We start from the raw sequence: 134,935 nt of genomic DNA on the forward strand, positions 1-134,935 counted from the left end.
AAGTTAATTTGTGGAATTTCTTTCCTTCTTAATGCCTTTGAGCCAATCAGTTGTGCTGTGACAAGGTAGGGGTGGTATAGAAGATAGCCCTATTTGGTAAAAGACCAAGACCATATTATGGCAAGAATAAGCTCAAATAAGCAAATAGAAACGACAGTCAAGCATTACTTTAAGACATGAAGATCAGTCAATCCAGAAAAAATTAATTTGAAAGTTTCTTACATTTACATTTAAGTCATTTAGCAGACGCTCTTATCCAGAGCGACTTACAAATTGGAAAGTTCATACATATTCATCCTGGTCCCCCTGTGGGGAATGAACCCACAACCCTGGCGTTGCAAGCGCTATGCTCTACCAACTGAGCCACACGGGACCTAGTTCTTCAAGTGCAGTCGCAAAAACCATCAGGCGCCATGATGAAAGTGGCTCTCATGAGGACCGCCACAGGAAAGGAAGACCTAGAGTTACCTCTGCTGCAGAGGATAAGTTCATTAGAGTTAACTGCACCTCAGAATGCAGCCCATGAGTCCAAATTGGAGATTTTTGGATCCAACCGCCGTGTCTTTGCGAGACGCAGAGGAGGTGAACGGATAATCTCTGCATGTGTGGTTCCCATCGTGAAGCATGGAGGAGGAGGTGTGATGGTGTGGGGATGCTTTGCTGGTGACAAAGTCAGTGATTTATTTAGAATTCAAGGCACACTTAACTTCTTATGGCTGCAAGGGGCAGTATTGAGTAGCCAGTTAAATCGTGCCCATTTCAAACGGCCTCGTACTCAATTCTTGCTCGTACAATATGCATATTATTATTACTATTGGATAGAAAACACTCTCTAGTTTCTAAAACCGTTTGAATTATTTCTCTGAGTGAAACAGAACTCATTCTGCAGCACATTTCCTGACCAGGAAGTGGAATGTCAGAAATCGATGCTCTGTTCAACTTCCTGCCTATACATGGGCATGATACGTAAGAGTCTACGTACACTTCATACACCTTCCCCTGGTTGTCAAGAGGCGGTGAGAGAAGAAATTTCGTGTTTATCTTGGTCTGAGGTGGAATTAAAGCTCTTTGTATGACGTGACCGTCCATTTCCTGTTTCTGGAGCGCGCGAAAGGGGACATGGATTTGCCTTCTGTTTAGCTGTCGTTATGGACGACTAACATCTCCGGTTTAGATTTCATTTGATACATGTGACCATATCATCGTAAAGTATGTTTTTTCAATATAGTTTAATCAGATTATTGAAATTTTTTCGGGAGTTTTGCCGTGTTCCGTTCTCTGACTTTGTTGACGTTGGAGAGATCCGTGCCACTTGGCAAGTGCCCATGCTAAATCAAGAGGGAAATTTGCCGTTCCAGATCCAAACAACGACTGTTCTGGACAAAGGACATCTTGTCCAACATTCTGACGGAAGATCACCAAAAGTAAGAAACATTTTATGATGCTATTTCTAATATCTGTCGTGCATGTGAACTGGTCGTTGGCGCCCAAGTGTTTCTGGCTATTGTGGCTACGCTAATATAACGCTATATTGTGTTTTCGCTGTAAAACCCTTGATAAATCGGAAATATTGTCTGGAATCACAAGATGCCTGTCTTTCAATTGCTGTACACTATGTATTTTTCAGAAATGTTTTATAATGAGTATTTAGTTATTTGGCGTTGGTGTCTGTAATTTTTCTGTCTGCTTTCGGTGCAATTTCTGACTGTAGCTGCAATGTAAACTATGATTTATACCTGAAATACCTCAAATTTTTCTAACAAAACATATGCTATACAATAAATATGTTATCAGACTGTCATCTGATGAAGTTGTTTCTTGGTTAGTGGCTATTTATATCTTTATTTGGTCGAATTTGTGATAGCTACTGATGGAGTAAAAAACTGATGGAGTAAGAAAAGTGATGTCTTTTGCTAACGTGGTGAGCTAATAGATTTACATTTTGTGTCTTCCCTGTAAAACATTTTAAAAATCGGACATGTTGGCTTGATTCACAAGATGTGTACCTTTCATATGCTGTATTGGACTTGTTAATGTGTGAAAGTTAAATATTTAAAAAATATATCTTTTGAATTTCGCGCCCTGCACTTTGAGCTGGCTGTTGTCATAAGTGTACCGACGTCGGGCTTGCACGCCAAACAGGTTAACCAGCATGGCTAACACAACAATCTGCAGCGATACACCATCCCATCTGGTTTGCGCTTAGTTGGACTATCATTTGTTTTTCAACAGGATAATGACCCAACACACCTCCAGGCTGTGTAAGGGCTATTTGACCAAGAAGGAGAGTGATGGAGTGTTGCATCAGATGACCTGGCCTCCACTATCACCAGACCTCAACCCAATTGAGATGGTTTGGGATGAGTTGGACAGAAAAGGAAGGAAAAGGAAAAGCAGCCAACAAGTGCTCAGCATATGTGGGAACTTCTTCAAGACTGTTGGAAAAGCATTCTAACTGAAGCTGGTTGAGAGAATGCCAAGAGTGTGCAAAGCTGTCATCAAGGCAAAGGTGGCTACTTTGAAGACTCAAATATAAAATGTATTTTGATTTATTTAACGCTTTTTTGGTTACTACATGATTCCATATGTGTTATTTCATAGTTTTGATGTATGAACAAGTTTTCTAACATGTAGAAAATAGTAAAAATAAAGAAAAGCCCTTGAATGAGTAGGTGTGTCCAATTTTATGACTGGTACTGTACATGTTCCTGAGAGTCTCACCTTTGCACAGAGGGGTCATATTAGTGTGTAGCCCAAGCGGTTTAGACACTACAAACAGAAGTTGGCGAGTCTCCTGACACTTCTGGAAGTTGTAGAGCAAAACCATTGTGTTTGTGAGAGTCTCATCTTTCCATAGAGGGATCATAATAGTTTGTAAGCCAAACCGTCTGGACACTACAAACGATTTTGTGAGAAGACCAATTTTCGGGATGTCTCATGATCTGACTAACCGCTTTGGCTCTGTCACCTATCACCGCATCCCTTAATTGCAGTCAGAGTGCAGTATAACTGCAGTACACTGCACTATAACTGTAGTTAGAGTGCAGTATAACTGCAGTATGCTGCAATTACTGCGTCCAAAATACCACAGTCGACTGCAGTTACTGCAGTACTACTGTAGATTCAAAACTACAATCTTTTTTTGTAAGGTGTCATGACATACTTCATATGTAGGTGAATAACTCTGCAGGAATGACGACAGGATTGCCCGTGTTACTTTGTATCCAAATCAATGGCCTGTGACAGTGCAAGGGTTTTGCCACTGTCTGGTGGTCAAGCATAGGCAGGGACTCCAAACAAGAAGGCTTTTGAATAGAATTTTAACCAGCAGCTAAAACTTGGCCTTTCGAGGCAGTCTGCAGTTCTTTGGACCACTGCTTTGGAAAAAGTTGGAAATCCACCTGAGTTAGCAAACATTTTGAACAAAGCAAAACAAAACCTAGCTCTGTCAAAGCTCTAGAGTTCCACTTTTAAACATCAAAACAAAAAGCTTATTAGTAGCAAGTAACATTAAAACTTATTTGGGGTAGGGTGCAGTATTTTCACGTCCGGATGAAAAGCATGCCCAGATTAAACTGCCTGCTACGCAGGCCCAGATGCTAGGGTATGCATATCATTAGTAGATTTGGATAGAAAACACTCTGACGTTTCTAAAACTGTTTGAATGATGTCTGTGAGTATAACAGAACTCATATGGCAGGCAAAAACCTGAGAAAAAATCCAACCAGGAAGTGGTACATCTGAGATTTGTAGTTTTTCAACTCTTTGCTTATCCAAGATACAGTGGAAATGGGGTCATATTGCACTTCCTAAGGCTTCCACTAGATGTCAACAGTCTTTAGAACCGTGTTTGATGCTTCTACTGTGAAGTGGGGGCAAATGAGAGGGGATTGAGTAAGGTCTCTCCAAGAGTGCCACCAGCTGACCATGCGCGTTAATGTGAGAGTTAGCTTGAGTTCCATTGCATTTCTGAAGACAAAGGAATTCTCCGGTTGGAACATTATTGAAGATTTATGTTAAAAACATCCTAAAGATTGATTCTATACTTCGTTTGACATGTTTCTATGGACTGTAATATAACTTTTTGTACTTTTCGTCCGTACTTTCCGCTGGACTTGCACACGCGTCGTGAGTTTAGATTGTGTACTGAACGTGCGAACAACAAGGAGGAATTTGGACATAAATGATGGACATTATCGAACAAAACAAATATTTATTGTGGAACTGGGATTCCTGGGAGTGCATTCTGATGAAGATCATCAAAGGTAAGTGAATATTTATAATGCTATTTCTGACTTCTGTTGACTCCAACATGGCGGATATCTCTTTGGGTTGATTTGTCGTCTGAGCGCCGTACTCAGATTATTGCATGGTTTGCTTTTTCCGTAAAGTGTTTTTGAAATCTGACACAGCGGTTGCATTAAGGAGAAGTGGATCTAAAATTCCATGCATAACAGTTGTATCTTTTATCAATGTTTATTATGAGTATTTCTGCAAATTGATGTGGGTCTCTGCAAAATCACCGGATGTTTTGGAACTACTGAACATAACGCGCCAATGTAAACTCTGATTTTTGGATATAAATATGAACTTTACCGAACAAAACCTACATGTATTGTGTAACATGAAGTCCTATGAGTGTCATCTGATGAAGATCATCAAAGGTTAGTGATTCATTTGATCTATATTTCTGCTTTTTGTGACTCCTCTCTTTGGCTGGAAAAATGGCTGTGTTTTTCTGTGACTTGGCTCTGACCTAACATAATCGTTTGGTGTGCTTTCGTCGTAGAGCCTTTTTGAAATCGGACACTGTGGCTGGATTTACATCAAGTATATCTTTAAAATGGTGTAAAATACATGTATGTTTGAGAAATTTTAACTATGGGATTTCTGTTGTTTTGAATTTGGCGCCCTGCAGTTTCACTGGCTGTTGACGAGGTGAGACGTACGATTTACACATGACTTTACTGACAAACTTAACTGGTGCAACACAGCTGTAGGATGGTAACCTACTGTTATAACATTAACTATTACCCAGTCTCTGAGGTTCATCCCCCATCAGAGCTTGTTTTGATGTTTCTTGCAGACTAAAACAGCCACAACAAATAATGCTCTCTGAGCTGTGAGAACACATCTCCCAGAGTCATCAAACAGCCTATATAACCTTTTGCAGGGAGAGGTTTAATTTTCCTTTTCCTCTTCCAAATCACCAATCCCATGCAGGGAGAACTGTTGTTATCACAATAATCATCCAAGCAAGGGCAGATTGGGAAGTCCAGGAGGACACGTGTTTTAACGCCTCTCAAAGGCTTCCCGCTGTGATGAAATAGGGTAGGGTCATTTTTAGGGCAAGTTATAGGAAGAAACGTTCAAATAATGGAACGGTTTGATCATTTTCTAGTGAGAAGGTAAACCATATGGATTCTGTATAGGTAAACATGGGAAATGTGTATTCCTCTTCTTCCCGTCTCCCTCACACAAGCCAGATCTCAAGACTCTTTGGCACAGATGAAGGATTGAGAAGCAAATCTGAAATATGTGTGTGTGGTGTGTGTGTGCCTGTGTGCGTGCATGTGTGTGTGCATGGGTTCTTCCCGTTGCACCTCCAGATGACTAATCCACCTGAGGTGTGTGTGAGATGTGAATCTCTCTGGGCGTAAACAGAAAGCACTCAGCATGACAAAGCTATGCTTCAAGTCACAATCTGTTATCCTATCTGTCTCTCCACTCCTCCTGGTTCTGCCATAAATATATATCTTGTCAAATTCAACTAAATGTTCCCAAAAGGATATCACTCAGTATTCTGCTTGAAGGATATCTTTTTTCTTGGCTGTTTTCAATGTTGGGCCGGATCTGATTTAGTTGTGATTCATCTGGTCTCAAAAATAAAGTGGAGACTCACTTTGTTAGAATAGAGAGTGGAGAGAACGTTTGGGAGATGTGTTTTTGGACAAAGTACATAGAAGTACACAGGTGGAATTTCCTTTCTCATCTCGTTCTATTCCCTCTTTTCATTCTTCACATTGTTTTTCACTTACACCCTCTCCTTCTCTTACTTGTTCTCTCCTTGTCCCCTGTCCTCTCTCTCTCCTCTTCTCCCACTCTCCTTCTCTGTCCTTGGCATGGACCTGAAGGCCACCCTCCCCCTTATTATTCTTATTTGGCACGGCCAGACTGGCTGGTGCCAGTGCTTGACCCTGTCTGTCCAGTCACAGGCAGTAATCATTTCATAAGCACCATTTAATCAAAACATAACCATATTTCAAATTCTATTTTCGCCCCGGCTATTGCCTCGAACAAATATGTCCTGAGAGGCAATCTAAACCCAAGTGTTCATACCGTATGTGTGTGCATGTGTGCGTGTGTGTGTGTGTGTGTGTGTGTGTGTGTGTGTGTGTGTGTGTGTGTGTGTGTGTGTGTGTGTGTGTGTGTGTGTGTGTGTGTGTGTGTGCATGTGTGCGTGTGTGTGTGTGTGTGTGTGTGTGTGTGTGTGTGTGTGTGTGTGTGTGTGTGTGTGTGTGTGTGTGTGTGTGTGTGTGTGTGTGTGTGCGCGCATACTGCTTTATTACAGCAATCAATTTGAAACTAGTTAGTAATGGGTCCACACTTGGCAGGGGACACATCGCACATTCATGGCCAAGTCATATAGAGACCATCCTCGTATTATAAACGAGTTGAGCCAAATTACTTCTGTGTGCTTCCCTCTTCTCTAATCAACACGATAGTCGGTAGTGAGAAGAACTCTCTGCAAACAGAGTGTGGACAGTATCCTCATTATAAGGTGACTATATAAGATTATAAAAACTTTCATCAGAGTTGTGTACAATGTTATTATAGTAAACGAAAACTGAAACGAAAACCAATCATGAAAAAAATATTTTGTAAACTGAAATAAAATAATAATAACCGACGTGTTTGAAAAACTAAAACTATACTAAAACTATTATCTTTGACTCCAAAACAAACTTTTTTATTTGTTTATTTTATTTCACCTTTATTTAACCAGGTAGGCCAATTGAGAACAAGTTCTTATTTACAACTGCAACCTGCCCAAGATAAAGCAAAGCAGTGCGACAGAAACAACAACACAGAGTGACATGGAATAAACAAGCGTACAGTCAATAACACAATAGAAAAAAAGTCTATATACAGTGTGTGCAAATGGCGTAAGGAGGTAAGGCAATAAATACGCCATAGTAGCGAAGTAATTACAATTCAGAAAAGCAACACTGGAGTGATAGATGTGCAGATGATGATGTGCAAGTAGAAATACTGGTGTGCAAAAGAGCAACAAAAAAAACAAAAAGAAATATGGGGATGAGGTAGGTAGATTGGGCTATTTACAGATGAGCTGTGTACAGCTGCAGCGATCGGTTAGCTGCTCAGATAGCTGATGTTTAAAGTTAGTGAGGGAGATATAAGTCTCCAACTTAAGCAATTTTTGCAATTCGTTCCAGTCATTGGCAGCAGAGAACTGGAAGGAAAGGTGGCCAAAGGGGATGTTGGCTTTGGGGATGACCTGTGAGATATACCTGCTGGAGCGCGTGCTACGGGTGGGTGTTGTTATCGTGACCAGTGAGCTGAGATAAGTCGGAGCTTTACCTAGCAAAGACTTATAGATGACCAGGAGCCAGTGGGTCTGGCGACGAATATGTAGCGAGGGCCAGCCGACGAGAGCATACAGGTCGCAGTGGTGGGTGGTATGTGGGGCTTTGGTGACAAAATGGATGGCACTGTGATAGACTACATCCAGTTTACTGAGTAGAGTGTTGGAGGCTATTTTGTAAATGACATCGCCGAAGTCGAGGATCGGTGGGATAGTCAGTTTTACGAGGATATGTTTGGCGGCGTGAGTGAGGGAGGCTTTGTTGCGAAATAGGAAGCCGATTCTAGATTTCATTTTGGATTGGAGATGTTTAATATGAGTCTGGAAGGAGAGTTTACAGTCTAGCCAGACACCTAGGTATTTGTAGTTCTCCGCATATTCCAAGTCAGAACCGTCCAGAGTAGTGATGCTAGAAGGGCGGGCGGGTGCGGGCAGCGATTGGTTGAAAAGCATGCATTTAGTTTTACTAGCGTTTAAGAGCAGTTGGAGGCCACGGAAGGAGTGTTGTATGGCATTGAAGCTCGTTTGGAGGTTTGTTAACACAGTGTCCAAAGAAGGGCCAGATGTATACCGAATGGTGTCGTCTGCGTAGAGGTGGATCAGTGATTCACCCGCAGCAAGAGCGACATCGTTGATATATACAGAGAAAAGGGTCGGCCTGAGATTTGAACCATGTGGTACCCCATAGAGACTGCCAGAGGTACGGACAACAGGCCCTCCGATTTGACACGCTGAACTCTATTTGAGAAGTAGTTAGTGAACCAGGCGAGGCAGTAATTTGAGAAACCAAGGCTGTTGAGTCTGCCGATAAGAATACGGTGATTGACAGAGTCGAAAGCCTTTGCCAGGTCGATGAAGACGGCTGCACAGTACTGTCTGTTATCGATGGTGGTTATGATATCGTTTAATACCTTGAGCGTGGCTGAGGTGCACCCGTGACCAGCTCGGAAACCGGATTGCACAGCGGAGAAGGTACGGTGGGATTCGAAATGGTCAGTGATCTGTTTATTAACTTGGCTTTTGAATACTTTAGAAAGGCAGGGCAGGATGTATATAGATCTGTAACAGTTTGGGTCTCGAGTGTCACCCCCTTTGAAGAGGGGGATGACCGCGGCAGTTTTCCAATCTTTAGGGATGTCAGACGATACAAAAGAGAGATTGAACAGACTGGTAATAGGGGTTGCAATAATGGCGGCGGATAATTTTTGAAAGAGAGGGTCCAGATTGTCTAGCCCATTTGATTTAAAATAAAATAAAACCCAGCATGAATTATGTTTAGTTTTAGTTTCATTAAACTATGGCCAAAAACCGAATGGGGTTTTCAAGCTTTTGGGGAATTTTCAAGCAACTGAATCTGGCGGGTTAATGTGGCCAGGAGATGGCGATGTTTCAAAAAGGCCTAGCTTGTGCATCACTGTCACTAGCGATCACTTGCTAAAAGATCAAAAAACATCTAGGTGGCTAACTTTAATTATTCTTATATGAAAACCACCATATTTTTTTTGCACCAGTCTCGGCGCTATTCCTTTCAAATCCAAGTCACATTAAGATGAATCCCAAATGTGCGAAGAGTCTGGTGAACCAACATGTCAAATTTGGCTTTCGTTAGCCAATATAGAAACTCCCGGCGCATTGGCTTAATCAGCTGAATCTGCCAACCAATCTTCTCCCACAACACTTTCCCCCTAGCCATCTCCGGTACGCTAGCACAAGCACAAAGCCATGCCTCACAGTCGTGTGATTTGATGATGACAAATACTTTATTCAAGGTCAATCCCATAGAATTCTATGGTCAGCCCCACTAAGGCTAACTTTGAATCGTTGATGTACCAGGCTTATATGCGCTGTGAGCAATAGCCTGGGGACAAGGTTACATTAAGATTGACTTTATAATTTAAACTTAGCCTAACCTTAGCGCTCAAGAACCCAAGGACATACACCCATAGGGTTCTAATTTGAACAATGGACCACAGAGGGGCCTACATGTACAACTGTACAGACTCTGTGCCTACAAGTTGATAATCACTGCGTTCAATACGGAAACTTCAGAAATTCTACTTTCATATCAGCCCAAAATTATTTTACAAATACATTTTAACCCAGATTCCCACTGAGGTTTTTTGAGCTAATGGAAACTTGGGAGGGAACCAAAAAAAACTGTCGGCCCAAAGCTGTGTTACACAAAAAAAACTACTGTGGAAATCTGTGGTAAAACTATAAGTGTATCTTTTTAATTTGTAAAGTTATTTTGGGATGATAATCAAGTTGAGCGTTCAATCAAGGATCAATTGTTTCGAGATAGAGCATTTCACGCTTGACCAAATCACCTCAGCTAACTGAAACTAAACTGAATTAAAAATTAAAAAACGAATAGAAATAAAAGAAAAATATAAAAAACTAAATAACCTTGGTTGTGTACATCATTATACACCATATATTAATAATGACGTCAATCATCATAGAAAACCCAAACACTTAATCGAGTGACCAATTCAGACAAGCAGACATGACAATTTATTTTGGATTGTTAAGGTTTTCAGAAAGGCAAAAGAAGAACCAGACATTGTATTTATTTACAAACTAGAACAACATTTGCTGAAGAGTATTCACTTCTTTCTTTCTTAAATGTATTTTCTTTCTCTCTTTTTTATGTATAACTGCTACCAAAATACAATGGTAATTGGCACCCTGTCATTTGAGTGTTTTGCAGTTCAATCTTGTGTTTATTTCAGTTTTGTCCCTCAGAAATGCACAGATTGTTTTAAATGTCAATTCCTTCATCAGTCAGTGGCTTAATTCTCTCTAATATAACAATAACAACTTAATCCCTTAAATTGTCCTCTACCTGTACACAATTAGCCGGTATTGAAGTATTTTAAAAGTCTCCAGTCTCCTATTGGTTGTCTGTGTGTCCCGTTGCCCTCTTTCTTGGCGTGTGATAGGTCGATGCCACGTCCAGGTGTGTGTGTGTTGCAATTCTAGTCTCCTATTGGTTGACCTTGCGTTCGTTGCTCTCTTTTGATAAGTCCATACCCGGCGAGGAGCTCGACAGACATATCCGACATCCCATAATCATCATAAACGCCCTACGGAAGGATCTATTGAAGAACCCATACAAGAACGGGTTAAGCGACGAGTTAACATACCCCAGCCACAGGAAAAACTCCCACACCTCCACCGCTGTGCTGTAGTCGATGAAGGGATCCACGATGTTGACGGTGAAGAAGGGAAGCCAGAAGAGTAGAAAGACCCCCATGATGATCCCCAGGGTCTTAGCTGCCTTCCTCTCCCTCCTCATGGCGTTGCGGTGCCTCTGCTTCTTGCTGGAGTCCTTGCCCACCCCGGCCGAAAACTGGCTCTCCATGGCACTGATCTGCATGGCCTGCCGCTTGGCCGCCTTGTAGATCTTCCAGTAGGCTGCCAGCATGACGCCCATGGGCAGGTAGAAGGCCACCAGGGAGGCCATGACGGCGTAGACGCGGTTGACCAGGAAGACGCAGGCGTCCTCGGGCGGCATGGGCACCATGTTCACCCCGGCCTTGTGGAGGCCCAGCATGATGGGGCCGAAGGAGATGAGTAACGGGACGGCCCAACAGACCACGATCAGGAAGGCTACCCGGCCCTGGGACATTTTCAGGTGGTAGACCAAGGGGTTACACACGGCATAGTAGCGGTCGAAGGCAATGCAGCTGAGGTGGAATATGGATGCGGTGCACAGCATGACGTCCAGGCTGGAGTGGACCCGGCAGAAGAGGGCGCCGAAGAGCCAGCAGCCCTCCACGGTGCGCACCATGCTGTAGGGCATGACCACCAACCCCACCAGGCAGTCGGCCACCGCCAAGGACATGACGAACGAGTTGGTGGGCGACTGCAGCTGCTTGTAGTAAGCGATGGCCAAGACCACCAGGAAGTTGCCCACCACTGTGCACAAGATGCCCGCCGTAAAGAAGGCGTACAGGATCACCCGAGATGCCTGGTGCCTCGACGACGTAGCGCAGAAGTCCTCCAGGTCGCCATGGAGAGAAGAAAGGTTGGCATCACCATCCAAATCCTCAGGCCATCCCAAACTGGTATTATCCATGGCTTGGTCTTGTTCTGTCAAAATACACACAACATCCATGATGTGAACGTTTTGGCATGATATAGCAGTAGGGTGAGACATTTCCAAAACAGAACATATTGCCCCTGTGAGCATTCTGTGTGCTCAAACAATCTTACCAATACAAACAAACCACCCAGAATTATGTTGGTTCTGCTTAATCCATCCCTCTTCGAGGCACTTTATCGTTAGTTAAACCTTAAATTGTGTTTTTAGCCTGGCAGAAGAAGCTAATAGTTCTGGTGCCGGGTTTGGGTTCGGGTTCCTATCAAGACTCTTCAGCTGCTCACTGAACTGAAGCAGGTGAGGCCCTCCTCGTTGTGGTGTTTGTGTCTGTTATCGAGCGTTAGTAGAGAGAGGAGTGCTTAACGTGCATGTTATGAATTCTGTAAGTTTATAATTTTGTCATATCTGTTTTATATGGACTCCACTTTCTCTCTCTCTCTCTCTCTCTCTCTCTCTCTCTCTCTCTCTCTCTCTCTCTCTCTCTCTCTCTCTCTCTCTCTCTCTCTCTCTCTCTCTCTCTCTCTCTCTCTCTCTCTCTCTCTCTCTCTCTCTCTCTCTCTCTCTCTCTCTCTCTCTCTCTCTCTCTCTCTCTCTCTCTCTCTCTCTCTCTCTCTCTCTCTCTCGTTTATCTACAAGCCTCGCCAGCACAAAGGAAATGACAAGTGAACAATGTTGGCAAATCTTATCAGAAACAATCAAACAGCGAGACACCTCCCAGTAAACATGCTCACACTGGCATGATTAGCCTCATGTATGCTGCCAACATTTGGCCAATGCGCCTTTGCTATTTAACAGGAATTTATGTATTTATTCATTTAAAAAAATTATACAACTTAATTAAATGCATCAATTCAGTGGGTCATTTTCGCAACAACTAAGAGCGTCAAAGCGCGAGGCACAACGTCTCTTCTGTTTTGGTGCCCTGGCTACCACGGTGTGAACAGCATGAAGCGAGCCCATGCACATGGACAGATACTGTGTGTGAACAGTCACACACAGAGAGCGAAGTCTTGCATCTCACTCATCTCAATATCTGCAGTGCTGCTCATGGCAAAGTCATTTTGCTGAGTCTACCTTTAAGTTTCTCATATAACATACACACTTAAGTTTTTTTAAGTAAGATGACTTCATCATGGGCAGTGTACAATATTTTTTTTTATGTATCCATCACACAACAGAACACTTAAACTGGAACGACACTCTCAAAAAGAACTGTGTGCAAACCACGCCCCTAAATATTCTGAAGAGCCCCCGCCTTTAGCTGGGCTTGTTATGGGCTAGCCCCTGTTGGGCTGGTGTGGACTGGCCCCAGTTGGGCTGGTGTGGGCTGGCCCCTGTTGGGCTGGTGTGGGCTAGCCCCTGTTGGGCTGGTGTGGGCTAGCCCCTGTTGGGCTGGTGTGGGCTAGCCCATGTTTGGCTGGTGTGGGCTGGCCCATGTTTGGCTGGTGTGGGCTGGCACCTGTTGGGCTGGTGTGGGCTAGCCCCTGTTGGGCTGGTGTGGGCTTGGTGTGTGCTAGCCCGTGCTCACCTTGCTCAACTACCCACATGGGGCCAATGGGGTCATGTTTGCTGGGATGATGCCTATGTGGGACTCGGAGGCGGCCATTTTGGAAAACTGTCAAGCACAATGCAAAAGAAAGCACTTTGTTTGACCTTCCCTGGGCTCCCTTTTCCCCAGTGGAACCTTCAAGAATATTCCCCTGTGGATACAGCTGTCATCAGTTCTGATTGAATGGAACTGTCCAGCAGGAAACATAATCACACACTGTGACAGATAGTCAGGCATAACGTTTTACACCATTCAACTGAACCCTTTGGGTGACCCATTTAACCGTGGCACAAAGCAGTATACTCCTTTCTCTCCTGAACGTAACTGATGCTTGCAGGGTGTTCTGAGGATTTCCTATCTGGCAGGTTGGTAGAGTAGGTTGTTCGTGGTCAAGTATGGTGTCCATATTAGAATAGCATCTGTCCACAAACTGTCCTAATATGTCCACTATACTCCTGAGAAGGGCTGATTGAAAGCAGGGTTAGCACTGCTTTGCTGTTGCAGTGATAATGTCTAATCTGTTAGACATTATCATGCACAGTGAACGTGATATTACTCAGATGGGCGTTTGGTACGCAACTCATCGAGTGACTGCGGTAGGAAAGCAGCAGCTGGAGGTGTACGTTGTTTGGGAGACTAAAGCAGAGCGAAACGGTTCTGGTTCAGTAAGAATTGCTTTTTAATTAACACCAAAGGGACTGTCGTGCTGTAGTGAGGGGAAAGGGAAGGGGGCCGAGTGAAGCAATATCCCCTGCTCCTGTCAGTCATACTGACATGCCAAAACAAAGGCCTTCATCATCATCATCATCATCATCATCTTTATCACGGTCACGGTACTTGTGAATATTGTTGCCACGACTACCATCATTATCATCAACAGCGCTGTCATTCCTATTCTGGTCATCTTAGTCGTCATCGTTGTCATCATTCTCAGGAGCAGAATTCACGCTTTTACCAGAGACCAAATAGCAAGAAGGAACACCATTCCTCTCATCTTATGACAGTTGACCTGATTCGATCAGATAGTTCTCACCTTTCCTTATTTATACTTAAACCAATACTGCATTTGTAAATCAAGCAACTCTACATAACCTACTTATATCGGCCCTGCAATGAAACAGAATCGAATCAAAGTTCTCGGCCTGACACAGAATGTCTCGTCTCAAATGTTACCATATTCCCTATATAGTGCATAAATTTTACTAGGGCCCCACACCACTATAAAGAGTACGCAGACAGAGAATGTCTGTGGGACCATTAATGGAACAAGCAGTTCGATGTGGATTGTCCCAGACTCCACATTTACAGAAAGTTCTATCTCAATCAGTAAATCAGTGGGTCAAATCAACTAGGCTTCTCTGAAAAGAATCTCCACTAAACTCGATATGTTGTCTCTTTCCAGTGCATGATGGGTTTTGGGAGCTTTGGAAGTTGGTTCAATGGATCAAGGGCCACGATGGATCTCGGTCGATGTGATTACAGAAATATGTTATGTTCTCCCAACTTCACAGACAGACAGACTCCACACAGTGCACACAAACACACACACACACACACACACACACACACACACACACACACACACACACACACACACACACACATCACCCCACACACAAACACCTTCAACACAAAGTATGAGTACAAACTAAAATAATAACTCTACCCAGTGCACATAGGGTTGCTTGTTGCTTCTGGTCTTCTAAGAAGGGGGCGTGTGAACTGACAGAGACAGACAGAACACGGCGCCCACTACTGAGTGGTCAAGAGAGGAGGGCGGAACACATCAGAACAGGAGCAGGGAATGTGTGTGGGTGTTTGTGTTTGTGCAGGTCTTTCTGAGGTTGGAAGAACGTGTGTGTGTGAGAGAGAGAGAGCCTGTCATCCTCAACTGGATCTCATCGTTTCGATGTATTATGGATGATAGGATCTATTTTTGACTCGTTCATTTTGTGTGGTTACAGGATAAGAACAGAAACTGAGTCATTGAACACTGGTCACTTTAATAATGTTAACCCACTGTTTTACACACTTTATATGTATATACTGTACTCTAGTCATGGCTCATCCTATATAACTACTGCTGTACACCTTTTCTATTCATATACTGTTCATACTGTCTATACACACCATTATATACATATACACAAACAAATATATATATATATTCTGCACTCTTACATTGCTCAATCTGATATCTTTCTTTTGGGGGGGGGGGGGGGGGTTTATGTGTATAGTTTTTTAATTGTTTTATTTTATTACTGAACTGTTTGAGAGAGAAACACGTGCATTTCACTGCACGTGCGACAACCTCTGCACATCTCTGCGCGCGGCCAATAAACTTAGATTTGTCTTGATTCTAAACAACTCAAAGAGTTAAGTTGACAGTAGGTATTCATTCTGAGTGGTTAAAAGGCTAGGGCTATTAGTAGCAAGTATTCTCGCGGCTTGCTAGAGCATTGTGAACTGCGGTGGTAAGCAACGCTCTTCGGTTCCGAACATCACGAGTTGGTGCCCAGTGCTGGGTAATCTTTCTTTTTTTTGTGCTGAAGAAGGCATATATCGATGTTCTCAGGACCTTTCCAGACTCCAAAATCGCTGTCTATTTGTGGCGATCGGGCTGGTCTTCCTGTCTATCGAGTGTTGTGTCCATATATCTGCATCATTTGAGAAACACTGCAGAGAGGATTTGATGCAATGTTGCTAACAACCACCAACATTAAACGTTTAATTTCCATGATCAGAGGAGTGCAACACAGTTAGTCTATATAAAACACATAATAGCCTGAAGCTCATTAAAATCCATTGGAGTGGACAGCACATAGCTCCCCACTCTAATCCCTCCGGGGTTAGAAGCCCGACTTTGGATGTCCTCTATTTGTTTAGCTTCTACCTCTTATCTAATCATTACTAAGGACTGACACTGATCGTTTCCTGCTCATCGCTTTTAATCTCTCCACACATTCACAAGCAGAGGGATTGTATGTTGGGATTGTTCATTAGGTTGCAGCGTTTCAAAAGATTGTGCAACGGAAAACGTATCTTCCCATTTTAGCCTATTATTGCACTTTTGAGTCATGTTATTTTTGTACGAGCACTCCTATGGCATTATCTAAAGTAAGCAGATTCACTTCACTTTCTATTGGAAGTGAGGGGCTGTTCCAAATTGTCTAGCGGTATATTTATCATTACTGTAAATCCATCATTTATCATTTTGAGAGTATCTCTTGATATCTTTGTCAGAAGGGTAGCATGTGAGTTTAGTAATAATTGCAAGTTTTATTACATTCAGTGCTGACAGATTCATCACAGATTAAAAATGATAGATGTTCACCAGGGGTCAATTCACATGGATGGCTGTGGATTGTGTAATTAATTGTGGAAATGTGGAAACTGATATTGATATAAACTGGGACTGGACTAAATTTACAATATAGAAAAAAATATTGTCACTGCTCAAAAACTGCATGTTATGCCACAGTGAGATAAAGACAGTGAACCTAAGCAAGACAATGGCAAAGCACACATAACACAACATGTCTAACCAATGTAACATGGTTTAACCAATGTGAAAAATTGTTTACAAAAGAGCTAGTGATATTGTTATCGAATGTATAATAAAGCTGTCAAATGTAACTTTGCACATAACTCATCCAAATTTATTTGAATTTGCCTGATTTAACCAGCCGGCTAATTTCCATCCGCACTCCTAATTGAGTAAAATTATTCAAGATACCATCTGTAGTCAATAGAGATGAATTCCAATTCATCCAACTTTTGATTTGAAAACATTTTATCCACAAAAGAATGCCTGGCACAAACACCTTTTTGGAAAAGCGTGAAAGCACATGAAGGAAAGAGAGTACTCACCTGTGATTGAGACGGTTGGCTGTCCGTCCTCATTTCACCATACTGCACATCACAGGACAACAGGAGTCTGGTTCCTTTCTTATCTCTCATCTCTCGTCATGATGAAGGGACGAGGAGATGCGGAGGTGTGTATCGCTCTAATGAAAGGCACCAATCAAGGTAAACTAAGACAGTCCCCTGTCATCATACACAAAAGGGTGGATGGGTAACAAAAGGGAGGTGGTCAGGGGGAAAGGCAGGGTTGGGCATTGTGATGCTAATACTGACACTTGTCTCTCACTTTCATCCCTCTGTTAAAGACACCTTTGCTACATCCCTGACTCTATCAGCTTGATTCTACCAGAGGATGGGAACGACTCACATACTGTGCAAGACTACTGCCCACAAGACTATATTAGCCCGCAGAGATAAAGCCAAGGCATTAGCTCTGGGAGCCAATGCAAGTCTTCAGGTCTCAGGCAAGGTTACTCTTCACTTGAGTGTGGTTCCAAACCACCCTGTTACATGTTCATAAGTGCATAGTGGGTGACTACCTGAGTATCTGATAGGTACCTACCATCCCTGCTGTCCTCCCACCACTAGACAAGGGCTGTGTTCCAAAATAGCACCATAATACCTATATAGTGCACTACCTTTGACTATGGCCCGGGTCAAAAACAGTGCACTATTTAGGCAACAGGGTGCCTTTGGTACGCAGCCTGGATCTCACGCTCTTCTTTCATCTCCCCAGTAACGCATTAAAGTGGAGCCAATTTCCCCACCCCTATTCAACATACCTGGGTTCTCTAGCTCAGCCAGGGATGGGGACCGCTTTCTGTCTCAAGTGTAGCATGGTGGATGTATTTGAATGAATTAACCATGCTGGGAGTTTTTTAATTAAGCAGGGATAAAAGGCCTTGTTCGCTTGCCCAACTAGTGTTTTTTCAGACCAGTCATTCATATGTGTAATGAGAGTGTTTCCCTCTGCAGCGGAGAGGAGAGGAAAGGTGAGGAAGAGAGGAGCGACGGTCGGCGGGCACATCTGTTGCTTTTGAAAAGGAAGGACGTGGTTGGATTCTTGGGCGATTTGTTATGTTCACTCAAGGGGGTTTAATTGGCCTGGCTGTTTAATCGAGAACATGATCACGCATATTATTATAGGAAGAGGCAGCATGAGGGTTATGGTGGGGAAGAATATGTTTTAATGTTGTCAATGTGCAACTGATGTAACAGAGGCGAGTCGGTGGAGTAAACCATGCTAAAGTAACCTTATCTTGCTTTGGCTAAAAGGCTTATATGCTCTACTGATTAGTTGTGTCCCTCAAGATGGGGCCTTTCTCACAACAATGGCACCTAATTGTTTCTGTGAGTCCCAGAAAAAACACTCACGGCCAATCACAAAATCCTCTCAACCCTTATCACTAAAAAACTGCCCCAAAATTACCTCTAATTGTTAAAGGGCTATCAGTTGTCTGCCACAAGAGATTGATGGCTTACAGTGGAGTCGGATGGCTCGCTCCAGACCTGGGATCAAATAGTATCTGTTTTCTTCCAAACACTTTGAATATTTGATTGAAACTGCCTAGAGTGCAGGATGGGAAAGGACTTTCAATCAAACTCTCATGAAGGAAAACAAGTACGATTTGAATCCAGGTCTATTTGTCTCTGACTGTTACTCTGGGCAGGCCCAGGGCACCGTGACCCAGACTAACATATGGAATTGTTTTAAGATGGTCGTACCAAGGATCATTTAGATATTTGATTTTGAATTAAGGTATCAAAAATATATTTTAAAATTATTGGATGAAAAATTTAACTTGGCATTTCTGTTATTCGCCAATAGAAACACAATGAATAACAGATTCACTATGTCATGACTCTCGCTCCTGGGTGAGGATCAAAGATAGCCCCCTCCCTCTCTCTCTCCCACCAGAGAGGAAGAGGGGGAGTGGGGCCGGTTCTTTGACTTCAACGACCGGTCGTAAACTTTCTCTCTCTTGCACTGCAGTATAGAGAAGTCAAAAATCCTTTGTGTGTAGAGAGAGACTCTTGCCAAAACCTCAAACCTCAAAAGATTGGACATGGGAACATTAGTTTTCAAATCCAAACGTCTGGATCCCCAGCAGGATTCCAAACAATAAATCCTGTCAAAAGTGTATTGTTTTGTGATATCATTACGACGGTATAACTAAATAACTGTAACTCTACAACTGTATACGTCCCAGATATATGATTCACATCTAAATGTTGTAAAACTTTTAAATTAAATATGATTAAATATGAAACTATTTGTGTGAACATTAAATGTGATTTTAGCCTTCTAGAGGAGAATTGTTTTTCATGTAAGCTTTTGCCGAGTCAGTGACCACGCCCACGTGAGGCATTGTGACAACGTGATGGAACCGCCCTTCAAGGTGAGTGCATAAAATGACTGCTAACGAAATTTTCATTAGACCAGAAAGCATGGAGCGGTGACTACACGTTGAAATGGTTTAAAACTACAAGGCCAGAAAGCATGGAGTGGTGGCTACACGTTGAAATTGTTTAAAACATCAAGACCAGTTATATGTGCAGCGTGAGCTGAATACATTGAAATGGTTTAAAACTACCAGACCAGAAAATGGTAAGACTCAAACTCTCGAGTGACGAAGATAAAGACTACATCAGAACCTTCAGTCTGCAGCTGTTTACCGCGTGTGTACCTTTGAAGGATCTAGTGTAATGAACTACTACAACTGAGGACATTGTGACCTCTGGTGGACAACCAGAGACTTACATCGAACTACTCACCATTGACGGACGAGTGGTTTCAACAGAGAGATGGCAAAGGAATACACGAGTAAATATGTGTTGCATTTCTTTTCGAATGAGCAGTAGTTCATGTTCATTTTTCATGAGCATAGCTTCCACATGTATGTACCAGCCCACTCTCTTTGTCTCTCCCACTCTCTTTATCTTACGCCTCCCCTTCCATTGTGTAAAAAGCCATCATATCAAGGTAGTCCACTAGGGACTTTTCATTGCATTATGTTAGTAGTCAATTCAACGTATACCGTGTGTGTGTATGTGTGTGTGTGTGTGTGTTTATGCATTTCTGTCTGATTATTTACTTAGTTAGAAAATAAATAATTAAGCCAATTTGTGTATAGCTGAATCATCATTTAGACTAGGGTTCTTGCAGGTCTCGAAGGATTTTGCGACGTTCAGAATGAGACTGCTATGAGGTAATAACGATTAATGGATGACAGGTATGATAACGATATCGATATATTCTTGAGTTAATTCGAGAAACGGTAACTCATTAAACAAACTTTTTCCGCGGTGCCCCGAGTTAAGTGTTACATTATGAATTGATACATGTAATAATTGTACATAGTTAATTGATTTGATAAAATAGCCATCGTCACATTAATCACATCACAACAACTACATGGAACAACAGATAATCCCCCCAAAAAATCGAAATGAAGTTTGTTCTGGAGTGTCTGTCCTATATCTGCGAGATATAAGAAATATCAGGATTATTTATCTCATTATTTTAGGCACTAAACTATCTCCATACATGCGTTCATATTTTTTTTTACTGGTATTGGGACCTTCAGACGTGTCTTGTGAGGGTTGTGGAGAACACCATCATGTTCGTGAGCGTCTCAGACTGACTCCGACAGAGGGGTCATATTAGTGTGTAGCCCAAACCGTTCGGACGCTACAGACAGAAGTTGGCAGAAGAGGCTGCACCGACTTCATACGAGTCTTGTGAGGCTTGTCAAACCCATCTCAGCCCTGTGCATAATTATACTTTCATATCCTATTTCACTGCTATTGCTATGGAGACCCATTCAATATTCATGAGTTTGTAAATTGGGGATCAATTCATCCTCATCTGCGTTCCTTTAATGAAGTCGGGATGCTTTCAAATAGACATTTGTGTGTATTAAAACGCAATCTTTTAATACAGTGCTGCATGCAGACTAAGCCGCAGTCGTTCCTTTGACACACTTCCATAATATCCAATCATATAAAATGTGACACATTTCCTAACTGCTAAAGGTCTTCCATGTACTTAATTATTAATAGTTTTATTAGGACTGTGTCCCAAATGGCACCCGATTCACTACATGGTGCACTTTTGACCATAGCCCTATGGATATGTAGGGAATAATGTGCCATTTCGGAAGGACACTAGATGTACTGTACCACCCGACACCTAATGCGTATGAAATGTCAACTCCACAGACTTAAAACCTGTATTGAATCAAGGATAGCAGAAGACTGGTCCTCGTCTCTAAACAACAATAGTTGGTGCAATAATGTCCCCTATTAACATACTGTATATATTCTGAAGAACACACATCAAAGAACACACATTGAAGGGGGATAAATGTTTAATAAAGGTTCATGTTCAATAAAACATTTATCAAAAATCTTTTTGGGGAACTGTTAAATAAAGGTTTGAGACCTGACCAGACCATAACAGTAGACAAGAAAGAAAACTGTCCAAGTGAGCCACCTTTAAATAGTCACACTGAGTGTGAACGTATTGCTTTAAGAAATACAAAGCCTGGCATTTTAGATCAATAAAAGAACCTTAGACTATGACACACTAGGATCACCTTTTCAATGGACAATCTTCAAGCATGCAGAGCAACCTTTAAAGCCATCTGTTATGAGTCATTTTTGTAAGGGTTTTAACCTTTTTCTGTCTCTCTTTGTCCCTCCTCCCTCACTAAAAGGTGCACCCTTTGGGGTACCCAGGACCGAGTTTGGGAAACGCTGACTTAGGAGTTTAGTTGCATCAGTAGGACTATGTCTGCGTTCCAAATGGCACTATATTCCCTATATAATGCACTACTTTTGATTCCTTATATAGTGCTTACAATTTATAGGCTGAGGTAATAGGGTGCCATTTGGAAAGCGGCCCATTTCAGGGAAGGCAATCACAGGAAGGAGGACCAGGAAGTAAAAGTTTACGAGTAATTTTCCCTTTAGAAATGGTCTATGGACGTCACATAGCAGCTTTCATGATCTTAACTTGCCATATTAATCAATGTAGCATCCAGCTGCTATCCGAACGCTAGCCAAATCTAGTGTAAAACTGAACGTTTCACAGTGCATGCCATTTCTAATTGTTGTTTTCCCGGTATACACTCTCTAACTATTGGCAAGCTCAAAACCTCCTGGCTGATCTGTTTACATTTCTCCTTGATCTTCTTTAATAAATTGACGGATTTTGTTTGTCAGTCACTCGTTTCCTGGGAAATCACGAGTCTTGAAAGGTGATGCATGGTCAGATGAAACCACGTTGACAGAAACCAAAATAACATGGGACAGGACCAACGTCCTTTATTTTGTTTTGCCACATAGAAACCAGCAGCGAAGGCCAAGAGAGAAGAATGCTGCATCAAAAGAAGTTCATTTCAATAACTGTAATTGGAAACAACATTAAGATCCAATCTTCGAAGCCATTTCAAGGCGATAATTAAGAGACTGCACTCTCCAGAGCTTTTAGTTGTGGCCCTAATGACCAAGCTGGTCCTAGGTAGGTACTTGATAGAAGAGTAGGGGAGTGAGCGTGTGTGTGTGTGTGTGTGTGTGTGTGTGTGTGTGTGTGTGTGTGTGTGTGTGTGTGTGTGTGTGTGTGTGTGTGTGTGTGTGTGTGTGTGTGTGTGTGTGTGTGTGTGTGTGTGTGTGTGTGTGGACGTGTTTAACTATTCTTGTGGGGACCAGAAGTCCCTACAAGAATAGTAAACGAACAAAAAGTTGACCAGCTGGGGACATTTTGTTAGTCCCCACAAGGTCAAATGCTATTTCTAGGGGGTTTAGGGTTAAGGTTAGAATTAGTGTTAGGGTTAGAATTAAGTTAAATATTAAGGTTAGGAGCTAGGGTTAGTTGTAGGGTTAGGGTTAGGAGCTAGGGTTAGGTTTAGGGTTAGGATAAAGTTTAGGTTTTTGGGTTAGGGTTAGGGTTAGGGTTAGGGTTAGGGTTAGGGAAAATAGGATTTTGAATGGGACTGAATTGTATGTCCCCACAAGGTTAGCTGTACAAGACTGTGTGTGTGTGTGTGTGTGTGTGTGTGTGTGTGTGTGTGTGTGTGTGTGTGTGTGTGTGTGTGTGTGTGTGTGTGTGTGTGTGTGTGTGTGTGTGTGTGTGTGTGTGTGTGTGTGTGTGTGTGTGTGTGTGTGCTTTCGGTCAATGGCCTGAATGGCCTGTTATTGTCAAGTCTAATTTAGTCCTAACGATTGATCTCTCCTTAACGATCTGCCACTGAGTCAAAACAATGATAAACAATGTTTTCCGTTAAAATGTGCTGACACAGGCTGCACTCGTTTAGGAAGTGAACTAAGCTGAACTAGCTTATCTCTCTGGCACAGAGTGAAATTACCATTATCACTGCTCAATAGAAGAGCTCCATTAGTTGTGTAATCTATCCAAATTGGTTCTTAACAAAGAAATGTTGTGAGAAATGTAGTGGATCACATAATATAACAGATATGTTCCACTCTACTAGAGTCTCACACATCAATCATTTGTGAAACAATATATATACACTGCTCAAAAAAATAAAGGGAACACTTAAACAACACAATGTAACTCCAAGTCAATCACACTTCTGTGAAATCAAACTGTCCACTTAGGAAGCAACACTGATTGACAATACATTTCACATGCTGTTGTGCAAATGGAATAGACAAAAGGTGGAAATTATAGGCAATTAGCAAGACACCCCCAATAAAGGAGTGATTCTGCAGGTGGTGACCACAGACCACTTCTCAGTTCCTATGCTTCCTGGCTGGTGTTTTGGTCACTTTTGAATGCTGGCGGTGCTCTCACTCTAGTGGTAGCATGAGACGGAGTCTACAACCCACACAAGTGGCTCAGGTTGTGCAGCTCATCCAGGATGGCACATCAATGCGAGCTGTGGCAAGAAGGTTTGCTGTGTCTGTCAGCGTAGTGTCCAGAGCATGGAGGCGCTACCAGGAGACAGGCCAGTACATCAGGAGACGTGGAGGAGGCCGTAGGAGGGCAACAACCCAGCAGCAGGACCGCTACCTCCGCCTTTGTGCTAGGAGTAGCACTGCCAGAGCCCTGCAAAATGACCTCCAGCAGGCCACAAATGTGCATGTGTCAGCATATGGTCTCACAAGGGCTCTGAGGATCTCATCTCGGTACCTAATGGCAGTCAGGCTACCTCTGGCGAGCACATGGAGGGCTGTGCGGCCCCACAAAGAAATGCCACCCCACACCATGACTGACCCACCGCCAAACCGGTCATGCTGGAGGATGTTGCAGGCAGCAGAACGTTCTCCACGGCGTCTCCAGACTCTGTCACGTCTGTCACATGTGCTCATGTGCTCAGTGTGAACCTGCTTTCATCTGTGAAGAGCACAGGGCACCAGTGGCGAATTTGCCAATCTTGGTGTTCTCTGGCAAATGCCAAACGTCCTGCACGGTGTTGGGCTGTAAGCACAACCCCCACCTGTGGACGTCGGGCCCTCATACCACCCTCATGGAGTCTGTTTCTGACCGTTTGAGCAGACACATGCACATTTGTGGCCTGCTGGAGGTCATTTTGCAGGGCTCTGGCAGTGCACCTCCTTGCACAAAGGTGGAGGTAGCGGTCCTGCTGCTGGGTTGTTGCCCTCCTACGGCCTCCTCCACATCTCCTGATGTACTGGCCTGTCTCCTGGTAGCGCCTCCATGCTCTGGACACTACGCTGACAGACACAGCAAACCTTTTTGCCACAGCTCGCATTGATGTGCCATCCTGGATGAATTGCACTACCTGAGCCACTTGTGTGGGTTGTAGACTCCGTCTCATGCTACCACTAGAGTGAAAGCACCGCCAGCATTCAAAAGTGACCAAAACATCAGCCAGGAAGCATAGGAACTGGGAAGTGGTCTGTGGTCACCACCTGCAGAATCACTCCTTTATTGGGGGTGTCTTGCTAATTGCCTATAATTTCCACCTTTTGTCTATTCCATTTGCACAACAGCATGTGAAATGTATTGTCAATCAGTGTTGCTTCCTAAGTGGACAGTTTGATTTCACAGAAGTGTGATTGACTTGGAGTTACATTGTGTTGTTTAAGTGTTCCCTTTATTTTTTTGAGCAGTGTATATATATATATATATATATATATATATATATATATATATATATATATATATATATATATATACAGTATATTTAAATTAATGATCATGCCCTTGGAAAGTATTGTGAACACACAAAGCAATGAGCGTGATTATTTTTTTTGTGATTACATAAGATTTAAAAAAGATATACTGTATATATAAAAAAATGTAGAAATATATAACACCTTTAGTGAATAGACTTGGCTCTTTAAAGGTGAACCAATAAATAAGAAACCATAAAAAAAAACTAAAGGTAGAGAAAATGCTGTCCATTACACAACATCCAAGAATCGGAATGGTGATAGCTTTGATATTTTGATATTACATCGGTTTTTCAAAGAATAAGCATTTGCTCAGTGATCCTTGACATTGCACTCAAACTAAAATTGCAACCACACAAAAATTATGGAAATAAGCTACAGTACATACAAATACAATACATATAAACTCAGTTTTTCACAATTCCTGACATTTAATCCAAGTCAAAATTCCCTGTTTAGGATCACCATTTTATTTTAAGAATGTGAAATGTCAGAATAATAGTATAGAGAATGGTTTATTTCAGTTTTTATTTCTTTCATCACATTCCCAGTGGGTCAGAAGTTTACATACACTCAATTCGTATTTGGTAGCATTGCCTTTAAATTGTTTAACTTGGGTCAAATGTTTTGGGTATCATTCCACAAGCTTCCCACAATAAGCTGGGTGAATTCTGTCCCATTCCGCCTGACAGAGCTGGTGTAACTGAGTCAGGTTTGTAGGCCTCTGCTCGCACACGCTTTTTCAGTTCTACCCACACATTTTCTATAGGATTGAGGTCAGGGCTTTGTGATGGCCACTCCAATACCTTGACTTTGTTGTCCTTAAGCCATTTTGCCACAACTTTGGAAGTATGCTTGGGGTCATTGTCCATTTGTAAGACCCATTTGCGACCAACCTTTAACTTCCTGACTGATGTCTTGAGATGTTGCTTCAATATATCCACATAATTTTCATTTGTCATATGTCATCTATTTTGTGAACTGCACCACTCCCTCCTGCAGCAAAGCACCCCCACAACATGATGCTGCCACCCCCGTGCTTCACGGTTGGGATGGTGTTCTTCGGCTTGCAAGCCTCCCTCTTTTTCCTCCAAACATGACGATGCTCATTATGGCCAAACAATTCGATTTTTGTTTCATCAGACCAGAGGACATTTCTCCAAAAAGTGTGATCTTTGTCCCCATGTGCAGTTGCAAACCGTAGTCTGGCTTTTTTATGGTGGTTTTGGAGCATAGGCTTCGTCCTTGCTGAGCGGCCTTTCAGGTTATGTCGATATAGGACTTGTTTAACTGTGGAAATAGATACTTTTGTACCTGTTTCCTCCAGCATCTTCACAAAGTCCTTTGCTGTTGTTCTGTGATTGATTTGCACTTTTCGCACCAAAGTACGTTCATATCTAGGAGACAGAACACGTCTCCTTCCTGATCGGTATGATGGCTGCTTGGTCCCATGGTGTTTATACTTGAGTACTATTGTTTGTACAGATGAACGTGGTACCTTCAGGCGTTTGGAAATTGCTCCCAAGGATGAACCAGACTTGTGGAGGTCTACAATTTTTTTCTGAGGTCTTGGCTGATTTATTTTGGTTTTACCATGATGTCAAGCAGAGGCACTGAGTTTGAAGGTAGGCCTTGAAATACATCCACAAGTACACCTCCAATTGACTCAAATGATGTCAATTAGCCTATCAGAAGCTTCTAAAGCCATGACATAATTTTCTGGAATTTTCCAAGCTGTTTAATGGCACAGTCAACTTAGTGTATGTAAACTTCTGACCCACTGGAATTGTGATACAGTGAATTATAAGTGAAATAATCTGTCTGTGAACAATTGTTGGAAAAATGACTTGTGTCATGCACAAAGTAGATGTCCTAACCAACTTGCCAAAACTATAGTTTGTTAACAAGAAATTTGTGGAGTGGTTGAAAAACAAGTTTTAATGACTCCAACCAAAGTGTATGTAAACTTCCGACATCAACTGTATATCAGATTTTATTTTTTAAGATTTGATCTTTACTTCTGAGAGACGGACTAAATCAAATTACAGAAAACATAACATTTTCATTGGTCTTCTCCCAAAAGCCAGAATGTCCTCACAAGCCCCTTCCCCTGCAATAAAACAAAGAGAGGGAACATTTTTAGTGGAGAAACTTAGAAATTGCCTTCAATATAAAAAGCAGCCAAACTTATTTTTATCCAATGCCCCAGCTGTGGCCAATCAACTAAAATGGCCGCAACTTTACAAAAATGTTGCATACTTGGTATGCTTTTGTGTATCCTCCTTAATAGATACAAATGAGAGGAGATAGGGGTCATACAAAAAGCAGTAACCCATTTGTTTAATTTTGATTTATCTTCTTCTCCATCTACAGAATGATCTGCAAAGTCCTAGCGGAATTGGTCTACTTGTATATGCTTTGTTAGCCTGAACCAGTGCACATACCTAAAGCAATCTCACCAAGCTATAGGGGAAACATATTTGCATCAGGTTACTACATCAGAATTTTTAGAATTGTCTCCTCTCACTTGGACACATCCCCAGGTTATATCACTAATGATATAAGATAAGGTATGATAAGATGTACTTTAATGTCCATTAACTCACAGGAAATGTGTCTTTATGCTCACAAGTCACAACCTAAAAAGACAACCCGTTCTTTTTGAAACCATGATTTCATTTAGCTGATGTCAGAGATGGCGGTTTAGAGGTAGGCCTAAGTGCAGGATGCTGTGGGTGTGTAAGTGAAGAGTGTCCCTCTATGATATGTATGTGTGTAAAGAGCTCCTGTACCTTCATGTGGATGTCTCCTCTCAGCTCACAGCGGAACGTCCTAAATGTGTCCAGGAGAGCTTTAGTGGAGCTGCTCACATGGATCTTCAATGCTGAAGAGGACAGTAAACACTTTCACAAACACTGACGATGACCGTACAGCCATAATGTTTCTTTTACTCTTGTTGCCTCTGAAATTAATTAATAGCATCAAATATCCACTCTCTTTTTGGAGTGCCGACCCTCTACACGGAATCTTAGGTTTTGATTTTGGTAAACTCACCCATTCGGAATGCAGTGGTTTCAAGAACCTTTGAGAACCGCAGAGCCATAATGAATACTGAAGAGAATGGTTGGTGGTAGTAGGAGTGCTACTTACTGTAGCATGGAGGGTTCATTATCAGAGTATTAGGAAGGGTGCACTTTGGATGAAAGGCAATAAAATAAAAATGATATTCCTTTTTGGCGATAAAATATACAGTATATATTTCATTCGAGGCAGTGAAGGCACTCCAGCTTTAACTCCTAAAAGCCTTCATTTGTATGTGATTTGCATATTTTCCTTGTAGACATTTTGAATGAAGGGAGACATTTTGGACGGTATCGAAGGTAGTGACGTGAGCTTACGTGAGCCGTGCGACTCCATCCGCGAGGCCGTGTTAACTGTGTCTCCGAACAAACAGAACCGGGGCATCTTCAGTCCCACTACACCAGCCACACATGGACCTGAGAGACAGATTTTAAAGGCCAAAACAGGGTGTGCTGACGACGAACAGTTAGAAGCGGTTGGCCGTCCTATCGCCTCTGACCACAAGACATCAGCCGCCTTTTCCTGTTCATTTCCCAACGATTCTACATGACGAATCGCCACACTTCAACGAAACCCAGCAGATGATCTACTGCGGATGGCCGTTAAGGTGTTTCTTGTCCTTAAGACTACAGTTTATCATAGTTTAGGATGAGCTTTGTACCTGAGTGGAGTCCAATGCGGACTTTGAGTTGCTGCTGGGGCACGTGTGGACTGTTGTACTGTCTCATGCCCCGCACCACTGCCAGAGACATGCGGGCGATCTCCTTCGCATGGTCGTCCCCGTTTCTAATGGGCAGGCCAGATACCACCATGTACGCGTCGCCAATGGTCTCCACCTGAAAAAGGGGATGGTAAAGGTCATCCATTTTGTTGGTACAGTAGTCCATGTCGATCCCACTCAGATCAAGGAGATAAGATCATTCTATTGTCACAAAATGACAATTAGACATCAGCACTCTGGCGTACAGGGTAAAAAGGTAAAAACAGACATATTACATGCATACAACATTACACACATTGAACAGTACATTTACAATCTATACAGCACAGGAGGCTGATGAGGGGAGAACGGCTCCCATTAATAGCCGGAACGGAGCTATGGAATGGCATCAAACACATGGAAACCATATAACAAGCAATATAGATGTAGGATCTTAATTTGAGCAAATGTGAGTTAATATGTGGATTATAATTAATGGACATTTGTGTAGGGGTTTATACATTTTTCATTAGGGGAAATCAAGTCTGAAATTTCAAAGTGGAAATGCAAACTTTAGAAGCCCTTTCAAATACATTACAAGTTTGCATTTCCTGCTTTGCTGGAACATTCTCAGCAACAAAATAGTGATCAAATTAAGATCCTACATCTGTAGATTGTTGGTCTACCTTGTAAACATCGTGGTGGTCGATGATATTGTCAAAGTACGTGTACAGGTCATTCAGCACGTTCACCACCTAAAGGGAAATAAACTTTCAGCATTGAGGAATTTTTCGGTCTCATCCCACATGCATGGACACAGACGTAAGATCTTAATTTGAGCCAGTTCGCTACAGCAGGAAAATAATCCAACAGCAACCAGAAATGTGAATTATTATGCGTATTATAATTAATAGACATAATTGGAGGGGTTGATTACAAACTTCAGTAGCCTTTTTAAACCTCAAATACACTACAAGTTTTACATTTCCTGCATTGCAGGGTAGTTCTTCCGCAACAGGGTGATCAAATTAAGATCCTATATATGCATGCATACACACACACACACACACACACACACACACACACACACACACACACACACACACACACACACACACACACACACACACACACACACACACACACACACACACACACACACACAGCGGTGTGTATTCATGGTTGCCAAGGGAAGCCAAGCTTCCTCAAAAATTTGATCGATAAAAATGTATTAATAATAATTTCTCTTTCATCTCTCTGTGTTTTCATAATTTTCATTTGGCCTCCCTTGAGAAAAAAATATATAAATAATTAGCCAATCAGCATTGAGCTGAGCTCAACTGTGGGTTGTCCTGGCGCAGCAAATCGCCCCCCAAGAGAGGTCAGTTTGGATTTGGCTTCACACCAATCAAATCACATCCGAAGCAAAACATCATAATTGTCAAAAAAACTTGTCTGTTTCTGGTCTGCTTGTGTTGATGTCCTGCAGTAGCTAGCTTGCTAAATCGGCCTATTCCTAAGCCATGGATTGAGATGTGGATTTGGCCTTGTGGTTTTGACTTCATTCTCTGTCCAGGCCAATGATTATGACAGAGATTCTGATCTAACCATAAATTCATATATTGTGCCACTGGCCTGAGATTATTGAAGTTAAATATGTACAGTGGCAAGAAAAAGTATGTGAACCCTTTGAAATTACCTGTATTTCTGTATACATTGGTCATCATATTTGATCTGATCTTCATCTAAGTCACAACAAAAGACAAACATAGTGTGTTTAAACTAATAACACACAAATTATTGTATTTTTCTTTTCTATATTGAATACATCATTTAAACATTCACAGTGTAGGTTGGAAAAAGTATGTGAAAACCTAGGCTAAGGACTTCTCCAAAAGCTAATTGGAGTCAGGAGTCAGCTAACCTGGAGTCCAATCAATGAGACGAGATTGGAAATGTTGGTTAGGGCTACCTTGCTCCATAAAAAACTCACAAAATTTGAGTTTGCTATTCACAAGAAGCATTGCCTGATGTGAATCATGCCTCGAACAAAAGAGATCTTAGAAGACCTAAGATTAAGAATTGTTGACTTGCATAAAGCTGAAAAGGGTTACAAAATTATCTTTAAAAGCCTTGATGTTCATCAGTCCACGGTAAGACGAATTGTCTATAAATGGAGAAAGTTCAGCACTGTTGCTACCCTCCCTAGGAGTGGCCGTCCTGCAAAGATGACTGCAAGAGCACAGCGCAGAATGCTCAATGAGGTTAAGAAGAATCCTAGAGTGTCAGCTAAAGACTTACAGAAATCTCTGGAACATGCTAACATCTCTGTTGATGAGTCCACGATACTTAAAACATTTAAAAAAGAACGGGGTTCATGGGAGGACACCATGGAAGAAGCCACTGCTGTCCAAAAGAAACATTGCTACTGGCAACATATTCTGTGGACAGATGAAACTACAGTTGAGTTGTTTAGAAGGAACACACAACACTGTGTGGAGAAAAAAAGGCACAGCACAACATCAGAACCTCATCCCAACTGTAAAGTATGGTGGAGGGAGCATCATGGTTTGGGGCTGCTTTACTGCCTCAGGGCCTGGACAGCTTGCTATCATCGACGGAAAAATGAATTCCCAAGTTTATCAAGACGTTTTGCAGGAGGATGTTAGGCTATCTGTCTGCCAATTAAAGCCCAACAGAAGTTGGGTGATGCAACAAGACAACGTCCCAAAACACAGAAGTAAATCAACAACAGAATGGCTTCAATAGAAGAAAATACACCTTCTGGAGTGGCCCAGTCCTGACCTCAACCCGATTGAGATGCTGTGTCATGACCTCAAGAGAGCAGTTCACACCAGACATCCCAAGAATATTGCTGAACTGAAACAGTTTTGTAAAGAGGAATGGTCCAAAATTCCTTCTGACCTTTGTGCAGGTCTGATCCGCAACTACAGAAAACGTTTGGTTGAGGTTAACCAGTTATTAAATCCAAGGGTTCACATACTTTTTCCACACTGCACTGTGAATGTTTACACCTTGTGTTCAATAAAGACAAAAAAAAACTATTGTTTGTGTGTTATTAGTTCAAGCAGACTGCCTAGTAGGGTCACGTTAACTAGCTAGTTAACTTAGCTGGTTGATTGTTGCCCATGCGAGTAAGTTAGGCTAGCAGGCATTTTATCTAGGTAGCCTATGAAAACTAAAAGTAAAATCATACTGTACGACAGAACCATAGACCGTTTTGCCAACATTAAAGAAAGGAGGATGGCATTGGCGTTCAACTAGTCTACAGGTAGGTGAGTCAATAAAAATGGTTTTACTTGCGCACGCAAGCACACACACACACACAGAGAGAGAGAGAAATCAGTACCATGGACAGCCAAGTGATATTTAGCAACACTAATTGGACTAAATTGTTTTTGGGATCATTAAGTTTTGTTTTCAACGTATTAAACTAAGCATATATAGCCTTGTCGATTTGATGATGTTTAAATGTTTAAGTGTGAATAGTGCTGGAATAGCAGAGGCAGTGCTCCTGTTGTCTTTGTGCTGACTTGCGGTAACTCCAGCAGGCATACAGTGCCTTTCAGAAAGTATTCAGACCCCTAGACTTTTCTACATTTTGTTATGTTATAGACTTATTCTAAAATAGATTGAATAGTTTTTTCCCATCATCAATCTACACATAACACCCCATTATGAAAAAAAAGCAAACAGGTTTTTAGAAATGTTTGCTAATTTATCATTCAAACTCTTTCCTCAGCACTTTGAAGCACCTTTGGCAGCGACTACAGCCTCGAGTCTCTTTGGGTATGATGCTACAAGCTTGGCACACCTGTATTTGTGGAGTTTCTCCCATTCTTCTCTATGGATCCTCTCAAGCTCTGTCAGGTTGGATTGGGAGAGTTGCTGCACAGCTATTTCCAGGTCTCTCCAGAGATGTTCGATCGGGTTCAAGTCCGGGCTCTGGCTGGGCCACTCAAGGACATTCAGAGACTTGTCCCGAAGCCACTCCTGCGTTGTCTTGGCTGTGTGCTTAGGGTCGTTTTCCTGTTGGAAGGTGAACCTTCGCCCCAGTCTGAGGTCCTGAGCACTCAGGAACAGGTTTTCATCAATGATCTCTCTGTACTTTGCTCCATACATCTTTCCCTCGATCCTGACTAGTCTCCCAGTCCCTGCCGCTGAAAAATATCCACATAGCATGATGCTGCCACCACCATGCTTCACCGTAGTAACAGACTTGATGCTTGGCATTCAGGCCAAAGAGTTCAATCTTGGTTTCATCAGACCAGAGAATCATGTTTTTAGGTGCCTTTTGGCAAACTCCAAGTGGGCTGTCAGGTGCCTTTTACTGAGGAGTGGCTTCCGTCTGGCCACTCTACCATAAAGGCCTGATTGGTGGAATGGTGCAGAGATGGTTGTCCTTCTGGAAGGTTTTCCCATCTCCACAGAGGAACTCTAGAGCTCCATCGGGTTCTTAGTCACCTCCCTGACCAAAGCCCTTCTTCCCCGATTGTTCATAGGGAAGCTCCTGTCTCGGAGCTCCTGTCTCGGAGCTCTACCCACAATTCCTTCGACTTCATGGCTTGGTTTTTGCTGTGATATGCACTGACAACTGTGGTACCTTTTATAGACAGTTGTGCTCCTTTCCAAATCATGTCTAATCAATTGAATTTAACACAGGTGGACTCCAATCAACTTGTAGGACCATCTCAAGGATAATCGATGGAAACAGGTTGCACCTGAGCTCAATTTCGAGTCGCATAGCAAAGGGTCTTAATATTTATGTAAATAATGTATTTCTGTTAAAAAAAAATAAAAAAAATTGCTTTGTCATTATGGGGTATTGTGTGTAGATTGCTGACATGTATATTTTTTTTAAATCCATTTTAGAATACGCCTGTAACATAACAAAGGCACTGAAAATCAGTAGTTGTTTAGTAAACTGTCGAAAACATGAACTTGCTTGGCCATGTTACAGGTCATATAACTGTTCGTTACATGCAATATTTGCTTGGTGGACTTCACCGGACAGATGTTGCTCTCCAGTTTTGTGACCTATCTGCAGTTGAATTTATTCCTCCACTGTGTGACCGTTCTCTTTTTGTTGTCACGGCCTTATTGTATATCACGGTGGCATATGAACTAATGGGTTATAGAGCAAACGGCACAAATACCACAACATAGGTTGTAATATGGCTTTTTTTTACTGGCTTGGCTTCCCCATAGATTTTACCTCAGCACCGCTACTGCACACACACACACAAATATACACGGAGGTGACAAACATTTTCCGCTGAGATGCAGCTGTGTGTGTTACATCCAGAAATAGCATGCGTCTACGCGTCAGTTCCACTCTGTGTTTGAGTCGGACACCTTAGGTTACAAGTGACTGACCCAGTAATAGCACCAGCCCCCAGGGGACATATCAATACACTGTCTGTCTGTATCCCTTTTACCATAGTATGCTACAGTATCGTTTAACTACAGCCAATGTCTGCGTCCCAAATGGCACCATATTCTCTATTTAGTGTACTACTTTTGAGGAGTGTCCATAGGGTTCTGGTCAAAAGTATGGCAATAGATGGGATGTTTGAGATGTAGACAGTATGTGCATCTATGCAGACACTACTGAGAAGAGCTAAGCATAGATGCCGGATTCGGAACTGTGTGGGAAAGGACATTGTGAGAAGAAAATGTCCCAGCCAGCACAGTACCATTCGGGTCGGTCAATAGTGTGAAAAGGGTACTAATCTTTCATGCAGAAAGCTACAGAAAAACTAGCTTAATGTGAGGAAGGATGTATCCTGTTCCAGCTGCTGTTCAAATAAAAGAGAACAGTGTTTCTGCAATGTCTTCGATGTGTTACGAATGTCTTTTGATGTCTTATAAATGTGTTACGAATGCATTTTAATGTTATGAATGTCTTACAATGTGCTATGAATGCCCTATGAATGTGTTTGTAATGTATTATGAACGTCTTATGATGTGTTTTGATGTCCGTTTCAGAATACGCTCCCTCCCAGACCTCTCTCCAATGCGAAAGACACACGCTTACCACTAAAACTGCAGCTCCACTTTTGAGTACTTGGACTTTGGGTTGAACACTTACTGACACTTAACTTCTTATGGCTGGGGGCAGTATTGAGTAGCTTGGATGAATAAGGTGCCCAGAGGTGCCCAGAGTAAACTGCCTGCTCCTCAGTCCCAGTTGCTAATATATGCATATTATTAGTATATTTGGATAGAAAACACTCTGAAGTTTCTAAACTGTTTGAATGATGTCTGTGAGTATAACAGAACTCATATGGCAGGCAAAAACCTGAGAAAAAATCCAACCAGGAAGTGGGAAATCTGAGGTTGGTCGATTTTCAACTCAGTCCTTATTGAAGATACAGTGGGATATTGGTCATGTTGCACTTCCTAAGGCTTCCACTAGATGTCAACCATCTTTAGAAACTTGTTTGAGGCTTCTACTGTAAAGGGGGGCTGAATGAGAGGGGTTTGAGTCAGAGGTCTGGCAGAGTGCCAGGAGCTGGTCACGCGCATTCACATAAGAGGTAGCTCCCATTCCATTTGCTTTTTCTGAAGACAAAGGAATTCTCCGGTTGGAACATTATTGAAGATTTATGTTAAAAACATCCTAAAGATTGATTCTATACATCGTTTGACATGTTTCTACGGACTGTAACGGAACTTTTTGACATTTCGTCTGCAACTAGTGAACGCGCTTCGTGAGTTTTGATTTGTTTACCAAACGCGCTAACAAAAGTAGCTATTTGGACATAAATGATGGACATTATCGAGCAAATCAAACATTTATTGTGGAACTGGGATTCCTGGGAGTGCATTCTGATGAAGATCATCAAAGGTAAGTAAATATTTATAATGTTATTTCTGACTTCTGTCGACTGCACAATATGGCGGATATCTTTTTGTCTTGATTGGGCTCTGAGCGCCGACCTCAGATTATTGCATGGTTTGCTTTTTCCGTAAAGCTTTTTTGAAATCTGACACAACGGTTGCATTAACCTTTCTGAACCACCCATTCCGGATCCGGGATAATTGTCATCAGAAACGCTGACTAGCATAGCCTAGCCTAGCGTGAACGGTATATAATAAAATATAATTTCATGAAATCACAAGTGCAATATTGCAAAACACAGCTTAGCCTTTTGTTAATCCATCTGTCGTCTCAGATTTTGAAATTATGCTTTACAGCGCAAGCAATACTTGCATTTGTGTAAATTTATCGATCGCTCGACAAAACAATAAGAACACCTAGCGTCAGGTAACTTGGTCACGAAAATCAGAAAAGCAATCAAATTAATCGTTTACCTTTGATGATCTTCGGATGGTTTCACTCACGAGACTCCCAGTTAGACAGCAAATGTTCCTTTTGTTCCATAAAGATATTTTTTATATCCAAATACCTCCGTTTGTTTGCTGCGTTATGCCCAGGAATCCACCGGAAAGAGCGTCCGCGACAACGGCGGAAAAAATTCCAAATTATATCCATAATGTCCACAGAAACATGTCCAACGTTGTTTATAATCCATCTTCAGGGTGTTTTTCAAATATCTATTCGATAATATATCAACCGGGACAGTTGGCTTTTCACTAGGACCGAGAGAAACAATGGCTGCCTTTCACTTTTGCGCAAAAATCACTCGGAGAGCCCCCACCTATCCACTTACGCAATGGTCGTTCACGCTCATCCTTCAAAATAAAAGCCTGAAACTATGTCTAAAGGCTGTTGACACCTTAGGGAAGACATAGAAAAAGAAGTCTGGTTGATATCCCTTTATATGGGCAATAGGGATGCATGGGAACAGAGAGGTCTCAAAAACAGGGCCACTTCCTGGTTGGATTTTCCTCAGGTTTTAGCCTGCAATATCAGTTCTGTTTAACTCACAGACAAAATTTTTACAGTTTTCGAAACTTCAGAGTGTTTTCTATCCTAATCCGACTATTACATGCATATTCTAGTTTCAGGGGCTGAGAAATAGGCCGTTTCAAATGGGTACGCCTTTTTAGCCAAAAGCGAAAACTGCGCCCCCTAGTCTTAAGAAGTTTTAAGGAGAAGTGGATCTAAAATTCCATGTATAACACTTGTATCTTTGATCAATGTTTATTATGAGTATTTCTGGAAATTGATGTGGCTCTCTGCAAAATCCCCGGATGTTTTTGGAACTACTGAACATAACGCGCCAATGTATACTGAGATTTTTTTATATAAATATGAACTTTACCGAACAAAACATACATGTATTGTGTAACATGAAGTCCTATGAGTGTCATCTGATGAAGATCATCAAAGGTTAGTGATACATTTTTTCTCTATTTCTGCTTTTTGTGACTCCTGTCTTTGGCTGGGAAAATGGCTGTGTTTTTCTGTGATTTGGCGGTGACCTAACATAATCGTTTGTGGTGCTTTCGTTGTAAAGCCTTTTTGAAATCGGACACTGTGGTGGGATGAACAACAAGATTATCTTTAAAATGGTATAAGATACTTGTATGTTTGAGGAATTTTAATTATGAGATTTCTGTTGTTTGAATTTGGCGCCCTGCACTTTCACTGGCTGTTGTCATATCGATCCCGTTAACGGGATCGCAGCCATAAGACGTTTCTTTAAGACATTTCATCATTTTTTCAGCTTTTAAGACATTTCTTTAAGACATTTCAGCTTTTAATTTAGAATTTTTTTGTAAACATTTCTAAAAACATAATTCTACTTAGTAACGATGGGGTACTGTGTGTAGATTAGTGACACAAAATCTCAATTTAATCAATTTTAAATTCAGGTTGTAACACAACAAAATGTGGAAAAGTCAAGGGGTATGAATACTTTCTGAAGACATTGTAGTTCTTCTCATCTTTCCATATTAATTCATAAAAATTCATAAAGTCTGTGTCCCAAATGGCACCTTAAGTTGGGGTCCCCTCATGGGGTCGCGGGGGAACTGCAGTGCGGTCGCCAAATAAAAAATATATAATTTAGGGGGAAAGTAACAAGAGTACATATTATTGTACGGGGCAATATACAAAAATGTTTGAGAATGCATTGAATTGAAGGTTATTTGTTGATGTAAAAATCAAAATGTATCGATTTTAAGGTTGTGTCATGAGATCTGGGTCCCCAGGTCTCCGCTATTTGAATAGTTTGAATACCACTGCCCTATATAGTGCACTACATTGACCAGAGCCCTATAACCCCCATTTTAGACACATGCACCCTCAAAATCTAGTTCCCCTTTCAGTGTGCGGAGACAGGAAGTTCAAGGTCATCTGACTACCTGCATTGGCGTGAGACTGGCCGACATGGCGGTGAATCCTTCGATGTCACTGAAATAGATGGTGACAGAGTCGTAGGTTTCCGCCCGCACCGTCTTCCCAGCAATCAGCTGGACAGCTACCGATCTATAAATACAGAAACCAAATATAAACAGACACACACAGACAGACAGAAGCACTCACACACACACACACACACACACACACACACACACACACACACACACATGGAGGGATCGCATGAACTTTGCACTGCTTCTAAAAGTGGACAGTGATACTCTGGTGTTCCATATACACAAGGTCATGTTGTCATCCACCCCCACCCAGGTGTCCACAAGACAGGCTGCTAGCCAAATGAGAGGCAGACATGAACACGGCAAAAAAGAAAGACAGACACAAAGAGAGAAATATAGACAGGAGATATATAAAAAAAAGGTTGCTCGTTTACAATCAATAAACCTTCTTTCCTCATCTGCATCGAAACCGAAAGGAGACAAATGTGTGTGGGAGTGTGTTACCGTGGCAACATCTGAGTGAGGAGGCCCTCGGCCCTCCTCTTCTCCTCCAGGAGCTGGGCGGTGCGCTCGCTGACCACCTCCTCCAGGTTGGTGGCATACTGCTCCATGCGGGACAGCAGGTCATCCAGAATGTTCTCGCCCACGCTGGTGGGTGACACACATATACATGAGCAGATAACACAGACATGTGCAGCACAAACGGATACAGTGCATTCGGAAAGTATTCAGACCCCTCGACTTTTTCCACATTTTGCTACATTACAGCCTTATTCTTTTCAATCAATCTACACACAATACCCCATAATGACAAAGCAAAAACAGGTTTGTATAATTTATTTCTAGTTGATAAAGAATAAAAAAGTTAAATATCACATTAACATAAGTATTCAGACCCTTTACTCAGCACTTTGTTGAAGCACCTTTGGCAGTGATTACAGCCTCGAGTCTTCTTGGGTATGACGCTACAAGCTTGGCACACCTGTATTTGGGGAGTTTTTCCCATTCTTCTCTGCAGATCCTCTCAAGCTCTGTCAGGTTGGACGGGGAACGTCGCTGAACAGCTATTTTCAGGTATCTCCAGAGATGTTCGATCGGGTTCAAGTCCGGGTTCTGGCTAGGCCACTCAAGGACATTCAGAGACTCATCCCGAAGCCACTCCTGCGTTGTCTTGGCTGTGTACAGTTGGTCATTGTCCTGTTGGAAGGTGAACTTTCGCACCAGTCTGAGGTCCTGAGTGCTCTGGAGCAGGTTTTCATCAAGGATCTCTCTGTACTTTGCTCCGTTAATCTTTCCCTCGGTCCTGACGAGTCTACCAGTCCCTGCCTCTGAAAACCATCCCCACAGCATGATTCTGCCACCACCACACTTCACCGTAGGGATGGTGCAAGGTTTCCTCCAGACGTGACACTTGGCCTTCAGGCCAAAGAGTTCAATCTTGGTTTCATCAGATCATAGAGTCTTGTTTCCAATACTGTTTAATACATTTGCAAAAAAATCTAAAAACCTGTGTTCGCTTTGTCATTATGGGGTATTGTTTGTAGATTGATGAGATGTTTATTTATTTTATCCATTTTAGAACAAGGCTGTAACGTAACAAAATGTAGGAAAAGGGAACGGGTCTGAATACTTTCTTAATGCACTGTACATCCATGCACACACAAAAACATACACACATACAGTATGCACTCAGAAACACACACACACAAACAAACACAGACAATGGCACATGCACACATGCACAGATGAAGGCGCACACACTACGGGAAAGGGTATTAGTTGGATGCTCAAAGGAAGTTTGGTTGGTTGTCACATGGATATGCGTGTGTACTTCCTCTGCACCTCTCCTCTCCTTATCTGTTGCTCCCCATGCTACCTTCTCCTCCTTTCTTTTTCTCTCCCTCCCTCTATCTCTGAGCAGGATTAATGTCGTGATGCATGCTGACAGTGCCTGTCCCTAGAGACTGTGTGTGTGTGTGTGTGTGTGTGTGTGTGTGTGTGTGTGTGTGTGTGTGTGTGTGTGTGTGTGTGTGTGTGTGTGTGTGTGTGTGTGTGTGTGTGTGTGTGTGTTGTGTGTGTGTGTATGCTGCACTGCATGTCTCTCTCTTTCTCTCTCTTTCCCAGGAGTCTGCCCTGTTTTATCCCTAACCTGTATAATGGAGCCTCCGCCACTCCGCAACTCTCTGTTGTTCTTTCCTAGTGCAGCACCTGGGTTCAAGTAGTATTTGTTTACTATTCAAATACGCTGAGCGTTTGCTTCAGCCTGCCTGCAGTGCCAGTTGAGCATGGTTGAACATTTTGGGACAGTTTTATTGGCCCTCTCAGAGATCTTTAGTCCCAACAGAGCCTTTATTGCCCTTAACACTACAACATTTAGAGGGAGCACAGGGTACTTAACACACAAGTAGAGTTGTCAAACTGAACTGGAACTGCAACAATAAAAAATAAACATCCTATCTTACGGTCGGAGTGGTGGGGTTGAACCGACAAGATCTTCAGACATCTTGTGACAATACTGTATCACTGTGTTCTTGTTCGGACATCTTTGATATACACTGAGTGTACAAAACATTAGGAACACCTGCTCATTCCGTGACAGGCTCACCAGGTGAATCCACTTGTTAAATTCACTTCAACCAGTGTAGATGAAAGGGAGGAGACAGGTTAAAGAAGGATTTTTAAGCCTTGAGACAATTGAGACATGGATTGTGTGTGTGTGCCATTAAGAGGGTGAATGGGCAAGACAAAATATTTAAAGATGCACTATGCAGAAATCGCTCTGCCATTTCCTGGTTGCTAAAATTCAAGTAGTTCGCCTTATTTCAATTTATGTGACAAAACAAGCAAGTATATATAGTGTAGAGAATCATTGTACCATCTAAACCGCTGTGAAATACTGTATCTTTCCTATAATCAAAATGATTGTATTTTCAGCTGTTTAAAGCTGATATACAAAACCGAAAGTAAAAGACGCAAAAACGAAACTCAAGAATGGGAACCATAGACATAGCGCACATAGAATAGATCTACCGCTTCTTAGACTTGCTTTAAATGAGAATGACAGATCTATGACTAGCATTTCTATGTGAATTTGGTCAGGTTGCTCAAAAAGTCACATATTGCAGCTTTAAGTGCCTTTGAACGGTGTACGGTTGTACAGTAGGTGCCAGTCACACCGGTTTGAGTGTGTCAGAACTGCAGCACTGCTGGGGTTTTCACGCTCAACAGTTTCCCGTGTGTATCAAGAATGGCCCACCACCCAATGGACATCCAGCCAACTTGACACAACTGTGGGATTAACATGGGCCAAGCACACCAAGACAAGAGGGAACGACAAAACCTATGACCCTTAGGAGACTGAAAAGATTTCTGCATGGGTCCTCAAATCCTCAAAAGATTTTACAGCTGCACCATCAAGAGCATCCTGACGGGTTGCATCACTGCCTGGTATGGCAATTGCTTAGCCTCCAACCGCAAGGCACTACAAAGGGTGATGTGTACGGCCCAGTACATGACCGGGGCCAAGCTTCCTGCCATCCAGGACCTCTATACCAGGCGGTGTCAGAGGAAAGCCCTAAAAATCGTCAAAGACTCCAGCCACCCTAGTCATAGACTGTTCTCTCTGCTACCGCACTGCAAGCGGTACCGGAGCGCCAAGTCTAGGTCCAAGAGGCTTCTAAACAGCTTCTACCACCAAGCCATAAGACTCCTGAACATCTAATCAAATGGCTACCCAGACTATTTGCATTGACCCCCCCTCTCTCTCTCTTTTACGCCACTGCTACTCTCTGTTGTTATCATCTATGCATTGGAGTCAACATTGGCCTGCATCCCTGTGGAATCCCTGTGGAACGCTTTCGACACTTTGTAGAGTCCATGCCCCAACAAATTGAGACTTTCCTGAGGGCAAAGGGGGGTGCAACTCAATATTAGGAAGGTGTTCGTAATGTTCTGTAACTCAGTGTATATGTGATTGTGCACTGTGGTGTCTCACCCGCTGGGGCAGAGTCTCTTTACGGTCACTCTGAGGGAGGAGAAGTCTGGTCGGTCACTGGGCCTCTCACTCCAGCACGCCCCCAGCAGAGCCTCCACACCCTCTGGACACTCTGAACTGTCCGTGTGGGGCCTGAGGGGGCTACCTCCGCCCCCCACACACACCCCGGCCTTGACCCCCTCCACTATGTCTGGGGGGGGGGGGGGGGGGGAGAGAGAGAGAGACTGTTGAATAAGACAGTGAGGAGGAGAGAACACACCCCAGATCAGCGAGGTATGGGGGTCTCTCTCTACGTACCTCTTGCCTCGAGGTTGTTGTTGGGGATATGGAAAGGGCCCCTGCGGTACACCACCTCCTGAACAATAATGCCAAAACTGTAGACATCCCCCTTCTGGGTGCCAGAGGAGGGCATGCTGTCCTTCAGCAGTTCCGGGGCCCTCCACAGCAAGGCTGGGAAGAGAGAGGGGCTTAATGTATGAGAAGCTCATGTTGTTAGTTATACTGTTTACAGCTGTGTATCTGTAATCTCTTTCTCTCTGTCTCTCTTTCTCCCTCTTCTCATTTCTTCTTTCTTGCCCCTTTCGCTTTATTGTAACTTTACAAAATTCCAAGGTCTTCCAGAAATCCTGGTTGTAAGATTCTGGATATGCTGCTTATTCCCTCCTGATTCAGAGAAACTGGGATTTCTGGGAAAGCTGAGAATTTGGGGAATGTTACCCGGAATGTTACACTCACATGTCCAGTGTTCTTTAGACCAGCCCTCCTCGTCCTGGCCGGGGGGTCTTCTGAGGAGACTGAGGCCATGGTCGGTCACCTTTAGGACGAAGCGACTATCCACCACGCAGTTAGATGACGACAGGTGACCATGGGAGCGCAGGGGGCTGCGGTGTAGGTAGTCCATCCCCTGAAGCAGACACGCGCACACACACTTTTCAGATTGATAGGACCAATTCCCCCACAGACTGGAATTACACAGATATCAACTTCCACTTCAGTTTTATCTGCCTTGTATCACGCCCATTGAGACAGCCATATACATTATGTAACTCATACGGCATGAAAAAATCGAGAGTTTTGAGAAAATGTACCTTGACAATGTCCAGCATCAGGGAGAACTTGAAGCTCCAGTGAAGCTTAATGGAACCATTCTTCAAAATGTCCTGGAGTTTGGGAGGAGCAATTGGACTTTATGCTCTTGTGATGTATCGAAGAAGCAGTGAAGGGAGGGTTATGTGCATTTAAAGCAGTGGTGTGTGTGTGTGTGTGTGTGTGTGTGTGTGTGTGTGTGTGTGTGTGTGTGTGTGTATGTGTGTGTGTGTGTGTGTGTGTGTGTGTGTGTGTGTGTGTGTGTGTGTGTGTGTGTGTGTGTGTGTGTGTGTGTGTGTGCGTGCGTGCGTGCGTGCGTGCGTGTGTGCGTGCTTGTGTGTTACCTGTAGGCTCCCTTTAGGACAGTACTCAGTCAGCAGAAAGAGCTGTGGAGGTTCCAGACAAGCACCAATGAAGCTGCAGATGTTTGGGTGGCTCAAATCCCTACACTGCACACATGCACGCACATGTGTGTGTGTGAGAGAGCGAGAGAGAGAGCGAGAGAGAGAGAGAGAGAGAGAGAGAGAGAGAGAGAGAGAGAGAGAGAGAGAGAGAGAGAGAGAGAGAGAGAGAGAGAGAGAGAGAGAGAGAGAGAGAGAGAGAGAGAGAGAGAGAGAAAGTGGAGTCCATATAAAACAGATATGACAAAATTATAAACTTACAGAATTCATAACATGCACGTTAAGCACTCCTCTCTCTACTAACGCTCGATAACAGACACAAACACCACAACGAGGAGGGCCTCACCTGCTTCAGTTCAGTGAGCAGCTCCCTGTTCAGACACACACTCTTCACATTCAGCAGTCGCACTGAACAGATGTTCTCCTGAAAGCACCAGGGGGAACGAAAGAGCCAAAATGGCAGACTAAAAATAACCCAAATCCCCATGTTGATGATGATGAAAAATAGTAGTTATAGTGTAGTTATTCCGCTTCTGGGGCATGGTGGGGATGGAATATAAATAACGCCTAGCCCGGAAAAACTCTGGGCCCAAGTTATATTCCCCCCCTCACCTCTCTCTACCTCTCTCTCCCCCTCCAGTCAAGTAAGTTATGAGAAAAACTCATGGTCCTAAATGCAACATTGTATAAGTAAAGTGTTGCCAATATGGACAAGCAATTGATTCGCACTTATAGGAAAAACACAAGGCCCTAAATGCAACATTGTAAAAGTTAGCAATGAGGACAAGCAATTCTCACTTTATAGACGGCCGTTCTGTGGGAGGATGGACTGTCCTTCATATTTCCCAGGATGGACTCCAGAGAAGCATGGATGGCCTCGGAGTTGAGGTACGGTACCTGTAAACACACAACAATCCACTTTATCATGTACTTTATTATGAGCGTGTGTGTGTGTGTGTGTGTGTGTGTGTGTGTGTGTGTGTGTGTGTGTGTGTGTGTGTGTGTGTGTGTGTGTGTGTGTGTGTGTGTGTGTGTGTGTGTGTGTGTGTGTGTGTGTGCGCGTGCGTGCGTGCGCGCGCGCGTGCGTGCGTGTGTGAGATTCTCTGTGGTCCACTGTAGCTTAGTTGGTAGTGCATGGTGTTTGCAATTCCAGGACAGCTGGTTTGACTCCTGGGACCACCCATACTTAAAATGTATGCATCCATGACTGTAAGTTCCTCTGGATAAAAGTGTCTGATAAATGATATATGTTAGTGGAAAACCTGCATTAATTAGTTGATCCTTGTCAAAGTCATGACACTGAATCTTTTGTTGTTTCTCCTTAGTTGTGGTTTTCATTAAACAACAAAACAGGGCATAGTAACCGAGAGGAGTGTTTAATTGGGCAAAGTTGAGTACCAATTCATAATAGTAAAGGTACTGTAGTATGGTCATTGAAAAAATTATAATGATGAAATGATGCTCTAAAAGAAAGTAGAGGAATAGAAAAAAGTGCTTGCTTCAGTACGGTCGTAACGCTGCAGTTCTTGGGAAAGGAGAGTAAGGTGGTACTGTAGGGAATACAGGCTTTGGGGGGGGGTGGGGGGGGGGTGGCATCAACCAAAGTTAATGTGCCACGTCATCAACTGTGCAGTCAGGCATCTGATGTTCTTGAGAGATCTGGCAGGCGCCTGCAGCGTAGTCAGCCTGGAACGTGGCCAGTGACTCAAACTCCTCCTCCCCTGCCCTCACCTTTCCTGCCGAGGACGAGCTGTGCCCCATCATGGTGACATCGCCGGGGCTAATCCTCCATAGGACATCGCCGGGGCTAATCCTCCATAGGACCACAGACACCTTCTTCTGGATGACGTGCTTCCTGTGTCACAAGAGAAGTACTTCCTGGGTCAAAAAACATCACGATGGCCTACTGCACTTAACACTACATGGGCAACGACGTCGAATTGTGTTTCTCCTGAGAAACTGTGCAGGTTTTCTATTGTATGTAAAACCCCATATAACAGTCCCAAGCAACGTGAAAGCCTGTTCCATTGGGGGTGCAGTGCATATGCAACTGTTGGGATTTCCACATGCATGTGTTTGTGCCTGGGTCACAACACTGGCACCTGTTCAACGGGCTTTTTATAGACAATGTCAAATATATTTCATCAACTTAATTTACAGGTAGGGGAACACAATTGTCAAATTCTTGTTTCATGCATTTAGATCGTTTTAGTGTCCGCAACAATACTGCAGACCTATTATATGGGACTTGCACACAATTTAAAATCGACTAACTTGCTCGACCTAATAAACAATGGCAAAACGTGTTTCGTGTGTCGTGAACACAATGCCTCCACGTCGGCTGCAGATAGGGCCTTCACAGTAGTACAGTGTACCATTCTCTCTCTCTCTATCCATTATTAACTGTTATTGAACCATCGTTCTTAATGCTCGTGGGCATCAAGGCCTCCTCACAGGACTAGCAATCACAACGCCATTCACATTATTGCATAAATGTTCCCACTTCAAATTTGTATTATTTTTTTTTACCTTTATTTAACTAGGCAAGTCAGTTAAGAACAAATTGTTATTTACAATGACGGCCTAGGAACAGTGCCTGCCTTGTTCATGGGCAGAACGATAGATTTTTACCTTGTCAGCTCGGGGATTCGATCTAGCAACCTTTTGGTTCCTAGTCCAACGCTCTAACCACTAGGATACCTGCCGCCGCTAATTTAAAAGTAATAATTTGGAAAGGAAAATGTATCACATGAAAGGGTCATGTAGGCTAAACTAGAGGCTGAGCCACCGAGACATTCGAGCTAATGACTTATTCCTAAGGATGATAGTTTCCTGCATGCTCACCCACACACAGGTTGGAGTGGGTTCACACACACCGCAATCACACACACACAAATTACATGCACGCACACACATGGGGCTTTGGGTGAGTTCATGACGAGAAAAAGATACGCGAGTGGGTACAGATTCATTCTTCATTAATCCATCTTTTGTGTGAAAGAAATGCGAGCCTTATGATGCCCTCTCCCCACTTTCCTGAATAATGCTGGGATATTCAAAAATGAATCCCTGCATTGGCTGCCAAACTCCTTTAATTACGTGGGAGACAGAGAGCGATAAAGCGAGAGAGAGCTCCACATTATGGACTATCCACATGACTTACCGGGAAACAGCGCTGTATGTTGTACGTTTGCACGACTGGACTACCTCCACATTATGGACTATCCACATGACTTACCGGGAAACAGCGCTGTATGTTGTACGTTTGCACGACTGGACTACCTCCACATTATGGACTATCCACATGACTTACCGGGAAACAGCGCTGTATGTTGTACGTTTGCACGACTGGACTACCTCCACATTATGGACTATCCACATGACTTACCGGGAAACAGCGCTGTACGTTGTACGTTTGCACGGCTGGACTACCTCCACATTATGGACTATCCACATGACTTACCGGGAAACAGCGCTGTATATTGTACGTTTGCACGACTGGACTACCTCCACATTATGGACTATCCACATGACTTACCGGGAAACAGCGCTGTACGTTGTACGTTTGCACGACTGGACTACCGCTAGATGGAAAAAGGACAATACTGTGTGTGTGTGTACCTGTAGAGAAGACAAACGATAAGTGTCCCGGTGGCCAGGAAAACAGCAATGGTCCCCACAGCTATGGCAAACCTCTTCTCTGCAACACAAATACACACATACACTGTAGCATAAGCTTCGATGACAGGTCAACAATGCCAAATGGTCACGCCCGAAATATGTGGTAGCATAGACTGTTTTCAAACAAACCTTTTATTAAACATTGATTTTATTTCATGACTCGTGTGGAAAATAGATTTTCTCATCTCCATATAAACTCCTGAATAAATAAAGGGGAACTAAATCAATAATGCGTAGTGTGTCTAATTGTATTAGATTACAAATTCAAATCTTTATCATCGTTTTAAGGGGATTAACTTATCAATAAATGCACAAAAGTCTTATTTTCATAAACAGGTGGTCAAATAAAACTTCCTCACTTGCATTCTTGCATCTCTCCCACATGAATCCCTTCTTAACACTAATTTTAAATAAATATATATATAATAAAGCCCAAACATCAATAAGTTCCACACATTCTTCTAGGGGCCATATGTACAAGTCCCAGTCTGCCAAAGCAAGCTGGAAGCAACGGCAAAGAAAACATTTTCGGACCATATCACATCCAGATAGAGAATTCCAGATAGAAAACAATTGACAACAAAGAATAAAACCCTGGTTACTTCTCAACTAGCACCCTATTCCCTTCACAGTGCACTACTTTTGACCAGGACTGTGTAGGGAATAGGGTGCCATTTGTAACGCAACCCCTGTTACATAACCCTGGCTAGACCGTTATGAGGTAGACTACCTAGACTACCTAGGTAGCTGAGGGGACTTTCATTAAAGGGTATTAAAATAAGTCCATATTTCAGTGGAAAATCAAATAAAGATTTCCTTTCGTCCAGCAGGCATAAGTGAATAATTCAATGTGTAACTATTTTTGGAAGTCAATTCTCATTCTCTCTGGTTCTTTAGAGGATATATGGGGCTCTGGCCCCCCCATTTGGTGTGGTAGCACACTGCAAGTGCTGTCAAGTGACAATACTTACATGACATATTAGGACGTACAAGCCTGGAGAGGACAGACCACAATGCCTGCTGCCTGCTGTTTTTCATCAAGTAAACAAATGAACTAATCAAACGAATGTACTTTGATAAATTAATAAAGATCGGAAATAAATTATGACTAAATAAATGATACATTTATATCATGAGACCAGTGGTTTATATATACACCAGATGGCTAACAGGAAGAGCTGGGTTGAAGTCACTTTGCCTCCATTTTGGCACATCTTGGCACCAAATATTTTTGGAAGCTATAGAAACGCATTTATGTCTACATTCGTTTTTACAAAATGTATTATATTACAGACACCTTAATGCATACTTTTAAATGATATTACGTGAGCTAAACATAAAAATAGAAACATATATACAACATTTTCCTTATTTAAAGATTTTTTTTTATTACTAATGGTACTGTCCCCACTTCATCATCAAAATACTAATATACATTTTGTCCTTGAAACATTTAATTAAAACACTGTAGAATTCCATTCATTCCTATGGATGACTGTACCTACTGGGGCGTGCCAATATGGCCGACCGATGGCTTCAAAGCCTCTCAATGGCGCAAATCATCAGCAATTCAGGGTATATCTACCTCATTGCATTAGACTTATAATGAGTATTACCAGAAAGCATGGGGCAACATTTCACCAGCAGCTGCATTATTTTTGGTCATATCTACCTAACCCAAGCAGGTCTGTTAAGGGTCAGCTATCAACTCAACACAAAATGATCATGTGAGTACTGCAGAGACTAGAGAAGACTAGAGAAGGTCCACTGATGTAACAAACACACAGTACCGATATTGATGAAGAGCTCATCTTTGAAGCCAAAGTGGGGTGTGTCCTTCGGTGGAGTCTTCCTCCCTCCTGGCCAGCAGACTTGGACCCCCTCCACTGGCTCATAAGCCTTATTCGTACCAAAGTAATTGGCGATTACCTACCAGGGGAGAAGATAGCATGACCTATGATTACTTAACATTTTTTGGCACATTAAAGGCTGTGTGTTGAATGCAGCCCATTTCAAGGATGTCAATCACAGGAAGGAGGGACAGGAAGTTAAAGTTTACGAGTCATTTTCCTTTTAGAAATGATCTATGGATGTCAGATACCAGTAGATGCTGGCATGATCTCACATCCAAATGCTATCCAAAATACAAGCCAGATCTACTGTAATACTGAATGTCTCACAGTGCATGCAAATGATCATTATTGTTTTCCCGGTATGCATGCTCTCACTATTGTGAAGCTCAAAACCTACCGGCTGATCGGTTTACATTTCCCTTCGATCTTTTTTTATATGTACTCATTATGTTGCCACATCACTCATTTGCTGAGAAGACATGAGACTTGAAAGGTGATGAGATTCATGGTCAGATGAAACCACGTTGACAGAAACCAAAATAACATTTCGTTTTGTTTTGAAACCAGCAGCGAGGGGCCAACAGAGAAGAATGTTGCAACAAAAGACGTTTCTGATAAATAACTGCCATTTGAAACAACATTAAGATCCAATCTTCGAAGCCATTTCAAGGCGATAATTAAGAGACTGCACTCTCCAGAGCTTTTAGTTGTGGCCCTAATGACCAAGCTGGTCCTAGGTAGGTACTTGATAGAAGAGTAGGGGAGTGTGTGTGTGTGTGTGTGTGTGTGTGTGTGTGTGTGTGTGTGTGTGTGTGTGTGCGTGCGTGCGTGCGTGCGTGCGTGCGTGCGTGCGTGCGTGCGTGCGTGCGTGCGTGCGTGCGTGTGTGTGTTGCACTCTGTGTTCCACTGCGTGGGTGTTCAGGATCAGAAATACACTGAAATCAGACAACTGAAATGTGGGCCGAGGAGATAGATTCAGGTTGAAAGGCAAAACGACAATAAATTCAGTGGCAAAGAATTAAATCAGCACTGTAAATGTTCAGAAGAGTGTCAACATGGGTGTTTTACTTTTTGACAGGCTGTGATAAAAGTGGCTTAAGATGTGATGGCTTAAGATGTGAAAACTGTAGACGTTAGCAGAAAATAAGGGGAAAACAGAGGGTTGGAAAGGAGGGAGGGAGGGAGAGAGAGAGAGAGCAACAACAAAAAATATATATATATATATATATATATATATATATATATATATATATATATAGAGAGAGAGAGAGAGAGAGAGAGAGAGAGAGAGAGAGAGAGAGAGGTGTACTCTTTTTTCAATATGGAAATAGGCAGACAGAGAGACAGTGGTAGGGCAAGTTAAAGATGAAGAAATAGAGAGTGACAGAGAGACAGAGAGTGCGATGCAGGAGATAGAAGGACTGAAAGACAGAGAGCGACACAGTGATAGAAATAGACAGAAAGGAAGTGTTGGATTGATAGAAAGAAAAGAGAGCGAGTGGCAGAGGCAAAGAGAAAAGGGTATTAGCGTCTAACTTTGAACTCCCTGTCGTTCTCTCCGCCCTGGATGTGCTTCATCATATAGGCAGACTCCCTGTCTCCATTGGCATCCATGGTAACGTCACCCTGGATACCTAACGGATAGAGTCCAGAAAACAAACATATGGGCTATCCACACCTCATGTGTCATTATGTTGTTAACACAGTCATATACAGGTAACTGCCAAAATAAAGGGAACACCAACAGAGTGTCTTAATAAGGCATTGGGCCAAATTAATGGGCTACTGGTTATTTTTTATACAAGACCCAAAGCATGATCGGATGTAAATTGCTTAATTAACTCCTGTGTTGAAGCACCTGCGTTCAATATACTTTGTATTCCTCATTTACTCTTTGTTTTTGCAGTTACCTGTACATCTCTCTGTGAGGCAATGAAGCTGCCTTCTTGGCCAGGTCTCCCTTGAAAAATAGGTATTTTGACCTCAATGGGTCTGCTGTGCAAAACATAAAAAATAAAATGAAATAATTGTATGATATAAATGAAATATAATTACTCTTGTAAATAACTGTAAATAATATCTTTAAATAATATCAATGACCTTTAACTGTAACCCTTTAAAGATTAAAGTTATACCTACCTACCTGATAACATGCAGGTGAAATGAATAATACAAAAGGGCTGACCTGTGATGGTTCGGTTCCACATCTTGCGGGTTATGGTGAAGCCGTCGTATGGGTCCCCGCGTTCCGCCAGGGTTTCATTCAGAGCCTGAGCATACAGCCATACAGAGTCATGGGCTATGGCTGCCAGCACCGACACCTGCCATTGGACAAACAGTCAGAAATAGAGAGTTACATATACTGTATATACACTCTTAGAAAAAAGAGGGTTCCAAAAGGATTCTTCGGCTGTCCCAATAAGAGAAACCCATTTTGGTTCCAGGTAGAAACCTTTTAGGTTCCAGGTAGAACGCTCTGTAGAAAGGGTTCTACATGGAACCCAAAATAATTCCAACTGGAACCAAAAAAGGTTATTCAAAGGGAAAGGTTCTAGGTTATTCAAACTCTTTTAAGTTCTAGATTGCACCTTTTTTTCTAAGAGTGTACAGTATATATACAGTTATACATAGTAGCTAAGTACCAGACCCGGGTTCAAAATAATATTTGGAAATCGGTCAAATCTTTTAGCTGCGCTCAATTGAGCTAGCCTGGCGCAATGGAACCAATGAAATAGTCCCAAAAGAACAAAGCCCACCCCATCTGACACTCCAGACAGGGTCAAGCGACAGGTGTATGTGTGTGTGTTTCATAGCACACCTTTTCGTTGGGTGCGTAGACATAGCCAAAGTCCTCTCTGGATCTGCGGATGACGTCATTGGAGAAGTTCCAGTACCTCTGGTCGTTGGGTTTGTACAGGGAGAGTAGAAACAGAGCCTGGTAGGCCTGCTTAGCCACGGAGTCATCCTCATCTCCTGCAGCACATCAACACAATTCATTGATTCGTCCTGAGGTTATAAAATTCCAGTAGCATTCCCATAATTCCCATGTAGTATTGTATTGTATCGTAGGGTGCCAATTGGGACACACCCTACCTCTTTTCCAGTCAAAGTTGCCAAACATCTCCTCCAGCCTGTAGGGCTCGAAGCAGAAGAAGACGTAGTCCCCTGTGGTGAGGCCTCTCCTGTGGGCCTCGACCAGGAAGTCCCTGACCACCTCCCCATGCGCTGAGATCACTATGACTACAGGGCAAGACACAAACACCAAACATAGGCTACATTAAAATAACCCTATTAGCATACCAGTTAGCACGCATGGCCAATTACTTCAATGTAAATAGTATGCTGGTGTGGACATTGGAACACAGAAAACTTACTGCGAGACACCTCGGCAACCTCCTGTAGCATACGCGCTTGTGTGAGGGCTGTGTGAGTGTTGTCTTGCCCGAGAGGTGTTTGAAATGCCAGGTATTTAGCCACAGTGATGTTATTGACTTCAGCTTGGTACCTTATAGAAATATAAATGGTCGGTCATTTCATCAGGTTCCCCCCTATGTAGAAGTACATCACATTCCCGTGTCTATTTGAAGTGTATCTATTGTATTGTACCCTAATGTGTTGTATCGTGCTGCGTCGTACCGTACCTGATTCCCTCAGCAGGGATGATCCAGGCAGGTGTGTGGTCGTAGATAATGCTTACACGTCTCCAGCCAAACTTCTCACAGATCTTCACAAAGAACGAGCCCATCTTGGTGAAGGGGCCAAACACTCTGGTAAGAGTGGGGTAAGCCTGTCACCGCCACGGAACATAGCATGTGACAATGTTGCAACGGTGCACTCCAGATTCTGAGGGACGTTAATTTAGCTACAGATAGTTATTGGCATATGAGTTATATTAAAGTGATATTGGACCTTTTTGATGAGAAATTGCTGATCTGCGCAGGTGGGACTGACCACGGGAATGTTCCAGAAAGCTGCCAGCTTGGCAGTGATCGCACACACCTAAAGAGGCCGTTCTATCATCATTGGATTGTGATGCAGGTAATGTAGTCAGTGCAATATGAGGTGCGATTTGTTTATTCGTGCAGGTGAAGGCGGGGGCCTTACCTCGGAGCAGGCGGGGCCGATGAAAGCGCTGTAGTTCCGTCTGTGCAGTAGCTCCACTATCTTCCCCGGGCCGTTCACATCGCTACACTCATCATCCACGTATTCATGCTCCAGCCAATGACCTGAGGACACACAACACAGCTTACAGTGGCTATCGAATGAGTACGACTTCGGATGTCCTCGCGGCCAGTGTTTCTCAGTGTGCTTCAGGGACTCACAGCAGTTGCATGCAATACGATACATTGCAATAATACAATACAACTTCCTTGTCCATTTGTTATAGCAAACAGCGGATCTGTGTTATAAATATGATATATCACATATATACTATACAATGTCTCTGTGTACTGACCTGCCAACAGATCGGGACTCCGGTTCACGGCGTCGATGGCGATGAGGGCGCCCGCCCCGATCCTGCCAACACTGAAGGGCTTGGAGGTGTTGGGCAAGGACAGCAGCAGGGTGAACGTTGACCCTGCCACCCAGGGCACCGAGGACAGGAAGACAGGTAGCACTAGAGCCCTAAGCAGGAACGCCATCACTTTGGGAGATAAAGGAATGGAAGAATGGACCCTGGTTAATAACTCACTGTGGAGGAGGCTCCGTAACAGGACAAAGCCTTCAGTGAAGCCTGTATGGTTTGTGTCTGGATGTGCTCTGAATATGCATTAGCTAAGGCATATGATAGGCTCATTATACAGTAATATGTTTCCAAAACTCACTTTGTTTTACGCAGAATCCAAAATGTGTAAGATTTGGAAAACCATTCAAAGAAATGCTGTTGAATGTAGACTGTTTGAGTGTAGCGATGTAAATGGCCCGGGGTTGAATGTGCAGCATTCAACAACGTTGTTTAGAAGAATCTCGACATGACACCTTACACAAAATAAAGTAATATAGGCCTAGTCACACAATAAAATGCAGACATAGACAGTACAAACATGGTTTGTAACAGTTCAATATACATTTCAATATGAAATTCACTTACCAGTCATTCAGTTAAATATTATAAAAACGTGGCATATTTCGAAATGATGTTCTCCGAGGCCCCACTACAGTAAATTACAATTTAGCTCCACCTGTTGTCCATCAGTTAGCCTGGTTAGTATATCAAAGCCTCCGTTGTGATGAGCATGCATCCGTGAAACGTATTCAAATACATATCCCTCGCAAGTGCATCAACTACTGGCCAGAGAATACAAGCATGCTCCCTAATTGCCTATGATACATCTTGTGGTTCTCAAATTAATCTTACAACATGTTCGCTAAACCCTGGGAAGATACAACCCACCACGAATTTGTTTAACTTAACGACTGCACAAGTAAACAGTTGACGTGGACAATTATGGAAGCACTTGAGTGCTGGATTGTTTATATTGGTAGTAATACTTCCTGTTGTCATGGAATAAATACATGGGAATTTAGTAGATATCAATTGTCAATGATAATTAGGATTGGGGAGTAATTAGTTACATGTAATCTGATTACAAAAAAAAATGTCATCAGTTAAAATATTGTAATCAGATTACAGATACTTTGAAAAACTACATGATTATTGGTTTGGGAAAAAAATACATTGACACTTTTCTGTTTCATCAATGACATTCAATTCAGAATTGAAAAAAAGGTGCAAGTTGAAGTTTGTTCCACCTGAGTGAGTCTGACTATAAATCAGAGACCACTATGATGACACACCAAATGTGTTTAATAGATCATTTTTGTTTTCTTCTAATGCCTTTTAAGTGGAAAGCAATCCAAAAGTAACAGAATGGAATCGAATTATGTTACAGAGTTTCGGGTAATCCAAAAGTTACGTAATTGATTACATTTTTGGCCAGGTAACTAGTAACAGTAATGGATTACATTTAGAAAGTAACCTACCCAACCCTGAGATTGTTAAGTGTTTAATAAGTTGTTCAGGTTCACTTCCTACTTGGGGCTACAGTGTAGCAGTCCCAACTGGGATTTTAAATTGAATTTAATAGATTTCTCCAAGTGTAGTTCAAAACAATTCCCTTTTTAGGAATGGTTGTTTTCATTTGTCTTATTTTACAGGGGATTGGGGAAGTAAAATAGCCAAAAGGTTGATATAAAACAACAACGTCATTTTTAAATAGGATTAAAATTGACAAAAGTCCCCGTATCTATGAACTGTGAGAAAACAGGACCGTGGGAAATGGCTTGAAGCTCCAACCAGGCTGAGAGCCAAAGGAGGCCAATCACTACTGCAAATAGACTCAACACCACCAGTCCGTATGACAAATAAAGACAAACGATATCTGCTCAGCTGGAAGATGGATGGTTTAAGAAAAGAGTAGCCTCCTCTTCGAAAAACAGTTATGTTTATATTGAGGACTGGGCCCAAGTCAGTGTCGTAGCAATTATTCAGAAGTCAATGTTAAAACACAGGATAGCACTTTCTGACTTTGTGCACGTAATTCATGGTGGCGAAATTCCAGTGAGAAACGGTGGATTAATCAACATCAAAATATTGAATTGTCACATTGAGTAGATAAGATTAAAGTATAAGAGTCAGAGTCCCTGACCTGGATTAAACCTAGTCCTGGACCAAAAAGCACCGAGCACACAATCTGGGTCAGTTAAACCCAGATTGGGTTTAAAGTGGGGTTATACTTAAAGTTGGGTTATACTTTAATCTTATCCATAAAAATAATGATCACACAATAAGGCCCTGTGGGAAGTTTCCCCTTCTATCCCACACACACACACTTGAGTTTTCTCCCATCCAAAAGTTCCATCTGTCACCACAGTAGGTTCGGTTAGACTCCAACCTTCCATCCCCTTTCAGTCTCACCTTTGACCTCTGACTCATTAATGACCATCTCACCCCCTGACCCCTGGCACTAGTTGGTCATTAGTCAGATGTCGGTCAGCCATATACTCTCCGTTCCTGTTGATGTTGCATTTGTGCCTGCGACTGCGTGAGTGAGGGCGAAAGCGAGAGAGAAAGCGTGAGAGAGAGTCATGTGTCAGCAGGCCTGCCATAGAGAGGTGTTGATGAGGTTCTCGGCGACCTTCCATTACTATCAGGTCATGGACTGTTGCTTTGCGGCAGTGATTTATTGTCAACAAGATGATGACACGCATTAGTGCCGGTTGCTGCTGAGCTAAATGGTGGAGATGGATTGAATTTTTTTTTTACCAATGTCATAGCATAGCATGACATAACATGTCCTGACTTGTTAGGTTCATATTCGGCATTCCAGGGGGAACCTGGTTCCTGGATTGTAATCGTTTTGACATGGAAAATGTGCATTTTTACATTGAATTCAAGGATTTTACATTTGGGGGTTCCCTTTCCCATTTCTACCACTGGTCATAGTCTACGCTGGTGATTAACTGTTACATGGAGTATATCAAGTAACTAGAGACAACAGATGGAAAAACTGCTGGGACCACCATACACTAGAGTCCCATATACAGTACATCATATTATCCTGTAGATGGCAGTCATATCCTTTGTAAACTCTATAGACAAATACAATCAAACACTGGGCCTGTATTCATAAAGTGTCTCACAGTAGGAGTGCTGATCTAGGATCATCAGGTCGCTCTGTCTGTGTAATATTGTTTGTGATCTTAAAGGCAAAACTGATCCTAAATCAGCAGCCCTATCCTCGTCACCAAGCTTAGGACTCTGGGTCTGAACATCTCCCTCTGCAACTGGAACCTGGACTTCCTGACAGGCCGACCCCAGGTGGTGAGGGTAGGCAACATCCCCTCCAACACACTGACCCTTAACACAGGGGCACCACAAAGGTGTGTGCTTAGTCCCCTCATGTATTCCCTGTTCACCCCACGACTGTGTGGCCACGCACGGCTCCAACACCATTACCAAGTTCGCTGACGACATAACGGTGGTAGGCCTGATCACCGGCGACGATGAGTCAGCCTACAGGGAGGAGGTCAGTGACCTGGCAGTGTGGTGCCGGAGCAACAACCTCTCCCTCAACGTCAGCAAGGCCAAGGGGCTGATCGTGCACTACAGGAAACAGGGACGCGAGCATCCTCCCATCCACATCGACGGGGCGGCAGTGAAGCATGTAGCCAGCTTCAAGTCCAAATCACTTAAAGACTTAAAATTGTCCAAACACACACGCACAGTCGTGAAGGCGTGACAGTGCCTCTTCCCCCTCAGGAGGTTGAAAAAATGTGTCATGGGCCCTAAATCCTGAGAAGGTTCTACAGCTGTACCAGTGAGAGCATATTGACTGGCTGCATCACTGCTTGGTATGGCAACAGCACCGCCCTCGATCACATGGCGTTACAGAGGGTGGTGCGGACAGCCTAGTACATCACTGGGGCCGAGCTGCCTGCCATCCAGGACCTCTATATCAGGCGGTGTGAAAAGAAGGCCCAGAAAATCGTCAAAGACCACAACCACCCAAGCCATAGACTATTTTCTCTTTTGCCGCATGGCAAGAGGTACCGGTGCATTAAGTCTAACACCAACAGGCTCTTGAACAGCTTCTATCCCCAAACAATACGACTGATAAATAGCTAACAAAATAGCTACACAGACCTTTTATTTCAGTATTTTCACTGTCTCTATGCACACTCACAGGGCCCTACACACTCACACTGTCACCCCAACACACACAAACACTCACTCCATCATTTGCTCACTCACACATAATATGCACATACATTTATACTGACTCTACACACCCACTCACATGTAAGCTGCTGCTACTCTGGTTTATCTAATATCCTGTTGCCTTACATATATACCTCCATCACTCCAGTATCCCTGTACATGTAAATATGCTATTGGAACTGAAGCAGTTTTGTTGCATTGCATCCCTCAGATCTAGTTCTGCTAACTGAGCCAATATTTCTTTGCAACGGTAAATACCTGATGTAGCCCGCACAACAACACGTCGCTTCATTTCGCACACAAGGAAAGAACAAACACACATAATAACACATCTGAGAGGTGTGAAGACTTGACTGAGGCTCCACTGCCATCTGCTACCTTGGCACAGTTACACAGTGTGCTTCAGTGTCTTCGTCTATGATTGGTCGAGTTAAGGAACACAGTGTCAGCGTCTGCCAATGTCTGTCCTCGACTGGAACCGTCTGGGACACATTCAAATGGTATTACAATTAAAACATGACCGTTTCTCACATTAATATACAAGTTTATTAATTCTTGCCATCATTTTTTGTTTGTTTTCAATAACATGACATTAAATAAAGAAGGCACTTACAAAAAAAAAAAACAGTTAAATTATAGACGTGTTATTATATAAACATTAACTTATCCATATTTAATTTTTTTAAACAACAGATTGATGAACAAGAGATGACGGCACCCTTTGCAGCCTTTTTACAGTACATCTCATATAAGTGGTCAAATCTACCACGCTCTCCCTCTATATATATCTACAATACAGGAAAAACTGTATTCATCATTATCATCATTATAATTGTTAATGCCCCTACTATGCTTTTACATGCATGACTTAATCTAAAAAACTTTAAATATAGAAAGCATAAAACACAAGTTGTTTATTTTTTGTCACTAGTCAGTGGTTCATTAGTCAGTTTTACATGTTAGGCTTTGTGGTTTCTTTGTGCAAGTCCTGGTACAGCTCTGTAAGACGAGTGGCCTCTCGCTGTCCCGACAGCAATGCACCATGGGTAGTGGAATAGTATTTCCGGTGGGTGGCTTCCCCGGCGAATAACACCTGTAGAGGCTGAGAGGGTAAAGAGGAGAGGAGGGGAAGGGCGAGGAGAGAGGTTGGAAAAAGGAGAGGATAAAAGAGACATACAGAAGAATACAATAGAGAAGGAGATCGGTGGATAGAGGAGAGGGCAGAGATAGAGAAGAGGGGCGAGAGAAAAAAAGACAAGACCTTAATAAACCAGTGAATGTCGGCATGACCCAACATGTGTTATGCAAACTCTATTACTGCCTCCGAGCCATGGGGCTGCATCCCAAATGGCCCCCTATACTCTACATGGGGCTCTAGTCAAAGGAAGTGCACTATGGTCCCTGGGCAAAAGTAGTGCACTATATAGGGAATAGTGAGCCATTTAGATGCAGCCATGGGGAGCTATTTTAGGCTCTGTCTATATGTAAGAAGGCTGCTTGTGACGATCTGTCACTCTTTTGACGAGAGGGGGATTTCTCGAAGGTCACGCTGCTCCTTTAGCAGTCTTTAAGTGGCCACACACACACAGTAGACACGCACACGCACACATATAGACAGAACCACACACACACACACACTAAGATAAGGACGCATGCGTCAGGTGCTGGCCCAGACCCAAGATTTATAATCGATCCAACACTGTGACTGTCACATCCCTTACTGCCTTATTAGGTGGCATAGTGATGACACAGGCACATTGACAACATGCTACTAGTTCCTCTCATGGCTGGAAACAAGCATCACGCCTACAGAGACCAATGAAAGTAAATACATTCTCATTACGCTGTCATTAACATACTATACCACAAACACCACTTAGTCATTGGGGAAGGCTTTTCACGGCCCAGCTGATACACTACATCCAGTCTGGGTTGAAATACATGCATATTTAAGTACGTGTTATTTAAATACTTATTTTCTGTTGGAGTGTTTTCAAATAATGTGGCCAAATTTTTAAGTATTTGCAAATAACTTCCTATAAATATACACAACTATTTTTCAAATAGCCCTAGGACCAAACAGGCCTGGGTTAAAATGCATGTGTCACGACTTCCGCCGAAGTCGGCTCCTCTCCTTGTTCGGGCGGCGTTCGGCGGTCGACGTCACCGGCTTTCTAGCCATCATTTTTAATTTATCCATTTGTTTTGTCTTGTTCCCTGCACACCTGGTTTTCATTCCCCAATCACACTACATGTATTTATTCCTCTATTCCCCTCATGTCCTTGTGTGTGATTGTTTCGTGTTACGTGTCATTTTTGACGCGCTATTTCTAGTGTGCGTTTATTCCGTGTTGTATATTCACGCGGTATGTTTATTTGTTTGTACTTTATTTTTGTGACTGTTTGTGCGTTTTTGCACTTTGGCATATTGGATGGAGGTTTCGATGCAGTGGCGTCCGTCTGTTGGTTTCCCCTGCCTAAATAAAGTGTGCGCCTGTTCACAACTCTCTGCTCTCCTGCACCTGACTCCGCTCCCAGTACGCACGCCATTGACAGCATGGAGTATTTAAATATTTGTATACTTAAAGAGTATTTTCAAATACAAGCCAATACTTCCCAAGTGTATTTTCAAATGCATTCCAATATTCAACTACTTGCATTTCGAAAGAAAAAATGTCAAAATACTTACTTTGACATTTCTTTCAAACTAATTGAAATACCCTAAATAGTATTTGAACCCAAGACTGCATCCAGATGCAGTTCTTACCGGTGCCTTGGTGCTCTTGGTGTAAGGCAGGGGCATGGCTAGCTTCTCCACGTCACCCCCACTGGAGCCCACCCGGGTGAAGGAGTAGGAGCCCCGGATGTAAGGGTTACTGCCCCACGACGAGCGCAGGATCCGCCTCGGCTTAGGAATGTTGGGGTTTCCTGAACGAGGGAGAGAAGGAGGAAGAGGGAGGACTAGTGAGGTGGATGGTGATGACGGTCAGTCTAATATAAACCCTTTGGATGGACACTGAAACATCAACACACACCAGCACACTCTCTCTCATACACACAGACACGCGTGCGCAAATACACACACACAACTCTTCCGCAGGTGGAAATAAGCCATTGAAAGTTTCCTAAGGTAATGGCGATGCATGGTGAGTGATCCTCTACCCATCTCCCAAAAGTGATCCTCCAACACATCCAATCCGATCTTCTGTATCGGTTCTAATCAGCTAAGGTCCCTCTTAGAGGCCATACACACTCTAGTCCTTCTGTAATGAATCTGCTTCGTAGGGGATTAAATCGAAGTGACCTACATCAGGGGAGTGTGTCAGTGTGCGGGTTAATGAGTTTCCGTGAGGGGGTACTCCCTATCGAAGTAAACAATGTGAGGGCAGGCAGCGAGTATTGCTCAGAGCGGAAGACAGGGTTTATTGTGTCCGTTGGCTTGGCTGTATAGGGAGGAGTAACTGTAAAGCCCTAGTGAGGTGTGCGTGTGTGTGTCCAGGAAAGCCTATGATGTCATCATTAAGTGATGGCAACCCGGGTCGGTGACATATGCTAAGCTTAGACTTGACTCTCCTATGACCTGTTTGTCAGCTAACTGGCTTGACCAGAGGATAACTTGGTCCTTGAAGGAGGACAACAGTCACTTACTGTCAGCCACAATACTGAGCTTTGTCCACCCATGAGACGGGATGCATCCCAAATGGCAACCTATTCCCTATATAGTGCACTACTTTTGAACAAGGCCCATAGGACTCTGATCCAAAAAAAAAGTGTACTCTGTAGGGACTAGGGTGCCATTTGGGGCGCAGCCATAGATGAGTTAGCTGACAGCGTCACGAAAGCAATGTGCATGCTTTAATTGGAGTTGTTGTGATTCTAGATGGCAACAATGACAAGAAACTCCCATGTGGGGAAATAGAAAGTGGCTAATTTCAGCTAGTTTTATCTTGTTCTTGATACCTTGTCTTGTTTTGAGACTGATTACATGTCAACGCTAATGTGGCTCAAATTCGCTTGCTGGCTAACCAGCAACTGTAAGAATGTATTTAAGAGACAACAAGTGCTCATTGTGAAAATGTATTTATGTTTTCAATAAACATTGGAGACAAAATATAGACGACATGTTGTCAACATTCAAAGCCAACCCTGTCCGTTTTGCTCCATAGTTGCACACGCGTCGGTTTTGCTGCTAAACAACCAACCCGTCTGTAGCGTGATGGTGACCCTGTCAAAAGTCTTTCATGTTCATTCCACACACACCTTTATCTAAACCAGGACAGCGTTCTTATATCCCTTAAAAACTGTTATGGCTAGCGGAACCCCTCGACAACATCCGGTGAAATGGCAGAGTGCCAAATTCAAATTAAATTACTATAAATATTAAACTTTCATGAAATCACACATGCAATACACCAAATTCCACACACACCTTTATCTAAACCAGGACAGAGTTCTTATATCCCTTAACCTATTTTCTCTGTCAATATGAAAAAGACTGAAGCTATTCAGAGCCACAAGGCTAATCTCGATTAGAGGTCGACCGATTAAATCGGAATGGCCGATTAACAAGTTTCCATAACAATCGGTAATCGGCATTTTTGGACACCGATCATGGCCGATTACATTGCACTCCACGAGGAGACTGCGTGGCAGGCTGACCACCTGTTATGCGAGTGCAGCAAGGAGCCAAGGTAAGTTGCTAGCTAGCATTAAACGTATCTTATAAAAAACAATCAATCTTAACATAATCACTAGTTAACTACACATGGTTGATGATATTACTAGTTTATCTAGCTTGTCCTGCGTTGCATATAATTGATGCGGTGCCTGTTAATTTATCATTGAATCATAGGCTACTTCGTCAAACGGGTGATTTAACAAGAGCATTCGCGAAAAAAGCACTGTCTATGCACCAATGTGTACCGAAACAAAAACATCAACGCCTTTCTTAAAATCAATACACAGAAGTATATATTTTTAAACCTGCATATTTAGTTAAAAGAAATTCATGTTAGCAGGCAATATTAAACTAGGGAAATTGTGTCACTTCTCTTGCGTTCATTGCACGTAGAGTCAGGGTATATGCCTGGCTTGTTGCGAACTAATTTGCCAGAATTTTACGTAATTATGACATAACATTGAAGGTTGTGAAATGTAACAGGAATATTTAGACTTATGGATGCCACCCGTTAGATAAAATACGGAACGGTTCCGTATTTCACTGAAAGAATAAATATTTTATTTTTGAAATGATAGTTTCCGAATTTGACCATATTAATGACCTAAGGCTCATATTTCTGTGTGTTATTATGTTATAATTAAGTCTATGATTTGATATTTGATAGAGCAGTTTGACTGAGCGGTGGTAGGCACCAGCAGGCTCGTAAGCATTCATTCAAACAGCACTTTAGTGCGTTTCCCAGCAGCTCTACGCAATGCTTCAAGCATTGTGCTGTTTATGACTTCAAGCCTATCAACTCCCGAGATTAGGCTGGTGTAACCGATGTGAAATGGCTAGCTAGTTAGCGGGGAGCGCGCTAATAACGTTTCAAACGTCACTCGCTCTGAGACTTGGAGTAGTTGTTCCCCTTGCTCTGCTTTTGTGGAGCGATGGGTAACGATGCTTCGAGGGCCAAGGTAGGGGAGAGGAGAGGGACGGAAGCTATACTGTTACACTGGCAATACTAAAGTGCCTATAAGAACATCCAATAGTCAAAGGTATATGAAATACAAATTGTGTAGAGACAAATAGTCCTATAAATCCTATATTAACTACAACCTAAAACATCTTACCTTGGAATATTGAAGACTCATGTTAAAAGGAACCACCAGCTTTCATATGTTCTCATGTTCTGAGCAATGAACTTAAACGTTAGCTTTTGTACATGGCACATATTGCACTTTTACTCTCTTCTCCAACACTTTGTTTTTGCCTTATTTAAACCAAATTGAACATGTTTCATTATTTATTTGAGGCTAAATTGATTTGATTGATGTATTATATTAAGTTAAAATAAAAGTGTTCATTCAGTATTGTTGTAATTGTCATTATTACAAATAAATGAATAAATCATTTATAAAAAATATATTTATTTATTTATTTATTATATATATTTTTTTTTAAATCGGCTGATTAATCAGTATCGGCTTTTTTTGGTCCTCCAATAATCGGTATCGGCGTTGAAAACTCATAAATCGGTCGACCTCTAATCTCTATCAATAGTAATTATTTGCTTCACGGTGTAGGGCAGCCCAAAGACAACTGTGTGTGTCTTGTCTACACTATCATTTACAGTGTTTTCCAGGGAGCGGGAACCTTAATATGGCCTTAAAGTAAGAGAGCAATTTTTCCCGTCTCATGTCGAATCAAACAATTGATTTTCTGTCAGGTTCTCTCTTAAAAAAAGACCCCTGAGTCTCGACCACAGTTGCAGCCATTTTCAATTTGCTGTGTTTCTTTTCGTCACCATTACTCTTAATAGGGGGCTGTTCATGGGTGAAAGACAACTTGATACAGTCGAACAGCTATGCAGTGACTCACTCATCTCTTCTGTGAGAATATTGCCACTGCGAATTGCATATTGCCACTGCGCCACCCTCCCGGGTGGTCTAGGGCACTGGGTGGTCTAGGGCACTGCATCGCAGTGCTAGCTGCGCCACCAGAGTCTCTGGGTTCGCGCCCAGGCTGGGCTGGGTTCGCGCCCAGGCTCTGTCGCAGCCGGCCGCAACCGGGAGGTCCGTGGGGCAACGCACAATTGGCATAGCGTCGTCCGGGTTAGGGAGGGTTTGGCCGGTAGGGATAGCCTTGTCTCAGTATGTAAAAAAATGTAATAAAAAAAATGCATGCACTCTACTGTAAGTCGCTCTGGGTAAGAGCGTCTGCTAAATGACTAAAATGTAATGTAAAATGTATGTCTGGGATGCAGACACACAGGCAACTCCTTTAACAACTTTGTGGGATCAGCATTTCTTCATCCAATCCTTACTCTACCTATTAAGAGCACAGTGACTAAAACTGACCCTGGGCCAGTTGTTATGGGATGCACATGTATTCAATACCACCACTCTGCCAGACATCTATGTGAGTCATTCAGCATCAGCCCCCCAAACCCCCTTCTGGGAAAGGCCATACACCTCAAGGCTTCGGAATGATGATTTCACATGATGATGTCATTTCCTGTATCTAATGTATACCTAGAGGCCCACTAGGGCTGAATAAGTGGAATGAATCTTCAATGAGTCACTGTGACTCACTGGGAGCACAGTATTGTTGCACTCATTCAGCCCTCAAGGTTACAGTGTGCTCGTAACAGTGTGTGTGGTGTGTGTGTAAAAGTATTCCTGCCCTATACTGATGAGTGTTACGTTCCCCAGTTTCTGTGTTGTGGTTTGTTAGGTGTGTGTTTCGGGATGGCTTCCTGAAATTCCCCCCAAGCAGCTGATTGGTCGACTCCATGGATAATTGGAGAGCTGACCCCGCCCCCTCGTCAGGACGCAGCTGTCTCCAATTACCAATGCCTTCTGAAGCTATATAAAAACCAGTGTTCTATTGTTCAGAAGAGAGATCATTGCTGAGAGAGAAGGTTGATGGCTGAGGGTCATTATGTTGGTTGTTGCTAACAGCGATGGTTATGTTCTGTGGTTGTTGCTGAGAGAGAGCTGATTTGATGTCCTGTCTTGGTTGTGGCTCAGAGACAGGTTTTGTTAAGTATTTTTGTAGCCGCTGATTTGAGCTATGTGTGTGCTAATAGAACTGTGTTTTTGATTCTTGAAATTGTTTAATTACATTTGGATAATTCTGTTTCATTTGTTCCCAGGGCGGGAAGGGGAAGGCACCTAGGGAGTGCTTAGGCAAGAGGCCCGCGGGCATACATATACCCGTAGTATATTCACTGTCTAGGCCCACTAGGAAAGACCTGGGCAGACCACCCCCTGTATTTTGGTTAGCGCACCAGGTGGTGCTAAGTTAGGTAAGTAGTGGGTAGGCAGGTAAGGTAGGAGAGGGTGGCGCAGTGGTCTAGGGCACTGCATCGCAGTGCTAGCTGTGCCACCAGAGTCTCTGGGTTCGTGCCCAGGCTGGGCTGGGTTCGCGCCCAGGCTCTGTCGCAGCCGGCCGCAACCGGGAGGTCCGTGGGGCGACGCACAATTGGCATAGCGTCGTCCGGGTTAGGGAGGGTTTGGCCGGTAGGGATATCCTTGTCTCAGTATGTAAAATGTAATAAAAAAAAATGTATGCACTCTACTGTAAGTCGCTCTGGATAAGAGCGTTTGCTAAATGACTAAAATGAGAGGGGGCTTTGATATTTACCTTGGTTCCGTCCAGCCCCTTTTCCCCAAAATTACTGTGTGACGGAATAAATTCCTTGTAAATGGTACAATTCTCGACCTTTTGTCATCCTTACTCGCACCTACAGTCCATACCACGGGGAGTTGAGTTGTAGCAGGGTGTTGCGTTCCCTCTTCCTAGAGGTGTGCGTAACAATGAGTTGAAGCACAGAGCATGATTCATACTCAGTGAGGGAATGCTGATGGCCTTTCTCAGTGAATTATTTAGGTCAGTGGTCCTCACTCCAAGAACACATGATTTGATTCATCAACGGAGACCTTGAGTAGCTGAAATCTAGTGTTTGCGCTAGAATGTATAAAAGCTGCGGGTCGATTCAGAAAACTCCCATTGTTGCTGTACATCACTCACTCACACACAGACACACTGTCAAGGGACGCATGTCAACGTCACAATGACAAACACACAGACATGCACACTGACCTGTGAAGCGTCGCAGCAGCTTGGTGCAGGTCTCGGCCACCGTCTCGTCGTCGCAGCGCTCCATGAGCAGCGCCTCCTGGCCACAGATCCAGCCGCTCAGCATGTGGCCGTAGCGCTCGGGCGGGTACAGCACGTCAAATGAGCAGATCTTACGGTACCACAGCTCCTCGGGGTAGACCGGCTGCTCCAGCTGCGCCTCGTCCTCCCACACAAACTGGATGCTGTTGCACTCGGCGCTCCAGAAGGGATCGGAGAACTCCAGGAAAATCTTGTCAGTGGTGCTGATGCCGAGCTTCTCGATGGCGAGGACTTTGTCCTCGGGCAGCGAGGGTGAGAAGAGCGCCTCATGGCGGTTCTTGAGGACGCCGAGCGAGGCGGTTACGATCACGTGGTCGGCGGGGAGCGACTCGAGGTCCTCGCACTCTACGCTGATGGGGTAAGCGTAACCCGGATTGGGGTTGGGCTCACCATGGCAACGTTGGTCATCGTTATGGTCGCCGTCGTCATGCCGATTGTTGTTGTCGCCGTGGGCGATCTCCTCCTGTTGCTGGGCGGAGTAGTTCCAGTGGATGCGGCGGACGGGTTTTCCCAGGCGCATCATGCGGGACGGAATGTCCTGCGCCAAGAGGTCCACGATCTTCATGAAGCCTCCCGGGATGACGTGGTGGGCCCCTGGGATCTCCGTCCACTCGCCGAACTCACTCAGCGAGACCTCGTCCATGCTGGGGGACGAGCTCTCACAACTCTCCACCTGAAGGACAACACACATACAAACAAACAAAGTCAGTTTGACTCAGATCAAATTGAGCTCCTTTATCAGCTGCTCTCACAACTCTCCACCTCTTTCCAATCAATCAATCAACTCATCAATCAATCAGTCAAATGTATTTAAGCTCTTTTTAATAAACCAGCCTAGAAGCCCAGAGAGCAAGTAAGTAGCGGAACAGTGGATGGAAGAAACCTAAAGAGGAACCAGACGATGGCTGTATCGTATAGAAACACAGACAAATAAGTCTGTTCAATTCTGGTCAAATGTATCTACTTTGTTTCAAGTGATCAACACTCATTTGAATCCAATGAGTTATTGGGTATAATTACAAGGAGCAAGGATCACCGATGGAGCAATAACATTACCACGCTAAATTAAGCTATTGCTAACATAAACAAGATAATGTAGCTAAAGCTAACATCAGCCAGAGTTTCAGGGAAAGGGGGATACCTACAGTTGTACAACTGAATGCATTCAACTGAAATGTCTCTTCCGCATTTAAGGTGCGGGGGGCTGCCATAATCGACATCCACGTCTTCAGCGCCCGGGGGTTAACTCACGCCATTTGCACACACTGTATATAGACTCTTTTTTTTCTCCATCGTGTTATTGACTGTACGCTTGTTTATCCCATGTGTAACTCTGTGTTGTGGTTGTGCTTTGCTTTATCTTGGCCAGGTCGCAGTTGTAAATGAGAACTTGTTCTCAACTAGCTTACTTAAATAAAGGTGAAATAAAAATATATATTTTTAAAAAACTGCCTTGTTCAGGGGCAGAACGACAGATTTGTACCTTGTCAGCTCGGGGATTCGATCCAGCAACCTTTCGGTTACTGGCCCAACGCTGTAACCACCTGCCGCACCTATTTACACTTGATTTCCTGCCCTGCTTGTTCAGTTGAGTCATAAAGCATGCCATAAACTCTTGTATTGTGTGAGACTTGCGTGAGAGTGCAAGTCTAAACCTAGCAGGAGCATCACATACGCTACTTCAGTCATTTATCTGCGTATAAAGAACTGGCTTGAACCAGAACTGTGCGCGAGGCCATAGAGGTGCACCAATTCTCTCCAGAGATGAGTGATTCAGAACACAGCACTGTTGACTTAATATGGAAAAATAGAAAGTAATGCCTTCCGCAACGACTTTTAAAACTGGTTTTCTTGGAACACATAGAGCAATCTTACATACCTAGAAGGAAACGTTATTGGATTTGCATAATGTTTGCGTAGTTAATGTATTCCAATCATTAACTAGAGCTCTAGCATCTTTTATAGTCTCTCAGAAGGACCCCCTCCCCCTTACACATTCATCCCCCCCCCCCCCCCCCCCACACACACACACACACACACACACACACACACCTTGAGGTACTGCTGGAGCATGGACAGCTTGAGTCTCTTGGTGCTCTCCGAGTCGTCGGGGTCCAGCGTGATCTTCTTGCGCACCACGTCCCTCGTGAACACCCCAACGCTGTTCTGGCTTTCAGCACACACAGGCTTCCCATTCTGGAAAAACTCCTGAGTCAGCTCGTATACCTGGGGAGGAGAGGGGTAGAGCGGATGGCAAGAGGGGAGAGAAATGTGAGTTTGACGGCCATGGTATAAGCAGTAATGAAATGTGCAGAGGGTCTGCATCCCAAATGGCACCATTTTCCCTTTATAGTGCACTACTTTTGACCATGGGAATTAGGGCACTGGTCAAAAGTAATACACTATATAGGGAATAGGGTGCCATTTGGGACGTAGCCAGGGTTTGACTGGGTACCAGTCTGTTTTCATTCTGGTTCTACACTGGACAACCCACAGTTTCATTGGTATAGATAGGCAGTATTTTGCTACTACCTTATCCAACAGCCAAGCAATCCAAAATAGCATAGAGTGTTCCTGCTACTGTGGCTATAACAGAGTCTGAACATTCAGAATCTACTGGAGTGCTTCTAAAACTTTAGGGGCAATCTGTAAGGTGATCACTTTGTTGTTGTTTGAATGCCAAATTTGCCCTCTAAAGGGTGCAGCCAGGTGAGAATGTATGACATCCTTTAACACCGTGGCATGGCTGCATGGGAGGGTGGAACGTAGTACATTATTCAACAACGGATTGTTTTACATTTTTCCACACTTTCTTCTGAGGCCTGTGACTTCTACAATACAGGATATATAGCAACATGCATGACAGAACTTCTTTATCCAAAGCACACACCTCTTTTAGAAGGAACTGCCCACTCATTGTACAGGTCACACAGTGAAGGTTGGTAGCACTATTTCCATTGGTATTTACATGGAATTTACTAGGAAACTATGTTGTTTTAATTCAGACTTTCTGGTACTTAGTTACAACAATTTAACGCAATTGGTAATGACCTGGTACCAAATGGGGCCTGTTTTAAAAACAAACAAGTAATTCATCGATTATTACTGCGCACCATTTCACATATCATTTCTCAGTAAATACCTGGGATGACGCCAAATGGCACCCTATTCCCTATTTAGTGCACTGCTTTTGACCCATAGGGCTCTGGTCAAAAGCACTACAGTATAGGCAATATGGTTCCATTTGGGATACAGCCATGTCTGTGCCGTCAGAAACGGTGCAACCGTGAAGGTGTCTTATCTAATGAAGTGAAACGGTGAGCTGAACAAAGAGGGTGGAGGGAACTGGAGCTGAGCCGTTAGTCACGAGACTGGTGATCGCCCGGGGACCATTCCAAGGGAGTGCCGGGTTACAACAGGTAAACACCACTGGCACTGGGAAATAAGATCTATGGTAGGCAACCAGTAAAGTAGCCGAAAGGAGTCCGCCTATTCATTCAGTAGCCTGGGGGTTTTCTGCCCATGTATGAGGGTGACGGGGGGTAGGCTACCACAGAATATCTTTGGTTGATACAGGACCAAACATACGTGACATGAGTCATGCCATGTCTTGAAGCCAAAGCCATCCACCTATTCCGTAGTCTGTGTGGGCGATGAGATTCTACCAAGGTATGAGAGTGTTGTAACCACATAACTGTGTGCAATAATAATAATAATATAAAATTGTGTTTTTCGAGGTCGCTTTTCAAGGACGCAAAGTCACGGTTGATACAGTATAAATACATATGTGTCATGTAGGGGGGTGAATGTTTAAATATATATATATATATGACACAAATATTAATTTCCACAATGTTTGTTGCTTCAGTGTCTTTAGATATTTTTGTCAGATGTTACTATGGAATACTGAAGTATAATTACAAGAATTTCATACGTGCCAAAGGCTTTTATTGACAATTACATGAAGTTGATGCAAAGAGTCAATATTTGCAGTGTTGACCCTTCTTTTTCAAGACCTCTGCAATCCGCCCTGGCATGCTGTCAATTAACTTCTGGGCCACATCCTGACTGATGGCAGACCATTCTTGCATAATCAATACTTGGAGTTTGTCAGAATTTGTGGGGTTTTGTTTTGTCCACCCGCCTCTTGAGGATTGACCACAAGTTCTCAATGGGATTAAGGTGTGTTTGACCAGGTCTCTCTTGGAAAAGAGATATTATCTCAATGAGAAATAAACTGTATAAATAAAGGTTAAATTTAAATTTAAAAAAGGTCTGGGGAGTTTCCTGGCCATGGACCCAAATTATCTATGTTTTGTTCCCCGAGCCACTTAGTTATCATTTTTGCCTTATGGCAAAGTGCTCCATCATGCTGGAAAAGGCATTGTTCGTCACCAAACTGTTCCTGGATGGTTGGGAGAAGTTGCTCTCGGAGGATGTGTTGGTACCATTCTTTATTCATGGCTGTGTTCTTAGGCAGAATTGTGAGTGAGCCCACTCCCTTGGCTGAGAAGCAACCCCACACATGAATGGTCTCAGAATGCTTTACTGTTGGCATGACACAGGACTGATGGTAGTGCTCACCTTGTCTTCTCCGGACAAGCTTTTTTCCGGATGCCCCAAACAATAGGAAAGGGGATTCATCAGAGAAAATGACTTTACCCTAGTCCTCAGCAGTCCAATCCCTATACCTTTTGCATAATATCAGTCTGTCCCTGATGTTTTTCCTGGAGAGAAGTGGCTTCTTTGCTGCCCTTCTTGACACCAGGCCATCCTCCAAAAGTCTTCGCCTCACTGTGCGTGAGATGCACTCACACCTGCCTGCTGCCATTCCTGAGCAAGCTCTGTACTGGTGGTGACCCGACCCCACAGCTGAATCAACTTTAGGAGACAGTCCTGGCGCTTGCTGGACTTTCTTGGGCACCCTGAAGCCTTCTTCACAACAATTGAACCGCTCTCCTTGAAGTTCTTGATGATCCGATAAATGGTTGATTTAGGTACAATCTTACTGGCAGCAATATCCTTGCCTGTGAAGCCCTTTTTGTGCAAAGCAATGATGATGGCACGTGTTTCCTTGCAGGTAACCTGTAACGATCTTCGTTGGGAGAAAGAAAGGAGGACCAATGCGCACCGTGGTAAGTGTTCATGATGAATATTTAATGGATCAAACTGAACACTGAAATACAAAACAATAAAGTGAACGAACGAAAACCGAAACAGTTCCGTGTGGAACACACAGACACAGAAAATAACCACCCACAAAACACAATAGAAAACAGGCTCCCTAAATATGGTTCCCAATCAGAGACAACGACTAACACCTGCCTCTGATTGAGAACCATATCAGGCCAAATGAAAAACCCAACATAGAAAAACAAACATAGATAACTCACGCCCTGACCATACTAAAACAAAGAAATAACAAAAGAACTAAGGTCAGAACGTGACATAACCAAGGAAGAACAATGATTCCAAGCACCACCCTCCTTTTGAAGCTTCCAGTCTGTTATTCGAACTCAATCAACATGACAGAGTGATATCCAGCCTTGTCCTCGTCAACACTCATACCTGTGTTAATGAGAGAGTCACTGACATGATGTCAGCTGGTCCTTTTGTGGCAGGGCTGAAATGCAGTGGAAATGTTTTTGGGGGATTCAGTTCATTTGCATGGCAAAGAGGGACTTTGCAATTAATTGCAATTCATCTGATCACTCTTCATAACATTCTAGAGTATATGCAAATTGCCATCATACAAACTGAGGCAGCAGACTTTGTGAAAATTAATATTTGTGTCATTCTCAAAATTTTTGGCCACGACTGTACACACCTGTTCTGAAAGGCCCCAGAGTCTGCAACAAAATTAAGCAATGAGCACCACCAAGCAAACGGCACCACGAAGACCCAGGAGCTCTCCAAACAGGTCAGGGACAAAGTTGTGGAAAAGTAAAGATCAGGGTTGGGTTATAAAAACTATCAGAAATTTTGAACATCAAGGAGCACCAATAAATCCATTATTAAAAATGGAAAGAATATGGCACCCCAACAAACCTGCCAAGAGAGGGCCACCCACCAAAACTCACGGACCAGGCAAGGAGGGCATTAATCAGAGAGGCAACAAAGAGACCAAAGATAACCCTGAAGGAGCTGCAAAGCTCCACAGCGGAGATTGGAGAATCTGTCCATAGGACCACTTTAAGCCGTACACTCCACAGAGCTTGGCTTTACGGAAGAGTGGCAAGAAAAAAGCCATTGCTTATAGAACAAAATAAGCAAACACGTTTGGAGTTCGCCAAAAGGCATGTGGGAGACACCCCAAACCTATGGAAGAAGGTACTCTGGTCAGATGAGACCAAAATTGAGCTTTTTGGCCATCAAGGAAAATGCTATGTCTGGCGCAAACCCAACACCTCTCATCACCCCGAGAACACCATCCCACAGTGAAGCATGGTGGTGGCAGCATTGAAGGAACGATGGATATTTTTTTGTATTAGTTCTTGTTTGTTTCACAAGAAAAAATATTTTGCATCTTCAAAGTGGTAGGCATGTTGTGTAAATCAAATGATACAAACCCCCCAAAAAATCTATTTTAATTCCAGGTTGTAAGGCAACAAAATAGGAAAAATGTCAAGGGGGTGAATACTTTCGCAAACCACTGTATGTTAGTGGTATTAAGATTCTAACAACGACAGTGTGTTATATAGACTTATTTAGGAAAAGTCAAGGAAGGAGGGGGGCATGACTTAAAAAAAATATATATTTATTCATGAGCAGTTCAAATGAATGTTTTAGCTGTCCCAGAGTGAAGCTCACATTCTTTTTCCATGGAATCAGAATGTTTATGTTTACCATTGCTGCACTAAGTTACATTGTAACCACAAAGGTCATGTGATAATATGACATGATATTCAATTACATAACCTTATCTTCTCGTCTTACCTCCCTGGTGGAACGTTGTTGCATACAAAGACCAGGCGTGTGTTCATTAGGCAGCAAACGGAAGAAAACACTGAAACAGGGAGGGCCAATCTGAAAACTAAATTTTAAAATTCCTTCGCAAAACTTTAAAAGACATTTCCGTTGCGTGTCCTAATGAACGCAACCCAGGATGCACCACACCTTTGTTGACAATATAAAATAGCCTCCGGTTGAAATGGGATCCTCAAGAAACACATTTTCAAAGACACATAATTGTAAAGCGATTTCTTGTCCATGAAACATTAGATCTAAACAGAGAGGATTTCTATGTACCTCAAATCCTGATGTTAAACAAAACAAGCAAGTCAGCTTCGGAATGCTAATCCTACTGCTTAGTTAATTATGCTGCTTTCCAGGCAGAGGCACGGTGGCGATTAGTGCTTAGCGCAGATGTAATGATACATGGGAAGGGATAAGCTTTTCGTGCTGCTGTAATGATGCACGGTGGGGGTTAGCCTAATGCATAGCGTACCTCTGCTGTGTTGATGCTGCTGCTACACTGCAAAGTGATTGGCATCTTGGAAATGGATTATACAAGAGTTTACGACATAGAGGTATGCAGACTGACACACATGAAATCAGGATAAAAGCGTTGTTCACACTGTATGTTGCAGCTCCCTAATTATTACCAAAGATGGTTTAGTATGAAGATACACTACCGGTCAAAAGTTTTAGAACACCTACTCATTCAAGGGTTTTTCTTTATTTTTACTATTTTCTACATTGTAGAATAATAGTGAAGACATCTAAACTACGAAATAACACATATGGAATCATGTAGTAACCAAAAAAAAGTGTTAAACAAATCAAATTATATTTTATATTTGAGATTCTTCAAAGTAGCCACCCTTTGCATTGATGACAGCTTTGCACACGCTTGGCATTCTCTCAACCAGCTTCACCAGGAATGCTTTTCCAACAGTCTTGAAAGAGTTCCCACATATGCTGAGCAGTTGTTGGCTCCTTTTCCTTCAATCCGCGGTCCAACTCATCCCAAACCATCTCAATTTGGTTCAGGTTGGGGGAGGCCAGGTCATCTGATGCAGCACTCCATCACTCACCTTCTTGGTAAAATAGCCCTTAAAGAGCCTGGAGGTGTGTTGGGTCATTGTCCTGTTGAAACACAAATGAGTCCCACTAAGCCCAGACCAGATGGGATGTGGTAGCCATGCTGGTTAAGTGTGCCTTGAATCCTAAATAAATCACAGACAGTGTCACCAGCAAAGCACCCCCACACCATAACACCTCCTCCTCCATGCTTTATGGTGGGAAATACACATGCGGAGATCATCCGTTTACCCACACCCCGTCTCACAAAGACATGCCGGTTGGCACCAAAAATCTCAAATTTGGACTCCAGACCAAAGGACAAAATTCCACTGGTCTATTGTCCATTGCTAATGTTTCTTGGCCCAAGCAAATCTCTTATTATTATTGGTGTCCTTTAGTAGTGGTTTCTTTGCAACAATTAGATCTTGAAGGCCTGATTCACACAGTCTCCTCTGAACCGTTGATGTTGAGATGTGTCTCTTACTTGAACTCTGTGAAGTATTTATTTGGGCTGCAATTTCTGAGGCTGGTAACTCTAATGAACTTATCCTCTGTAACATAGGTAACTCTGGGTCTTCCATTCCTGTGGTGGTCCTCGTGAGAGCCAGTTTCATCATAGCGCTTGATGGTTTTTGCGACTGCACTTGAAGAAATCTTCAAAGTTCTTGACATTTTCAGGATTGACTGACCTTCATATCTTAAAGTAATGATGGACTGTCGTCTCTCTTTGCTTATTTGAGCGGTTCTTGCCATAATATAGACTTGGTCTTTTACCAAATAGGGCTATCTTCTGTATACCCCCTTACTTTGTCACAACACAACTGATTGGCTCAAACGCATTAAGAAGGAAAGAAATTACAGAAATGTACTTTTAAGAAGGCACACCTGTTAATTGAAATGCATTCCAGGTGACTACCTCATGAAGCTGATTGAGAGAATACCAAGAGTTTGCAAAGCGGTCATCAAGGCAAAGGGTGGGTATTTGAAGAATCTCAAATATACTACTTGATTCCATATGTGTTATGTCATAGTTTTGATGTCTTCACTATTATTCTACAATGTTGAAAATTGTAAAAATAAAGAAAAATCCTTGAATGAGTAGGTGTTCTAAAACTTTTGACCGGTAGTGTATGTAGAAACCGCTTCTCCAATAGAAATCTTCAATCACGCTTGTAGGCGATGTCATGGAGAATTTGGCTAGCTAAGCTCATGCGCAGAAACACGTTATCGGGTCTAACGGTCGTCTCGCGCCGAACTCTGCATGTGCAGGCCGTCAAATCAAAGGCACCCCTCAGACATTAAGTCGTTGTTGGCGAAAATCAAAATGTGACAGTTTGTCACTTTCACCATGTTGGAGTAATAACATTTTCAGTTACTTATTGGCTCGAATCTAAGTTGTGCCTTCAGATTACAAGAAAATTAACAACTACGGAAGAATATTTTACTTTTTTTTTTTTTTTTTTACAATTTTCACAATTTCTCATTAACTTCTCAAACCCCAAACCCTGGTCTGCCGAGTGCTTCGCAAGCGTTCTCGGACGTCTCGCAATGTTGCGCCTCTGGGTTTAGAAACTCTGTTATTACTGTGTAGTTATTCCTGTTCGTACAGTGTGTTCTTAAAGGAATGGGTGCTGCTGTGGAGAATGCTGTGTTATTAAGGTGGATAATAGAGAAAGTTCTTCTGTATTCAAGTGCCTTGAAATAGTTCCAGTTCCGTAAGCGTTGCGAACAATCCACCCCAAGCTTGATACACCTCTTTCTGGCCCACCCAATGTGAATCCTATAAAAATTGACTCTGGTATTTGTGTTCTTTATTGGTAACTTTGCTGCTTGCAACACTTATGGAACATAACTATTGTGAGAATTACTCAGGGACATAGAGAAAGGGAAGTGTGTAGAAAGCGTCCCCCTTTCCTCTGCACAGTGTCTATTTACTCGGATCTGAAGGGCAGTGGGGGCAAGCCAATGTTGTGTGAATAACAACGCTCTGAAGTAGCTGAACAGGGCATGACACGCTTCACTGGACCACTGTAAACAGATTGTGTGTGTGTGTGTGTGTGTGTGCATGAGTTTCCCTGCACACCTGTACTATACACACCTGTACTATACACAACTGTGCATACGTGCCCCTGTGTATGTACAGTATCTACATTCAGTCATGGGTGGCTCCCTGTGCACACATCAGTGGTAATCTGGACACACACAAACACACACCTCCCACACACCCCTCACCTCATTGTAGAGGTCACTGAACTCCTCGACCAGGTCCTTGGGGATCCTGGTACCACTGTTGGTCTGGTAGTGGGCCACGCCGTTCTTGGTGTACAGGCTGATGCGGCCCACGCTGCGCTCGCCGTCCGTGGTGTGCTCCAGCAGCCCGTTGTCCTCCGCCAGGTGGTACACCGGGTTCCCGTTAGCGCCATGGATCCAGGTGGCTCCGAGCTCCAAAGTCGTTTGTCCTGGAATAGATGGAGGAGGAGAAGATGAAGAAGAATGTAGTCCTCACTGTAGCTCAGTTGGCGCTTGCAATGCTAGGATAGTGGGTTCGATTCCCGGGACCATACATACAAAATGTACGTTTTGGATAAAAGCATTTGCTAAATGGCATATAAATACGTAATACACTCAGTCTCTGTCCCAATATGAAGTAATGTTTTGGCCATGCAAGTAGTGAGGATATTGGGACAGGTTTAGGCTCCGGTCAAAAGTAGTGCAATATATAGGGAATAATGTGTCATATCAGATGCACCTTTGGGGTCACACTTACAAACTTTGTTTACCCACCCCAAGAACTTGATTGTTTGTGTCAGTTTATTTGGCAATAAGTGGAATGGAATGGAACTTGAATTCAATTAAATAAGCAGAGAAATGAGAACAGGAAGTTGTTTTAATTGAATGGGTGTGAAAGGAACTACAGTTAGAGGGTGTCAACTCAATGAATGTGACTGCAGCCTCCTGGACATTTTGAGGAGGCCACAACCGCCTACTCGAGAGATACTTGTTATTGAAAGGGCTTCATAGAGAATGAGGAATAGGGATAAATATGTGTTTTTTTTTATCTTGAATTGAAGCCATGTGTGGCAACGGGAGTAATCGAACTTGTTCAGCTCAAAGGGGATTCCGCAGGACTAACCGCACATCCATCCGAGAGACAAATTCCCCAATCGCATTTCACATTTTGAATTGAGAAAGCTTAATTGGGCTTCGCAAAGCACACATTCTGATCCAGTGTTATTTCGGGAAGGCTTTTAGCATTAGCACTGATAGCGTAGCCCCATGGAGAATAGACGGGGGCACCTTTTGACAGCTAGATGTGAGTGCGGGGGAAAACAACCTGATGATTACACACTCACACAGACATGTCGAATGTCTCAGTGAGTGAGGTTCGGAGCTTTCAGCTTACCGAAAATGTGAACTATTTAAGAAACAAACACCCACAGAGTCATAACCCATGAAATTCCAGGGTCTGGTTTAGCGTCATTTCCTCCATGTATTGTTTCTTACTCGCGCTTCGTGTGTTTGTACTGCATGAAGTTCATAGCATCATTTCTTACCGTGCTGAATGCTTTGAACTCTCCCTCCGACGCGGTCTGACGCCTCTAGGACTGTGACATCCGTGAAGCCGCTTTCCAGGAGGCTCTTGGTAGCTGCGAGACCGGCCAAGCCCGCGCCGATCACTACTATTCGAGGCTGTCGACGAGTGCGTAGGTCTCTACTAAGGGGGTCATCAGTGCTGTCTGAAGATATTTCACAACTTTGCATGCCGTCCAAGCTCCTCTTCTAGGGGGTCTGAGGGGGAAACAGAAACAGAGAAACAAGCCATTAGTTAAAAACAAGGCGAGCCCTGTGTGGTCCAGCGGTCTAAAGCGCTGACTTTGGAACCCATACCGCCGCCAGCACGGGTTCAAATCCGACTCATTGCTCTCTCATTCTTCCTCACTATCCTGTCTAATAAACATGAATGGAACTACACACAAAAAACAAAGCAAGTCAATTTCCCTCAGGCAAGATGAGGACAGAAAGTATCTTTACACACAGGGGGAGATTGCATCAGCATCAGCATCAGGTACTCCATTGAGTACTCAGTTCAAAGTAAAGTCCTCTGTACACAGTACTGTACACAGTACTGTACACAAACCCTCTTTCAGATCAAATACCCGTTATGACATCAAATCTATTCTGGAAATAGAATTTCATTGCGCTTTCCTAAGTATGCATACTTTGAGTGTGAAAGGGGAACGGGTTCATCGTGTTATTAAAACAGTCACTATTTCAAAAAGGTCTTGCTATTTTGTGGTCTAGATGTCTAAGCCACTGTCTCTGGATAACATACTTATCCTTGTTAAAACACCTTACCGTTGCATGGCTAAGAAGTAGCTGTGCTGTGTAGTGGGGGCTTATTATATTTACGCAATAATGCCCGAGGAGGTGTGGTACATGGCCAATATACCACGGCTAAGGGCTGTTCTTATGCACAACTGTCACGCCCTGACCATAGAGAGCCCTTGTTTCTCTATGGTGTAGTAGGTCAGGGCGTGACTAGGGGATATTCTAGTGTATAATTTCTATGTTGTGGTCTAGTTTATATTTTCTATGTTGGTGTTGTATATGATTCCCAATTAGAGGCAGCTGGTAATCGTTGTCTCTAATTGGGGATCATATTTAAGTAGCTATTTTCCCCACCTGTGTTTGTGGGATATTGTTTTGTGTTTGTGCATGTGCACCACGTAGTCACGTTTAGTTGTTCGTTTATTGGTATATTTTTGTTTTGCTGAAGTTTCACTTGGAAATAAATATGTGGAACTCAACATCCGCTGCGCCTTGGTCCCGTTCTTACGACAACCGTGACAACAACGTAACGCGGAGTGCCTGGACAGAGCCCTTAGCCGTGGTATAATGGCCATACCACAAGCCCCCAAGGTGCCTTATTGCCTTTATAAACTGGTTACGTAATTATAGCAGTAAAAATAAATGTTTTGTCATACCCATTATTTTACCTTTATTTAACTAGGCAAGTCAGTTAAGAACAAATTCTTATTTACAATGACGGCTGTCAGCCAATCAGCATCCAGGGCTCGACCACTCAGTTTATAATAACATGTAGACAACTGTGTCTGAGGAAACAAATGCAAAAGGGAGCGTATTTAAAGCGCATCTCCCTGATCCCATTATACTAATCTAATGTAGTCTCAAAACAAAACACCAAGCAACACCAAATGAACGAGACTTATGCGGGTCCTTAATTGGCTGTTGTGGGGCGACGGCATCGTCAATTGTTGAGGTGAAATACGCTTTATTTTATTATTTTCTCACGGACTTCCTTCCACCACTCTCACTGAAGTAGCGTGTGTGTACGCAAGTGAGCTGAAGTGCTGTACCACGGGGGCCTTGCCAAATGGAAAATAGGCACATTTGACAGAAAGCAGGCAGTGGAAGAAAGGACACAGGAGAAGAGAGAGAAAGAAAGAGGGGGAGATGGTAAGAAAAAAATAGGAAAAGCAAGAGAGACAAAAGAGAAAAAGTACGTCTGTGTGTGAAAGATGAAGAGGGGATGGAAGGATCAAGGGGGAAAATGCATTAGGAAGCAGACTAAACAGAGCAGTAACGTGTTCCATTATCCTCATTTTTCAATTTTTTTCATCCCTGAGCGCACCCCCCCCACCCCTCCTCTTCTTCTGAGAGGTGAGACCATATGCTACCTCCAGTTCCTACATGTGACGCACTCCACTCCCCTCTCCCCCACAAAACCTCCCCGCTCTGTCACCACGGCAACGCTGCTGCACATGGCAATGCTGCAGTACCATACTGAGAAACCGTCTCGCACACACAAGAAAAAGGCGGTTTCTCCCGAACCAGGGTCACGCGGTCAAACCGGTTCAGTGAATCCATTACCGTCTATTTAGAACTGCAGCTGCGTCTGGGGTATGCTGCTCATCTGAGCTTCCCGAAGGTTTGCTGTTTACTGTTTCAGATGACACCAAATTGGTACACAAAGTGCAAGAGGACGGAGCCAAAACAAACCAATTTGAGTACACTTACTACCACCCAGACCAAAATGTGGATTATAAACTGGGTGGTTTCAGCCCTGAATGCTGATTGGCTGAAAGACGTAGCATGTCAGACCGTATACAACGGGTATGACAACAAACAAAAAAATGTACTGCTCTAATTACGTTGGTAACCAGTTTATAATAGCAATAAGGCACGTCGGGTGTTTGTGGTATATTGCCAATATACCACGGCTAATGGCTTTATCCAGGCACTCCGCGTTGCCATGGTATAATGGCCATATACCACACCCCCTCGGTCCTTATTGCTTAATTATATCACTTAATTATATCACATGCTGTTTAGAGACTATGGGAACTAACTCTCTTCACACTATGTACCGTGGGAAAGATGTCTCTTCGAAAGTGGTTTCAAACTAGTTGTGTTTCATAAGGCTCGAATACAGTACACAGTGGCTGTGTTTACACAGGCAGCCCAGTTCTGATCTTTTTTTCACTAATTGGTCTTTGACTAATCAGATCAGCTCTGAAAAAGATCTGCTGAAAAAGATCTGATGGGATTGGTGAAAAGACCAATTAGTGGAAAAAAGATCAGAATCGGGCTGCCTGTGTAAACGCAGCCTAGATAGCTCAGGAAAGTTAGACACCAACATTTCAGGCACCAACTGAAAATGCTGTACAGACTATGGGAACTAATATAGTTCACAGTATATTGCAGAAAGGTTAGATACATTTCAAGCACAAACAGCAGTGATTGCAACACTTGAAGTTCAGAACCTTCTTCCCAGCTGTGTTCACCTTTGACCTCACAGCTGTCTGCATCACAAGACTAAGAGTGTTGAGTAGTGGGAAATTATAATAGTAGCGGGCTGAGAAGGAAGCAAAACATGTCTGGACAAGTCCTAGCTGGCTAGACCGTTCAATGAGTCTGAATAGGGTTCCATTTGAGATGTTTCCTCTTTCTGCATCCGTTTCATAGCCCTCAATGGTCAAAAGTAGTACAATTCTCTGTCTGCATCTATTTCTTCACATTCATTTGTCGGTGATGCCTTGACTGGAATGTTCACACGATCCTGAAAAGTGCTAATCATACCTCAATAAACTATCAACAGAGTTGTGGTATTCGTCACAGATGCCGAACGTCTAATATTTAAAAAAACATAATCCTGTGAAATGACTTATTATTTCAGAATGGATTCCCATTTGAAATAGCAATGACGGTTTGTACGTATACCATGTTTATTGCCTGATTTTATCCAGCGAACAGGACCAGCGTTGTGGACAGAATACCGAGGCCAGGGACCTAGTCATACACAGTGGTACACTAACAAGGCCACTACACAGTCTCCAAATTAATAAGATTCTAGGAACAGAAGAATAGCCTTGTGGCCTTGAGGCATAGAACTGAGCAGCAAGGGGAGAAAACCCTAATCAGCAAGAATAGAGTGGCTACACACACATACTGTAACATCCCTCTGTTTGAGCAGGCAAAACTAGCTAGCTAAGTAAGTGAATCTCTCTCTCCTTACCTCCCTCTACCCTCCCTCCCCCCTACCCTCCCTTTCCATTTTGGAATAAATGAATTGTCTTTCTCTCTCTTTGAGTCAACTACTCACCACATTGTATGCACTGCAGTGCTAGCTAGATGTAGCTTATGCTTTCAGTAGTAGATTAATTATTTGATCGTTTGATTGGGTGGACATGTCAGTTCATGCAGCAAGAGCTCTGATAGGTTGGAGGACGTCCTCCCCGGAAGTTGTCATAAATACTGTTTAAGTCTATTGGAGAGGGTGAAAACCATGAGCCTCCTAGGTTTTGTATTGAAGGTAATGTACCCAGAGGAGGACAGAAGCTAGCTGTCCTCCGGCTACACCATGGTACTACCCTACAGAGTGCTGTTGAGCCTACTGTAGACCTTCATTGCAAAACAGTTTTTTTATAAATTACTTGGTGACATGTGTATATGTTTAGTTTAATCTAAAAAGGATAACGTTTTAAATGTTTCACTATTTTTATTTTATGAATTCACTGAGGAGGATGGTCCTCCCTTCCTCCTCTGAGAAGCCTCCACTGGTGCATACACACAATCAATCACTCACACACACACACACACACACAGCAATAATACTCCCGATAATGACGATCCTAATTATGACAACATTCATCAATTTTTGGGGGCTAATAGGCATCCCCGGGTCACCTCACAACTGAAACGATGGTGGAGTTAAGAGTCGGCTGACTAAGTGCCTGCGGGCTGAGGAACAATTCAAATGTATTTTTACTGCTCATGATTTGGTATTTTTCAAACCTTCCTTCTGTCACATATTAACCTATTAATTGTGTGTTATATTAATAATAATTTATGGGTTTTATACAGAGCTTTAGAGGTGAAATGTTAACACACACCAACACACACACACTTATGCTTTTCTCATTTGTGGTGCAGCTTGTTTCATGGACCAAAAGAAAAAAAAGCGAAAGTTGTTTTAATGTAATTGAATTGAGAGGTAATGGGGGATGAATTGGACCTCTTGCTAAGTTCAGGCAGACACATGTAAGATAAGCCACGAGCACACTGAGCATCCGTGAGGATACACAGCGGGGTGTGATGTCAGCACATCCTTTTTGTAGGTCACCGAGACATTTCCTGTTGAAGGACCCACAGTGGAGCTCGCTCAAGGAGCCCATGGGGCCCACAGCAGAGCAGCACCACAGTTACAGGCCGATAAAGTAAAGGCGTCCCAGCCGAAACAGTTCGGAAGAGTTTGTATCTTTTTTGTTATTAGTGTTCCAAGGCAGAGTCCTCAATCTGTGTTAGGGATGCTTCTCATCAAGTGAGAGGAAATCCAGGGAAAAAGATAAAGCAAACACGTTTCCCTTTGTTCCTTCCCCATCCCCACAACACAAGGTGACACATCTAAACTGGAAAAATACCCCTTCTCATCCGTAAGACCACAGTCACTCTATGGAGGCATCTAGCCTACCGGTTAAGAGTGTTGGGCCAGCACCCCGCACCTCTCTGAGTCAGAGGTTGGGTTAAATATGGAAGACACATTTCGGTTGAACGCATTCAGTGTGCAACTGGCTAGGGAACCCCTTTCCCAGAGGCTAGAAGGGCCTGTAACTATGTAATACATGTGGCACGGAGGGTTCCAAATAGTGCACTACTTAGGGCCCTGGTCAAAAGTAGTGCAGTGTATTGGAAATTGGGTGCCATTTGGGACAAACTGTTAGTGGGCCCTGGATTCCTTCAGGGATTCTGAAGGAAGATGGCCTTCCTTTCTGATTGTAATAACAGAAAAGTCTGCTCGTGATACATGCTTCTCCAAAGCTTTAATCCTGCATCCACATTTACTTGTGAAGCAATATGGGATTTGTATGCAAGCACTACTATAAATCACTGGGTAAAATGACATAATACGCACATTCAGCCTTACTTTCTGAATCACAGGAGTAAAAAGGTATTGAATGTCCCAGGATGGTGTATTTAGTGTATTGCATATACAGTAAAGCTGCCTAGTACTATTACAGTAATACTATGGTTTTACTACAAAACAGCAATAAGATTTGCAGAGAAAGGATCACAGAATTGGGCTGCTGTTTCCCAGGTCACATACACTCTCTGTCACACACACGTGTGCATGTACACACACACACACCTCTCTCTCCCTGGACCAAGACATAGAGCCACTGTGATTCCATTATCTCTGGCTGGTTAACGCACTCGCCACATGTCACCACTCCTCTCTCCCCAGTCATGCCGCAGCATGCAGATTAACGGGGGCTGGACCCGGGATGGGGAACTCTACAGCGTGTGACCTAGAAACGAGCAACCTAGCCTACATTTGACTGACATTGCTCGAGGTTGCTCTTTCCAGGGGCAGGCCAGGGCATAAAAAAGGACTGTAAGGTTAAAAAGAAGTCTGCCTGTTATTTGTTGAGTTGTAAGGCCACCCCCTCTCATTTCCTTCCAAATACCGGCCTTCCTAAAACACACACACACCCTTCCTCCATCCAACTCCTCACCGTCTGCACTTCCGTCCACTCCACAGCTGCTTTCATGCCATATCCGACAACCCTGGAACATCTCTGGTCTGGATCAAACCCCTAGTGCGCACTGCAGTGCTTGCTAGTGTGGCAACATGACGTCTCGCTTCCTCAAGACCGCAAACATCAAAAAGGACAGGAGCGCTCTAGCCTTGGGGGCCCGGGCCCCGTGCCAGACAGGCCCCAGAAATTCCACACCTCTCTCCAAGCTCCGGTGTTCCAGAGCTGGGATGCTAGGGCTAGGGGAGATCCTCTGGCTGGCAGTGCTAGAACTGATGCTTGGGTGTCATCCATCCTGGAGCCGTATAAACATGAGTCCGGGGCCCCTAGGACTAGAGTGGTAATGCCAAAGGTAAGCCGCAGTTAAAATGGTACTGCCAGCAAGGGGAACAGGTTGGAATGCAGTCAGGTGGTGCACAATGAACAGTAGTGCCTTTTGAAAAGGTTGAAAACAAAGAGCGATGATTCCGAATGGGGAAGATATGTGGATACCCCCTGACAGCATTGAGTCCAGACAGATCATATTCTTTACTTTACGTAACGATAAACCTTGACTTATTTTGTAGAACAAGGGTATTACACCTTCAGGCAATGTGCATATGCTTGTAATTATTCATGCATAAACTAGTGGAATTTCGCAAGAACAGCTGTAATGATTTTTTTCCATCTATTTTCTGATTCATTGGGTTACAGATAAGGGACTGGGATTGAATCAATTACAATAACATCGTAAAACAAGTTAATTTAATAAAATTATATTCCATCCCATTCATATTCTATTCATATAATATGAAACTAAGAGAGGGATGAATGAATACAGGCAAGATAGAGACGGGAAAGAGGGAGAAAATGTAATTGAGGTTCTCAAGTTTATTTTGCTGACCACAGAGAAAGTAGCGTTGCGTTCCAGACAGGCTACGCACGGCTGTGTGTATCTCATCCTCTGCCACGTAATAGTCAAAGTAGCAACACAGACCACCAGACCACAGTTTGAAACAAAGAACGACTAGTTCTTCTTCTGTGAGATATCCTGATTCACTGAAACCATTCAATGGGGGAGAAATATCTAGTCAAAACGGAATAGAAAATACAACAGAATACACATTTTACACAGAATTAAACTTAGGCTATTACAATAATGTTTTGAACATCCAACAGCATAATTTTACAAAGCGAGGTAAACAATCGAATTAAGATCATTTGCTTTATATTTTATTGCTTACCTATTTTTTGTAGCCTAATACGGCACATAATTCAACACTAGGCATAAATACACTTGCCTACAACAAGTACACACCGTACCCTACTGTGACAGCTGCAGCTCAGCTGTTTACTTCTTTGCTATCCACAATGTTGATGAATATTATAACCAAGACTGGACTGCGACGAATGGCGTTTTACATGTTTACCTTCTAGGAAACAAGCTTGATTTCAGGAGGCGCTCATTACCTGACTCCGTTAGTCTTCAGTTTTAAACGTGAGAATTCTCCTCTTCTCCTTTGTGTTTTCCTCGTACCCGGCTCCGCTTTGTATTTATATGTGCCTTGAAACCAGAAGCAGCCAGTTCCCTGTTGCCGCTGCCTCCCCGCTTAAAGGAGCAGTACAATCAAAAACGTAATTTACCCAATATTTCCACGATATGAGATCGAAATAACATTCTGAAATTGGGGAAATTATGAAAATGCACTTTTAGTTTAAGAGCTTTTGGAGAGAAAAAAACGCCTAGAATTTCAGTCTGTTCATGTGGGATGGAGTTTTGGTTCTTGCTATTCGGGATCCTTGGGACTTCCCTTCCCCAATGGTTAAGATTAGGGTTGGGTAAGGGTTATGGTTAAGGTATGGGTTAAGGTTAAGGTTAAGGTTAGGGTATGGATGTCCCAAGGATTCAGAATAGCACTGATCATGTTTTTTTTTTGCCTAGACCATGACATCACAATCTGATTATTCTGACCAATTGCCAGTCATCTGTTATTTGCATAATATGTATCCTCTTACTTTGAAGTGGTATGCGGGTATGCTCTAGTCTAGACAGTCTAGACAATCCTGGCCACCAATCAGGGCTGTGTATGTTAATATATTTACAACTGTATTTTACATTTTTGTTTGTTTAACATTTATTTAACTAGGCGAGTCAGTTAAGAACAAATTCTTATTTACAATGACATCCTAGGAACAGTGGGTTATCTGCCTTGTTCAGGGGCAGAACGACAGACTTTTACCTTGTCAGCTCGGGGATTCAATCTAGCAACCTTTCGGGTTACTGGCCCACCCCAAAACAACCACACGATCAGACTGAGCATTTCAACAGCAATTGAAATATATTTGGAGTTATTTTTCATTCAAATAAACACACACAGTGATTTATTAGACATACAGTGATGATTTAAAAAATCGAATAAAAAAAGACTGCATTGGGGCTTAATTAATATGAGCAACCCTGACTTGTCCATAGAAGACCAGCCCAACCAGCACAGCCTGAGGTGAGTGCCCATAATGGCTAACTGAGAAAGGATCATTTGTAGACACCACAAACTGTAAATGTATATTGGCCAACAGCGGAGCTATTCATGTGTCAGACTCTAGGAAAAAGTGTTCGAGAGAAAATGAGAAAAAAGACAGGAGAAATTATAGTTTTATAGAAGGACGACAGTAAATTAACCGTGCAGGTGATGGTTTTACGATGTGAAGATGCTCAACTGAAGTGTGTCACTCAAACAGCAAGGGCTGAAGTTCCAAGATTCTAAACATCCCTAAAATTACCCGTTTTTAAATCCCGGTTGGAAGAATCCTGGAATAAGGAAGGAATCAAATCAAAATCAAATCACATTTAATTAGTCGCATACAGATATTTGCAGATGTTGGCGCAGCGAAATGCTTGTGTTTCTAGCTCCAAGAGTGCAGTTATACCTAGCATTACGAAACAACACAAAAATCCCCCCCATTTTTTTTTTTAAGGACACCTCTTTTCTTGACATAGACTGACCAGGTGAATCTAGGTGAAAGCTAGGATTCCTTATTAATGTTAAATCCACTTCAATCAGTGTAGACGAAGGGAAGGAGATAGGTTAAAGAAAGATTGTTATGCCTTGGGGGGTGCAACACAATATTAGGAAGGTGTTCCTAATGTTTGGTATACTCAGTGTATATATACCTGCCAGTTTATTAGGAACTGGGTCGGACCCCCCTTTGTCTCCAGAAAAGCCTGAATTCTTTGGGGCATGGATTCGGGGCATGGATTCGGAAACGTTCCACAGGGATGATAGTCCATGCTGATGCAATGGTATCATGCAGTTGCTGCAGATTGGATGGCAGTGCACCACCACTACAAGCCTGTACTGTTGACACCAGGCAGGATGGGTTGTTCAATCAAAGAGTAACTGAATGCCTCAATGCCTGTCTGCCTGTTTTATATAAAAAGCCACAGCAACGTGACTCACCATCTGTAGGAGCAATCCATTTTCGTGAACAGGATGGTGTACCTAATAAACTACATGGCCCAAAGAATGTGGACACCTGCTTGTCGAACATCTCATTCCAAAATCATGGGCATTAATATGGAGTTATTCCCCCTTTTGCTGGTGTAACAGCCTCCACGCTTCTGGGAAGGCTTTCCACTAGATTTTGGAACATTGCTGAGGGGGACTTTCATTCAGCCACAAGAGCATTAGTGAGGTCGGGCACCGACATTTGTCGATTAGGCCTGGCTCGCAGTCGGCATTCCAATTCATCCCAAAGGTGTTCGATGGGGTTAAGGTCAGTGCTCCGTGCAGGCCAGTCAAGTTCTTCCACACCGAACTCGACAAATAATTTCTGTATGAACGTCGCTTTGTGCATGGGGTCATTGTCATGCTGAAACAGGAAAGGACATTCCCCAAACTGTTACCACAAAGTTGGAAGCACAGAATCGTCTAGAAAGTCATTGTATATTGTAATGTTAAGATTTCCCTTCACTGGAACTAAGGGGCCTAGCCTGAACCATGAAAAACAGCCCCAGACCATTATTCCTCCTCCACCAAAATGTATTTAACTAGGCAAGTCAGTTAAGAAAAAATTCCTATTTACAATGACGGCCTAGGAGTTAACTGCTTGTTCAGGGGCAGAACGACAGATTTTTACCTTGTCAGCTCAGGGATTTGATCTAGCAACCTTTCGGTTACTGGCCCAATGCGCCAGTAATGCGCTGGCCCAATGCGCTAATGTTGTTGCTCATAGATGTTTCCACTTCACAATAACAGCACTTACAGTTGACCAGGGAAGCTCTAGCAAGGCAGAAATTTGACGAACTGACTTGTTGGAAAGGTAATATCCTATGATGGTGCCTGGTTGAAAGTCACTGAGCTCTTTAGTACGGGCCATTCTACTGCCACTGTTTGTCTATGGAGATTGCATGGCTGTCTGCTCGATTTTATACACCTGTCAGCAACGTGTGTGGCTGAAATAGACAAATCCACTAATTTGAAGGCGGGTCCACATACTTTTGGCCATGTCGAGTTTATATACAGTTGAAGTCAGAAGTTTACATGCACTTAGGTTGGAGTCATTTAAACTCATTTTTCAACCACTCCACAAATTTCTTGATAACAAACTATAGTTTTGGCAAGTCGGTTAGGACATCTACCTTGTGCATGACACAAGTAATTTTTCCAACAATTGTTTACAGACAGATTATTTAACTTATCATTCACTGTATCACAATTCCAGTGGGTCAGAAGTTTACATACACTAAGTTGATTGTGCCTTTAAACAGCTTGGAAAATTCCAGAAAATTATGTCATGGCTTTAGAAGCTTCTGATAGGCGAATTGACATTAGTTGAGTCAATTGGAGGTGTACCTGTGGATGTATTTCAAGGCCTACCTTCAAACTGAGTGCCTCTCTGCTTGACAACATGGTAAAACCAAAAGAAATCAACCAAGACCTCAGGTCTCAAAATTGTCTGGTTCATCCTTGGGAGCAATTTCGAAACGCCTGAAGGTACCACATTCATCTGTACAAACAATAGAACGCAAGTATAAACACCATGGGACCACGCATACCGCTCAGGAAGGAGAGGCATTCTGTCTCCTAGAGATGAATGTACTTTGGTGCGAAAAGTGCAAATCAATCCCAGAAAAACAGCAAAGGACCTTGTGAAGATACTGGAGGAAACAGGAACAAAAGTATCTATAGCCACAGTAAAACGAGTCCTATATCGACATAACCTGAAAGGCCGCTCAGCAAGGAAGAAGCCACTGCTCCAAAACCGCCATAAAAAAGCCAGACTACGGTTTGCAACTGCACATGGGGACAAAGATCACACTTTTTGGAGAAATGTCCTCTGGTCTGATGAAACAAAAATAGAACTGTTTGGCCATAACAACCATCGTTATGTTTGGAGGAAAAGGGGGGAGGCTTGCAAGCCGAAGAACACCATCCCAACCGTGAAGCACGGGGGTGGCAGCATCATGTTGTGGGGGTGCTTTGCTGCAGGAATGACTGGTGCACTTCACAAAATAGATGGCATCATGAGGAGGAAAATTATGTGGATATATTGAAGCAACATCTCCAGACATCAGTCAGGAAGTTAAAGCTTGGTCGCAACTGAGTCTTCCAAATGGACAATGACCCCAAGCATACTTCCAAAGTTGTGGCAAAATGGCTTAAGGACAACAAAGTCAAGGTATTGGAGTGGCCATCACAAAGCCCTGACCTCAATCCTACAGAGAATTTGTGGGCAGAACTGAAAAAGCGTGTGTGAGCAAGGAGGCCTACAAACCTGACTCAGTTACACCAGCTCTGTCAGGAGGAATGGGCCAAAATTCACCCAACTTATTGTGGGAAGCTTGTGGAAGGCTACCCGAAACGTTTGACCCAAGTTAAGAAATGCAAAGGCAATGCTACCAAATACTAATTGAGTGTATGTTAACATCTGACCCACTGGGAATGTGATAAAAGAACTATTCTACTATTCTTCTGACATTTCACATTCTTAAAATAAAGTGGTGATCCTATTTGACCTAAGACAGGGAATTTTAACTAGGATTAAATGTCAGGAATTTTGAAAAACTGGGTTTAAATGTATTTGGCTAAGGTGTATGTAAACTTCCGACTTCAACTGTATATATATGTAATGGTGTGTATAGTCAGTATGGACAGTATATGAATAGAACCATTTTCTATAGCAGTAGTTACAGTAAGTCAGTTAAAGTTAAGTCAGGATCCAAGCTGTATCACAACAGGTCGTGACTGGGAGTCCCATAGGGCGGCGCTCAATTGGCCCAGCGTCGTCCGGGTTTGGCCGGTGTAGGCCGTCATTGTAAAATAAGAATTTGTTCTTAACTCACTTGCCTAGTTAAATAAAGGTTCAATATTTTTTTTCTTTTTAAAATAATTATATAGGATGAGCCATGACTAGAATACAGTACATACATTTGAAGTGGGTAAAACAGTATGTAAACATTATTAATGTGACCAGTGTTAAATGACTATGTGCATAGGGCAGCAGTCTCTAAGGTGAAGTGTCGAGTACTGGATGGTACCCAGCTAGTAACAATGACTAAGTTTCAAGGAAGGGTGTAGAAGGTTAATGTTAACTAGCTAACGCTGCCCATGAAAGGAAGTTAGGCTAGCGAGCAAGAATTTTAGCCAGGTAGCCTAGGACAACAAAAAATAAAAGTGTCTACTGTATGATAGTCATATACCATTCCGTCAACATGAAAGAGAGGAGGATGGCAGCTGCTCGACTCCTCTGACGTCAAAATTATAGAACGGTATCCCTTCTTTTTTTTCTTGAGCATGCTGTCTCTGACCAACGCTCTCGCTATCTCTCTCAAAACAATCTTCTTGACCCTAACCAGGGTCAAGACGGGTTACTCAACCGAGACTGCTTTCTCTGTGTCACAGAGGCACTCTGACTGCCAAAGCTGACTCTCTTTCCACTGTTCTCATTCTTCTAGATATATCCGCTGCCTTCGACACCGTGAACCATCAGATCCTCTTCTCCACCCTCTCAGGGCTGGGCATTCTCTTTGATTGCATCCTACCTGGCAGGCCGCTCCTACCGTGACGTGGAGAGGAATGTGTCTGCACCACGTACTCTTACTCTCTATAGACCAATCACCCGACTCCATCATTACTTCACATGGTCTCTCCTATCATTTCTATGTGGATGATACTCAACTACCTTTCTCCATCCCCCTTCTGACACCCAGGTGGCGACACACATCTCTGCGTGCCTGGCAGATATCTCAGCTTGGATGTCGGCCCATTACCTCAAGCTCATCCTCCTGGGAAAGCCCTGCCCGCTCCCAAGACCTCTACATCACGGTTGACAACTCCAAAGTGTCCCCTCCCAGAGTGTAAAGAACCTTGGTGTGACCCTGGACAACACCCGGTCATTTCCTACAAACATCAAAGCAGTGACTCACTCCTGCAGGTTCATGCTCTACAACATCCGTAGAGTATGACCCTATCTCACACAGGAACCGCCTCAGGTCCTAATCTAGGCCCTTGTCATCTCCCGTCTGGACTACTGCAACTCGCTGTTGGCTGGGCTACCCACTTGACCATCAAACTCCTGCAACTTATCCAGGAGGTTGCAGGCCACCTGTTGTTCAATTTCTCCCATGTCCTCCCACTCCTCCACACACTCCACTGGCTTCCAGTTGAAGCTTGCATTCCCTACAAGACCATGGTACTTGCCTACGGAGCAACAAGAGGAACTGCCCCTCCTTACTTTCAGGCTATGCTCAAACCCTACACCGAAACCCTCCCACTCCATTCTGCCACCTCTGGCCCTCCCACTTCTTTTTTAGATCCCCCCCCTTACTGGCTCTGACTTTGCTGATCACTACTTTATTGAGGAAAAATGTACTTACTATGACTGTCATATAGTCATATAGTTCAGTTAGCTTCTGTTTTTTTGGGTACAGGAACAATGGTGGACATCTTGAAGCAAGTGGGGACAGCAGACTGGGATAGGGAGAGATTGAATATGTCTGTAAATAGTCCAGCCAGCCGGAATGCACATGCTCTGAAGACATGGATTGGGAAACCGTCTGGGCAAGCAGCCTTGTGAGAGTTAACATGCTTGAACGACCACAGAGAATGAGAGCTCACAGTCCTTGTGAGCGTTGGTGGCCCACGTCAGCGGCTCTGTGTTTTTCTCAAAGCGGGTGAAGAGGGTGTTTAGCTTGTCAAGGAACGAGGCATTTGTGTCCGCAACGTGGCTGGCTTTCCCTTCATAATCTGTGATTGTCTGGAGTCCCTGCCACATACGTGACTCCACTTTGTCCCTGTACTGTAGTTTTGCCTCTTGTATTGCCTTACGGAGCTCATAGCTGGTCTGTTTGTATACTTCCATGTTCCCAGTCACCTTGCCGTGGGTAAATACAGTGGTTGGCATGAATGCTGCTATCTATTCATAGTTTTTGGTTTGAGTAAGTTATAATCGCCACAGTGGGAACAACATCCTCTATGCACTTCTTCATGAACTCAGTCACCATGTCAGTGTATACGTCAATGTTTTTCTCAGATGGATGGACGGAGTACACCGCTGGCTGAATTGAAGGGGACAATATATCCGGAGAGAGCCATGATTCCATAAAACAAAGTGTGTCACAGTCCCTGATGTCTCGCTGGAAGGAATGAATGGAACTGCCTTGGAGTTCAAACAAATTTCTGGTCGAAATGCTGGTGAGTGACCGCCGATCTAATATCCAAAAGTTATTTTCGGCTGTAGGTAATAATGCAAGAAACATTCTGAGCAAATAATGTAAGAAATAACACAAAAAAATAAACAATTTCATAATAAATAATGCAAAGTTGGCTAGGAGCTAGAAACAGGGTGGCCATGTCTGCCGACGCCATCCTGTGTGTGTAAACAGGAAATCCGGAATCCAACCAGGATTTCAGGAAACCTGGGAATTTTGGGAAAGTTACTGGAATTTTTCAACCCTAGTTGGAGTCAATTCATTTTCAATTCAGTCAATTCAGGAGGAAAACTGAAATTCCTATTCCATGTTTTTCTTATAGAGAATCATTGTGGAATATTGGAATTGGATTTTTAGTTTACTTCTTGAACTGCATTGAAAAGGAATGGATAATAACCAAATGCCTTTGTAGATATCCAAAAACGACAACCATTGTAACACGGTGTTCTGTTGAAATATGTGTTCTCAGTGTGTTCAGCATTCATCATGGCCAAACTATAAACAGTCTGTCCCTACAAAGAGGTCTTTGTCAGAGTTTGTCTGAGGATAAGAGTGTGCAGTTGGCAAAAGCAAAGCCCTTTCAGTGCCTATCCATCATTGTGTGTTCCAGGGGGCCGGGAACTAATCTGCCTTTTGTTTCCAGAGGGACAATAATAGCCCATGGACAGTCCTGCAATCAGTTAAACCTTTTAGTATTAGTTGATTAAAGAGTATCTTCAACCCTCCCATCAGAGAGTACTAGACTAAAAGATAGAAGGGGTGTGAGGACAGCTTCACTCCCCTACGTATCTATTTGGTGAAGCAAAAATGTGTAGATTTGGCTCTAAAATCCAGCATTTTGGATTTTAGATTGAATGTTTCATATGAATGTTTCAATGTCACCTTTTATTTGTGTAACGGCTTTCTTCCTGGGATGAAGGAGAGGACCAAAATGCAGCGCAGTTAGTGTTCAACATGTTTAATAAACAATAAACGATGAACATTAACAAACATTACAAAACAACAAACGTGAAAGCCGAGACAGTCCTATCTGGTGCAGAACATAAACACAGAGACAGGAAACAACCACCCACAATCCCCAACACAAAACAAGCCACCTATATATGATTCTCAATCAGGGACAACGATTGACAGCTGTCTCTGATTGAGAACCATATCAGGCTGAACATAGAAACAGACGAACTAGACACACAACATAGAATTCCCACCCAGCTCACGTCCTGACCAACACTAAACAAGCAAAACACATAAGAACTCTGGTCAGGACGTTACAATTTGAGGGTTTTTTCACACATATCTGTTTTACCATTTAAAGAAATGAAAGCACTTTATGTATCTAGTCCTCCCATTTGAAGGACTCATTTTTTCCATAACTATTTGGACAAATTCATGAAGTAGTATGGGTCCCATACTCCTAGTACGCAATGATTACATCAAGCGTATGGACTATATGATGCATTTGCAGTTTGTTTTGGTTGTGTTTCAAATTATGTTTTGCCCAGTAGTAACTGAATGGTGAATAATGTATTGTGTCATTTTGGAGTCACTTTTATTGTAAATAAGAGTAGATTCTTTTTCTGAACACTTCTACATTAATTATGGATAATCATGAATTAATCCTGAATAAGAGTGAGAAAGTTAGAGGAACAAAGATCATACCCCCCAAAAAAATGCTTTCCTCCCCCATGTTTTGGGGGTATGGTCTTTGTTCCTCTGTAACTTTCTCACTCATCATTATTCACGATTCATTCATGATTACACTACATGTAATCAGGTTAGCATTCACATTCATGTAAAAGTGTTCCGAAACATATTCTATTCTTATTTACAATAAAAATGACTCCAAAATACTTATGACACATTCAATTGGGAGGACAAAGTGCTTTCATTTCTAAACGGTAAAACAGATATGTATGAAAATACTCTCAAATAAAGGTGACATTCTGTACTGTCACCTCATAAAAAGCATTTTCTCTCAAATCCAAAACGTTCTCGCCTCATTGTCCAAATTGTCCCAATACAGTACATAGCGGGAGTGTACATATCTGCCTGCTTTTTTAGTGGTCCAACACCTGTTTAAAATGAGTGGCCTATGTGTTACAGGGTCTTCTACATGAGCATCACTGGAAACCAGTCATTTTGTGTACACAACTTTCCACGGAAACCCCTCAGGCAGTAGGGGGAGATGTTTGTTTTGGTGTGCCCTGTGCATACTGACCCTTTAACATCTCTAAAGACCAGTTATTTTCTCTGTAGGTTCCTGGAAACAGCCCTTAGCTGTGGTATATTGGCCACATACCACAAACCCTCAAGGTGCCTTATTGCTTTTATAAAACGGATTACCAACATAGTAAACCAATTAATTACATATTTTGATTTCAATATAGTCAATTCGGGATTAAACCTGACATTCCTATTCCACTGTTTTGTTATAGAGAAGCATTGTAGAAAATGTGGAATTAGATTTTCTGATTACTTCTTGAATTTACTAAATTAAAAAGGAATTGTCCCCAACGCTAATCCCTGATAATAATAACCCAATGCTTTTGAAGCATAGTGTACTGTGTGTGTACTGTGTGTGTGTGTGTGTGTGTGTGTGTGTGTGTGTGTGTGTGTGTGTGTGTGTGTGTGTGTGTGTGTGTGTGTGTGTGTGTGTGTGTGTGTGTGTGTGTGTGTGTGTGTGTGTGTGTGTGTGTGTGTGTGTGTGTGTGTGTGTGTGTGTGTGGATGTGTTTAACTATACTTGTGGGAACCAGAAGTCCCTACATCAATAGTAAACCGATTGTTTTTCATTTTTATCATAGAATGGAGCCATTTTTATTTAAAGGGGTAGTATTCATCACAGGTATGACAGTTGAGCTCCTTTGTGTTCATATTGAAAAGAAGCACATGCCAGAGGTAAAAAAAAAAAAAAAAGTTTTTCGTTCTGGAAAAAAGATTTTGAACATTGAAAACTATAACGTGACATGGAAAGTGTCACAGTCGTTCACGTGCCATATCACTCTCTTTTCCTCTTTCTTGCTGTCTTTTCCTCTTTCTTCCTTTCTTTTCCTATTTCTTCCTCTTCTTCAATCTTTTTCCCACTGTTGATTTCTCTCTCATCATGCCTCTGATTATGAAGATGTTTCAGCCTCCGAGCAGAAGCTAACAACTCTTCTCCTACAGCTTTTTGTCTTGTTACTTGTGATCAATTGTCATTCTGTGTTCATCTGTTTGTCTGCCTGCGCAAACAGCAGAGATCCGAACGTTGGCGTTGAAACAGTCAACCATCACCCACAGAAATAGCTCGTATGAGCCAAATAAGCAGATCTAGAAGCTGCATATGCAATTGTGTTTGTTATAGTGAATTTGTACAGCTTGTAACAAACAGGGATCACTATTAGACAAGAACATTGAAATGTCTGGCATGAAAATGAATGATTTGAACCTGTTCTGTTCTTCTCAGATGACATTCATCAGAACACTGGATGCATTCAGAGGGACAATTTCATTTCAAAAGGGTACAATCTGTGACAATGTAATACTTCTTCAAATGTAATGTGACAACCGAGTGAGCTATTATCAAACGAGCCGATTCGTTTCTGAAGAAAGAAAGCAATTGGATTGATGACATTTTCTTTAACAAAGGCTTCAATAAAAAATTATATTATTGAAAATTGGCACAATGTTGGTTGGCGGATGCCATTTTATTTCTATTGGTGTGTCTAAGGGGCTGAAGGTGGACTGTACTATCCCCTTGTCTGTGTACCAATAGACCAAAAGAAATTAACGAGAAATCACATTCACACAATGTGGTCAGAAATGACAGATGCTGTTTCTTGAACAAAGTCTACACAGGTATTGTAGGTTCACTCTGTCTCAAGCCCTGTGTCGGAACACTTAGCCCCATATATGGCTCCACTTGAGTGGTCCGCCACTGAGTTTCCTTAAAAGAGTGTGTACATGCACTGGGTTTTGTAAAGGTCAAGTGTGTTTCATGGGGTAGTATAGGAGGAAAGGTAACAACATGACGACCACATTACAAGTCTCCTGTAGATCTGGAGGAAGAAAGGGGAAGTGGGCAGTGGTAAGAAAGGGGAAGTGGGCAGTGGTAACAGGGGGCCCAGATTGTCAAACAAGGCTGACAGAGGAGAGTGCAAAAGCTGCGGTTTTTAACACACACACACACACACACACACACACAAAGATAAAGGGGAAATCTAAATGATTTGGTTTATTCAAGGTCATGTGATGAAAGCAGACTCTCTGGTCAGGCTTTAGGAGGAAACACAAGAGGATTTACTTGGATATTCCAGACATCGAGGACATTCACACAGCTTTCATTTTCATGCCTGTACTTCTGCCCCAAACATAGTGTCATATTTATAGCCATAAACCATGCCAGTTTTAAAATATTCTTGTTTCACATCAGCAAAACTAGACCGATTTCTATATTACCCACCCTTGTGCTATAATGTTGCTAAAATTAGTAGTTAGGAACTTAACCACACTTAAGTTGCCATTCCTTTAACCAGTATAATTGACTTAAATGCCATTTTAGGAGCCAAAGATATCCTGAAATAAGTGTTTCATTCCACTGAAATTATTGAAATCCTCACAGCATCTAAGTAAAAATATAATATATGCCACTTAGCAGACGCTTTTATCCAAAAGCAACCATACATTTTACGTATGGGTGGGTCGAACATACTACCCTGGTGTTACAAGCACCATGCTCTACCAACTGAGCTACAAAGGACCATTGAAACTCTTCCCTTTTCTGTGGTGAAACTTTCTGTTAAGGAGTCAATCTGCGATTGCAAGTCCATATTTTTTTTTATATTAATGTTACAGTATATAACAGGGACTCTTGAAGAATATAACTTAGGAATGCTTCATGAACTTAGTCCAACTGTCATACCCCATCAGAACCTAAAATAGAAGCTGTTTTACTCCAATGTTTATAAGCAATTGTAAACAAACACTGTATAGCCTCAAAACATGGTTAAAACTATACATTTCATCTCATGGATGGTCAGTCCTTGCATCCATAGCTCCATGAATTTGAGCGAGGTTACATTTCCACTCATATGTTCACCAAATCAGTGGTGGGGTGGCCGCTTTGTTATTGTTTGAACTAAAAAAGGCCACTTTAAGTGAAACGCCAGATAGTCTTTTGACTCTAATGTGACTCTGGTTCACATTTGGAACTGGAGTTCCAAGTCTAGGAAAAAACATATGGAGCTGTTGCTTATCTCTTGTAGATACAGTACTTGTAGATTATGGCAGAATAGGAAGATATGAGGATAACGGCATGTGAGTAACCAGGACATCATGTTCCTGCTTTCAAATAGTGAAGCACAGCGAAGGAAAACGTTGCTGTTCCATCACGCCACATCAGCAGGAGAGAAATTGTCATATCTACATTTTTCCTTGGTCTGTTTAATGGGACACTTCACCACTTTTTAACCTCATTACCTCCAGCACCAAACCAGTGGCTACCTATTTATATACAGTCTAGTTCAAGCTTTATTTGTCACTGCACAAGTACAGTGAAATGTTTAACTTGCAAGTCCTACCCAACAATGCAGTATTCAATATCTAAAAAGTATAACTAATAAGAAAAAATAAATAAGAAAACACGAGTAATAAGAAATAAGAAAGGAAGCTACAGTATATACAGGGTCAGTACCAGCAGCAAATGTACAATGTGCAGGGATACTGGAGTATTGAGGTAGATATGTAGGCATAGATTAGGAGAAAGTGAATGGTTGCAGGATAAATAATAATAGTAATAACAATAATAATACTAGTAAATAGTATGGCAGCAGCATAAGTGGTGGGTGGGTGTGTGCATGGTGGTGAGTGTGTGTGTGTGTGTGTGTTAAATCAAATCAAATGTTATTTACCACATACACGTGTTTAGCAGATGTTATTGCAGGTGTAGCAAAATGCTTGTGTTTCTAGCTCCAACAGTGCAGTAATATCTAACAAGTAATATCAAACAATTTCACAACAATACACGCAATACACACAAATCTAAAGTAAAGGAATGGGATTAAGAATATATAAATATTTGGACAAGCAATGTCGGAGAGGCATAGACTAAGATACAGTAGAATGTTATAGAATACAGTATATACATATGAGATGAGTAATGCAAAATATGTAAACATTATTAAAGTGACTAGTGTTCCATTATTAAAATGGCCAGTGATTTCAAGTCTACGTATATAGGGCAGTAGCCTCTAATGTGCTAGTGATGTCTATTTAACAGTCTGATGGCCTTGAGATAGAAGCTAGTGTGTGTGTGTGTGTGTGTGTGTGTGTGTGTGTGTGTGTGTGTGTGTGTGTGTGTGTGTGTGTGTGTGTGTGTGTGTGTGTGTGTGTGCGCGCAATAGTCTCAGTGTCAATGAACAGCAGCATAGTGGTAGTGATAAATCTAATCAATAATAATTTTAGCAGCAGAGTAGGTGTGAGGCGGAGCAGTAGTTGTTCGCCATTCAACAGTCTTATGGCCAGGGGATAGAAGCTGTTTAGGAGTCTGTTGATCTGAGCCTTGATGCACCGGTACCACCTGCCGGCATAGAGAACAGTCCATGTCTCGGTGGCTGGAGTCCAATTTTTGGGGCTTTTCTCAGACACTGCCTGGCGTGTTCATCCTGGATGGCTGGGAGCTCACACCCAGTGATGTGCTGCGCCGTCCGCACCACCCTCTGTAGGGTCTTCCAGTCGAAAGTGGTGCAGTTGCCATAACAGACAGTGATGCAACCAGTCAGGATGCTCTCGATGGTGCAGCTGTAAAAGTTCTGAAGGATGAGGGGCCATGCCAATTCGTTTCAGCCTCCTGAGGGAGAAGATGCACTGCCGTGCCTTCTTCACTACTGTGCTGGTTGAGAGGACCGTGTGGACACTGAGGAACTTGAAGATCTTGACCCTCTCCACTGCAGCCCTGTCTATGTGGATAGGGGTTTGCACTCACCCCTGTTTCCTGTAGACCATGATCAACTCCTTGGTATTGCTGATGTTGAGGGAGAGGTTGTTGTCTTGGCACCACACTGCCAGGTCTCTGACCTCCTCCCTGTAGGCTCATCGCCGTTGGTGATCAGGCCTACCACTGTTGTGTCGTCAGCAAACTTGATGATGGAGTTGGCGTCGTGCGTGGCCACACAGTCGTGGAAGTACAGGGAGTACAGGGATGGGCAGAGTACACACCCCTGGGGGGCTCCCGTGTTGGCGGATGTGTTGTTGCATACTCTTACCACCTGGGGCAGTCAGGAAGTCCAGAATCCAATTACAAAGGGAGGTGTTCAGTCCCAGGGTCCCAAGCTTGGTAACGAGCTTGATTACCAATAACGACGAGACGGCCTACAGGGAGGAGGTGAGGGCCCTCGGAGTGTGGTGTCAGGAAAATAACCTCACACTCAACGTTAACAAAACAAAGGAGATGATCGTGTACTTCAGGAAACAGCAGAGGGAGCACCCCCTTATCCACATCGACGGGACAGTAGTGGAGAGGGTAGAAAGTTTAAGTTCCTCGGCTTACACATCACGGACAAACTGAAATGGTCCAACCACACAGACAGCGTGGTGAAGAAGGCGCAACAGCGCCTCTTCAACCTCAGGAGGCTGAAGAAATTCGGCTTGTCACCAAAAACAACTTTTACAGATGCACAATCGAGAGCATCCTGTCGGGCTGTATCACCGCCTGGTACGGCAACTGCTCCGCCCATAACTGTAAGGCTCTCCAGAGGGTAGTGAGGTCTGCACAACACGTCACCGGGGGCAAACTACCTGCACTCCAGGACACCTACACCACCCGATGTCACAGGAAGGCCAAAAAGATCATCAAGGACAACAACCACCCGAGCCACTGCCTGTTCACCCCGCTATCATCCAGAAGGCAAGGTCAGTACAGGTGCATCAAAGCAGGGACCGAGAGACTGAAAAACAGCTTCTATCTCAAGGCCATCAGACTGTTAAACAGCCATCACTAACATTGAGTGGCTGCTGCCAACATACTGACTCGACTCCAGCCACTGGAAAAATTGATGTAATAAATGTATCACTTGCCACTTTAAACAATGCCACTTCATATAATGTTTACATACCCTACGTTACTCATCTCATATGTATATGCTGTACTCTATACCATCTACTGCATGTTGCCATCTTGATGTAATGTTTCACTAGCCACTTTAAATAATGCCACTTTATATAATGTTTACATACCCTACATTACTCATCTCATATGTATATACTGTACTCTATACCATCCACTGCATCTTGCCTATGCCGTTCTATACCATTACTCATTCATATATTTTTTTATGTACATATTCTTATTCATTCCTTTACACGTGTGTGTTTAAGGAAATTGTTGTGGAATTGTTAGGTTAGATTACTCGTTGGATATTACTGCATTGTCGGAACTAGAAGCACAAGCATTTCGCTACACTTGCATTAGCATCTGCTAACCATGTGTATGTGACAAATAACATTTGATTTGATTTGATTTGAAATCGACATCATTTTACCTCATGGCAAATGTCTGAAATTGCATTGGAATTCCAAGGAGATATATATTGGGAAACATAATGCCAACAACATTATACTGTAGTATGATTGAAAGATAAGGTTTTAATGAAGGCTCTATCACGCTATAATACCCGAGCTCTGTAGTACACTGTCGTAATGTCCAGTCATGAGTGTTACAACTATTTGATTGCTGAGGGGGACTGGCTGTCCTACACTTGATCCATCATATAATGCCATGGTGTGTGGATGGTCTTATTTTGTCAGACATGTCAGCTTGAAGCCTGTCTTCTAACTGCTTGGACAACCATTTGCATGACTGACACAGCCTTTGAGTTAATCAAAGGTGCCTTGGGGCAGGATGTAATACACAGTAATACATAAGTAGAGAAGCACTATTAATGTAGTCAGCTGTTTGACATGAGATGGAGCCTGGGTATCCTAGTCTCATTTAAGATCAGCTAAAATAGGAAGGGACCCAGTGCAGAGCCTTGGGGGATTCCCAGCTAAAATAGTGAGGGACTTCGTATAGAGCTTTGTACTATTCCCACAGCAATATTCACACCATTAGAAACAACCTGTGCCTATTATTTTATTGAAGCAGTTATGCAATCAACTGGCGACACATCTCCTTCGTCTTTTCTCTTTCCTATTTCCATCCTCTTGCACCAAATGCTTCCTTGTTATCTTCATTATTTTACACAGGATGCAGGTCCGGTCCATGGAAGCGGGGCTAGCCGGTGTTACGTGATTGGCACTTGAATTTGCATGCGTTCACTGAATAAATAGGAACAGAGAGAGTGGATTGTTAGCTTGGGATTGGTCGAGCCGTTGATTCAGTATAATGGCCTCTCTGTTTGTGTCTCCAGTGGGGTATATAGACGACACATTGTGAGTCTGGCCCGGTTTGGATACACACTGTATTCTCTCCCTCTCCCCTTTTCAAATGCTCATGCAACACACAAAAGAGTGAAAGAAAGTGCCTTTTCATGGATCGGGTGGAGGGAGGGGGGGTTGGTGGGACCATGCACAGGAACTTGGTGGAAGACGAGTTAGTCAGCCGGCTGCAACTGGCTTTTGCACGCCCCATCGAGCGATTCTCCAGCACCAAACGATGTGAATCCTGGGCATTTTACCAGCTCCATCAGGGCGCATGGAAGGATGGAAATGGACCGGATGACGGGCCAGTGTTTGATGGCTGTTTGCTATTGTGTAATCAACATTGGTTTACATGCAGGGAGGACCTTTTTAAAGTGTGCCAGGGAGCCTCAATGTATGTCCCAAATGGCACTCTATTCACTCCATAGTGCACTACTTTTGACCATATGGGTCCTTTATACTGCAAAATAACGTTTTTATTATGGTTTATCGTTGATGAACAATTCAATATAAACAACAACAAAAAAATATAATGTGTAACTATTTGTCATTATAAAGTGTTTTTCATGGTCGCAAAGGTGAAGCACACAAAAGTCACCGCAATTCAAAAATGATCCAGACACTGGTGAGGGCAGAGTCATCATTGACTATTCTATAGGCCTTGATGGAAAGCAATCAAAAGGCAGTAGAATACAGTAAGAACACCGAAAGTAGGTCAAAATGAATGACAGATAATAACAGAGGAACAAAGACTTACTTTGGATCTGCTTGCGTAATACAATTTGTTGCGCAAATCTCCCATTGACGACGAACAAGCAGGCTGACGTATCTCAAAATTCCAACTCGAGTAGAAACGTGCAAACCAAAGCTATTCTAGTTCAGTCTCAAATTCAATTGTCTCTTAAATGCAGTGAGCAAAGCTGGTTGAAATGACATTACAACCAGTTGTATAACCAGTTGTAATATGGTTATAATAATGTAATTTCAACTGTTCTGCCCACTGGAATTATTCTAACAAACATGAGGAGGTTTAAACATTCTAGTATTTCCCTTTTTATGGAGAATAATTGAGTTTGTGTTACATTATGTTATGAGAAAGAGGATACAGTTCATATTCTTCATTCTCTATTACAACAACTTGGATATAAGATTTTATTCCACTGAATTCCAAGCCATCATTTCCTGAAGTTGGCTGAGTTTTCGCACCAAAGTACGTTCATCTCTAGGAGACAGAAATGTAACGGCCACAAATTGACACTGTCTGCATCCCAAATGGCACACTATTTCCCAGTAGTGCACTTCTTTTGACCAGGACCCTATTGACCCTGGTCAAACATATTACACTACATAGGGAATAGTGCCATTTGGGACACAAAACCCTGTGATGTCGACGGTCAGGTCATTGCCAACATAAGACAGACGGAAGGTAAAGTTCACTTCCATGTAAACAAATTGTGTGTGTGTGTGTGTGTGTGTGTGTGTGTGTGTGTGTGTGTGTGTGTGTGTGTGTGTGTGTGTGTGTGTGTGTGTGTGTGTGTGTGTGTGTGTGTGTGTGTGTGTGTGCGTGTGTGTGTGCGTGTGTGTGTGCGTGTGTGTGTGCTTGTGCGTGTGTGCTTGTGCGTGTGTGTGTCACATAACAGAAGGAGCAAACCGAAAAAATGTCTGATAAACAAGTGTTCCTCACAATAAAATGGCAGCTTTTAACAAAGATTGTTTTTAAAAATTAAAAAAAAGTTTTTGGTAATAATCATTGTTTTATTATTAGTAATTTTTCAGATGTTAAATTAATTACTAAAATGTCATCAAAGAAGAGGACAAAACAGAGAAAACCCAGCCAACTTTACATTTCTATTGTGGTAAGATGTGGTAAATTCTCACTTCTCAAACCATCCACAACATCGCTAACCATCCACTGTAGAGTTCTAACAATACATTTTTGTAAGTCATTTAATGCTTGTACCCCTAATTGCACCGAATACTTATGTTAATCCTACAGCTATTGTATGCAGTAATCATGAGCCTATGAACCAGAGTTCCAGAGCCCTAGTAGGAAGACCACTTTGTGCAGCTCACCCTGCATTATCAGCTCCAATGTAAATAACATGAGTAAGTCTACTTCCGATAAGCTTCCCAGTAAAGGATTAAAAACAATCAAGCATCCCAGAAAAGTGCTAAAAATAGCCCATATGAACATACGTAGCCTAAGAAACAAGGACCTTGACGGCTGTTACCAACCCTTTGCAATCTTCTGGAAAAAATGGTGTTTGACCAGATACAATGCTATTTCACAGTAAACAAACTGACAACAGACTTTCAGCACGCTTATAAGGAAGGACACTTAACAAGCACAGCACTTACCAAACGACTGATGATTGGCTGAGAGAAATTGATGATCAAATGATTGTGGGGGCTGTCTTGTTAGACTTCAGTGCAGCTTTTGACGTTATCAATCATAGTCTGCTGCTGCAAAAACATATGTGTTATGGCTTTACACCCTCTGCTATAATGTGGATAAAGAGTTACTTGTCTAACAGAACACAGAGGGTGTTATTTAATGGAACCCTCTCAAACATAATCCAGGTAGAATCAGGAATTCCCCCGAGTAGCTGTTAAGGCCACTTGCTTTTTTAAATTTTTACTCACGACATGCCACTGGCTTTGAGTAAGGCCAGTGTGTCTATGTATGCGGATGACTCGACACTATACACATCAGCTACTACAGTGACTGAAATGACTGCAACACTTAACAAAGAGCTGCAGTTAGTTTCAGAGTGGGTGGCAAGGAATAAGTTAGCCCTAAATATTTCTAAAACTAAAAGCATTGTATTTGGGACAAAACATTCACTTAACCCTAAACCTCAACTCAATCTTGTAATAAATTATGTGGAATTTGAGTTGAGATGACTAAACTGCTTGGATTAACCCTTGATTGTAAACTGTCATGTTCAAAACATATTGTTACAGTAGTAGCTAAGACGGGGAGAAGTCTGTCCATAATAAAGCGATGCTCTGCCTTCCTAACAACACTATCAACAAGGCAGGTCTTACAGGCCTTAGTTTTGTCTCACTTGGACTACTGTTCAGTCGTGTGGTCAGGTGCCACAAAGAGGGACTTAGAAAAATTACAATTGGCTCAGAACAGGGCAGCACGGCTGGCCCTTGGATGTACACAGAGAGCAAATATTAATAATTTGCATGTCAATCTCTCCTGGCTCAAAGTGGAGGAGAGATTGACTTCATCACTACTCATATTTATGAGAGGTATTGGCATGTTGAATGCACGAGCTGTCTGTCTAAACTACTGGCACACAGCTCGGACACCCATGCATACCCCACAAGTGTAACGTCTGCTTCCAACTCACACCCTCAAACACCAAGATCCCCTGAACGCAGCTCACTCTCCAGATCCCAATCACCTGAATTCTAATCACCTGTTTACACACCTGTATGTCATTATCACACATTATTTAGTTCAGTTCTTTGCACCCCATCACTGTGAGGTATTGTTTGGTTTGTGACACACGCCTTTCAGAGCGCTGGTTTTCCCGTGATTTACTCCTTCTGTGTATGATAGTTGTGCCTGCCTCACTAACGACACCTTTTTGCCTATTCCCTGTCTGTACTTTAGCCTATCGGATTTCCTGTTATCTACCTATTGCCTGATCTTCCGGACTACGTTACTAGCCTTTTCCCTGCCTGTACTGTTGCCCTTTTGGACCCCTGTGTATGACCTGCCTGCCCCTGGACCCAGCTACCTGCCTCCTCCTGTGGTCCTTTGCAATAAACACCTGTTGTGCCCTGCGCTTGAAACCAGCTCTCTGTCTCCCCTCGTGTTCATTACAACAAGACATGCCACAAGAAGTCTCTTCACAGTCCCCAAGTCCAGAACAGACTATGGGAGGCGCACAGTACTACATTGAGCCATGACTACATGGAACTCTATTCCACATCAAGTAACTGATACAAGCAGTAAAATTATATTTAAAAAATAGATTTAAAAAAACATCTTATGGAACAGCAGGGACTGTGAAGCAAAACAAACATAGGCACAGACACAGACACACACACACACACACACACACACACATGGATTTAGTACTGTAGATATGTTGTAGTGGTGGAGTAGGGGCCTGAGGGCACACAATATGTTGTGAAATCTGTGAATGTATTGTAATGTTTTTGAAATTATATAAACAGCCTTAATTTCGCTGGACCCCAGGAAGAGTAGCTGCTGCCTTGGCAACAGCTAATGGGGACCCATAATAAATACAAATACAAATGCAAAACCATCCACTGTGTGTGTGTGTGTGTGTGTGTGTGTGTGTGTGTGTGTGTGTGTGTGTGTGTGTGTGTGTGTGTGTGTGTGTGTGTGTGTGTGTGTGTGTGTGTGTGTGTGTGTGTGTGTGTGTGTGTGTGTGTGTGTGTGTGCGTGTGTGGTTGGCTTTAACTTGGATTAAAACGAGAACAAATAAAGGAAGCCCAGACAATTCAGGCACAGCTGTAACACACACAGCTGTGCCAAGCTGCTACAGATTGGTGAGGCAAGAGACAATCACTTCAAATAGCCCTACAGTAGTTCAGCAGTAAGGTACTATACATTATTTATAATGAGGGATAACTGGAGATAATCTGACCCCTCTGAAATGAAAATGGCGGGACCTCGCTTCAGTAAAATATACAGTACCAGTCAAAAGTTTGGACACATCTACATTGTAGAATAATGGTGAAGACATCAAAACTATGAAATAAAACATATTGAATCATGTAGTAACCAAAAAAGAGTTAAACAAATCAAAATACATTTTATATTTGAGATTCTTCAAAGTAGCATTCTCTCATCCAGCTTCATGAGGTAGTCACCTGGACTGCATTTCAATTAACAGGTGTGCCTTGATAAAAGTTAATTTATGTATTTTATTTCCTTCTTAATGTGTTTGAGCCAATCAGTTGTGTTGTGACAGGGTAGGGGTGGTATACAGAAAATAGCCCTATTTGGTAAAAGACCAAGTCCATATTATGGCAAGAACAGCTCAAATGAGCAAAGAGAAATGACAGTCCATCATTAACGTTACTTTAAAGCAAATGTCAAGAACTTCTAAAGTTTCTTCAAGTGCAGTCGCAAAAACCATCAAGCGCTATGATGAAACTGGCTCTCACGAGAACCGCCACAGGAAAGGAAGACCCAGAGTTACCTCTGCTGCAGAGGATAAGCCCAAATAAATGCTTCACAAAGTTCATGTAACAGACACATCACAACATCAACTGTTCAGAGGAGACTGCATGAATTAGGCCTTAACGGTCGAATTGCTGCAAAGAAACCACTACTAAAGGACACCAATAAGAAGAAGAGACTCGCTTGGGCCAAAAAAACACGAGCAATGGACAATAGACCAGTGGAAGTCTGTCCTTTGGTCTGATGAGTCCAAACTTGAGATTTTTGGTTCCAACCGCAGTGTCTTTGTGAGACGTGGAGTAGGTGAACGGATGATCTCCGCATGTGTGGTTCCCACCATGAAGCATGGAGGAGGAGGTGTGATGGTGTGGGGGTGCTTTATGGTGACACTTTTAGTGATGTATTTAGAATTCAAGGCACACTTAACCAGCATGGCTACCACAGCATTCTGCAGCTATACGCCATCCCATCTGGTTGCGTTAGTGGTACTATCATTTTTTTTTCAATAGGACAATGACCCAAAACACACCTCCAGGCTGTGTAAGATCTATTTGACCAAGGAGAGTGATGGAGTGTTGCGTCAGATTACCTGGCCTCCACAATCACTCGACCTCAACCCAATTGAGATGGTTTGGGATGAGTTTGACCGCAGAGTGAAGGAAAAGCAGCCAAGAAGTGCTCAGCATATGTGGGAACTACTTCAAGACATGTGAAAATGCATTCCTCATGAAGCTGGGTGAGAGAATACCAAGAGTGTGCAAGGCTGTCATCAAGGCAAAGGGTGGCTACTTTGAAGAATCTAAAATCTAAAATATATTTTGATTTTTTTTAAACTTTTTTGGTTACTACATGATTCAATATGTGTTATTTCATAGTTATGATGTCTTCACTACTATTCTACAATGTAGAAAATAGTAAAAAAATTAATTTAAAAAAACTATGAATGAGTAGGTGTGTCCAAACTTTGACTGGTACTGTGTATATATATATATTTTTTTTTAACCCCCTTTTTCTACCCAATTTCCTTATTACGATCTTGTCTCATCGCGGCAACACCACAACGGGCTCAGGAGAGGCGAAGGTCAAGTCATGCGTCCTCCAAAACATGACCCCCCAAACCGCACTCTTATCCCTCACTTGCTTAACCCGGAAGCCAGCCTGGACAACACTGAGCCAGCCAATTGTCCGCCACCCTATGGCGGGATCAAACCCCAGGCTGTAGTGACGCCATAACACCACCATGAAGGGCCTTAGACCGCTGCGCCACTCAGGAGGCAATAAAATATATTTTTACCCGACCCTCCCTGAACACTTGAAAAAAAACAATTGAACCTCTCCTATACCCAAAATAATAATTAAAACATAAAAATGGATAGCAGAGAACATGCCTACGTTTACCTTCACTCCTAGGACAGACCAGAGCTTTAGATATGCAGTTTTAGAAACTGTTCTTCATTTTGTAAGCAAGGTAGCCAGAAGGCTGCGGATTCGCAGACCACCGCAGACAATGGTAGGGGTGAATGATGGCAGGCCCGTGTGGCAAATGGCATGTTTGTATAAAGGTATAAAGGTCTACTGTAGCTCTGATTGGCTATAGAGCACCAGTCTGTGTTGACTCCGGTCCTGAAAAAAGATAGATGTTATTATTTGGTTTTATTTACTGCAGTGTCTATAAATTGTCGAAACGCATGGCCACTTTCCCACTCTATATTGCTATAAAATTTTCACAAAGGCCTTAGTATAGGTAATTCTCAAACATTCTAAGAATTTACGAAAACATAAAAATTACCATATCTAAGTGGTCGTTTGACAGAATTATTTTTTTAAGTGTCATATTCCTCTTCGGGGTGTATATTAACAGATTTTAACAAGATTTCATGCTGCTAAAATGCTGTCAGTTCCACTTTAAATGCAACAATGTTTCATACACATACAGTTGAAGTCGGAAGTTTACATACATCTAAGTGGAAGTCATTTAAACCCGTTTTTCAACCACTCCACAAATTTCTTGATAACAAACTATAGTTTTGGCAAGTCGGTTAGAACATCTACTTTGTGCATGACACAAGTCATTTTTCCAACAATTGTTTACAAACAGATTATTTCACTTATAATTCACTGTATCACAATTCCAGTGGGTCAGAAGTTTACATACACTAAGTTGACTGTGCCTTTAAACAGCTTGAAAAATTACAGAAAATGATGTCATGGCTTTAGAAGCTTCTGATAGGCTAATTGACATCATTTGAGTCAATTGGAGGTGTACCTGTGGAAGTATTTCAAGGTCTCCCTTCAAACAGTGCCTCTTTGCTTGACATCATGGGAAAATCAAATGAAATCAACCAAGACCTCAGAAAAAATGTGTAGACCTCCACAAGTCTGGTTCATTCTTGGGAGCAATTTCCAAACGCCTGAAGGTACCACGTTAATCTGTACAAACAATAGTATGCAAGTATAAACACCATGGGACCACGCAGCGATCATACCGCTCAGGAAGGACACGCGTTCTGTCTCCTAGAGATGAACGTACTTTGGTGCGAAATGTGCAAATCAATCCCAGAACAACAGCAACGGACCTTGTGAAGATGCTGGAGTAAAACGAGTCTTATATCGACATAACCTGAAAGGCCGCTCAGCAAGGAAGAAGCCACTGCTCCAAAACCGCCATAAAAAAGCCAGACTACAGTTTGCAACTCCACATTGGTACAAAGATCGTATTTTTTTGAGAAATGTCCTCTGGTCTGATGAAACAAAAATAGAACTGTTTGGCCATAATGACCATTGTTATGTTTGGAGGATAAAGGGGGAGGCTTGCAAGCCGAAGAACACCATCCCAACCGTGAAGCACGGGGGTGGCAGCATCATGTTGTGGGGGTGCTTTGCTGCAGGAGGGACTGGTGCACTTCACAAAATAGATGGCATCGTGAGGATGGAAAATTATGTGGATATATTGAAGCAACATCTCAAGGCATCAGTCAGGAAGTTAAAGCTTGGTCGCAAATGGGTCTTCCAAATGGACAATGACCCCAAGCATACTTCCAAAGTTGTTGCAAAACGGCTTAAGGACAACAAAGTCAAGGTATTGGAGTGGCCATCACAAAGCCCTGACCTCAATCCCATCGAAAATTTGTGTGCAGAACTGAAAAAGCATGTGCGAGCAAGGAGACCTACAAACCTGACTCAGTTACACTATCTCTGTCAAAACACATTTGACCCAAGTTCAACTATTTAAAGGCAATGCTACCAAATACTAATTGAGTGTATGTAAGCTTCTGACCCACTGGGAATGTGATGAAAGAAATAAAAGCTGAAATAAATCATTCTCTCTACTATTATTCTGACATTTCACATTCTTAAAATATGGTGGTGATCCTATTTGACCTAAGACAGGGAATTTTTACTAAGATTAAATGTCAGGTATTGTGAAAAACTGAGTTTAAATGTATTTGGCTGAGGTGTATGTAAACTTCTGACTTCAACTGTAAGTTATTTTCAAAGAGATGGCTAACAACAGCAAGTGAGCTGCAATAAAACAGTTCCACTCACCGGAGGATGATAATTTGAAACTTAACATCCTGTTGAAAGTTATTCTTGAAAAGAGAGAAGCTAACAAATTAGCAACATGCATTTCATGCAATTCTACATGACTGGAAGCAGAATCTTTTTAAATACCACAACAGAGCATGACAACGAACGAGCACATACTGCAGCACCGGAGACATTTTGATTTCTATAAAGGCTAAATGTTAAGAAAAGGGGCGAGTCTAAATTTGTAACAGTGCTAAAGTTGTCTATCAACTGTAAAAATGAAGCGCAATGGAACCAGTTACAACTGAAGTATCTGATCAGCCGCATATCATTAGGTATGCCTATAAGCACTTGTAACTTATTTTCATTTGGGAAAACTATAATTTTCTAATTTGTTTTGACTGTGATCAGGGCATCTGCTCGGCTAAATTAACAAACTAGGCAAGCATAGCTCACCACATGATCCTCAAACCAAAGACTGGCCAAACTCATGTTTTCTAAAAGTGATTTCAAAGGCACGGTATAGTATAATAAGGCATTTTTCATTTCATTATTATTTAATTCAAAGTCATTATTTTATACAGCTTAAATGCAAAATTTATAGGCATGTTGTTGAAGTGCCGTTGTTGATGTGTTGTTGAAATGCCGAGCGCTCCTGCCAGCCCGTAGCGTGTCACAAATGCATCACAATTGATTTCTTAAATAATTCATTTTCGTTCCTTCCTAGGCCACCTGGCTTTCTGCTGACTGATTTAGAGTTAGTATGTTGTTTAATAGCCTGTCGATATGTCATGTCGAGCATCAATTGATAGTGACGGAATCACATTACTTCCCAACCGAAGTTCTTTTTTAAAAATGGCTCCTCGGCTATAGAAGGTTGTAGCGCAGCCTCTGAATGTCATAGAGACAAATCAAATATATCCCATGTGCATCGGAGTCACGTCTTTCTCTGGCATTTTACAGCTCGTTTCTAGCGTAAAGCATTGCAGACCAAAGCGTCGTTATAGATCACTTTATAAAATCAGTTCCATTTAATGCCTATCCATTGTGTGTAGCTTAGCCCCAGTGTAGTTTCGTTTTATATACACCATCCCAGCAGGGCAAAAACTTGGGAAGGAAGTACATTTTCTTAGAAATTTGCCCCTGTGCTTCTCTGAGCATGCTCTTCATATGGCTTAGTCCTATAGTATTGGCTGTTAATTGTTTTATTGAAACCACACTAGGCGCACTTGATATTGTGCGCCCTGCAGAGAATCAGTTATGACAGGCATCATCGGGCACACATCAAGATACTATATTAAGCAACTAATTCTGAAACCCTGAGCAATATGACATTTCATACAAATTACATGACCCTCACCTGGACAAAATTGAAAAATACTAAACCCACCACCTAACTGAAGTGAAAAAGCATGACACTCCTCCATTTTCCCCTGGGTAACAATTGTGTACATTTCGACCGCTCCTGAATTGGTGCCAACCAGATTGCCTTTAAATGGCTGCCATAGACTCTTATTACAGGTTAGATGTGAGGACACTTCAGCCCATACAAACGGGCACAGATTAGTCATAGCTATCATGTTGTCTGAAGTACAATCGGCAACCTAACCCTAGACTATTGTTTCCATGCTCTCCCTCACTCCTTGTCTACACTCAGTCACACCACCAATTGCGCAATTCTCTTGGCCAGAAGTCACTCTCTCTGTTGTTGTGGTGGGGTACACAGAATGCCGTGACACCCGTATAATGCGTAATCCTCTCCCCACAATACAGATTGCGCCGCAAATCACACTCTATTCCCTATAGCGCATTTAGGGTTGCAGAATTCCAGTAACTTTCCCAAATTTTCCACGTTTTTCAGAAAGGTTAGCGGTATCCTAGATATCCTTTTGATTCCCTCCTGATTCCACGATTCTTCCAACCAGGATTCTTTTCATGTTACGGGAATTTTGCAACTCTAAGTGTACTAATGTTGAACTAGGAATAGGGCCCACATGGCTCAGGTCAAAAGTAGTGCTCTATGTAGGGAATAGAGTGCCATTTGGAGTGCAAATAGAGCCCCACATTTTTTGCAAAAAAAAACAACAACAAATGTTTTTATTTAAAAAAAAAATTAATTGGGCGGGAGGCTTGCCTGATTTGCATGCTATTTGCCATTATTACGTGTCACATATCAGTTTGCAGACAATGTAAAATATATATATATATTATTCAGTTAATAAAGCCGCGTACAAACAGGCAGCTCCAAAATGCAGGTGTTTCAGCCTAGCTCAGTGCTTTCTCTGGTGGTGGAGCAGGCCAGCAGAAAATAGGAGCATTGCACCGTGATTGGCTCAGCATTGCACCCTGATTGGCTTGGTGTTCTGTCACTCATGGGGACACTACGTCACCCGCCTTTAGTGAGGGTAGACATCAAGAATGTGAGCCCTTTGGGTCCTGCCATAGACTTAGATTAGAAGTGTCCTTACAAGAAGGCTCAAGGTCATTGGCCCCAGATAAAATGACGTCAAATCACGTAATATCTATAGAAGCTTTGATTGGACTGATCATGTCAACATCGTACTTTCAAAATCTTAGCTAGCAGTCATCATCATGAATCAAGTCGACAATCTACTGGCAAATCCATTTTAATCCTTGTCATATGAAGATAAATAATAAAGAGAAATTATAGATAAAACGTATTGGTGCTCATCGGCCATTGGACATAAACATTACACAACAAGTTGGAAATCACGAAGGACCGTGCGCACAGCAAGGTGAGTCCAAAAATGTTTTATTTGCGTCTGCATAAATTATGTAATCTGCGAGGAAGATATTGTCAGCCATATCAGCTATGTTTTTTACAAAGGCAGTAAATGAGGCTGAATAAACTGTTTCGCTGCCAGACAAGGCTCCGCTTTTAGCCATGTGTAGCAGTGGTAAGGATTCATTCCATTGTGCTGAAAAGAAAGCTCTGCTGTTGAGACAGCTTTACGTAGGCCCTAACAGTTTGTGGGCACCACTTGTCGCTGTTATAGTGCAATTAATGTATTGTTTAGTGTTGTGTTGTGGCTTTTCTGCCATGCATCTAAAAAAAATTGTGAGGGAGTTTGCCCCACCAAGATTGACATGCTAAAATCGCCTCTGTATAGGCCTCGTGCGCATACATTTGAATAATGTTGTTAGTGCATCGAGGTCAAGTGCACTACTTGTGATCAGAGCCCTATGGGCCCTGGTTGAAATTTGTGCACTATATAAGGAATAGGGTGCCATTTGGAACGCATCCTATAATGGCTGAATGTATTATGGTAGGGTTCCCGAATTTTGGAAATCTGTTCCAAAGTATTCCCACAAATAATATATGTGATCGTATACAAATGTAAGCAAGGTTTGAAATGATTATGTTTTAGTCAAATATTATATCTTCTGGCGGTCTATTTCTATATTATTTGTATTTATGTTCCGGACCCCCAACCATCCGTTCCCCCCAAAAAATGGCCTGTGGCTGAATCTAGTTGATGATCCCTGTATTATGGTAATGCCGGTACACAAAAATCCCACAACACTGTATTACACCGCAATGTTTTCACCATGTCTAGGGGAATTCATTTGGATCTGGATTACTACGGATTAATATCAAAGTATGAGGTCATTAAGGTGTTCCTGCTGTGTTCTGCTAAGTTCTACTGGTTTTTAGTATGTTCTAATGAGCTGCATCACATCTGGCCGTGATTGGAAGTCCCAAAGGGCGGCACAATTGGCCCAGCATCCCGGGGTAGGCCGTCATTGTAAATAAGAATTTGTTCTTAACTGACTTGCCTAGTTAAATAAAGGTTGAATTTTTAAAAATTCTAACATTTTTACAAACAACTTGTCTCACAGGAAGTCGACTGTGTGAATCTTGAGGGGTCAAATGAGAAAGCGTGAGAGAGAGAGAGGGAGAGAGAGAGAGAGAATTAGGTTGCGCGTGTGTGCATGGCTTCAAGTGTGATAAAGACATCCATATATTCATATCAAGACAGAAATAATAACAGCGAGAAAGACAGAAAGAGAAAAAGAGAGAGAACGAGAGAGAGAGACAGAGAGAGAGAGAGAGAGAGAGAGAGAGAGAGAGAGAGAGAGAGAGAGAGAGAGAGAGAGCGAGAGAGAGAGAGAGAGAGAGAGAGAGAGAGAGAGAGAGAGAGAGAGAGAGAGAGAGAGAGGGGAACACTTAAACAAGATATCCCAGTAATAGGGTTGAATTGTAATAGCTGTGCTTTCCTCAATGAAAGATCGCTGTCTTCCTCCATCATATCAGAAGGGCCAATTACCAGACTTTGTATGCTTCCCTTTTCCCTATATAATACACTACTTTTGACCAGAGCCCTGTGGAATATGGTGCCATTTGGAACTTAACCTTTCTCTCCATCTACACACAGACGATGTTTCCAAAACTCTAGTCCTAAAGTACAATCTCAATCTCCTTAAACACACTGAACAAAAAGCTTATTTGTCTCAAATTTGTTTACATCCCTATCAGTGAGCATTTCTCCTTTGCCAAAATAATCCATCAGGTGTGGCATATCAAGAAGCTGATTAAACAGCATGGTCATTACACAGGTGCACTTTGTGCTGGGGACAATAAAAGGTCCATTTAAAATGTGCACTTTTGTCACAACACAATGCCACAGATGTCTCAAGTTTTGAATGAGCATGCAATTGGCGTGCAAGAATGTCCAACGGAGCTGTTGCCAGAGAATTGAATGTTCATTTCTCTACCATAAACTGCCTCCAACGTCATTTTAGAGAATTTGGCAGTACGTCCAACCGGCTTCACAACCGCAGACCATGTGTAACCATGCCAGCCCAGGACCACCACATCTGGCTTCTTCACCTGGATCGTCAGAGGGGAGGTGAGGAGTATTTATGTCTGTAATAAAGCCCTTTTGTGTGGAAAAACGAATTCTGATTGGATTGTACAGAAGATCAGGGGAAAGATATCTGTGGGAGGCTTTGTGTGTGTCCCCAAATGGCACCCTATTCCCTATATTGGTTACTACTTTTGACCAGGGCCCAAAGGCTCCGGTCAAAAGCAGTGCACTATATAGGGAATAGGGTGCAATTTGGGATACATTTCCGTGGGAGGCGCTTATCATTAGATAAATATATAGTGGCAGGCTATGAATGCGGTCATAAAAGAGTGTTTCATCTTAAGTGCTTTAACTTGTTAGATTTGGACGTTCCTTAAGTTCCATAAGACTTCAATGATGTGTAGCAGGCATACTGAAAATGAATATTTAAAAACGTATTGATTACATTGAGACCAAAAGGCTTTTTAGCTACCTCTGGGACTCTCGGCCTCTGAGACACGTGATCTTATGCAACACAAGTGTGAGGAGAATGTGTTCTGTTTGCTCAGTATCCAGCTGACGTTACAGTACTCCATGAAGCAATGAAACTTTCTCACCCTGAGGTATATACAAAATCCAACTTGATCTGCCTGTAAAATCACATGTATATCTCGCTGTCTTTGTCTCTTTGTCCACTCAGCACTTTCAGCCTGCTTTGCCCTACTAGACTACACTTCTCCTTTCAATATCCAATGAAATCAACTGTATTTCTTGCCTAATTTCATATATTTTCCCCCCAAATTCCATTTTCTTTGTTTAGTTCTTCTAGATTTCCGTTTTCCCCTGCTCTCTAAATCACATGTTTTTAATAGAAAAACAACTCAAGTGGATGTTCTAATTCCACAACATTGCTTAAACCACATCAGGAGACCACTTTTGAGGTCTGGGAAAAATCAGAGAAATTTCCATTTTGGGGTATAGTGACCCTTTAATTCCAGTGTGCACAAAGCAAGAGGCTGTTGTTTAGCAAGGTTTGTATAGCGCACGTGTGATGGTGGAGTTGGCAAAACAAATACCCACTGGATTGATGAATATAATCATGATGTCATTCTGCCAAGTAAGCATAGGCTACTTTGTTAACATTTCATTGAGAAGGTTTTTGGGAAAGCCTTTCCACCTACCAAAAGATTTTTCATTAGCATCATGGCTAACGGCTTGTGCATTCTGTCCACGTCTTATCATAAACTTTCAATACATTTAGTTGATTCCCTACTCAGTTCAATACATTCCTGATGTTGTTCAATTCCGTTTTATTGCCTGAATTCCGTGATTCTGTATGCGTTCTCCGTATCACAGATTTTATAGCGCCCTACGTGACCCTCTCGGGCTCTGAATCATAATGTCATTATGTCAATGTTTTGTTTTGGTCATTTCAACGGAGAGAACACACTAATTGATAATGGTGGGATTAATACATTGAGACTGGACAAATAGAGAACATTACCTTCTACAGAATAGCGAGGAAGCTCTTCATCTCCATTAGAAAGGTTAGCCCGTCCATTAGTTTGGACAGGAAATTGGACAAAACCGGCAAACCGGTTTAATGTCACTAAGGCGCAAAAATGGTACAGTGGTAATTTAGGACATATCAGTAATGTAAAAATAGAGACACTGGATCTAGTGGGATTCTCCCCATTCTCATTTTGTTCTCAGGCAGGTAGCCTAGTGGTTAGAGCGTTGGACTAGTAACCAAAAGGTTGCAAGATTGAAACCCCGAGCTGACATGGTAAAAATCTGTTGTTCTGCCCCTGAACAAGGCAGTTAACCCACTGTTCCTAGGCCGTCATTGAAAATAAGAACTTGTTCTGAACTGACCTGCCTAGTATATTAAAAATAATAGAAGTGAGCTCTTGTAGTTCCTGATCTTGATTTTCCACAGGGGTAAAGGTTATCTGCCGCTGTCAGAGCCCTTTAAATTACAGCAGTCTCAGTCCCTGTTGTGTCTCTGGGGGCGTCTATAGTCTGCGTCTGGCTGCTACACTGGGTGTGTCTCTCTGTCCCCGCCCTGCCCTGGGAGTTATGCAGCCCACCGCCCCTCTCCCTGTCCCCTTACCCCTGCCCTCTGTCCAATGAAAAATGAAACGAAAGGCTTCTGCCCCGCTGGACCCCAATGTGAGGGAGTTGGGGAGGGGGGAGAGAGGCAGGGTGAAAGGGAGGGACTGGTAATAACAAACCCAGGTTCATGTCCTGTCAGTGGCCCGGGAAGGGGAAGAAAAACTTCAAACGACCAAAACATCAGGAGGACCTTCCCATTCCAAACAATCCCTCCTGTCGTTCGTCCGGTGATCCCATGGTGAAGAGGTGACTGAGGGTGAAGGGGGGATGGGAGGAGGTGAAGATGACCCACTGACCTGTCTCGGGGGTTCATTTTTGTTTGTCAACCAGGAAGTGGATGCGCGAGTGACGCCCTGACGGCATGGTGGTCCACTCCCCAGCTGTCCAGGATCCCTGCTTCCCTGCTTCCCTGCTTCCCTGCTTCCCTGCTTCCCTGTCTCCCTGCTTCCCTGTCCCTGAGCACGTTCACACACATACACACCCCACTTTATTACCCCATCATTCCATTACATCAACCAACAGGGATCTATTGGGTGTTTCTGGGGATTAGTGTTTAGCAGATAGACATATTATGCAGACCAAACATCTCTGTCTGACATGTAGATTCAAGGAATCATGTCAGCCTCTATTCATGCATGTCTATAAGCAACGTTTCACAACATCTGCCTACTGAACATGCTCTCGGTGGGTTGGCTTTCCACATTCATTTTCAAGTCACTTTTTTATAGAGCTCTATATTAAATCAAAGCTGCTATCGAGGTCTCCAAGGTGAGTGAAATAATAACCTACTGCACAGCTTTGATCCGGAGGGTTTTCGGAGCTGTTGTCGTAAATTCGATTTTCAAATGGAAAGGTGGGGAAACGCCATTCCACTGCAAATGAACAGACCTGATCATCAGTCAGAATACTTCATCACTGAGAACATGAAAGTCGGCTTGGAACTGTTTGTACACGAACAACAAAGCAAGCAAGCCAATATTCCATAAGAAGAGAGGAAGGATTTTTTCCTCAAGTTTGCAGAAGCCTAGACGGGATTCTGGGATTGCGAATCATAAAAGAGGGAATTCTTAATGGCATCCAAAATCATGATGGTTTTGAATTTCAACTGAGAGCAGTTGGAGAAAAACAACCATTCCACTTTACATTGCATGTACAGTACATCAAAGACTCCATCTGGTTTGTGTATAGCCTAGGCTCTCTCCTGTCTGGCTGTCTGGCTCCACATAGCCTACAGTACCAGCATCTGTTTGTTTGTCATCTGAGACCCACCCTTATCACCAGACCTGGGTTCAAATACTATTTGAAATCATTTACTTTATCTGTGCTTGATTAAGCTTGCCTGGCTTAATAGACCAATAGAATAGCGTTGCTGTTTGATAAAAATCTTGAAGCAAAAAAATATATTTTTTACATTTATTGAAAGCAGTAACTCCCCTCAATGTACTCAGTACATTTCATGACTCTAGGATCAAGAACATGTATTCAAAATAGCTTCTGAAATTTCGTAATTGTATGTTCATTCATGGGAAAATATTTTCATTTTTTCAATTTCCTAAAACGTTTCTGTTTTGGAGATACCTGTAAGGGGTTTTCGTCAAACAGTGATGATCATACCAGAACTGTAAACCCTGCCTACTGGCACTCTAGGCAGGCTAGAGCAAACACTCACAGTATTTGAAAGATTTCAAATAGTATTCAAACCCAGGTCTGCTCCATGTACAGTGTCTGCTTCTGTGTTTGTCATCTGAGACTAAGCCTTGCCACAGGGCCACGTAATGCTATATGCAGTCGGACTAGGGGGTCTTGTGGCTGTGGACCTATCGGGTGACAAAACAAAGTGTAGACTAGCGCAGCACCGCTGATTCAAAATGTCACAGAAGGGACAAGAGGGTACGCCAAGTTACTCAGCTGTGCAGACTCAGCCACTGCCACCGAAAAGGACTTAAAGGGAGATTTGCGAGACCTTCCACCTCATTGATGTCTAACCTTTGACCTAAAGGCATAGTATGACCTGGAGGCAGTGTTTGACGGATTGGTTGTGGTTGGTAGGTCACTAGCTACAGCATAACTGAGAATTGAACATATAGAGCAATGGCCCTTGCTGCGACCTCACCTCTGGGTCTCTGTGTGTGTAATGATGCACAAGTCAACAGAGCATCCCGCAGGACTATGGTAGACAGGACACAATCTCATTAATTGTTGCCTCAGGAGCTGGTTTGATGCAAAAACAAGCCTGATGATGTCAGACTAACATGATAAAGGTAATCAGGGACGGACTCTGTAACTAATGCAAAATCTGGTGCGAAATTTCACGTGCTCCCTGGTAAACACATACATAGATGCATCCACACACACTGTACTGTTTCAGTAGGGCACAGTGCACTGTGTTCTGTTGTTGCTTCATATGAAGTCGACTCGGTGTACAAATGATTTCCATATGACCTTCCCAAAGCCTTCACATTTGAGAACAAATGTCACCTTTGAGGGCGGCTGTTCACACACGCACAAACACACACACGCAAACACACACACTCCAGGTTGTAAATGTGTTAAATGGAAAGGTCAGTATCACAATCCCTCCATGGAGTAAAGGCCTGACCAGATTATTGATAGGTGAGGGTTGAAGTCCACATCATGCCATTACTGCACTTTGACAAGTTCTACCTAGCATCATAATGACAGTATCATTTTTGACTTATTATAACCTGGAGAACCAGATTATGCATTAATGTGGTCCATATTAGAACAGTCTAAGTCTCACATGATAAGACTGATGCAAGTCCTGCTGAGACAGAAGCGCTCCTAATATGGACACCATAGCTGTGGCTTCCTTTTCCTCAATCGGCTTGTGATCAGAACTAAATCTAATACGGATGCTGAACAAAACAATATTATCGATAATGAATCAACATGATGACAGTTGTTCTGTTGACTGGAAATAGTAAAAACACTAATCAGTATTCAACTTCACACCAATCAAAGAGAGGCATGTTGTAAAAATACCTGGGTTCAATTACTATTTGAAATATTTATGTTTGCTGTAGCCTGCCTGGAGTGCCAGGTGTACAGGGTTTACATTTTTGGACATTCCCTGTTAGTTCCATTGCAACAGGGAGGCTCAATCAACGACAGATAAAGTATTTGAAATCATTTCAAATGGTATTTGAACCCAGGTCTGGTTGGAAACTGATATCATAAAGTAAACACACAGCCGATCATCTAGGTCAGTGAGTGGAGTATATAGCCAGCCAGACCCCCAGCCGGCCAAACACCATTACAATATGAAAATACTGAACACACAAACACACAAACACACACACATGCGCTCACAATCTTACTCACATACATTTATTAGAAATGTGTACACACATGCCACATATCACACATGTGGGCTCACACACTCAGTATAAAAACACACAAAGCACACACACACTTTGTGAGTGTGAAGGATTGTAGTATAACATCAAACTCTTGGATTGGCCACACATTCCAAGTCGGATAGAAAAATAGGTTTGGCCTGGACGCTTGGTATTATTGTCACGTTCCTGACCTGTTTTCTGTTGTTTTGTATGTGTTTAGTTGGTCAGGGCGTGAGTTGGGGTGGGTAGTCTATGTTATGTGTTTTCTATGTTGGGTTAATGTGTTGCCTGGTATGGTTCTCAATTAGAGGCAGGTGTTTGACGTTTCCTCTGATTGAGAACCATATTAAGGTAGGTTGTTCTCACTGTTTGTTTGTGGGTGATTGTTCCTGTGTCTGTGTATACCACATGGGACTGTTTCGTTTGTTCGTTCGTTTTAGGTAGTCTGTTCCTGTTCGTGCGTTCTTCGTCATTATGTAAGTTCGTTTGTTTCAGGTCTGTTGCCTTCGTTTATTGTTTTGTAGTTTGTTCTAGTGTTCTTTAGTGTTTCGTCTTTCATTTAATAAATTCAGTATGTATTCATCACCCGCTGCGCCTTGGTCCGTTCATTCACCACAAGACGAACGTCACAATTATGCTACTGCACACATCCAGTAACATTAGATATGAATCTAAAACACAAGCCAGGTGAGACTGAAAAAGGTCAAAATGCCACCTCGTATTTTTCTTGACCTTAACCTGAGTAATGTAAGTAACGTAACTATCTCTCTGAATAAATCCAATGGGGTTAACGTCGTCTCTCGCTCTCTTTCTCTCTTGCACAGAAAAAGTATGTCTGTCTGTCAGTCACTCACTCGCACTCACTGGTCGTGTCCGAATATCCATATGTGCTTCCTAAATAGTAGGCGGTTTGAGTATGGGAAAAAATAAAATAGTATGCGACATTTCGAAAATCGAGTATACTTTAAATGCCTAAATGTCATACTCCTTTTGGCTTGGCTTTGACAACAGCTGAACAATTAGATATAGGAATGAGCTACTGAAATCAATGAATAACAGGAAACAACCCAATCGCGCATGACACATGCGAAAATCGAGTATCGTTTAAATGCCAGGATGTCATTTCGGCTCTCCATCTACTAGAATTCGATGCATACTTTCCCACAATGCATCGGACGAGGTGGGCTGCGAGTGATAGGCCCTAGTTCTCTTCAAGTAGCCAAACAACAGAACTCGGCTACTTAATTGGGAAGATGCCACATAGAGAAGCTTCTGAGGTGGTGTTCAAATGTAGGCTGAGTAGTTCTTGTTCTCCTTAAAATGATCACAAGTATTGCATCGTTATGCTACATCTTTGAAAACCGAAGTACTTTTTTTTTTACCCAAAGTGGATTTCTGTTTTCTCATTGACAAGTGTTTCTTGTTCTCTTGGCCTTAGTCAGAGCTTTTAAACAAAATGCTAAACCATCTTTTTATTTCTGAATGTGTCGGCTCCGGGGACTCGGGGTGTGGCTGCATTTTTGATGTCATGTTAATCGGTCATTTTGATTTGAACATATGGATTGTTGTAGTTTTGTAGGCTACCTATTTAATTATTTCATTTATGGATCAAGCCTTAGCAGTCATTCTGATCTCAATACCAATTATCACTTTAGTTCATTATGTTGCTGTCCAGCGGTTCTGAATTTGTGATGTACTGTACCTGACTGTCCACGTTTTTCTGTCCAATAGCCTTTTAATTTGAACATTTGATTCGTTTTGGTGTGTGTATAAACTATTTGATTTAATTTATATAGACCTATGTTAGAGCACTTTGGTTTCACTAATATGTTGAAATGGAACCAAATTATATTTTTCTGTCTTCAATCCTTTTTAGGATAGATGGGCGATATTGGTTACGGTATAGGTTGAATGTAATAGTCTGCCTATAACCAGCCTGAGTAGGCTGCATTCCTATTCTGTTCAGAGTTTAGAGAAATCAATCAAATTGGAAATGAGCTTATTATCAGGCTGGTTAATGCACTGCGTGTCTGTTGAATTTGGAAAAATCCACCTGTACTCGGCCCCGCCCCACCTACTCAGCTAGTCAGAAGTCGCTACTACGTTGCTGCCGTGGCACACTGCATACTTTTTAATAAACGGTACATGCTAAATAGTATGCGGCAATTAGTACATACACTGAGTACACCAAACATTAGGAACACCTTCCTAATATTGAGTTGCAGTCCCCCCCGCCCCCCTTTTTTTGCCCTTAGAACAGCCTCAACCAGGATGAAGGTATATGCCCACACCCTTCTGCTGTTGAGGTACACCCACACAATTTCAACAACAGAAAAGCTGCTTTTTTATATATTTTATTCTATATTTTTTCAGGCAAATCTATTTAAATGACTCTGAGTGTACAAAACATTAGGAACACCTTCCTAATATTGAGTTGCACTTGCTTAATGTTTTGCATACTCAGTGTAGTATGCAGTTTAAGTATGTAGTACACTAGTATGGGCACTCACTCACTCACACAAACACACACACACACACACTCTTGCTGGGCTTGCATAATCCACAGTGGACTCAACAAGAAAATTCCTTCCAGAGAAAATATTGTTAACACATGATTTACTATAAATAAATCTGTTTAAATCCCCTCCGTGGTTCAGTGTGTTCTTTTGTGTTCCTTACAGCTCAGCAAATGGTAACAACCCAAGGAGGGGGGTGGGGGAGCTGTATGTGTGTGTATATTCAGTGCCAGTCAAACGTTTTAGAACGTTCCAGGGTTTTTCTTTCTTTTTTACTACTACAAGGTAGGGGTGGTATACAGAAGATAGCCCTATTTGGTAAAAGACCAAGTCCATATTATGGCAAGATCAGCTCAAATAAGCAAAGAGAAACAACAGTCCATCATTTCTTTAAGACATGAGAGTCGGTCAATACGGAACATTTCAGGAACTTTGAAAGTTTCTTCAAGTGCAATCGCAAAAACCATCAAGCACTATGATGACTGGCTCTCATGAGGACCACCACAGGAAAGGAAGACCCAGAGTTACCTCTGTTGCAGAGGATAAGTTCATTAGAGTTACCAACCTCAGAAATTGCAGCCCAAATAAATGCTTCACAGAATTCAAGTAACAGACACATCTCAACATCAACTGTTCAGAGGAGACTGCGTGAATCAGGCCTTCATGGTTGAATTTCTGCAAAGAAACCACTACTAAAGAACAACAATAAGAAGAAGAGACTTGCTTGGGCAAAGAAACACAAGTAATGTACAATAGACCAGTGGAAATCTGTACTTTGGTCTGGTGAGTCCAAATTTGAGATTTTTGGTTGCAACTTCCGTGTCTTTGTGAGACGCAAAGTAGGTGAACGGATGATCTCTGCATGTGTGGTTCCCACCGTGAAGCATGGAGGAGGAGGTGTGATGTGTGGGGGTGCTTTGCTGGTGACACTTTCAGTGATGTATTTAGAATTCAAGGCACACTTAACCAACATGGCTACCATAGAATTTTGCAGCAATACGCCATCCCATCTGGTTCTTAGTGGTACTATCATTTGTTTTTCAATAGGACAAATACCCAAAACACACCTCCAGGCTGAGTAAGGGCTATTTGACCAAGGAGAGTGATGGGGTGTTGAGTCAGATTACCTGGCCTCCACAATCACTCGACCTCAACCCAATTGAGATGGTTTGGGATGAGTTGGACCGCAGAGTGAAAGAAAAGCAGCCAACAGGTGGTCAGCAATGTGGGAACTCCTTCAAGACTGTTGGAAATGCATTCCTCATGAAGCTGGTTGAGAGAATGTCAAGAGTGTGCAAAGCTGTCATCAAGGCAAAGGGTGGCTACTTTGAGGAATCTAAAATATTAAATAAATGTTGATTTGTTTAACACTTTTTTGGTTATTACATGATTCCATACATGTTATTTCATAGTTTTGATGTCTTCACTACAATGTAGAAAATAGTAAAAATAAAGAAAAAACCTTCAATGAGTAGGTGTGTCCAAACTTTTGACTGGTACTGTATGTATATATATATATATATATATATATATATACTAGCGGTCTTAAGTTTTAGAACAAGATATGCATACCATATCTTGTTCTTAAAGTGGGATCGAAGGAGAATTTTCCACCAACCATCGTGGCGTGTGTTTGTGTCTTTAAACTACGTTTCCGGTACACTGACATTAAAATTCACCCACCACTTAACAAAGGTGTCACGACTTCCGCCGAAGTCGGTTCCTCTCCTTGTTCGGGCGGCGTTCGGCGGTCGACGTCACCGGTCTTCTAGCCATTGCCAATCCACCTTTCATTTTCCATTTGTTTTGTCTTGTTTTCCCACACACCTGGTTTTCATTTCCCTCATTACTTGTTGTGTATTTAACCCTCTGTTCCCCCCATGTCTGTGTGTGAAATTGTTTTTTGTAAGTGCTTGTGCACATTTTGACTGGTGCGCGACGGGTTTTGTACCCATATTTTGTTATTCTGGATGCCGTTGGTTTTGATAATTAAACTGCTCCGGTTATTACCCAGTTCTGCTCTCCTGCGTCTGACTTCCCTGACACCAGTTACGCACCCCTTACAAAAGGCATGTTTCGAGTGGTTAGACACCTACGCTGGGTTCGTAATCTTATCGGTGCCATGTGCATACATGACATGGCTCTGTTACAGTAGATGGCACAGTTCAGTATTTATGGCATCTACAGTAGACAGAGTCTCTGTCTTCTTAGCTAAGGTTACCACCATAACCATCAGAGAAAGGTGTGATGTCTATATACGTGACAGAATATGTTTTGTTCAATTTAAGTTTTGATTACAGTCAACCCTATTGAAATGGGGGAATATATTCAAAAGGTGGAAAGTGTCATCACATGGGAGTAATGCCTAGTTCTGAAGAACCCCCCCCCCCCACACACATACGCACACAGACTTGCCATCATCACATCCACACACAGAGCGAGAGAGGACCCCCCCCCCCCCCCCCACACACACACACACACTTATACAGAAATGCCATCACTACATCCACACACAGACCACACAGAGACACAGGCACAGGCACACACACACACAGGCACAGGCACACACATGAGCAAAGGTCCGCAGCTGGAGTTGTAGGGCGGAAGCAGGCACAGTAAGCAGCTTATGTAAGTCCCCAACAGCCAGGCCGGGGGATTGGGGAACAGAGCTTAATATGTTGTCGTGGGGGGAAAGGCTGTGGCCAAGATCTGTGCGTGAAAGAGAGAGGGGGGGGGGGGGGGGTAGAGCGGGGGGAGTGATTACTTTTTGAGGGGGCTTTGAATGGACAGACGGAAAATTATGTTTTTTTGCCTTCATGTCATCAGTTTGAGGTCAGAGACATCTATTATTAAAATAAGGGGATCGGCTGCACGTTGATTTAATGCGTTATGATTACGAAACACTGCAGTGGTTAAAGTAATACTACGGAAAAGGGTAGCATATTGGTCAAACCATTACTGGTTCCACATCGATAATCAAAGCACATACTTTGGTATTTTATAGTTCCTCTGTTAATGTTCTATGAACGTGTAAAACAAGTCAATGTCTTCTGTGGATATAAAGCGGTGTAATGTGGTCAATCTAATAGGTTACATAGAAAGCATTCTGTTTACCCTCATTTTCAATGGCACGCAATGAGAGCTTGCAGAAGATATCTGCCACGGCACTGCCACTGTGAGACGCAATGACGCATACTCAATGGTGATATGGTTTTGTTCGTATTTTCTTGATATTAAAGCAAAGAACGAAGACACAATGTACTCCTGTGTCAGTGTCTCAGGGGATGAGAATATTTCCTTCTGATGTCATATGACCCCTTTATATTGAAATACGTTGACTCTGTGTGTGTTTGTCCCCACCCCTTGTGCCCAGCTGGGCTGCTGATCGTCCTCTTCTTAGTGTGTCTGAGTCCCAAATAGTACCCTGTTCCTTATGCAGCACACTACTTTTTTTCAGGTCAAATGTAGTGCTCTACGCAGTGAATAGGGTGCCATTTGGAGCACAGCCTCTATCTCACGTCACCTGAAAAGGTAGCGAAGAGAGGGAGGAAGGTAGGGAGTGAGAGGGACTGGATGGGCAGAGAAAATCCCTGCTCAAGTAAGGTGCATTCGGAAAGTATTCAGACCCCCTGACTTTGTCCACATTTTGTTACGTTACAGCCTTATTCTAAAATTGATCAAATATTTTTTTTACACATGAATCTACACACAATACCCCATAATGATTAAAGCGAAAACAGTTTTTTGGACAATACATTTGCAAATGTATTAAAACAAAAAAAGTATTCAGACCATTTTCTATGAGATTTGAAATTGAGCTCAGGTGCATACTGTTCCCATTGATCATCCTTGAGATATTTATATAACTTGATTAGAGTACACCTGTGGTAAATTCAATCGATTGGATATGATTTGGAAAGGCACACACCTGTCTATATAAGGTCCCACAGTTTACAGTGCATGTCAGAGCAAAAACGAAGCCATGAGGTCGAAGGAATTGTAGAGCTCCAAGACAGGATTGTGTCGAGGCCAAACTGAGCAATCGGGGGAGAAGGGCGTTGGTCAGGGAGGTGACCAAGAACCTGTTGGTCACTCTGACAGCGCTCCATAGTTCCTCTTGGAGATGGGAGAACCTTCCAGAAGGACAACAGTCTCTGCAGCACTCCACTAATCAGGCCTTTATGGTAGTGGCCAGACGGAAGCCACTCCTCAGTAAAATGCCAATGACAGCCAGCTTGGAGTTTACCAAAAGGCACCTAAAGATTATCAGACCATGAGAAACAAGATTATCTGGGCTGATGCAACCAAGATTGAATTCTTTGGCCTGAATAACAAGCGTCATGTCTGGAGGAAACCTGGCACCATCCCTACGGTGAAGCATGGTGGTGTTAGTAGCCAGAGCCCAGACTTTAACCCGATTGAACATCTCTGGAGAGACCTGAAAATAGCTGTGCAGCGACGCTCCCCATCCAACCTGACAGAGCTTGAGAGGATCTGCAAAGAACAATGGGAGAAACTCCCCAAATACAGGTGAGCCAAGCTTGTAGCGTCATACCCAAGAAGACTCAAGGCAGTAATCACTGCCAAAAGTGCTTCAACAAAGTATAGAGTAAAGGGTATGAATACTTATGTAAATGAGATTTTCAGTTTTATATTTTTTATACATTTGCAAACATTTCTAAAAACATGTTTTTGATTTGTCATTATGGGGTATTGTGTGTAGATTGATGAGGGAAAATATATTTACATTTGTTTCTAGAATATGGCTGTAATGTAAAACAATGTGAAAAAAGTCGAGGTCTGAAATGCTTTCCAAATGCATTATACACCAGTCACATCTGGTGGCACTGGCAACTCGTGTAGGAACATGTGATTGAGGATGCATGTGTGCCAAAGCAATACAACACGACACACATAATACACTTGCTACAATTAGTACACTCACAACAAGTGTAACGATGCTGTGGAAATCAATCAACCTGGACTCAGGGATCGACTTAACATAGTAAAATGTGTGTGAGTGTTTGAGAAAGTCATGTGAATATGCACAGAGGCAGTGCAGATAGTCCGAGGGTGCAGATAGACCGACATTGTAAGGACTAGGTGTCGGAGTGCGAAGTCAAGCGCAGGAAACAGAGGGTGCAATAACAAATGTTCTTTTAATGAACACTGTGAAACTTAGGCCACCCTTCTAAACACTGGGTGCTCTCATAAAACTACCCCAGACACGGGGGGAACGAAAACAGTCCAGTACCAACGTACACACGTAGTTTGACACAAACACCACGCTTACCAACTAACAATCCCGCACAAAGAAACGGGCGGGCCGGCTGACTGATAAGCCCAACTAATTACAAACAAAATACAAAACAGGTGTAACCAATAAACACATAAGGAGGGGGAGAAAAGGATCAGTGGCAGCTAATAGGCCGGTGACAACGACCGCCGAGCGCCACCCGAACGGGAAGGAGAGCCTGCCTCGGTCGGAGTCGTGACAGTACCCCCCCCTCTGACGCGCGGCTCCCGCAGCGCGCCGACACCGGCCTCGAGGTCGACCCGGAGGACGAGGGCCTGCCTCGGTTGGAGTCGTGACAGACATTTTTCTACCTCCAGTTAGTAAGAAATGTTATGTTTCGTATGGTATGTATTCATTTTTGTATGTCCATCATCCATTTTATATGATATGTTACATTCTCAAATGTGTACGATATATTACGAATTCTAATTTGTGTGATTTGTTATGAATTCCAATTTGTACAATATGTTATGAATTTGCAATACGCATTATGTTACGAATTCCAATTTGTTGTGGCTAACGTTGGTTAGGTGTCTAACATTAGCTAAGCTAGGGGTTAGGTTAAAGTGTATGTTTAGGGTTAAGATTTGCATTATGGGAAGGGTTAACTGACATTCTTAAGTAGTTGCAAAGTCGCTAAAAGGTAGTAAGTAGTTGCTAATTAGCTAGAATAATAAAGTTGTCCATGAGGTGATTTGAACAGGAGACCTTTAGGTTGCTAGATGTTCATGTTACATGCCCACCCATCCTCCCCGGCCAATCTCCCTCCTTTTATTTTTGGGTTAATGAACCATCTGTCTTTTGTAACCCTAACAAATGTAACATATCATACTAATTGGAAGGATGCAACATTTACGTTTACTATGATACCTATAGTCTTTGAGGCCAAGCTGCATCAAGATATCCAGAAAGTGCATTGTTTAAAATTCACTTGGAAATCACAGAAAGAAGCAACTGTGCGTGAGACATCTCAGCAGCTTTCTGAGTTGAATAACCAGTGAAAGTAACTGCTTTCACTTTACTTTGTCCCCTAATCTTTCTTTGACAATTATATAATCAAATTCGTGAAAACACAGTCATTGAAGATATATATATATATAATTATATTTGTGGTTGTGGATGAATTTACTTCTGCCAGATGCCTTTTATGAAGTTTTTGCATTAAAGACCATTGCACTACGTTTTTGCCCATTGAACACCGCTCAAAAAGACTACAAAAGTTCAAAAACTACAAGGCTACTTCCTGGAAAACGACGCGTCACATATTATGTACAGATTGTGATTCAAAGTGTTTCCAAGAACCCATACTCTCTCCCTTAAATTGCATCCGTTATCATGAATTATCAACTGAATTGTAAGGGATAACTTGGTATTTACTTGCTGCTTTGTTGGGGGGATTTTTGATGTATGGTTGTGTTTGCTGCCATCTTGAGGTTGTATGCTGAACTTACAGTTGTTATATTTACCTTACAGTTCATAGCTTGGCAAAGTTGATAACAGAGAGAATATGTATGCTGTTGTCTGTTCTTTTGGGTCCTTTGCTGTATATCTCATTCTGGATAGAAGATAGATTCTGTTTCAAGGTAACACAACAAGGCGCACACACAATGGTTAATGGAGGAGTTACATTCCTGGGAGAGAAGAGTCATCCTTTTAAAGGTCAAGGAACTTGGTTATTTTGTGAACTTCTCCTTTTATATAGGGTGTAGTATTGTATATACACTTCCCTACATATTTATTTGAACACTGAAGATGAAATTGTAACATTTTGCTCTATAATCCACCATTTTGGATTTGAGACCAAGTGTTTCATATGAAGTGACAGTACAGAGTCACCTTTAATTTGAGGGTATTTACATGCATATCTGTTTTACCTTTTAGAAATGAAAGCACTTTATGTATCTTGACCTCCCATTTGAATGTTTTTTTTCCACAAGTATTTGGACAAATTCACTTTGTGTATTAAAGTAGTCAAACGTTTAGTATTTGGTCTCATAGTCCTAGCACACAATGACTACATCAAGATTGTTGCTCTACAAACTTGTTGGATGCATTTGCAGTTTGTTTTGGTTGTATTTTGGATTATGTTTTGCCCAACAGGAACTGAATGAGTAATAATGTATTATGTCATTTTGGAGTCACTTTTATTGTAAATAAGAATAGAAAAAGTTTCTGAAAACTTCTACATTAATGTGGATGCTACTATGATTATAGATAATCATGACTGAATCATGAATAATGATGAGTGAGAAAATTAGAGGGGAACAAAGATCATACCCCCCAAAAAATACCAAACTTCCCTTGTTCGTTCCACGAAATGATTGCTTTTTGTGTCCCTTTGATATTTTTAGTAGAAATTGTGCACAAATATGACATTTTCAAAGCCTGATATAATAAATGAAGTGCCCTTTAATATAGACCACATGGAAAATTCAATTAATCTGATTTTTATATGAATAAAGACTTGCTGAAATGGAAGAATTCATAATTTTGACATGTCCCTCTGTGCATCCTCTGTGACTTAGGAACACACTTAACCCCAACATCATTCTAAAGCCCTAGTTATTTTGCTGCTTTGACAATGTCCTTTCTGAAGATTATTAGTTACTTAATGTGATTAGTGATTCACTTTGAGGTCAACCCTGTTAAGTGAACTGAACTCTCGTTTTAATATGGTGAAACTATTATTTTTAAATATTTTTTTCAAAAGAAAGATCTAACATCTAGTAGTCAAATCATAGTGTATAATCGGTGAGTTGGTTCTACTCTTTGTGGCCATTTTGTGGTGGAAAACTGAGCGGTTCGAGCATAACACGTCAACCCTGTTACCCATGGATAGACAGGCTAGAATGTTTTTAACCTGTCTGGCACCGGCGTTCCGCTAGCGGAACTCCTCCCACATTCCACTGAAAAGGCAGAGCGCGAAATTCAAAATATATTTTTTAGAAATATTTAACTTTCACACATTAACAAGTCCAATACAGCAAATGAAAGATACACATCTTGTGAATCCAGTCAACATGTCCGATTTTTTAAATGTTTTACAGCGAAAACACCACATATATTTATGTTAGCTCACCACCAAATACAAAAAAGGACAGACATTTTTCACAGCACAGGTAGCATGCACAAAGCCAACCTAACTAACCAAGAACCAACCAAACTAACCAAGAAACAACTTCATCAGATGACAGTCTTATAACATGTTATACAATAAATCTATGTTTTGTTTGAAAAATGTGCATATTTGAGGTATAAATCAGTTTTACATTGCAGCTACCATCACAGCTACCGTCAGAAATAGAACCGAAGCAGCCAGAGAAATTACAGACACCAACATCAAATACCTAAATACTCATCATAAAACATTTCTGAAAAATCGATGGTGTACAGCAAATTAAAGACAAACATCTTGTGAATCCAGCCAATATTTCCGATTTTTTTAAGTGTTTTACAGCGAAAACACAATATAGCATTATATTAGCTTACTACAATAGCCTACCACACTACCGCATTCATTCATCAAGGCACGTTAGCGATAGCAATAGGCACGTTAGCGATAGGGAATAAACCAGCAAAATATATTAATTTTCACTAACCTTCATAAACCTTCATCAGATGACAGTCCTATAACATCAGGTTATACATACACTTAAGTTTTGTTCGAAAATGTGCATATTTAGAGCTGAAATCAGTGGTTATACATTGTGCTAACGTAGCATCTTTTTCCCAGAATGTGCGGATATTTTTATGACACTCAACTATTCTGACCAAATAACTATTCATAAACGTTACTAGAAAATACATTTTGTATAGGAAATGATAGATACACTAGTTCTTAATGCAATCGCCGTGTTAGAATTCTAAAAATAACTTCATTACGACATCCAGCTTAGTTATAGCGAGAGAGTACCCAAAATCTGGGCGCAAACGACTATTTCACATGTTCGACAGATATATGAAATAGCATCATAAAATGGGTCCTACTTTTGATGATCTTTCATCAGAATGTTGTACAAGGGGTCCTTTGTCCAGAACAATCGTTGTTTGGTTTTAGAATGTCCTCTTCTCCAGTCAATTAGCACGGAAAGCTAGCAAAGTAGCGCGAAGCTCTCCTTCCTGAACAAAGGCACACAACGCAACATGCCTAACGTCCCGAATAAATTTCAATAATCTAATAAAACTATATTGAAAAAACATACTTTACGATGATATTGTCACATGTATCAAATAAAATCAAAGCCGGAGATATTAGTCGTCTATAACGGCAGCTTTTCAGAAGGCAAAACCAGGTCCCTTCACGCGCTCTCCAGAAAACAGGAAACTGGTGACACGTCATGCCGAGAGCTTTTATTCGACCCCAGATCAAGTTATACACTCCATTTCTTCTCTCACTGCCTGTCGACATCTAGTGGAAGACGTATGAAGTGCATCTATACTAATAAATATCAAGAACATTTATAGGCAGGCCCTAGAACAGAGCATCGATTTCAGATTTTCCACTTCCTGTCAGGAAGTTTGCTGCAAAATGAGTTCTGTTTTACTCACAGATATAATTCAAACGGTTTTAGAAACTAGAGAGTGTTTTCTATCCAATAGTAATAATAATATGCATATTGTACGAGCAAGAATTGAGTACGAGGCCGTTTAAATTGGGCACGATTTTCCCCCAAAGTGAAAACAGCGCCCTCTGTCCTCAACAGGTTTTAACAATGACATGTTTTTGTTTAGTTTGTTTAAAATTGCCCCTCCATGTTGCACACAACAAGCTTGTCACAGGTGGATTTATGGAGGATTTAAGATGAATTCGTCAACCCTGTTACACAGGTTGACGTTTATTGTCATGAATCTTCCCCTGGAGGCAGAACTGAGCAATTTCTGCTAGCTGGGCCAGCTGCAAAGTAAAAATTGGTTATCATTATTGTACAAATTAATGAAAACAAAAGGTTATGGGTTATGGTTAGGTTTAAAATCACGCCTCCCGAGTGTCGCAGTGGTCTAAGACACTGCATCGCAGTGC

At 42.4% G+C, this 134,935-nt stretch overlaps 3 protein-coding genes across 3 annotated transcripts; all 3 read right to left on the reverse strand.

The window, feature by feature from the left end:
• Positions 1–10,592: 10,592 nt before the first annotated feature.
• Positions 10,593–11,687, reverse strand: LOC120052176 (5-hydroxytryptamine receptor 4-like). Its single transcript, XM_038999010.1, has one exon. The coding sequence runs from the start codon at positions 11,685–11,687 to the stop codon at positions 10,593–10,595; it is 1,095 nt and encodes a 364-aa protein (XP_038854938.1).
• A 15,513-nt stretch (positions 11,688–27,200) lies between these two features.
• On the reverse strand, positions 27,201–54,755 carry si:dkey-37g12.1 (atrial natriuretic peptide receptor 1). The gene is made up of 27 exons (XM_038999902.1): positions 54,485–54,755; positions 53,849–54,037; positions 53,497–53,618; positions 53,302–53,391; positions 53,034–53,179; positions 52,767–52,897; positions 52,486–52,632; positions 52,211–52,365; positions 51,578–51,713; positions 50,929–51,026; positions 49,330–49,468; positions 47,480–47,558; positions 45,590–45,713; positions 44,657–44,755; positions 44,205–44,282; positions 43,802–43,906; positions 43,460–43,531; positions 43,107–43,275; positions 42,669–42,821; positions 42,372–42,561; positions 38,882–39,025; positions 38,366–38,489; positions 29,755–29,823; positions 29,030–29,204; positions 28,686–28,784; positions 28,080–28,171; positions 27,201–27,397 (listed from the first exon to the last, which is right to left on the reverse strand). The coding sequence occupies exons 1-27, from the start codon at positions 54,489–54,491 to the stop codon at positions 27,350–27,352; spliced, it is 3,180 nt and encodes a 1,059-aa protein (XP_038855830.1). The 5' UTR covers positions 54,492–54,755; the 3' UTR covers positions 27,201–27,349.
• A 3,888-nt stretch (positions 54,756–58,643) lies between these two features.
• smox (spermine oxidase) lies at positions 58,644–86,577 on the reverse strand. Its single transcript, XM_038999904.1, has 7 exons — positions 86,489–86,577; positions 78,539–78,773; positions 77,217–77,443; positions 69,012–69,185; positions 66,882–67,632; positions 60,882–61,042; positions 58,644–59,216 (listed from the first exon to the last, which is right to left on the reverse strand). The coding sequence occupies exons 2-7, from the start codon at positions 78,744–78,746 to the stop codon at positions 59,067–59,069; spliced, it is 1,671 nt and encodes a 556-aa protein (XP_038855832.1). The 5' UTR covers positions 78,747–78,773; positions 86,489–86,577; the 3' UTR covers positions 58,644–59,066.
• Positions 86,578–134,935: the final 48,358 nt, after the last annotated feature.

Source organism: Salvelinus namaycush, chromosome 8 (assembly GCF_016432855.1).
Source record: "Salvelinus namaycush isolate Seneca chromosome 8, SaNama_1.0, whole genome shotgun sequence".
In the NCBI taxonomy this organism is placed as follows: domain Eukaryota; kingdom Metazoa; phylum Chordata; class Actinopteri; order Salmoniformes; family Salmonidae; genus Salvelinus; species Salvelinus namaycush.

What these genes read in the sequence shown, in the direction of transcription:
- LOC120052176 (XM_038999010.1), bottom strand. Translation starts at nt 11,687, where the DNA reads ATGGATAATACCAGTTTGGGATGGCCTGAGGATTTGGATGGTGATGCC.
- si:dkey-37g12.1 (XM_038999902.1), bottom strand. An exon ending in TCGGCCCCGCCTGCTCCGAG is followed by an intron (nt 53,392 to 53,496) that starts GTAAGGCCCCCG and finishes CGGCCTCTTTAG; the next exon opens with GTGTGTGCGATCACTGCCAA. An exon ending in AAGAGACTCTGCCCCAGCGG is followed by an intron (nt 39,026 to 42,371) that starts GTGAGACACCAC and finishes GTCACCCACCAG; the next exon opens with CGTGGGCGAGAACATTCTGG.
- smox (XM_038999904.1), bottom strand. Translation starts at nt 78,746, where the DNA reads ATGCAAAGTTGTGAAATATCTTCAGACAGCACTGATGACCCCCTTAGT. An exon ending in AGTTCAAAGCATTCAGCACG is followed by an intron (nt 77,444 to 78,538) that starts GTAAGAAATGAT and finishes CATCTATTCCAG; the next exon opens with GACAAACGACTTTGGAGCTC. An exon ending in GCTGCTGCGACGCTTCACAG is followed by an intron (nt 61,043 to 66,881) that starts GTCAGTGTGCAT and finishes TCCCTCGTTCAG; the next exon opens with GAAACCCCAACATTCCTAAG.